The sequence below is a fragment of the Triturus cristatus genome, chromosome 8 (assembly GCF_964204655.1).
Source record: "Triturus cristatus chromosome 8, aTriCri1.1, whole genome shotgun sequence".
NCBI lineage: Eukaryota > Metazoa > Chordata > Amphibia > Caudata > Salamandridae > Triturus > Triturus cristatus.
Window position 1 is genome coordinate 952,356,821 of NC_140591.1, and position 144,179 is coordinate 952,500,999.

The window sequence follows — 144,179 nt, forward strand, 5'->3', positions numbered from 1 at the left end:
CTGGTGTCTAGTGGGCTTTTCTGCCCCCAATGGGAGCATAAACGGCAAAAAAATAAAACCGATCTGCCCCCAGAGGGGGCAGAAAAGTCTTCCAAAAATTTAGGGGCCCAAGGAAGCGACCCTTGCCCAAGGGGTCGCTTCCTACAATAATATTTATATCCCTGGTGTCTAGTGGGCTTTTCTGCCCCCCCCCCCTGGGAGCAGAAACGGACAGAAAGATGACCAATCTGCCCCCAGGGGGGGCAGAAAAGTCTTCTAATTATTTTGCCACCCTAGGAAGCGACCCTTGCCTAAGGGGTCACTTCCTACATAACATAAAAGACATCCCTGGTGTCTAGTGGGCTTTTCTGCCCCCCCTGGGGGCATAAACGGGCAGAAAGAAGACCGATCTGCCCCCAGGGGGGGCAGAAAAGTCTTCGAATTATTTTGCACCCCAAGGAAGCGACCCTTGCCTAAGGGGTCGCTTCCCAAATTCCAAGAAACAAATCCCTGGTGTCTAGTGGGGCATCCCTACTCCACGATCGCGACGCTGTGCGCGATCGTGGAGCAGGAATGCCCTGTATTGAGACATCAGGGGAGAGGAAATACTCTTTCCTCTCCCCCGATGCCTCAATACAAAATATATCACCCCCGCGGCCCTACCGGACAAGGGAACCTACCTGCTGCTGCCTTGGACGCGCTGGAAGAAATGGATTCCAGCGCGTCCAACGCTTCCTGATGACGCCGGCGCGCGCTGTGCGCGCTGACGTCATCGGAAAGCGTGGGGGGCTCGGGGGTGGCAGCGGAAGCTCTTCCGCTGCCACCCCCGTAAGTGGGGGCACGATCGATGCACAAGGGGGGGAGCGCCAGCGCTTCCCCCAGGGGCTGTCCTCATGACGGAACGGTTCCGTCATGAGCACAGCCCAACCGATGCTCATGACGGAACCGTTCCGTCATGAGCATCGAAGGGGTTAAGAAGGAAGCAAAGAGCTTCCTAATGAGCAAGTTCCTTCCATAGACTATTCTGTTCACTTTAGCATCGTGACTAATACCCAAACGTCGATCATGAACCGGTCCTGTTGTAGATCTCACAGAAAGGACATCAGAACCATGTGTATAGAAATACTGTTACACTTTGTAAAAAAAAAAATGTTTTTGCTGAAACCGATAAGAAAGTAATGTACAGGAATATTATATATATTAATGCTGCTATTCACACTGTATCACAAATGTTCCAAATGTAACTATGAAGCGCTCTGATACCCAAGGGTCAAGTCTGCACTATAAAAAACTCTATAAATAAAATAAAGTTGAACACCCTTCCTGACTGTCTACCACCACACGACTCATCACTCACAATCACTCCTATATCACTCATTGGCACAATAGTTACCTGTTCCAATCCAAGCACGGTGATACATAATTGTAGATCCACTTTAATGCACGCAACTCGCATTGGGCAGTTTTGTAAATAAAATGTTCTGTGGCAGTCCTGCTAGGGGATGAAAAAGGGAAAGGCACAGGACAGAGGCAGGCACTCTCTCTACAATATCCTTGAAGGGAATGGGGGAAGGCCTATTTGCTGCACACTGATCCAACTCCAATCCTGCCATGGATGCACCTAAAATGGTAGGACTGTGTAAGTCAGTCAGACACAAACAAACAAAATATATAATGTTCTCCTAGCTTTATCCATTTTTTGGCAAAACAGCCCAGTACATAAAACTTGCCACTTGAAATCAAGCAATTGCAGAGGTTAGGGCTGATGATCCTATTTGCCGGAATTCTTGTTTCTCGTGTTGGCTGCTGTGAGCCAACAGAAATGTCCTCTGGAAGAAGAAGGCTGCACCCCAGAACTTCTGACCGGGAGTGGGCCTCCTCTAATGAAAGTGGACAGTAATTGTTTGTACCATGGATCATGAATTGGGGCACATTTGTACTGTCTGGATGACAGAATGTCTCTTTGCAGCCTTGTATTATCAACCAAGCAAAGGATTAGGCTCACCACCAATTCATGTGCTTCTTTCTTTCTTCCACACCTGCATACATTTTAACACCTTCTTTAGCTGGTCCTGTAGCAACAGGATAGCTTGGCCCATCGTACTGTCCTCCTTGCTGACTTGCCTTGTGAAAACCTCAGAAGGAAGCAGCATCTCTGACAGGCATTTGACTAGGCCCCATTTGTCCCTCTCAATGATTATTTCTTTCCCAGTTGCACCCCCTCTTTGCATGACATAATCATTTATCGGTCCGTAGTTATCAAACAGACATTACAACACATAATAGGTTCCAATGTGTTAGCGCCTCCTGCATGAGGGCTTTAGCAGTCATACTATTCTCACGCTAAATCATTCTCAACTGCTTTTGGGCTTTAAAATAATGGATGGAATGAGTGCAGAATGTTCTGAAGGTGAGGTTTGGATAGATTTGAGATTTAGAGATTTATAAAGTGCACAGATACTCAGCTGAATGTCCCGGGCTGAATTCAAGGCTATCTGCACAGGAAAATAGTGGCTCTATTCATGTTAGAACATAAAGGTTTTTAGTTTTTTCTTGTAGATTGATGTCTCAGCTGTTGTTGGTAACTCCAAAGGAGGTTTATTCCAGGCCACTCAGCCGAGATAGGAGAAAGACATGCCTCCAATTCTCCTTCAATGAATCTTAGGGATCTTAGCCAACCGATCAGTAGGGGCATTCTCTTTAATCCTTTTACCTGAAATAGCGGGGCCTTCAGTGCTTTGTGGACAAGGACTAGTGTTTTAAAAAGAATCCCTTTTTATTGAGAGCCAAGGAAGAGCCTTCAAGTGAGGGGAAATATGAAGCCTTGGGAGAGATTCAAAGAGTTCACCCTGCTGAATTCTGGACCACTTGCTGTCTATAAGACGGTAGTTTGGAAGACCCAAGTATAAGTCATTTGCACAGTCCAATATGGATGTTATCCTAGACTGAATAAACATTTGCTTAGCTGGAAAGGAGAGTAAGAGAATGACCTTTTTCAGAAACGGTAGCATCCCAAAACAAGAGCCCACCACTGATTGAATCTGTGATTAAAAAGAAAGGGCCCTATCAAATGTGATGCTTAGATTCCTAGCTACATCCTGTTGAGGGCCAGTGGGTGGGGTGCCATTTTGTGAAAGGTCTGCCATAAAATTGGCGAGATACAGACGAAAAATAATATCTCTGTCTTTTCGGCATTGCATTTCAGTTGATTAACAGTCATCCAATGAAACACGGATGTGAGACATTCTTTAACAGCGTCACCTGCAATCTTTTCTCTCTTTCCACAGGTAAACAACAGATTGGTGTTGTCAACATAAGAAATAACTTTGGTCCCAAACTCCTCAGCTAGCAAGGTTAAGGGCATGAGGTAAACATTAAATAAGGTAGGGCTAAGGACCAAATCGTGGGGCACTTCAACTGACACCTCACGCACATTTCTGAAGGTAGACAGTACGTTTCTGACTCAGTGTTCTATTTTTAGAAAGTCCTGTATAATTGTGTTGACGCAGTGCGCCAAACACAGGACCCAGAAAAAGCCACAATCTGCCATGATGTTAACTATATTACTGCCATTGTCCATTGCAACAAATTGAATGTTAAGCCTTCTAGGTTGCAGCCATTCAAAGACCTTGCTGTTAAAGTCATCAAGATGTTTGCAGCTGTATGGGATTTCTTCATAGCGAACATAGCTGATGTTTCATGCTTCCGAGTACCATTAAAATTGTCATCAATGTCCAAACCTGAATATATCATTTCTCTGACCGTCACAAAACAGATCTAGTGTGCAGTGATAAACATGTAATCAGTGGCTTGGCAACTGGCCCACATGTCTGTCGTCAGGTGGATAGTGTGAACAACACTCTGATGCAAAACTTGTCTAAACAATTCCAGCACATTGTGCTGGAGAGCTGGATAAGCAACGTTGGCAAAATAGGTCCGGCTGGGAGCCTTCCATTTGTAGCAGATGGCCACCACAAATTCTAGAAACAAAAATCACTCCTCCCACAAAAGAAAAAGGCAGGAAGTCCAACGCTAACAAGTTAGCCAGCTTCCCCTTGTACAAACATGCCATTGTGTGTTTGCGTTCATACTGCCCCTCCTGTCTTATTATAGAAGTAATAGTAGCCTGGAATTTTTTCATTTCGTGGGCCACTAACGCAAGTGACATCTGGAGAAATGAAGGTGTCAGACTCAATGTACGTCTCAGGGCAATCACTGTATGCTTTTGCTGTTGTGTCTCCATCTGACTCTGAGTATTGTGCCATTTTGACGTTACTGATATGGGTGATACAAGTGCACTCCTGGGGATAGGACTGCTTTGCGTAAAAATTTCATCCACTTCTTCCCCATCACCATCACCTTCTGCTGTGATCAGAGCATATTCCCTATTCTCATCACCTTCACGAACACCACCTGCAGCAATTGTTTTAAGGTATGCCTCCCAGCGGATTGCATGGTGTTTTTTCAGATACGTAATTTGGCCTCCAATACCATAGTGTGTATCAGGCTAACCTTGTTGAAAACTTGCCAAGCAAATAGAGCATATGGCACTGTTAGCCTCCTGTTTGCTTACCATAAAGAAGTTCCAAACTGAGGAGGTCAAATTTCTCATTAAGCCACTGGTGCCATTGTCAGTGCCTGAAGAAGTGGAGTTAGGCGTGCATATCGATGATTGCCTTTCTGTAGAATGCACTTCTACTGAGTTAGTTGTGGATGCAGGTTGCAGGAGCCTTATGAATATGGGAGCTGGTGGTGGTGGTATGAGTGCTGCATCCCTCGGAGCAGCTTGAGGAAGTTTAATGTTGGTCTCGTCCTGGGCTGGGGTAACGTCAATGAAGATGACTGGGTCATCCTCCTCCTCCTCTTCATCCATAATTCTAGGGCCTTCAGGAACTTTCCTGTACCGTGCCTATCCTGGCATGTCTCAGACTAAGGCAGGTTCCAATCCCTGTCCTGATCATCAGAAGGGTGGCTTGGAGAAGATGGTGGAGTACCCTTCCTTTTTGTTGCTGGAGATTTGGAAGCCATTAGCTCTTCTGAAAGAGAGGGTTCTACTTGCTCAGTAGGAAGCTCAATCTCATGTTCTGCCCCTAATACCAGAAGACATACTATTGCTGGCTGTGGCTATTTTTGCCTACTTAGCTGAGTTTCCGTAAAGGATTGAGTACTACTGTGAGAAAGAGACAAATCCAATTCAACGTCAATGCTTGTCAGCATTGCAGTGATTGCAGTAGTTGTCTCTATGCCAGACATGGGCTTGGACCTAGGTTGGGGTTGAGCCACTTATGCTCGAGTGCAGCTCCCAGCTAGTTCCACGGAGGCCAGTACAACAGGCACACGACATTGCATGAAAATGTTTTGGGCCGACACACTAGTGGTGGGAAGCGGCTATTTCCCACTGGCCACATTCTTGGCAGCACCTTTCTTTGGGGCCATTTTGAAGCTGTCAGTTGGCTGTGGCACTTAGCTGTTCAAGATGAAGGGATTGGAGGACTCACGTCAAATGTTATTGTGTGGTCACGCGTAATATGCACAGGGTTTCTGTCTGACAGTACTCTGGGTGATGTCTCTTCTTTTGTGCACCTAAAAGCAAGAAACACAATCAGTGAAGCATGGCATTGTTACAGTTTGAATTAGTACAATATAATTTAGTGTGATTGCGTAAGTTATAAATAAATAATAAACAACAATAGAGTGTATCCATTCAAGAGTCAAACCACACCAACATTGCATAATATTTCATTTACAATCAGGAAGGATAATTAACAACATAGTACTGAGCGTAACTGTTTGCTTTATGTGCATCATCCAGGGAAACACATATGGCACTCAGGGAGGTGCAGATGGAAATGGAATAAACATTAGAAAATTGATGCTGTTGTGCGACCGTGCACCCATTGCAAGCAAGGGGTTACAATATGGGGAAAATATAAAAAAAAAAGTTTAGAAATGTAAAAACCAATACAAAATGAAAAATAATTGAAAAAAATAGGAAAGAAAATTGTCAAACTAAAGTACAATTTATTTTTAAACTTGCGGATTTACTAGGGGACTATGAAAAGCCCTTTGGGACTAAGCAGCTAAAGAGGTCCAGTTGAAAACTGCAAAAATAAAATTTCATATAGAGCACTGTTCATAATTATGAAATACAATTCATTTTCTATGAGCGATCAGGCATCAAGCATATTTTTAAACAAATATCAGGAAAAAGTAAAGAAATGAACACAAACAAAAAGGCCGAGGCCTCTCCAATCAGTTGCTATAAAAAGGGCGACTGAACAAAATGGCTGCCTGCCAGATGATCAACCAACAAAGAACAAATAAATTCTACTGGCAATAACACACTGACTGGCTACAAAAAATGGCCACTGGCCACATGGTCAAACAACAAAAATCAGCAAAGAGGCATGGCCACAGCAAAGAACACATGCAGGTCTATGGCAAAAGCACACTGGCTAGCTACACAAAATTGTAACTGGCTACCAGGTATTTAAACAACAACCAGCAAGTAGACATGACCACAACAGAGAACAAATAGAGGACTATGGCAAAAGCACACTGGCTGTCAACATAAGGTGGCCACTGACCATATGGTCAATAAACAACAACCAATAAGGAAGAATGGCCACAACAAAGAACACATGCAGCCTATAGAAAAAGCACACTGGCTGGCTACACAGAAAGGCCACCAGGAACATGGCCAAACAAAAACAACAAGCAAGGAGGCATGGCCACAACAAAGAAAACATGCAGGCCTATGACAAAAGCACTCTGCCTAGGTACACAAAATGACAACCGGCCACATGGTAAAAAACAACAGCTAGTAATGAGGCAGGGCCACAACACAGTACACATGCAGGCCTATGGCTAAAGCACACTGGCTGGCCACACAAAATGGCCACTGGCAAAATGGCCAAACAATTACAATGAGCAAGGAAGCATGGCCACTACTAGGAACACATTTGTAGGCCTAAGCTAAAATCAAACTCGCTTGCTGCACAAAATGGCCACCGGCTACATGGTCAAAAAACAACAACCTGCAGTGAGGCATGACCACAACAAAAAACATATGCAGGCATATGAAAGAAGTGCACTGTTGGCAACAAAAATGCCCACCGGCCACATGGTTAAAAAACAACAACCTGCAAGGAGGCATGGCAACAACAAAGAACACATGAAGACCTGTGGCACAAGCACAATGGCTGGCTAAACACAATGGCCACCGGCCACATGGTGAAACAACAACAACCAGCTAGGAGGCATGGCCACAACATACAACACATGCAGCCCCATGGTAATCGCACACTGGCTGATTAAACAAAAAGGCCTATTGTTCAAATAACACCAAGCAGCAAAGAGGCAAGTCCACAACAAAGAACACATTGAACCCTATGGCAAAAGCACACTGGCAGGCTTAATAAAATGTCCACTAGCCACATGCTCAAACAACATCTAGAAAGAAGGCATGGCCACAACTAAGAACACATGCAGTCCTATGGTGAAAACAAACTGGCTAGATAAACAAAATTGCAACTGGTCACATGGTGATACAACATCTACCAGCAAGGAGGCATGGCTATAACAAAGAACACATGCAGGCTTTGGCAAAAGTACACTGGCTCGCTACACAAAATGGCAACTGGCCACATGGTCATGAAACAGCAACCAACAAGAGGCACATCCACACCATAGACCCCATGCAAGCATGTGGCAAAAGCACACTGGCTGACAGCACAAAACGGTCACCATCCACTTGATCAAACAACAATAATCAGCAATGAGACATTGCCACAACATAGAACACATACATGCCTGAGGCAAAATAACTATGGGTGGCTACAGAAAATGACCACTAGCCACCTGTTCAAACAACAACAACCAGTAAGGAGGCATTCCACTAATAAAAACACATAAAGACCTACGGCAAAAGAAGACTGTCTGGCTCCACACAATAGCCACTGGTGACATGGGTAAACAACAGCAACCAGCAAGAAGGAATGGCCACTAAAAATAACACATGCAGGCCTATGGCAAAAGCACACCGGCTGGCTACACAATAAGGCCACAGCCCAGATGCTCAAATAACACCAACCAGTATGGTGGTATGGCCACTACAAAGAACACATGTAGCCCAATGGTAAAAGAACACTGGCTGGCTGCACCAAATGGCCACATGGTCAAACAATGTCAATCAGCAAGGAGGCATGGCCAAAAAAACGTACACATGCAACCCTATGTCTAAAACTCACTGGCTGGTTACACAAAATTTCCACTGGCCACATGTTCAAAGAACAACAACCAGCAGGGAGTCATGGCCACAACAAAGAAGGCATGCAGGCCTACGACAAAAGCACACTGCCTGGCTGCATAAAATGGCCAACAACCACATGGTTAGACAACAACATCAAGCAAGGAGACATAGCCACAACAAAGAAAGCATGCAGGCCTTTGGCAAAAGCACAATGGCTGTCTACACAAATGGCCACTGGCACATGGTCAAAGAACAACAACCTGCAAGGAGGCATGGCCACAACAAAGAACACAAGCAGGCCAATGACAAAAGCACACTGGCTTCCTACACAAAATGCCCCCTGGACACATGGTCAAACAACAACACCAATCAGAGAAACATGGACAACAAAGAACATATGCAGTCCTATGGCAAAATGAACACTGGCTGGCTACACAAATGTGCCACTGGCCACATAGTTAAACAACATACAAGGAGGCATGGAAGACAAGGAACACATGGAGGTCTATGGACACTGACTATACAAAATGGTCCCCTGGCCACATGGCATGTGTACCAAAGACAAATCATGGCCCATGGCAACCACACTCTCACTCTGGTCAGACAAAGGAGGCATGGTATCATTGATGAATACAGCATGAATTCAGCAATGCCAAAATTGAATATTAACCGAGCTGTCTAATTTTACACCAACACACATCATCTAAAGGCATCAAATATATACCACCACACCTATACACATTTTGTAGATAAAAAGAGCAATTAAAAAAACATTTTTTTTTAATTTAATGTAATGCCAGCCCTGGCCTAATTACTTCATGTTTCAATTCAATGGGAATCACATAAACAGTTGCCCCATGCACCCATGACTTGTTCTGGGATTACTGTCTGGGTGGAGTATTGGCAGACTAGGCCAGATAGTAAAATAAATGAATATTGAAAATGTATTAAACAACATGGAAAAAATTTACTGAACTGTGCAACATTATTCCTTTACTAAAGAACTAAAAAAGAAAAATTATATAAAAAAATAACTAGGCCCCTACTGAAATTGCAATCCACTCACCACACTAAATTTAAAAAATCAAATAAAAGTACAAATAAATCCTGGTGCATGAACTCTATCAAGCAAACAACACGCTTAGACAACCGTTTCTCAACTTACTTGTGATATCACAAAAACAAAGTCCTAAAATGCAATAGTATGTGCAGCAGACAAAGAGAGTTATCCTTTCAACTCTAAATCCAAATAAAAAGTGACTAGAAGATGGATAAATCACTAGGAGGAGCCTGCTGGACAGGAAAAGGAAATTGGAATCTCTGGGCACTATTTCCTTCTGGAAATAAAAGTAAAATAAAAAAAGGCTTTTCACATGAAAAAGAACTTTGGACGTTGGAGAAGGATATTACCTCGAAAATGTCTTTTTGAGTAGATTTAGCTGTTTCTCGAGGAGAGAATCTGCTCCAGCTGCAGCTGCTGTTGCTCTCTTTCCGTCACGCTTGTTAATGGCACGAAAAAGGCACTGGAAGTTGCTAAAGCTGCCATATCTTGCTAGGGGTAGCGAGCTCCTGGCAAATCACATTGCATTCAACAGTGTGTGCAAAAACAAGACTTGAGCGCGCAAACAGAAAAAAAATCCACCCCGAGGCGGAAAGCTGAATTTATCTGGAACTCTGTATTTTCTCTCTAACAGAATTGTACGCCTTAGCCCAATTCATATATGTGCATTTAAATTATTAAAAATGATGCAAATATTTTTAACATATTTTTAAATGTCAACCCTTATTTCATCTAGTTTTCAAAAATAATACTTTTTTTAGCCTAATTATACAGAATATTAATGTTTGGTAATAAAAACAAAAGTTACTTTTTTTTTACATGTGTAAATAAGTTTTTGTTTTAGATGTGTAAATAATACATTTGAAATCTATTTTCTACACATTCTTTTTTTTTCAATGAAAAATCCATCAACGGGAATATGAACAACGCATCTACCCACATTAAAGCACTACATAACACTTTCTGTGGAAACAAACAACATTAGTGTTTTATATAAGTAAACAGAGTAGCCACCATTCTGAGTGGTGGTGACACACTTGACATTCACAAACACACTATTTCATACTCTAAAATGGTGGGTGTTGGACTTGGCCCTTTTTGCAGGGTCATCCCTAAACTTTTTGCCTTCCTCCTGCATTTTTTCTGACCTGTTGTTGGCTGTTTTATGACTCTGGGCACTTTACCACTGCTGTTCAGTGCTAAAGTGCATATGCTCTCCCCATTGTAAATGTATATGTTGGTTGGATTCCGTGATTGGCTTATTTGGTTTACTATCAGACCCCAGTAAAGTGCACCAGGAGTGCCAGGGCGTGTAAATATAAATGCCGCTGGTAGGCTTGCAGCACTGGTTGTGCCACCCACAGAAGCGGCCTTGTAAAATGTGTCTAGGTCTGCCATTGCAGAACCTGCGTGCAGTCTGGTACTGACATGCTGACTGGGCAAGTGCACACACTTGCCAGTCCCTAAACCTTCCCTTAACTTCATGTTAGTCACCCCTATGGTAGGCCCAAGGGCAACGTGCATTGTAAGCATAAGGTAGGACAAGCCCTGATGTGTGTGGCATGTCCTAATAGTGAATTACAGCTATTTTAGTTGTTTACTATTGTAAGGCTACCCTGTTCTCATAGGCCAGAATGGGCTGTTAAGATTGTTACATCCTATGATCGTAAAAGACCCAGGGAACATGGTAGAAAATTGAGTTTAGTATGCCTGAACTCAGAATAATAAGGTACATCTTTTCGTAAGGTTTATTTTAATATTCTGCATTTGCAAATGCGACTTTAAGAAAGTTGGCCTTTGCTTGACTAACCATTTCAGCCCGCCTCTGCGTGATGTGTATCTGCTGTCTGGCTTGTGTGAGTGACAGGGCTGGGGAAACCCAGATGGGCAGGGCTAGGTAGCCTGGTGGTGAATAGAAAGATTGACCTGTAGATTGGTGGGAGGAGTACACCTGGACTCTGAATAGGGCTGTGCTCTGCCACCACAATGCTGGCTTCGCCCCCTGTGGAGCGTCTGATGGCTCTGCCCTGCACCCTGAAAGAAGAAGCCTGCATCGCATCAACAAAGTGCTCCAGAACTGGACTGAACTAGGCAAGGGCCCCTCTGGCCTGAGAGAACAAAGGATTTGTGGTATAAATGTAGGAGCCCTGCTCCTAAGAAATCAGATCCTGTCCTGCCAAGAAGAAACCTCTGTCTGACCTGAAGGAACTGGAAAAGCTGCATGGAGGAGTACTGTCCCTGACCTGGGGGATTGGCCTGCAGTGGTTGCCTTGCTGCTGAAGAAGAGGAAGAAAAGACTCAAGAAACTTTTATTTGACTTGCGCTGAGAGATCTCCAAGGGCTTTTGAGTGAGCTTGCCCCCTGAACGCAGTCCCAGGACCAGTGGACTTCACCGCCGTGAGATCGCCTTGGAAAACAGACCGTTTTCCTTGCATCTGTGACTCGAACTGCTGCGTACGTCTCGCTGATCGCAGCGTACCCCCTGAAAGCTGATATCCTGCTGTCCGGCCCGAACAACGTGACTAAGGTCCCTCTACGAGCCGTAGCTCGCACTGCAAAGGAAGGTATCGTCCGGCCTGAGCAAACGCGACTAACAGGCCCCTACGAGCCGTAGCTCGCACCGTAATGGAAGGAGTGCGAACCTTACTTGCTACTATCCCCTACGAACCGTACTGCCGGCGTACGCTCCTTTCCCCTGCTTTGGAAAGGCTGCGGCGCGTACGGTAGTTGCGTACGTCTCCCCTGTGCGGAGTGTACTGTTCGCTTGTATCCAGCACTTCGAATCAAGATAGCCGATCTCATGGTACGGCACGAACGCCGCGACGAACATTGAAAGCACCGTACCTGCGCACCGTCCCCTGAAGCCCTGCCCGCCCAAGGTCTAACGTACCGTAGCACGCATCGCACCAGGAGGACAACGCACCGTACATCGCGCTTGATGTCAGCGCAGCATCTGTGACGAATTTACCGAGTAAAGGTACTGTGCCTGTTCGCACCGTAGGGGGTACGCTTCATCCCGAAGCGCCTACAGTGTGTGTGAGACCCGTTCCCAAGCAGTTTTTACCACGTACGAAGCGTACGGACAGGAACGAAGCGCACAGAACTTTAAAACTACGCTAAAACCAAGAACTCTTTGTTTAATAAGTATTGTGGGCCGTTTTTACGTTATCTGGTCTTGTGATAAGCCTAAACTACATATATAAAGTATTATTTTTCTATAACCCAGACTGGAGTCCATTTGTGGGTTTGTCACTGAGTTACTGTGTGTGTGTTCACAAATGCTTAACCTGAACGCTCTGAGATAGGCCTTGTCTGCTCGCGCCAAGCTACCTAGAGGGTGAGCAGGGGTTATTGTTGGAGTGTAGCCCCCTACCCTGACTAGAGGAAAGGTTCCCTGCTTGACACAGGTACCTACCTGTGCCAACCAGAGAACCCGGATTCTAACAGTGGGCACCTGACCTTGCTGTTAGGACATGTGCTATCAGATGACTGCAGTGAAATTTCATCTGGTAGTGGGTGTGATAGTCCACGACAGACACAGCCGTAGGCTAACATGATCGCGTATGTCATGTGTATGTAAGCAGCGTTTCAAGTTTTGCTGCAGTTTCTGACCTCTGAGAGCCACAATGCATAGAAAAGCAGGTGATAGGGCCCATCATTCTCCCCAGAGGAGCTGGAGTTGCTGACTATGGTGGTAATGCCCCTGTACAGCTAGTTGTATGGCTCACTAGAGGAACGGGTACATATTGAAAATGAATATGTCATTCTGACTAATTTTATTTATTTTGTTTAATCCCAGCCTTGAATGTGTCTTCTATTTACTGAGGGAAGTGTAGTGATTGTAGTGAAGTTTTAGTTCTTTTAAAATTACCTATAACTATGATGGAGTGTTTTATTTAAACACATTATAATTACAATATACCACAACAGAATGTGTTGTGTGTTTGACACCCTATATTTTATTTGTTGGGTATTGCTATGTATATATGTAGCTTTGAAAATTTCATGTGAATTCTAGAAAATGAATATCTTGTTGATTTAGAAAACACATTATATTTTTCATATAATTTTGAATATATATATATATGCTATATATGCACACACAGACATACACACACACACACACGCACACACACACACACATAAATATATATGTTAATACCAAATAAACTTATACTTGGTATTTGTATTATCCCACCAATTACTCAGCCTACATCAGGTATCTCCAACCAGTTGATTGTGAGCTACCAGTAGCTCCCAAACACCTTCAGATTAGCTCACAGCCTTGAGTTAATTTTTAAAATAGCACAAGGCCATATTTTGCAGGCTGTGTTCATTTTACATTATTGACATCAGGCAGTAGATAGCAGGGCCTGATAATGAGCAGTGTGCAGTCAGATATATGCCCCAGCCTGGGGCTTGGTCAAAGGGTTAAACAAATGGAATACTGTGGATTATAACTCTGAAATAAATGTCCATGTCACCTAAATATTGAAGCTGTGAACACAAATATGTTTCTGAATGCTTTTAAATGTAGAAGATGAAAATGGAAAATGACCTTAAGTTAACTCTTCATTTCAGTTTTGTCCCATTTCAAACTGTCGCATTTACCAGCAGCAGGCCCCTTAGTCCGAGTGGCCGGTAGACACTGTACCATAATTATAACGGAAAAATGCACCCATTTTTTTATATTAAGAGAGAAATGTAAAGTGTAGCAAAATGTTCCATATTATGACATTTGTGTCAGATTATTTTTCTGCACTTAAATTTTCTCCCATTTAAAAAAAGAAAATCGTATGTCTGTGTTATTCATGTAACAGTGCCACATATGACGAAAGGTATATCCTCTGCTGCAAATACATATGACACAGGCTCTCAGCCACCTATGCAAATATTTCCCATTCATACGCACACATATTCATACATCCCCTAAACACCGCACTCTCACTGGCACACATGGCAGCCCTTTCATAGTGCCCTCAGCAAAAGTAGGTTATTCAAACCAAAGTATGTAGCTCTATGGACATAAGGCTTAAAGTAAATGTAGATGGGCATGGGGGTGTCTGGTAACAATTCAAACGTTAATTAGCTTTCAGTAGGTCACAATGTGTTTCAATGATCAGAAGTAGCTCTCACTACAGCAAATGTTATAGCCCCCTGGCATAGATGACATCAATGGCCAACCTTGAGCATCAGGACTGACTCACCAATAATCTGGAGGAAGACAAGAATCAGGAGATGCCAAAGTAATAAATGTATTAGGGGGACTGGAGACTGCCCTACACTCCTTTATGGAAAGTCACAACAGGGAGACACTCATAATTCGGGTGGGTGATTTCTACATCAAGCTCTATGGGGTCAAGAATCACAGGGGTTGTAGAGGCACGGTTGGTGGTTGCTCCCCACACTTTCATCACTCTTCAATTGGGGACTATATAAATAGGCTTATGATAGCAAGGAATCTGGGTTTCGTCACAGAATTTATGGTGGGCGTTTCAACCTTTCCCAATTATACGGGTTCCTCTACAGGAAGTGAGATTGACTTTTTTATCATTTCATTTGATTTGGCCATTATAATACAAAGTAAGTCTCTTCCCTGACGAATTGTAACAGGAACATCTTCTTTAACCGGATTAACAGTTTGTTTATTACTAATCCATTCTACTTGGATATCCCTTCCTGAGAGTTGTAGGTTTGGGACTTCCAAAGAACAAACGGTAGAATGGGTAGCCTGCATATCAATCAAAAATTAAAAGGGATGGTCATTAACTTCACTGTCAACATATGGGCCACTCCGGTATTATTCTAGGACTACTTCAGGTAGGCAATCCTCCTCTCTATATCAGAGGCAGCCATTGTCAATTACTCCCTGCTGATACATCATTCATATTCAATGGATTCCGTTGGTACCCTACACTATATAGCTCTTCACTTCAAATGTTTTGTTGTATCACTGGAGCTGAAGGTATCGACACTGAAAATAATTTCTGATTCTGCACATCGTACTCTTATTTTCAGACACTTAGGACCATCATATTTTTCTGCATTTGGAGAACAACTTCTACCTGAATTCTATATAGATTCTGGTGATATTCACATTTACAGTGCCAGATCTTCCCTGGAAGTGACACAGAATGTTCCTCTTATAATTTAAATATTTATATTCATCCCTATCATTATTCATCAACCCTCTTCCATCACTTGCATCACTCTTTTTCCCATATGCCCACCTGGCATTTGAGTCATCCAAGTCATTCCATTATGAACATAATTCGTATTTCAACCAAATTAGTTCCAGGAATCTCTCTCAAATTGCTTTGTTTGAGCGATTATCAATTTTTCCATTCTCTTTATCTGCTTCGCATCAAAATATTCAGTATACTCCTTGTTTCCCAGCACAACTCACTCTGGTGTGTATGACTGCTAAGTTTTTCCCTGAAAGTCCTAACAAAAGAAGAAATTAACCCACTGGCACCATCTTTCTCGCAATCCTGCACTGACTTTTCGGCCAATCTATATTCTTTTCAGGCACTCTTTTCTTCAAACATTCAATTGTCTGTGTGTGCCTAATAGGTACCTCCTCAGAATGAGTGTTATTTGGAGCAACACTAGCTGATTCCTTAATTTGCCATTCAGCCACTGATTTTCACTCTAGCCAACAGTCACTAGGGACTACATTCTCAAATAAAAAAAGGTATTCAGTCCACAATTCCTGTGATATGTTTGTCAACCTGTGAACTTCCTTGTACCACTTATTGGGGTTATTATTACAATTTTGAAAATGTATAAGTAAAGCCATGACGATCAGCCATTGGTACATGCACAAGATTCCCTCTATGCACTTCAATCAAATATACATTCTAAAACTGTTCTTGTCCCAGGTTCCTAATCATTTGCTGAAACCCTCTCTCCAATTTCTTTCACTTTTTATTTTACATGCCGTCCCTTTCTTCCATCCTTCTCTGTACTTCTTTAAATCACTCCATTCTCTGGCTTTCTCTATTAAATCTTCAATATGAGCTCTCAAAGTGATTAAACCCTTTTCTTTAATTTTGTCATGTGTCAAATCCAACTTATAATTTCTTTTTACAATTTTTATTCTACTAATGTCCACCTCACATTCATTAGCTAGCTCCTCTAATTTAGTGTGTGCCTCATTTGTGCTTCTGGCTGCTTTTTTCATCGAGTATCTCATTCCATCTACATTCTATGTCAACAGCCCATTTAAATGAATGTTTCCCTGCAACGTTTTCCCAATTTATTTTTAATATGCCAATAATTATTTCTTTAGAAAGCTCTTCAAACTTCATTGTCGTTACAGGTAAATCAATTTGCAACTGAGTAACAGAGTATGTATCTCTACTGGTACTAGACAATACTGTTGTTACCGTCTTAGTTGGTGCACTCAGTACTACAGCCGTAGGAACATGCACAGTAGTGCCATCTCCTCCCATTCCCATGTCAGACCCTGAGCCAGAACCAGTTGTTTGTGCTGCTCTAAATGTATATGGAGGAGGTTTGGAGTTCAAAAGATCAGAAATGATCTTCCTCATTAGAATCAATAGTTTACTTGTCTACCTCCTTTGTCTTGTTTTTGTCATTTGGTTATTCAACCATGGCAGGCTAGGCTCTTACACCTCCCATCGTATGCTTCCTCTAACATTTCTCTTGTCTATCCCACTTGGTCTCTTGCCACAGCCTAAATTTACTTTTCATTTGCTTAGACATTTTCTTCCTTTACTTCACTCTTGCCTTTTGGCCTATTTATTTAGTGCCTCAAACTGTGTATGTCTAGTCATCGGCTTCATGTAATGCATGGTTTGCCAATAAAAATCTGGTTTATGATGTTAAAAGTACTCTGTAACGAAAACTGTATATTATTGTCAGATGAGGTATATTTGTTCCTTTCAGATAGCAGGTATCAGTATAGAATCCAAGTTCCAGCATAATTTCATCTGCAGACATTCCATCACAAGTTATTTTCTGGCCCTCTACAGGAAGTACAACAGAAACGTTATGTTTTTTTTCAATACATTCCTCTTTATGTCTGCTTAGAATTATTTGGAAATTTCAACAAACGAACTAGTAAACAATAACCAATAACAGTGCAGATCTGTCAAACGTCAACCAATCCTAGCTCTGTCAAAAATTAACCAACGACAGTCCAGCTTTTTGGTGATGTCTCACCAATCAAAGTGTTGCTCCCTGCATGACTAACCAAACACATTGCATCTTCTCTAAGAACATGGAAGACAATGGCAAAACCTTTCTAGGGAGAAAGTCAACAAGCTAAGTAAAATGAGTCAAATCTTTCCATCAATAGCAAAAAGAACAACAAAAACAGAACTCTTTACAGTACTGTCTAAGTCTTGATTCACACTAGGTAGACCCCATCCAGCAACAAACCACCCTGACTAATGCCCTCACTCCCATGCAATTAGGAGAAAGGTAGAGCAATCAAATTAGACACACAATCCCGAAAAGGAAAACTTGTTAGTTCAGATCCCTGATCTGTGTGTATGATCCACCTCACAATGCACACCTTCTTATGCAGACAAGTAAAACCACAATTTCTTGAGATCTTGGATTTTGGCAAATCCAATTACCAAACCAAATAGTAATGAAAAATAGGAATTCCCAAATATGAATGATAAATCAACAATACAGTGATCAAAACACCAATTGAACCTGCATTCAACATTGCATATACAACATCTCAAATATATCATACATCAATCACTTCACTCTGTTCACACTTACACATCAAATTGTTCACTACGTTGGCTTTTAAAATATTCAGGCACCGAAACCAATGGAAACAAGCCAGAAACCTCAACTCAGAGGTCTTCAAACTTTTGGACGCCAAGACCCCCCTGTCAAAATTTCCAGGCGTAAAGACCCCCTCCTGAATTTTTTTTCTGGAACTTGGTACTCCTCATCACCGACAACCACAAACGTCCCCAGTTCCCATTGCAAATCATTTTTACGGTGGGGAAATATTATTAAACAGTGTTTAGCAAATTAAAGGTTTGTGGGTGACTGTAGTTTGAAGTCACAGGCTTACTACACAGTTCAAACAAAAAGTATCCAAAAAGGCAGGGCTACTGGAATTATGAGACAAGTGAGGACCAAATTATGCAGCAGTTTTAAACTTGTAAAGGCCGAGCTGTAGAGGTATTTTGCAAGGTATGGTAGACTACATGCCCTTGTGCGTCCTGCAGACAATATTTGTGGTAATAGCACAGAATTTAAAAGTAAAAACAGTCCACCAGACTGTAAAACAGGTCAGCCAGCAGAAAAACAAAGCACACACACTGACTTGACTGGCCACCCCTTTGGACACTGCCAGACTGTCCTATAGGAAGGGCTACTAAAATTATAAGGCAAGGGAGGCCCAAATTATGCAGCAGGGTCAAATAAATTGTGTGGTAAGAAAAAGTAAATAAAGCTATGTGATGCGCATATTTTGGGATACTACTGCTTCATTATTTTGACATTTTTTACACACGGTAACACTGGGCAAACGTTTCACCTCATCAGTACCGGTTTATAAACAAAAAACAGCAATGAACAACAGAAAGATGTCTAGTCAACCTTTGAAAGGGCATTCCACTCTGCAGGAATATTTGCATTTTTAGCCCACATCCCTGTGCTCGCACGGATTTGTGAGCTCCATTTACGCTGTTCAAAATAAAGCTACGAGTTCCTGAAAACAGGGGGCGTGTGGTTCCTGGCCTGGCTGAATGTCACACATGACTGAGGGACACATGGACGATGTGCAAAAGGCAAGCCCCTCTGAAATTCTCTCATGCCTCTCTTAGCATTTTACACCATTTCACGTCACACTGTTGTTATTTTTGCATAACGCTTAAGCCACATTATTAGCGCGATCCAGAGACATTTTCTTTTCTTCTTCCTCCGAGTTAATTCTTCCTCGTACTTAAGTTGTTTTCTTTCTTCTATGTTTTAATTTATTTAATGCTTCCCTTCCATCTTTTCGTTCCATTTCCTTTCACACAGGGCAGACCGGTTCAGCTGAAGTGTCCAGTGGGACCGGGGGTGGTACATTATTTCTCTGCTGCACATCATGCTCCCCTCTTACTATATCCATCAGTCTTATGGGCGGCAAAGGACATCAGTGTTAATAGAAAGCTGTGCACTAGGGTGCTGACAAATCTAGCAGTGCGGCGTAAGCTAATCTTTTAGAACCCGGGTACCCACACGAGGTTGTCAAACCACCTGGTATGACGTGAGTTGATAACAACACTCCCTATTTATGGCACTGAAATCCTCAAGCCAGTGTCATTAAGCCTTCTGCAAATATTTTAATTTTAATAAACTTCTGTTTATTAAAGGTCACTCCTACAAGTAATTTGGCATCAAGGCTACTTCCAGAAGGGTACTTCATTTCACGTTGCTGTCGAAAGCAACAGGACGTCAGACACCAAACAACATCATTTTGAAATACACTAAAGACGTATGCACAAACTTTATTATACATATTGCATGAATCCAACAACTGTTAAAGGCATTTACATACATTAACGCAACAACGATAAATGGTGACAGTTAAGGATATACAAACACATCAGACGATTCACCTGTTCCAAGAATCCCAATTATCTTTTAAGTATTGTTTTAGGGAAAAGTGCAAGGCTCAAGCCCACGTTAGGTTGTGTTACCACTTCCAGCAGGCCCCTGTCTCCATGCCACCCCTCCCATCTCTCTCCGGCAGAACTCAGTACTCCACTTTCTCTGTTCATGACTCTTGGACACAAACAGTAACACTTCTCAGCATGTCCACTTGACCCATGACCTCTTGTCCCTAATTACGATCTCAGCCTCCTGTCAGCAACCAGGGAGTTTTGCTCCTCACCTTATGGCGGCGACTCAGCCTAAAAACTGAGTTTTTATTAATGCATGCGTGGGCTTTTACCGTATGAGCATGTCATCAAGGCAGAGTTGTGTATCCTGCGGGGGAAAGTACATCAGTTTATGTGATGACAATCACGCTGCACTCGCTTTGAGTAAATACGATATGTATGTGTGTTAAGTTATTTTAAGTACGTGTGTGTAGCCACAAAACACTCACGGCTCTTTGAGTGGCCCACAGATTCAGCAGGAGTAGTGCTTTCCTAGTGACCTGAGGTGCCCAAATGCTGTTCAGCATGTAAACGAGTCACAGCTCATTCATGGCCAAACATGAAGAGGGGACATGGGCAGCAAAATGCTCTGGAGCTGGTCCCAAACAAGAGGGGACATAAGTACTGCAGTGTGGTCACGACTCAAAGGCATCCAAACAGAATCCAATTATAAAATAAGGCCGATCACCACACTTTAGCTGGCACCTTTGGGAACCACTGCTCCAGAGCCTTCCACACTCCACAGGTGCATATTTATGGCCCCAGTTCCCGGCATTTCCTGGTGTGTATCCTGCAGTTTCTTTGATTGGAGGACAGTCATCAATGGCGTTGTATTCTTTTACAATGTCCTCCAATCAGAGAGCTCCTTGAGATGCACTGTTCGGAATCCGATACTAAGAGTAAACGTTTTGGATTCTAGATTCCGGCAGAAGTGCGACGGGAATGCGCGACCCCCTTTCCACGACTCCACGCCTCCCTTGGGGGTTACGCCCCATAAATTGAAGACCCCTGCCTCAACTATTCTGACCCACTGGGCATTAGGGACCAAGAAGTGCTCTTTAAAAATGCAACCACCCTCTGCTATCAACTTTTGGGAGCAGAAATGTGGTCCAATATTCAGGACACCTAAAAATTTCTGATGACCTACAAATTATCTTAGATGGTTCTACTACAAGTTGATCTTGTACTAAATTCACTCTCCCCACCATCAATTTAGCAGAGTAGCAAAATAAATCACAAAGACCACTCAGTAAAAGTGTTCTAGATCAGGGGAAAAGTTAAAGGGTCTTATTATAGCCTTATAGCCCGCCGTGGCGGGCTATACCGGCTATTAAAGGCCCGCTGCAGCGTTAAAGGCCCGAGCCGAAGGCGAGGGACTTTAACAAAAGCAGCGGGACTTTAATAGCGGTATAGCCCTGCTACGAAGGGCTATAAGGCTATTAGAACATTCTGCCACCAGAGGGCAGAATATTCTAACAAATTAAACAAAGGCTTCTCGAAGCTCGAGGAGATTTAAATCCCCTCGAGCTTCGAGAGGCTTTTGTAAAACATTGGAATGTTGCTCTGCGGGCCTTTACCGGCCCGTAGAAGCACGGAGCATTCCATTGTCTACAATGGAGTGCTCCACATTCCAATGTTCTAATACAGAATATTCTCAAATATCAAGTGGTACAGAATAAACAGAAAGAAAGCTGAAATGCAGAATTATGCAGAGTAGTCAAAATCAGAAACATTCTAAGTCCCAAATGGCAAATCATAAGAAAATCAAGCAGCATCCCTAGTAAGAAATCCTAAACATTCTGTCTCACTCCTAAAATCAAGAGGTACTTATGCACAATTCTTGCATAACAAATTAGGAAAAGTGCACAATCATCGTGGCACTATCACAAGTAACAAATTTCTTGGCAAATCAGAAAATTACACGTTACTTTCTAAGTACCTAAGCACTATCCCATTTTAAGAAAACAACCAACATCTTCCATGGTATTGCCATCTGAAGATGTTCAAACTAATATGAAACATTGACTATTCACAAACTAATAAAGCTGAGCAAAGGAACGACAGCAGAATGGTCTTGAGAGCTTGCAGAAGTTAGGAAGACTGGGAAGTTAATTCGGCCCACAATGGTTAAAATCCATGACATCGGCCTCTCTTTATTCTGCAAATCTTTGCAGGAAGAAAAGATGCACAGGGGACCCCGATTGGAGGAGGTAAAAACAGGAGTTTTGAACTGCATCAGAGCAACATCCATTTTACCCAGGCTGGAGTTTTCATGAAAATGTAATACACCTAGATTACATTAGTATAAATACTTCTATTCAGCATATTAAACGTGTTCCAACTGTAATCATATTTGTTTAGCATTTGCGCAATGAATCTAACATGGAAATCATTATTGGTCATCATTATTTGTCCATTAAAATATAGACCTAGAAAAAAACGCTACTGGAAGGACACTGTATTAGTTTTCTGCTCACAAACTATTTCTGAGGATAGATAATCAACGTTTATCCCATCCAATATTGCCACCAGATCAAGAAGCATTTGAGTTCACAATATTTAATGTTTGTGATCAATAGAGCTTTACTCCTCTTCGACAGAAATTGGCTATACTTTAGCTCTAAAGACATACTTTTTTGCACAAACTTAATTTTCAACTAACACATTTTCAAGACTATAAAATGTAAAACCTAAAGTCCCATTGTACATTTTTGATTAAGCATATTGGAGAATTGTGAAGAGAACTGTTATTCAGAGACAATGTTTTTTTAACTGGGAACCAGATTACTTCAAAACAGTGAAGTAAGAAATACGCGACTGACACAATGATCTCCGGAGGTTGTGCAGTGTTCATGAGCTAAAGAACGGAACAATGATCTGGCAGTAGAATAACTCGCAGTAAGTAGCACCACTGGGGAATTGCCGTGCTGCCCTTACTAACTTAAAGTCGCATCTTCACAGTGTGACGAATTTGAATGAAAACAGCAAGGGAACCGCAGCCTGGCTAAAGTCCTGTGTGAATTAGCTGAGTATAGTAAGTCGTGTAGACTGAAATGAAGTTCCCAGTCAAGAGAGCACGCAACGAATTACTGTCTGATTCAATTACTGCTGGCACAGTTATACTGTTAAAAAAGAGAATGTATTTGGACAATTTGAGGTACTCCAGCACAATACACCAATTCCTTTGTAGCCCAATGATGTATCTGAGTATGTACTGATGGTGCACCTGCTGTGTATAAACACAGAGACATATTTATCAAACTATAACGCAGCACAGCCCAAGTCACCTTGCTGCGCTGCTCTGCGTGATAGGCAAATGGTGGGAATGCACCTTATTTAACTATGTAGAGTGCATTCCTATCATTTCCCAGTGCTGGCTCACAATGTGCTCCCTAGCACCAACGTACACACTCTTGCACCAAGGTGCATGGGTGCCTGCAGTATTAGTGGGATTGCTTTTGTGCAGGAAGGGACACCTTCCTGCACAAAACCCCCAAACAATACTGTTAGGCATTTTCCTCTTTCTATTTCTCACATAGAAAGAGGAAGTAACGAGGAGAAATAAAAATATTTCCCCTCTTTGCGCCTCACCTTGGGAGGTGTAGGTTTTTTACGCATTCCCAAGTCTATCATTATTGGGTCAACTGGGAATGTGCCAAAATCCATGGGTGGATTTGTGGGAACACCAATGCTCCACCCATAGAACGCCTCCCTGGTGAAGAGTTGCAAAGTAAGGGTCCAAATGGAGCTTTTGGTTGGTGGTCATCACAGGTGGTCATTTCTATATGCAAAGAGGCCACTTTACAGTCACAAGGATCCCAAAAGGACTGTATCTTCACCTAAGTTCAGGAGAAGAACACTCTGATGTCAGCCTAGGGTCCAGGATCCAAGAGGTGCCCACCTCTTGGGATCAGGACTTCCTCCAGAAGATGCAAGCAGCAGTGCTCAGGAAGATCCAGGCACTTAGAGATGGTGCTGGTCAGCTAGACACTTACAGGGAGACCTCTGGAACCTAGTTGTATCCTTATGTCTCAAACAGGAGGTCAGCCAACTGATCTTAGAACTCACTTCTGGGGAGCCTTGGTTCAGGGCAAGTAGGTCCAGTCTTCCTTTATCAGACAACAGGGTACTCCTTCTTCTGAATCCTTCATCGGTCCAGGAGTGTTCTGAAAAGAGGCTCTGAAGGGGCTACTTGTATACCTAATGCCAGCCTTTGTGTGGGGAATTCCCTTGCTTACCCCAAAATCGGGTTCAAGTCAGTCTTTCCCTTCCTGTGGTCTTTGCTTCAAACTGCCCAAGGTGACAAAACCAAGGGCAGGCCTAGTGTCAGAGTTTCTTTGTGTGTGTTGAGGCATAGTCCTTTGAAGTGCAATTCGGACAGGGCACAGCTCACCCTCCTGTCCGGAAGACCAGCTTCCCTCACACCTAGGTTTCCTTTGTTTCCTTGGCTGGAGACCCAAAACAGGACATCTATTCACAGTCATGTAACCGTGGACCCTGGCAGAAGGCACATTTGGTTGAGGCAGAAAATGCCAAGTGGCTTTTTCAGGATAGTAATTCAAAATGCAACCTTACTACTAAAGATAATTTCACATTACAATTCATGTGATTGTAACAGCATTTCTCTATCTGGCGCCAAACTTATCACTTATTAAGTGTAAAAAAATAACTCAGCATTAGTCTATGGAAGAGATAGCCTTACAACTGTGAAAAATGACATTATGAGTTTTTTCACTGCCAGGACTCATGTCCTACTTATTGAATAACATGCACCATGCCCTTGAGCCTTTAGGGCCTAACTTGGGGTCAATTATAAGTATTAAAAAGGAAGGTCGTTTGGTAAAAGGTTTAGTTTGCCAGGTTGAAAAGAAAATGTAAAACTACACTACAGGCTGCAGGAGCAGGCCTGAGACATATGCTACAGTGCTACTTTAGTAGGTGACACAATGAGTGCTGCTTTTAAATTACAGGCCATGGGTACATGTAGAAACATGTAGTATCATTTACTAGTGACTTATACACACATTTAGTGTACCAATTAGGTGTAGAACAAATTTACCATTCTTTTAAGGAGAGAGCAATAGCAATATGCAATCGGCTGGCAGAGGTAAAGTGCACAGAGTCTTAAAGTCAACAAAAAAATGTTAAGCATAAATGACTGGTGAAGGAAAAAGGTCTGGGGTATACCACACCAAGGATGTCAGGTCTAACATGAAGAAGCAACCCTTCTTTGCAAATGTTGATGTGAATCCTTCTGCAACTATGCGACTCATGAACATCAATAAAATCATATTTGTTTAAAAAGAAAAACAAAAAAGAGCAGAACATCGAGAATCAAAAGGTAAGTAACAGAGAACATCCACCTCAGACAGAGGGAAGGAATTAATAAAAAAGTGCTTTGGAAAAACTTTTAGCGTAACATCCTACCCCCAAAACAATTTTGAAGGTTGATTAAGCACCCTTGTTAATAGGATGGGTCAAATCATCAGTTAAAGCGAATACATTTGATAATTAGACTAATCATTAGTAGAAGGTTGTAATAGAAAATACACTGGTAAACAAATTAAAAATATTACATTGGAAAATTATTCAATTCCAGGATGATTAGATCTAATGGGCATAATACAACATTTTAGGTTAATTCTATCCATGCTGAGAGACCCTTTTAACCACTGCCAGAGGAAGAAGCTACAGTACGTAATGAATAATAGATAAACCCATCACATGCAGTATTTACAATTGCCCATGTTTCCTGAAACATAACAATGTAAGAAGCCTTCATAATTTGGATTTGGATTTGGATTTGGATGTGGATTTATAGAGCGCATAGCTACCCTTGGGCATCCCAGCGCTAAGAGGACCTAGTTTATTCCAAGTGGGGTCGGTGCAGGAAAATGTTTAGGGAAAGAGCCAGGTTTTTAATTTTTTTCGGAATGATAGTAAATTCTGCTCACTCCTCATGGGTAGTGGTGTGGAAATATGAATTTTTATGGTCAATTGTGTCCCCTATCTTAGACCCCAACGGCTCCATGTACATGCTATAAGTACATGTATGTTCCCTCCAGTTCCAGCTATGAAGACGCAAATACATGTGCGTCCAACGTCAACATGCCCTCTTTCAGATCCGCCATGAATGGGTCGAATATTCCATTCCTAAGTATGAAAGGCCACCGACTTTATGTGGTTCACTTTTCTAGTTTTGTAGTTAAGGCGAGTAGGCCCTGAATTCTGCCATCAAGCCTTTTTCTGTTTCTGCCTCTGGAATGCTCCAGCTTGGACCTGCATCCGTGTCCATGAACTTTGTCTTACTCCCTGCGCGGCTAGCGGTGCCTGACGCGGCCTGTTGCCTGCCAAAAACTGTATTCAGCCTTCAAAGTTATCTGCTCCGCTCCTCATCCAATACATTCCTGTCTAGTAGTTTAGGTAAACATCCTTCTAGCTACCGAGCAAAGGGCCCGGCCTCGCTGTCTTTATGCAAGTAATTCGTAGGCCCATGGAAGATTCTTGCCCCCTCGCATCTCATGTAGACACATAGACGCTTGTACACGCACTAACAGTCAGTATAGAATAGGATCTGTCCGAGAAGACCTTTCCTTCCAGATAATATGGTTCCTTAAACACAAGATATTAGATATGATTTAGGACTAGGTTGTCCTGACACCCCAGACTTCTGTCTCCATATGTAGAGCTAAATGTCAATTCCCCTTCACCCTCTAGTTGCACGTCAATCACACGTCATGCGGCTGCGCGCGCATCTCTGTCAAATATTTCTGCTGACACTGCAGGATTCTCTTATGGATCCACCCACTTGTGACATCATTTTAAATGACGTTTCTAGTATTACGCCTATTTTTCATTACGTATGTGTATTTCTTATCTGTATTATCAGCTGTTACGCCTCCTGCATCTGTCCTAATGCAATGCTTTTCATATAAATATTGTTACTTGTCAATAATGTATTGCTGATCCCTTCCTGAACCTTCGTGGTGATGGAATATGGTTGCCTAGTTCGAACTATAATTCCTTTGTAAGGAATAAAGCCCTTTTCAGAACCTCTAATACCACGGATTCTGCCTCTTATTTTGACTGAGTTATTCTTACTAGAATTTACCGCATAAAAAATAGTACAGGTAATTTAAATATTTACCACATAAATTGGCGCCCGAATAGGGACACTTTCTCATCTCACGCGCCGGAGGTGCGTTGCAGGCCCGGTCTCCTGCCACAGCCGGACGGACAACAACGCGTACCCGCAGGATTTCCTGTATCTCCCTCCGACCAAGCGGGGGTGACTGAGGCTGCGATCAACACCCAGACGAGGCGGTGATAAGTGCGAAGTATCCCGACCAGAGCCTAGCTGAGAGAGCAAGATCCGAGGTATACAGAGGCCCACCAGGTTCCGAAGTTCCGAGTCGAGTCGAGTCCAGTCCGGTCCAGTTCAGTTCAGTTCCGAGGCCTTCCGTTCCGTGCTACCCGGTGAGTACCGTTGCTGGGGAGGCAGTTAGACGTGCACATTAATTTGTGCCGGTCCTGACGGGTTTGGGTACACAGATCCGGTCTGCACTGTTTTAGCAGTGTATCTGTACTGTTTAGCAGTATATCCAGTATATTCATGTATATAATTCAGTATTATCTAGTATTAGTATTATGTCAGTAACTAGTTTTCTTCTAATTATCATTGTTCGTTAAATGTTAAATGTTAAATGTTTTAGTGCGTTCAAAAAATTGTGGTATGAATGAGTGTTCAATATTGTGTTTATCGTATTAATTGTGTTCAAGTCCAGTTCGAGTAAGAACCAAGTAACAAGGTTTAAAGATGCCGTTCTTTTCAAAATTAAGACAGATCAAAACTAGAAAAGGAGTACTCGAAGAAGCTGTTCCCATTCCACCTAGGGACACTCCAGGGTATTTTATGTATCATAAACATGGCCTAGATGCCGTATTATATCTTGACTTATGGGTGGACTACACCAAGGATCTAGCAGAAAGTCAGAGGTGGCCCGCAGCTGGGACATGGGATGCAGATTGCATCATGAGAGTAGAAGAAGAATTATGGAAAAAGAAAGCCAGACAGTCACAGAAAGATGCTATTGAGTTATGGCGTAAAGAATCGCATAGGCGTACAGAGAAAGCGCTCAGACTGGAAGAGAAAAGTAGGGAGAACTCAAATAGAGCCCGGGAAAACGTATTAGTTAAGGAAGGTATCCGAGTAAAAACAGAACAAGTAGACAGACAACGAAACACTCTTATGAATGGTATGTATCCTCTTTTGGCCGAAGGTTTACCTAAGGCCACCCCGGAAATACCGAAAGATTTGCCACCCCCATTAATCCCGACTAAAACACATCCTAAGACCGCAAAAGATATTTTCCTTTCCTCCTATTTAGACGACGTAGCTCCAGAATATGTTAATGGTCCACCACACACGCCACCTGTCGATGGTGCTCAACGCCGAGATCATCCACCCCCACCTCCGCAACAACAAACTCCTCCGCACAATCCAACAGGTCCATCTGTTTCCACCGCTTTTCCTGCATCCACAGTCTCTACCTTACACCCCACAAATCCTTTCATGCCTAGCACCTCAGAAGGTGCGACAGCAATTTTTGCCACACCACCATCAAGAAGCAAATCGTCTCTTAGAGATTTAGCAAACCAACGTACACCCCAAATAGCAACATCCGACATGTTTAAGGAACATCTTGTAGATTGTAGATATGATCCAGTGCCCGGTAAAAATGACAGAATGGTGCTCTCATCACTACGTATACGACGAGCCTCAATATATTTAACGACGCTACCAGGAATGATTAAACATTTAGACAATATATATCGCTTTGTCCAAACAGGGCAAGGCCCTGAAAGTATTGACGAAGCCATGGAATACCAGAAAGCGGATATACAGAGACAACTGTTACGTTTCTTCATAAACTGCTTGATCAGAGACAGAGATAGGTCCGAGGTAGACCAGGATGAAATGCAAGTACTTACCCGATGGGGTCAGAATATATCCGAGGGAAAGCATGATAAACAGACATGCATAGTAGTTATGTGCCGAAAGATCCGCAAAGAAGTAGAACGAATACATAAAGCCAGATTTGAGGCAGACAAAACTGAATCAGAGGGAGAGGAGGAGGAAGAATCAGAAATGCCCACAGGACAATTAGAAACGATAGCTTATGTAGGTAGGGGAAGACCTTGTAACAATACCAGATACTTTAATGACCCGATACGCCCGATACGTCCAGAATGTAACAGACATTTTCAAGCCCCTATGTTAAATATGAAGTCCCCTGAACACTTATTCCAGGCTGCTGATAAATTACTCCGAGACCGAAGGGGGTATCATATGCTCGATTCTATGGATGAACAAGAATTAGCCAGGTCAGCAGTACAATGGGCTGACAGTTCTGAAAAATACAGTGATGATGCGTTGGCACACACGTTTTTGAATCTTACCCCAGACGAACAGCGTTTAGCTGGTATATACATGATACAACATCTCGTTATATTATATAGAAGCCAACACTCCGATCCCGGTCCCCTGCCTGATATACTGATAGAATTACTCACGAATAAATGGAGAGGTTCAGGTACTGATTTAATTAAGGAAATTCTAGAATATCGACACCAGTACATTGTCTTCGTATGCCCAGAGCATGTTTCAGTTCCCCCCAAGTTGGAAAGAAAAACGTATCACATAGACAGACAGAATCCCTTACGCGAAGTGCACCCAGTCAGAGGTGAGGACAATATTTTTAAACGCGTGTTTGTGTACGCGCCCATAACTAAAATTGAATTATTAGAGATGAAGAAAGTAGTACCTAGCCATGACAAAGACCCAGCAGGTTTCCACCGTGAGATAAAAGACATGTTACTCCTGGGAGAGTATACTTACCCGGACCTTATGAAAATATTAAAAGTCCTATTACCCGCCGGTATTTACGAGAAACTCAAAGAAAAGGAATGGGAGGTGGGAGACCAAAAGATAGATTGGACAGTATTAGAAAATGAAGAAAAGGTCCGAGCTGCAGGTTCAGGGCTTGGGGAAAGGACTACAGCATTACCAGGATTATTAGTGCAGGTACTACCACGTTTATTAACTACGAAAAAGGAAGATTGGGGTGCAATCTCAGCATGTAAACAAAAACAAGATGAAGACACTAGTGATTTCTATTCCCGATTTGAAAAATGTTTTGGTATTAATAGTGGCATAAAAGCAAGCAGTGAATCGTATCCACATCTGTTTGTGACAAAATTAGTTGAGAATTCCCTGCCCCAAGTCAAGAGTAGAGTACTAAAATTCGAGAGTACCTGGCAAGGAAACACACCGTCACAGATGTTACAAATGTTACAATATCATCACAATAGAATTAGGGAAGAACAAGAACATGAACAAAAACGTATGAAGGACACGAAAATGAAAATGCTTGTTGCTCAGTCAGTTCCAGCTGACGGTCATAAAAAGGGTATGACACAGTCCAATGATTCAGTAGGTCCTGTTAGAGGGACATGCAACTATTGTAAACAGCCAGGTCATTATATACACGATTGCGCAGTTCTGAAACATAATATCTCTACGGGTATAACGAAAGAGAGACCACGTCCGCCTAGACAGGATCAGATCCAACAACAAGTACCTCAGAATATACAGCCTATTCCAGCTGTACAACAGACCGTACCACAACCACAACAACAACTACAACAACAGCCACAGGCTATTGCTGCAACACAAAACACGACACAACAGATGTACCAGTATTCACAAAATGACTACCCAGAGTATCAGCGCTACACATGAAATAGCCTAGAGAGGGAAGTTGGCTTACCCCTTATTGAGGTTCCAGTAGATCAAGAAGGTCCTTATGTACAAAGTCAGTTATTAGGGAAAGATAGAAAGTTTCTACTCGATACAGGGGCAAGCAGAACCACTATCCGTCACAGCGAAGTCCCAGGGGTACCCCTCTCAGGCTCACAAAATATTTCCCTTGGTTTTTCAGGAAAGCCTACTGTTAACGAAGTATCGCAACCACTTGCATTTACAGTCGGTCCATTGACACGGACTACAGATCTATTACTTACGAAATCATGTCCAGAAAACTTGTTAGGTATAAAAACATTGAAGGCTCTAGGAGCTGTAATATGTTGTTCTCCGGAAGGAGTACGACTATTTTTGCGTGACTTTAAAGGTCACTACGTGTCTAGAGACATGGATCACCGGTTACAGAATCTACCTGCACATTTATGGGCACAAGGCCCCACTGATGTAGGTTGTATGCACATTACACCATATCGAGTCACACTCAAAACAGGAGTGGTACTACCACGAATGCGACAATACAAATTACCGCCAGATGCTGTTGTGGCTTTACTGCAAATCATTGACGAGCTCATCGCACAAGGAGTGGTTGTAGAAACCGACTCCAATATATGTAATTCCCCGATAATTCCGATTCTTAAACGAACCGATCCAAAAGCACCACCAGTATATCGACTAGTTATTGATCTGCGAGAATTAAATAAATGCATTGTACCACAATACCCCGTGGTCCCAGATATCTCTTCATTATTAACGGCCATAGATTCAGAAGCAACGTTCTTTACTGTAATTGATCTCAAGAACGCTTTCTTTAGCGTCCCAATCGATCCGGAAAGCCAATATTTGTTCGGATTCAGTTTAAATGGACAAAGTTTTAAATTCACACGCGCACCTCAAGGATTCACAGAAAGCCCCAGCATCTATAGCCAAGCACTGAAAAGAGAACTTGACAGTATTCACATGCCAGCTAACACTGCCCTGCTTCAATACGTCGATGATCTGCTGATCACCGCGCGAAGCGAACCTGAATGTGAAAAAGCATCACTGACGGTTTTACATTTCTTAGCTGACAAGGGGCACAAAGTGTCCCCTTCGAAACTACAATTCTGTGTACAGCAAGTTGTGTACCTAGGGCACTTGCTGTCCAAATGGGGGAGACAGCTCACACCTGATCGCATCCAGTTAATTGTAAACATGCCACCACCCAAGACACAAAAGGAGGTACGGGCCTTCATAGGCCTCACTTCGTACTGTAGGCAGTGGATTCCCCAATATGCATTCTTAGCTAAACCACTCATTCAGTTAACAACACAGGAGGCAGCGACACCGACTGTCCTCCCTTGGACTCAGGAACATACACAAGCTTTTGAAAGCTTAAAGAAAGCTTTATGCCAAGCACCTGTTTTAGCAACGCCATGTTACAGCAAACGTTTTACACTTTTTGTTACAGAACGTGAAGGTACTGCTTTGTCAGTACTCACGCAGGAACAAGCAGGATCACACAAGCCATGTGCTTATTTTTCTAGTACATTAGACCCCGTAGCTCAGGCTCTTCCTGCGTGCCTGAAATCAGTCGCAGCAACAGCTTTAGCAATCAGACAAAGCGACGCCATAGTGTTAGGACATCAATTGACAGTACAAGTACCACACGCAGTAGAGGTTCTCCTGAACCGGACCCAAACACAACACTTGACTATAGCAAGACTGACGGGTTACGAATTAACATTATTCCAGCCACACATAGAAATCAGACGCTGTAGTACATTAAATCCTGCCACACTTTTGCCATTAAATGGAACAGACCCATTGGCACATGATTGTATTGAAGTCATTACTATTACAACGAAACCCAGACAAGACTTGACAGATATTCCATTATCAGACCCAGACCTGACATTGTATGTAGATGGTTCATGCATGAGAATAAATACAGGAGAATTAGTGGCCGCTTATGCAGTCACAACAGACACTGAAATTATTGAAACAAATTGTATCGATACCTTGTCAGCTCAAGCAGCAGAGCTCATCGCTCTGACACAAGCCTGTATTCAAGCCAAAAATAAGAAAGTCAACATATACACAGATTCACGTTATGCATTCGGAGTCGTCCATGACTTCGGCGTGCTGTGGCGAGAGAGAGGTTATTTAACTTCTCACGGTGCCCACATCCAGCACGGTCCCCTTATTCAAGCTCTGTTAGATGCAATACATCTGCCTACTGCAATATCGATTATGAAGTGTAAAGCCCATACAAAAGTGACTGACATTATTTCTCAGGGTAATGACCTAGCTGACAGAACAGCTAAACAGACTGCTCAGAATCAGACTCGTCTAATTGACACGACAAAGACAATAGTTCCGACACCAACACACTGCATGACAGTTAAGGATCCCGCCCTTGATGTAATTGACATACAGACCCATGCTACACCAGAAGAAATAAAGAAATGGACTGAATTAGGAGGGATACAAACGGATCAAGGATGGATGACGAAGGGAAAATCTATATGGTTTCTCCCCGACTCAATGGTTCAGGTCATCATTAACACAATACATAGTCCAGCGCACCTAGGAGAGAAAGCTATGCTAGACAGTATTCAACACATTTGGTTTAATAAACACTTACGAGCAGCCGCTAAACAGAAAGTACGTACCTGTATGATTTGTTGTCAGTTCAATCCAGGAAAAGGCGTACCTGTAGACCAGGGTGGATTTCAACCCCCCGATCACCCTTTTGAAGTCCTCCAGATGGATTATATCCAGATGGAACGTTGTCGAGGATTCAAATATGTCCTCGTAGTTGTATGCGCTCTTTCCCGGTGGACAGAGGCGTATCCCGTCTCAGATTACACTGCCCCGACCACTGCCAAGCAGTTAGTTCGAGAATTCTTCCCACGGTATGGTTTGCCCCGTATCGTGTACTCAGATAATGGCCAGCCGTTCTCATCCGAACTAATGAAAAATGTTTCACTTCTGTTAGGCTACCAATGGAAATTCCACTGTGTTCGACATCCCGAGGCAGCAGGTCTCGTGGAACGACATAATCAAACTCTGAAAATTAGACTGTCCAAAGTATGTAGAGAAAAAGGTGTCGACTGGATAGTAGCTTTACCAGTTGCGCTCTTTTACATGAGAATGGTAGCACACTCTCGAACAGGGCTATCTCCGTATGAGGTGATCTTCGGTAGACCGCCAAATATGTGGGGGACGCCTATACCTCGTAAAATAACTGATGTTGATTGTAATATGCTGACAGATTACCTGGCTTCCTTGATGTCTGCACTACAATCTTGTCGTTCACAGGTAGCTGCAGCTTTTCCCGACAACACTGAGGTGAAGCCCCACGACGTGGTTCCGGGGGACCTCGTGTTTGTGAGGAATTTTGACAGGAGGAGCCAGCTGGAGCCTCGGTGGCAGTCGCCGAAGCTCGTCTTGTTAACCACAAGGACAGCCGTGAAGATTGAGGGACGTAAAGGGTGGTTGCATTCGAGCCACATCAAAATTTTTTATGGACTACCGTCCGACGTGAACCCTCAGCCCTGCATTCCCTCACAGACTGATTCAAAATTACCCCTGGTTGAACAAACCAAGAGTGAAACCTATAAACTGAAACTAAGGTCTAGCAAGTCAGACAATTTGATTGTTTAAGTCCTCTCCAAGGTGAATCGGTTGAATTTGTCTCTGACATGTATCCTCTAGACCGAAATAGAGAGAAAAATGGACAGAAACAGCTCAGGACACATGCGTACTGTAAATCACTTCGGAGTCACTGCATAGTGACATTGTTAATTATGTTTTTTCTAAGTCTTCTGATTATTATCTCCGGTATATTATTACACATGTATTACCCTATCTCCAAGCATGTTTTTAATGCTACTGCCGAACATTCTTTTAGTGAATTACCCCCACATGAGTTGTCCTATAGATTTGCGCTGCGCAACAACACATTCATTAGTATGTTACATCATTCTCATCAGACCAGCAATGCTACAAATTGTTGGATATGTGGCCGACTCCCTCCCTATCAGAAATACAAGGGAGTTCTGCCCCTCTTTCCGTATCCATTCACTCACAATGGCTCCTGTGGAGCATGGTTTAGTTTGATTAATTCCCTAGATTCAAATACAGTAGTTTACCAAGACAATTGGGTATGGGGAAACCTGAACCTAGTTTTACTTAAAGTCTGCTACCCTAACAAGGAGGGACTTCCCAAAAGAACAGGAACTGATCTAGAAAATGAAGTATATGGATTAGGTAACTTTACACTTAATCTTATGATCCTGAATATTGAATCCGAAGCTACACCGATTTTGCCCGCTATGTCAGTATTTCCAGTTAGAGGCGAATTATGTGTAAGAAAGAATGGTTCAATACACATGGGCCATAGTAAATGTACCACTGTAATAGAATTCAGTGATAAAGGCAAATCTACATTTAAAGCTTCCCGTCACTCCTACTTCATCTGTGGTCACACCGCATACATACGCCTACCCCTAGATTGGGATGGTACCTGTTACATTGCATTCCTTCTGCCACCTGTTTTCCTAGCCCCGCCTGATTATCATAGGAACACCCATTTAGTACACAATAGACAGCAGAGAGACCTCCCGATTGTCGACTACACTGAAACAGCATGGGAGAAATACACAGATTTCAATAAAGGTTTCTTTCCCTACATAGGTACAGTCACCAATAGTAAGCTGATACGTAGATTAACTAGAACCCTTGAAGCAGTAGTGAATGAAACTACTTCCGCTTTGGGCAACTTAACGGAGGAGCAGTCTGCGATGCGGATCGTTGTTCTCCAAAATCGTCTTGTCCTTGACGTCATTCTGGCCGATAGGGGCGGAGCTTGTAGGGTCATCGGATCAAGTTGCTGTGTTTTCATACCAGAAAACGCGCCGTCAGTATATAAAGCCATAACTCGACTTCATAAGATCGTAAGCCAGATACACCAGAATCCAGGCACCTGGACTTGGTCCGGTTGGTTCTGGAGCGTGTTGTCAGCCTGGGGATGGAGGATCCTATCCTTCCTAGGTATTGGCTTTCTCATACTATTCAGTTGCTGCTTGTGTCTACAATGTGGGCCAGCGATTTGTGGTCTGTGTGCCACATCGTGTATCCCACCTTCAAATTTTCATCCAAGATCCCGGAAGAAGAAAGAAGAACAAATGATGCTATATGAACAGATTGATGGATTGATGAAGATGGATATTTCATGAGGGTCCGTAGGGGACAAGGAGGGAATGTGGAAATATGAATTTTTATGGTCAATTGTGTCCCCTATCTTAGACCCCAACGGCTCCATGTACATGCTATAAGTACATGTATGTTCCCTCCAGTTCCAGCTATGAAGACGCAAATACATGTGCGTCCAACGTCAACATGCCCTCTTTCAGATCCGCCATGAATGGGTCGAATATTCCATTCCTAAGTATGAAAGGCCACCGACTTTATGTGGTTCACTTTTCTAGTTTTGTAGTTAAGGCGAGTAGGCCCTGAATTCTGCCATCAAGCCTTTTTCTGTTTCTGCCTCTGAAATGCTCCAGCTTGGACCTGCATCCGTGTCCATGAACTTTGTCTTACTCCCTGCGCGGCTAGCGGTGCCTGACGCGGCCTGTTGCCTGCCAAAAACTGTATTCAGCCTTCAAAGTTATCTGCTCCGCTCCTCATCCAATACATTCCTGTCTAGTAGTTTAGGTAAACATCCTTCTAGCTACCGAGCAAAGGGCCCGGCCTCGCTGTCTTTATGCAAGTAATTCGTAGGCCCATGGAAGATTCTTGCCCCCTCGCATCTCATGTAGACACATAGACGCTTGTACACGCACTAACAGTCAGTATAGAATAGGATCTGTCCGAGAAGACCTTTCCTTCCAGATAATATGGTTCCTTAAACACAAGATATTAGATATGATTTAGGACTAGGTTGTCCTGACACCCCAGACTTCTGTCTCCATATGTAGAGCTAAATGTCAATTCCCCTTCACCCTCTAGTTGCACGTCAATCACACGTCATGCGGCTGCGCGCGCATCTCTGTCAAATATTTCTGCTGACACTGCAGGATTCTCTTATGGATCCACCCACTTGTGACATCATTTTAAATGACGTTTCTAGTATTACGCCTATTTTTCATTACGTATGTGTATTTCTTATCTGTATTATCAGCTGTTACGCCTCCTGCATCTGTCCTAATGCAATGCTTTTCATATAAATATTGTTACTTGTCAATAATGTATTGCTGATCCCTTCCTGAACCTTCGTGGTGATGGAATATGGTTGCCTAGTTCGAACTATAATTCCTTTGTAAGGAATAAAGCCCTTTTCAGAACCTCTAATACCACGGATTCTGCCTCTTATTTTGACTGAGTTATTCTTACTAGACTTTACCGCATAAAAAATAGTACAGGTAATTTAAATATTTACCACAGTGGGAGGGAGTTCCATAGCTTAGGCGCGTTATAGGCGAACCTGCGGCCGCCCGATCTTGCCTTTTTTATTCTCGGGATGGATGCCAGTGCAAGTGAATCAGATCTTAGGTGACGGCTAGCTTTGTGAAGTTTCATCAGGAATCTGAGTATTGGGGGGCCTTTATCTTGCAGGATTTTGTGCGCTATGCAGAGCGTTTTGAACGTAATGCGCTCTTTTACTGGGAGCCAGTGTAGGCTCTTGAGGGCAGGTTTCGCCGAGTTCCGTGCTTTGGTTCCCGTGAGGACTCTAGCTGCGGCGTTTTGGGCCACCTGGAGTTTTTGAATGACTGATGCAGGGGCTCCCAAGTATAGGATGTTACCATAATCAAGTCTTGAGTTGACCAGTCCCTGCATCAGTAACTTCCTGGAATGGAAAGGGAACAGGTGGAAGATCTTACGGGCCATACGGATTAGGCCGAAGCAGGTCCCTGATGTTTTCCTGGCCTGGGTTTTGAAATTAAGGTCCTGGTCAAGCCAGATACCTAGACTTTTGACTTCTGTTTTGGGAGTAGGGTAGGTGCCCATGCAGGCTGGCCAGGAAAGGTTTATGGGTAGTTTGTGTTGATTGCCCAGTAGGAGGATTTCGGATTTGTTGCCGTTGAGCTTGAGTCTAGAGTCCGACATCCATTGTGAGATCCCTTCTAGGCAACTGGCGAGGTTTCCTAAGCTAGAGTCAGAGTGGTTAATGGACACCACCAGCTGGGTGTCGTCAGCGTACATCACTGACTTGACACCGAAGGGAGTGATGATGTCTTCGAGGGGGGCCATATAGACATTAAAAAGTGTGGGGCTAAGGGAAGAGCCTTGAGGGACCCCACACTGCATAGGCAGGGGTTTAGACGTGGAAAAGCCGTCTGATACCTGAAATGATCTTCCCTCGAGGAAGGATTTAATCCATGCGAGGGCTGAGTCGGTGATTCCCAGTTGGCTCAGCCGGTGGACCAAGATGGAGTGGTCCACCGTGTCGAAGGTGGCACTTAGATCGAGGAGGATCACTGCCACTGATCCTCCTGCGTCTATGATGGCTCTCGCCTCTTCGACAACTGCGAGCAAGGCGGTGTCGGTGCCTTGGCCCGGTCTGAAACCGGTCTGGGAGTCGCGTAGTAAGTGATTGGACTCCAAAAAGGAGGATAGCTGTTTGTTAGCTATTCGTTCAGCCACTTTACTAATCCCTGGAAGAAGTGAAATCGGCCTGAAGTTGGAGGGGTCTAGAGGGTCCAGGTGGGGTTTCTTTAGGAGGGCTTTGACCGTAGCCTTTTTCCAGTTGGCTGGCACGGCGCCACTCCTGAAGGAGGCGTTTATTAGATTGGTGAAGGGTTGGGCAATGGTGGGGGCGACCAGTTTCATCTTACTGATGGGAGCAGGCTCCGCTGGTGAGCCACTTTTTACAGCTTTCAGGGTTTCTAAAAAAGTTTCCGTGGAGATCTGATCAAAGGCTCGCAGGCAAGGAGCCTCCGGCTGAAGGGGGGATGCAATAGGATGGAGAGAAGCGGAGGGTGCGGGGAGTGAGGTGAGTATTTTATCAATTTTTGCGGAGAAGAAGTTGGCCATTTGATTGCATCTCACGCCTTCAGGGTCAGGGGGGGGGGAGGGTCCTGGATTTTGGTGAGGAGCCGAACTATGCGGTATGTTTCCTTCGCTGAGTTAGCTGCTACCGCAATCTTTCCTTCAAAGAAGGTGGCCTGGGTAGATTTAATTGCGGTTTTATAGAGCTTGATAGCGCTTCTGTATTCGTTTTTGGAGGCTGTGGACCAGTTTTTCCTCCAGGCGCGTTCTAGTTTTTTGCAGTTTTTTTTTAGGGAACGGAGTTCCTGGGTGTACCAGGGAGAGTTGGTCGATTTGTTCCTGCTAGGCATTGGTTTGAGTGGCAGAATGGTATCTAAGGATTGATGGATCAATCCTGTAGCTGAGTTTCTGCTATGGACGGGTCTTCGTCCAGGAGGGGGGAGGTGGAGGATAGAGCCTGAGCCCAGGCGCTGTTGTCCAGTTTTTTCCACGGGCGATCCGGGTGTTGGGGAGGGGGTTTACCCAGAGGTTCGGTGGATAGCAGTAGCTCGAATGGGACCAAGAAGTGGTCTGACCATGGAATAGGGATAGGGGGCCTAGCTGTGAGACGGGGGAGGTTGGAGAACACGGGATCCAACAAGTGACCTTTGATGTGAGTAGGGAGGTTATTGAGTAATTCGAGGCTGAGTGAACCTAGGTCGGCTTTGAGGTCCATCGCCGGTTTGTTGGAGGGGTCGTCGAGATGGAGATTTAAATCTCCCAGTATCGTAAAATTCGGCGTAGTACAGGCCAGGGAAGAGACAGAGTCAATGAGTGACTCGCAAAAGTGACGAATTGGTCCAGGGGGACGATAAACTAATAGTCCCGAGAGTGTGAGCGATGGTGGGCGAATCACTGAGAAGAGGATGTTTTCGCAGTCCAGTATGGGACTATCTCTGAATTGACATGCGAGGTAGTCTCTGTAAACAACAGCGATTCCTCCGCCAATGCCTACGGGTCTGTTGTGGAATTTAATCAGGTATTCCGGTGGGAGTGACTGAACGATATCTGGCTCTGATCCTGCTGTGAGCCATGTTTCCGTTAGGAATAGGATTTCGATGTCGGAGTCTTTCAGGAGCAGATTAATTTCCGTTTGATGCTTTGGGAGGGAGCTGCAGTTAAGCAGGGCCATATTGAGGGTGATGGGTTTCAACGTTGGCTCTAGGTGGAAACTGTACGAGCATGAACGGCAGCAAGAGTTCCCTTCAGCGAGCGAGATCGAGTTGCTGCAGGGGGGGGGTTAGGGGGATTCGAAGTTCCAGCAAGGTGTCCCTGGAGTAAGTGGTGGCCTGGGAAGGGCAGACCAGGGGTCCGGGCTCTGGGCGCGGTCTGGCGTGGACGGGCGCAGACGGGCTTGCCTTAGGCGTGCCTTCGGCGCGCAGACGGCGCTCCCGCTGCGCTCGTCCTCTGCGCTTCCTGAATAGACACATTTTAGTAGAGTGGGGGGTGTGGTCAGTGAAGTGGGCGTGGCCTGAGTGCTCGACCAGGTGGCAGCAATTAGGCAATTTTCCCTACGTCAGCGCTAGGGTCCGCTGCGTGGGGGTGCTCAGGGAGATAGGCGAGTGAGTTAAAACACACAGTAACAAGTGACTCCAATTTTTAAAAACAAAGCAATCTCCCGGCTTCCGCCTCAGGAGTAAACAGACAGTCTTCTGGGCGCGTTATTAGTCAGCGCGCCTTTTGTACTGGATGCGGGGGCCGTGGTCAGCGAAGTGGGCGTGGCCTGAGTGCTCGACCAGGTGGCAGCAATTAGGCAATTTTCCCTACGTCAGCGCTAGGGTCCGCTGCGTGGGGGTGCTCAGGGAGATAGGCGAGTGAGTTAAAACACACAGTAACAAGTGACTCCAATTTTTAAAAACAAAGCAATCTCCCGGCTTCTGCCTCAGGAGTAAACAGACAGTCTTCAGAAATATATATATTCTGAGTCAACTTGGAGGATATACAAGTCACATTTCAACTACAAAGGAAAAATAAATCAGCTCTAATATCTAACAAAGAAGTAAAAGGGGAAAAACAGAAAGCACATCAAGGATTGCTAAGTGAACATAATGTACTATGGTGTTATACCATAGATAATTCTGATCCTGGCACTCAAAGGGTCCGAAATAGTTAAAGATGGGAATACTACTACTCTAGGTGTACAACTGAAACATCCCCTTTGATGTAATCAAACTGTTTACGAAGGAGGCAGCACCTATAAAAGAAACACAAGTTAAGGACCTTTCTGCAAGTTAATTACCTTATAGAATTTAGAAAGAAAACTGCACAAGAAATTATGTTTTAAAGTAAATCAGACAATAAGGCAAACCATCAGTAAATGTGTCCATACAGTGGCCATGAACACTTGTTTCAACAAAAAAACGTTGTCTTAAGTTTGACTGTCACCTACTTTTAATTAACATTCTATTATGTCAACTGTACTTCTGGATTTGCTCTCAGTCTTCTGTAATAGTGTCATAAAAAACATTCATGATGAATCTGATAATTGAGCCCACACAGCTGTAAATTGTTTAATTTCTTGATGGAAAAGGGACTCTGGGTCGGACTTAGAGTTTGGCTGATGAGTTACTCCATCACGCATTTGATGGATGCCCTGTCTGACTTATTACAAGTGCAAATGCTTAATTCCAAGTGCATATGCGTTTGGAAATAAGGTGGATGGAAAATCTTTCATGTTTGTGGCAGAGTAGCCCATCCATCAAACTCTAAATCAGGCCCTCTGCCTCACATAGAGTTTTTTAACCCCTTCAGCTCCGTCATGAGCCACAGGTGCCGTGTGCTCATGACGGAGTGGTTCCGTCATGCTGCGGCCGTTGGCCGCCGCTCCTCCCACGCTGCGCTGATTCCCCGCCTGTGCAGGCGATTGGCGCAGTGGGCGGAGTCATGACGGAACCACTCCGTCATGAGCACAGCTCAACCGTGGCTCATGACGGAGTGGCTCCGTCATGAGCACAGCGCCACCGTGCTGCCCCCAAACCCCCCCCCAGCGCTGCAGCGGAATTCCTGCCGCAGCCAAGGGGTTAAGGCATACAATAATATTGGTCTTTTTGTATTTGTATTTGTCATTAGTGCTTGTCTGAAAATATTTCTAGCTCATCATCTGGCTTTTTCAACAGCAGCATTCGAATATGTTTTCTGTAAAAAAAAGTTTCCAAATGTTACTTTGGTCTTCAATAAATTTAGAATCCTCAGATGTAAATTTCTTCACTAAATATTTGAGATGCTGGTGAATTGTTCATCAGTGAAGGTGGATGGTTTTTGGAACACAATAACTTTCCTTTATAACTTTTTGTTTTATCTATCAAATTAATGGTGATGTTGATATTACAAAGTTGATACATTTATGCTGAGTCCTCAACATCTCAATGTTTTCCTTTAAACTCATTAGCTCAGTTACTAGCAAGGTGGAGTTATCTCTATGTGTGAGATTCCACTTCATGGCAATTCTCAGTCCTTTGGTCTTATCACAGCCAAAAATACCAGGGGCAATTAAAACTCAGCAGAGTTCCACCTGCCAAAAACAGGTGCAACTCACAGCATGGTAACTAAGGGACACAAGTAATTGGTCCCTTAGGGGCCTATTTATGAGCTTCCTGCGCCGCCGGAGATTTATTTTTTTAACGCTCCGGCAGCGCACATTGCAAAATCATATCCATTACGCCATGAAAAGCCACTAAGCGTGGCTTTGGATGGACTCATAGACATGGAGTAAGGCAAGGCAGTGCAAATCGCTGCCTTGCCTTACTCTGCACTCGGGAGGCATCTCATTGGAGTTGCATTGGGCTTTCCCATGCAACACTGCTGCCCCCGATTTACAAGAACATGTAAATCCGGGGAAGAACCAATTCCCTAGGCCTCCTGAGGGTTTTTGCTCTTTCTATGTGTGCTGAATTGTGCAGCATGCATAGAAAGAGGAAAACACCTCTTAGGATTGTTATTGTGCAGGAAGGTGCCCCTTCCTGCACAAAAACAATCCTGCGGACAACACAGGCATCCTGGCACCATGGTGCAAGGGTGCCTGCGCTGGCGCTAGGCTGCAGAAATGGCACCAGTGCTGGGAGAAAGGGCAGGAATGCATCATATTGCATAAATATGGTGCATTCCTGCCCTTTCACTTTGGCATAGGGCAGCGCAGTAAGGTGACGTGCTGTGTTGCCCTACGCCAAATCCCCATAAATGAGGGCCTTAGTGTCCATCTGTCATATTAAATGTGAATCATCAATGAACCCATAACGTTCTAACAGTCCAGATTTACATTCACCACTCTCTAAAAGCTGATATATATGTACTGTCTATCATATTTTTCCATAAAAGTGTTGGATTCCTTAAACAAATGAAACCTACGTCATGCAAAGGTTGCCCTTGCTTTTTACAGAGGTGGAATACAGTATTAAACGTTTATGTAAAGAGTAGAATCCTGATATATGACAAAATATGTGAAACAGTTCAATGCTATGGATTGTTAATGTATGTCAACAAACTGAAAACTGCTACGCAAATCTCTTATTTATGCTTTTCTTGCTCATCTCCACTGAGACATCTGTTGTTTTCAGGAAACTAATGTCGTTTTTCCTGTTTTCCTGAGATATGGTCATATCTCCCCTTTCCTGATGGAACTTAATTACCTCTCCTTGCCGGCCCGCACCATCTTCAAAACAGCTGCATCCTTTACAAAGCCAACCTGGCTTAATTTGAGCACAAGCGCGCCATGTCCAGTGGGTCTTGGCACACACGCAGCCAGAGTACTGTCAGTTGGCAGACTAAGAAGTGTAAAAAGCACAAGACAGTAGGCCTTTTACTTCTATGTATCCAAGATCTGAAACAAAATCCTCATATACATCAGGACCACCGCAAGTTGCTCCCATTTGAGAAAGAGTTGAAAGCTCACCTCTTTAAAGAACACTGCATCACAATGCATTAATCATTCACAACCCAGCTTAATCTCCTATTATTCGTCAATGTATGCATCAATTTATGCATCATACTGCCTTTTGACTAGGTTTGCATGATATACTATATACACACAGACATATATACGAAGCTTGTTTTTGTTTTGTTTTAATAATGTTGATCCATTAGTTTTTTTTGTACTTTTAGGGATTTTAGTAGGAGAATTGACATCTTTGAGGAATGAAAGGTGAGCAGTTTTTAGTTTAAACAAAAATACACCATCCCTGGCCCCTCAACGTAAATTTCACCATATCCAACTGCAACTCTCAAAGCCTAAAATGCGATGCACAGTAGTGCGGTGATTGTGTGAAATGACAAAATGAATTGTAATATTAAAAAAGATTTGAAGGAAAACATAACTCCTCTTATCATCCGCAATATTGTGAGTTTGGGAGTCACAACCACAATTTTCACTTTAAATTTTGCATTTTGATTGTATTTCCAATTAGTCATCTAGTTAGGAAAGACTAGCTTAGAGATTGTAATTAAACATATCATGAATTATGCAGACAGCAATTGACGTTGGCAAGCTCGTGGCTTGGGAACATTTTTTTTCTATGACATATTATGTTTCTTATGACATCATCCTCTTGTATACAGTTGCTATTAATAACTATACTCATTAAAGGGGCAATGCTTATTGTTAAATCAATTTAAAAAAGACCTCTTCTTACAGGTAAATGGCACTTTTTATTGGTCTTCAAAACAGTGTGCTGCCCATTTGTTTAAAATCAGCCATAACAAACCATGCTTTGATCATTTAAAATGTAACGAGGGAACTTGTGGAGGCAGTTAAAATCACACACATCCAGTCGCGGCTGGCAGGACTCGCAGGTGGGGGGCATAGGGTAACGCAGAAAGCGAGTCTTGCGTGGGGGTTTAATTTTAAATACATTAAAAAAATATGCACTTACCTTCGCGCCCTGCTCCGGTCTGGTCCCGCGTAGTCCTGTGTCCTCTCCTCCACACAGGAAGCAGCCAAGCAGGCAGCCTCCTTCCCCTCCCCTAAGCCAATCACAACGCTACAATGGCAGTGATTGGCTGGGATGCCGACAGCACAGGCCTCTATGGAGAGGCCGTTTTCTCCATGCAGGCTGCATAGGCTGCATCAGCATACTAGAAGAAAATGGAGAGTGTGCATGCCCTAGGGCACACCAAACCGTCAGCGTCCACAACATTGGGATAGCCACTCATCCCTGACCTGCCCACCCACCCGCCCCCAAACAAACCCCTCTTCTGCTTTCTCGCAGTGCGAGAAGCAGAAATATAAAATGGTATTTATACCATTATGTTTCTGCTTCTCCCACTATGAGAAAGCAGTGGAGCGACGCTCCTCCACCCACATAGAAGAGCTGCCCCTGCACACACCAGCAAAGCAATAATAGACTGCCAGCTCTGTCGTCCCACGCCTGTTTGCATTTGGCTAGATTAAGCTGCAGCTTAATTGAACGTGAAAAATACAAATACCAGAATGCAATTCCTGAGGCAATACAACAGGAGAAACTAAACTGCCACATGTACCCAACTGATGAATAGAGATCTTTTAGTAAGTAAAACAAGAACATTGTGCTCACCACAAAGTCACTTTCGATTCTTTCTGATTTCTAGGAAACTCACTTTTTTTCTCATCTCTACCTGAGGGCCATATTAAACAACATTTTACACAATGCAACACAGCAAGCAACCTTGCTGCATTGCGCTGTGCTGGTTGAAATGGAGAGGGCAAGAATGTGCCATTGTTGAAAAGTCATCCTGGGCACCCCCATTTTTTGCTGACTGGTACTGGTGGTAACTGACTCTGACTATCCCTGGGCTCTAACTAACCAGGCCCGGGGCCAGTGCTATGCTGAAAACATGTAGAATACAGTGAAAACACTTACACACACTGGGTGCACTATGGGTTAGGGTACCCTCTATGATTGGTATGACCTCCCCTATAAGGCCCTGGTACATAATAGGGCAGGGGGATTAACACGACCTTTAAGTACCTAATATAGTTTAGAGGCCAGCACCCCTTTCTGTACTTGCATGTGTGCACTGCTGATAGCCTGAGGTCATTTTAAAAGCAGCACTGTCTTGCAGAACTGCTTTTGAATATAAATTATGGCCAAACCGACTTTGGTGTTAGGGGCACTTACACATTGATAAACTACAATATTTTGGCATATTGGATACCTTCACGGTCTCCCCAAGGTGTCCCAGGAGTAGGTGTGGGGGGGGGGGGGGGGGGTTCAGAAACGTATAAGGAGGACCCTTATAATAGAGGATTCTTTTATGCTCTGGAGATAGAGAAATTGCACATTTCACTTCCCCCATTGTAAAGTGCTTCCCAAAATCGACTTTTGTGCTGTGGAGTGAGGATCTGCTTTATTTATGTATATTAAGGACCCCTAAAGTCTCCTCTAGGTGTCCCAGGTGAGGGGGGCCATGTAGCTATAAACAGGGTCCTTATAAAAGCAGTTTTACAGCCCCTGGTGTAGGAGAAATTGGACATTTAATTTTCCATATTGTAGATCCCCAGTCACATAGGTTAACATTGCAATAGTTAACTACCATATGGGACAACCAAAACATATGATTCAAGGACTTAGGAGAAGGGTATTGATAAATCCAACAATATTATATTGTTGAATGTGTCCTAAAATGTACAGAACAGAATATATAGGACTTTCATGTCTGTAAGCCAAAATTCGGCCTTCCAGTGGTCAGCCCCGAATGGTCAGAGATAAGTGGAGTAGCCAGGCTGCTTTGATAAAGTGATAAGTGACACCCAGGGAGAAAAGGTTATCTCTTTTAAGAGGATCCCGTTCCACAGGAATGTAAATGCAGGGGGAGGGAGTCGTAAAACCCAGCTTCAAAAAGTAGAAAGAGACAGCCAGGTCCATCTACCAGATGGCAGGCTTAAAGCAGGAATTTTCAGCTGTAGTAGGGAGTGGAGCTATAGAAATGAGCCATCCGGGAGGTTAGTTTAGCTAGCTCTTGCCTAGCCATATTGAAGTTTGGAAGAATAGTGCTTTCTGGGAGACCGTTGTGCCACACTTTGGAGGAAATGGGCATGTTCTGGGGTGTTGCCCTACACCTCATTGGATAGGAGAGCCCTCCTGCTTAACTCCAAAGAACACTGAATAAGTATCTGAGAGGGGCAGAGCCTCTCAGAACTGCTGCTTGATACAAGAGAAGAAGAAGCATCCATGCTGGAAGTTTGATTTGCACCAACCAGGCACTGCACTCTCACTGACAGCACCTGCTGCACAATCTGTCACTACAGCCCTGTGAACTTAACTGCTTCAAGAGGAATGAAGAGTGGAGTACCTGCAAGTTACAGATTACCAGAGCTCACCTGGAACATCACTACCAAGAATCCCCAGCCTGGAGCTAGTGCATTTGTAACGGTTTTGTCCAAGTGGATTGTGGAAACTGAAGGACCACACTTTCAAGGACCATCTTGGAGATTCCAGACCCTTGAATTGTGTTTTGGACACTTTGGGACCCCAAAGGAACTTCAGGAAGAAGTTCCAGAAGTTTAGTGAAGTTTGGAGAATCTCTAAAAAAAACCTTCATAAGTGGACCAACTTGACCTGGTCAGCCAAGCCGGTGACCCTCAACCATGAGCAAGCCTACCCTTCAGTGTTACCCACTGAAAAGCTCCAGAGGTCCGACTTCCAGGATTTGACCGGTATCTCGTCAAAAGCCAAGCCAGCGAACCCTCATAAAACCTGGCCTGTTAAAGCGCATCGAGGGGGAGAAAAAGCTCCGTAAAAGTTTGAAAGTCTGAAGGTAAAAGACGTAACCGTCTCCAACCGCGAGAGTCAAACCAGCCACCTTCAACCGCAAGCTCGCCTGGATCCCTGGTTCATCCTGCTGCAAAGCTCTGGCAGTCCGACTTTCATAGTTTGAACGAGAGCTCATCGAAAGGCAAGTTGTTAAAACGTCACCAGACCCAGACTGGTAGAGAGCATCAAGGAACCCCAGCAGATAAAGCTGCAGGAAAGTTTGTAAGTCAGAAGGTAAAAACATTGACTAAGCCTACCATGAGCGATAACCACACATAACTCTATCGCAGTCAGCCTGAAACCTTGACTTTGTCCTAGCCTAGCGTGACCTGATAGGCTCTATTGGTTTCTATGTGCTGTACAGTGCTGAATCTTTGAAAATTCACATTTCTGGTTCCCTATATTGGATAATTTTTGTTTTGGTGGCATCTTAAAGATTCAAATATATCCTATTTATATAAATTGGAGTTGGATTTTTATTGTGTCTTAAATATTTACTGAATTGGTGTGTTTAAATGCTATACATACCTGTCTCTGAAGTTAAGGCTGCCGCTCCCAGCCAAGCTAACAAGGGTTCAGCATGGGAATAATTTTCTGACACCTATTCTGAGCCCTAGACTGTGTTAGAGGCCTTATTGCCAGTGGTAGATACATATTTACCACTATTATTAAGCCACTTTCCAACAGCCATATTTAACATAATATGGTGCATTCCTGCTCTCTCCCTGTGCTGGCGCACAAAAGGCTGCCCAGCACCAATGCAGGCACCATTGCACCATGGTGCAAGGGTGTCTGTGTACCAGCCTAAATTGTTTTGTGCAAGAAGGGACACCTTACTGCACAAAAACAGTCCTCTGAGGCTTTTTCCTCTTTCCATGTGTGCAGCAGATGTAGAAAGAGGAAAAAAGGAGAAATAAAGATAGTTCTCCTCATTACACCTACCCTGGAGAGGAATAGCATTCTGACGCATTCCCAGGTCTACCAGTATTGATAAACCTGGGAATGCTTCACCATCCATGGAATGCCTCCCTAGGGCAGAGTAATGCATGGCAGTGACTTGTGCTGCCTTGCGTTACTACAGATTTGCTAAGGCAGGAAGGGTCGTGCAAGGTGACCTTGCGTGACTTGGTAAATTTCATCTAGGTTTGCATCGACTAAGTGCCCCCTTGCATGGCTCAAACATATCAAAAAACTTTGATAAATATGCCACTGAATCCTGTAACCTATAGCATCTCACAAATGTACTTGCATTTTGTTTCCAATGTGCAACCAACATTATTTTTTTCCGCCCAATACAAACTTCAAAAAATGTAATCATTTTTTAAGTGTGGACTATAAAGACATTTGCCACACAAAACAGAACTAATGCTTTGATAACTTTTTGATAATGACATTACTCCTAGTCCTTCTCCTCGCCTTCCTTCCTAATGAATGAGGCTTCCTTTCCTCCAACTGGAAACCCCCCCTTTAACATTAAAAATGATTCCCACCCCTCCACCTCCCATACATAAACAACCCACACCAGATACTCAGTTGTTCCAAACTGTGAGGGCGGTAGGGAACCTGAAGGAAGATGAGGGAGAGGGACTGGGAGTAATGCCATTATCAACAAGTAATGGAAGCATTACCCGTACCTCCCTCGCCTTCCTTCTTAATGAATGAGGCATAGCAAGTAAACAGAAACACTCAACCGAATTGTAAAAACACCCATATTTAATAATGTGCACAGATCATACACAGAAACAACGCTATTCCTTCATAGAGGACAACACTCTGTGACTCAGAACATTATCAAGAAATTCCAACACAGCAATTCTATAGTGATAAACAAAAGTGGATGGAGTATCCCATGTCAACGCCCTACAAAACATCACAACTAAGGTCCCCTGCAACTCAGCCACCATTGCAGCCATAGTGCATGTAGAGTGTCCCTAAATCCCCAGCAGAGGAACCACACCTTCACCTCATATGCCAAGAGAGCTAAAGAACGTATTTATCTACTCAAAGTAGCGGTAAATTACTTCTCCCCATTCTTGGTTGGACTAAAATTCACAAACATTGCGCCCCCTTTCTGAAATGATTTCCCCAAATCGACGTATAATAGTAGAGACCTCCTAGCATCCAAACAATGCAATATGCACTCCTAATCAGAAGAAGTCTCCAGACAAAATTCAGGGAAAATCACCACCCGACTATTGTGAAAAGCTAAATTGACCTTTGGGAAAATGATGGAACCGGAACCAACACTATGCTATTCTGGAATACCTACAAGACAAGGCCCTCAATTCTCCCAGGTGCCTAGCAGAAGTAATTGCTACCACAAAGCAAGTCTTAAATGTCAACAGTTTCAAATTCACCTGAGCAAGAGGCTCAAATGGGGACCAGCCAAAGCCTCCAACACCAACTGCAGGCTCCAAGTTAGAAAGGAACAGACAGATATGGGAAGCAAATTCAACAACCCCTGGAAGAATCTAGGCTTCAGCCCTTCTTCATCCTTCAGATTTCGCCAGAAGCCACAAAAGCCTGAATAGCAGCCCACTGAACCCTTACAGTAGCTACCATCAAACACATGCAATCCCCATCATGCAAGAATTGAACAATCAGAAAAAAGACCAGCCTAAGTGGGATCTAACTGTCTCTTCAAACACCAGGCAAAAAGATATTCTAAAGCCTAGCATAGGAATAGAGAGTAGACTACCTCCTAGACGCCTGCACAGTTATTTCCAATTTCTCAGGAACCCAAAAACCAGCTAAATCTCTCCGTTCAACCCCCATGCTGTCAAGTGCAACTTCCTCAATGACCCCAGAAGAAGAGATGGAAAGGTGAGAGGAGATGAGACAACTGGTAGAGTCCATTCCTGACCATACCTCAACAACTCTAGGAGAGGAAATAAATTTGCTCAGGATCAACAGGGAGCAATCAAGACTACTTGAGCCCCAACACTCACCAGAAATGACCGGATAAACTGAAAAGGGTTGAAAAGCATATATCAGAACGTGAGGGACATGCCAATCTTTCCATTCCGTATGCCTGAGGGCACCTCCCTCTTCAAGAAAAGCTCGGCATTCTCTGGAGAAGCAAACAGGCCCAACTCCGGTTGAACTCACCTCAGAACAATAAGAACAGACACAGGTGAAGTGAGAAATCCTTAGAGGCATTTCCCTGCTTAGAAGATCTGTCCTGATGTTTTCCTCCCCCCAAATACACAGAGCAGTCAGATACAGAACAGATCATTGATTCCACTCGAAGATGTCCTGTGCCATCCAGTTCAGGGTCATGGACCTGGTGCCACACTGCCTGTTGACATAGGACTTTGCCACCAGATTGTCGGTCTGAACTAGCACCGCTTTCCCCTTCAGGCCTGCCTTAAAATAAGCCAAGGCCAGCAGAGCAGTATTCAGCTCCCTCCAGTTCAATGACCTTTGAGAGTCCTTTAGAGACCAGAACCCTCGGATCTGTACTGACTCCACCCAGGCCCCCGAACCGTACAGCTTGGCATCTGTTTTAATCACTAGTGGGGTGAAGGGAGGAATGAAGATTCCTCAACCCTAGATGATCTCACTCTAGCCCCCACAGCAGATCCCTGTGGACCTGGGCTGACATCTGGATACAGGATTGAAGATCATGCAAACCTGGAGACCAAAGTGAGAGAATCCAGAAGACAAGCTTCTGCAGGTGGTACTTGGCCCATAGAATTAGAACTAATCCACTACCCTTGGAGCCTTCTGAGACACAACATCCAGAACCTGAGCCTGCAAGATGACCAATCTCTTTTCTGATAGAGTCACTAGCCCTCTGTGAGTCTGGAAATGATTTAGAGCACGTATAACAATACTTCCTGGCTGAAGATAGGACAAGGCATGCTTACATTTCTTAAAAGCCTTGGAGATCATAGCTGGCAACTGTTCCCCAAAGAGAGCCTTACCCTCTTCATCAGGTAGGTCTTTTCCCCTGGGCTCACCTTCCACTGCCTTAGCCAGAGAGATCTCCTAGCCACAAGCAATTTACCTGTGGACATGACCGAAGAATGTTTGATACCCGAAGAAATATCTGTAAGCAACCTCACCTGCTGCTCAATAGCTGTCGACAGATCAGAACATTCTGAACCCTCCTGAACTGCAACAGCAAGCTTATCAATGTTGATACTGCCACTAGAATCTCCTGCTATCAGAGAGATTAGTTTTTGGCAACCTCAGAACACAATAACCTCAGACTTGTGGAAACAGTACGCTACTTTTAACCCAGTCACTCGTGCATGCTTGTGTTGCTCTCAGAGAGATACAGAGAAGAAACAGTTGAGCATTTTTACAATAAGAATTTATTGTACCGTAGTTCTTCTCATGTAGAATAAGTGCTCTGTTACAACTGTAACACCGTAGCAGAGATATAGAACCAGCAGTACAGTGAGTAAAAAGGAATAGTAATTGTTCTACCATTTTGCAATAGTCATGAACATATACATTAATATGAAATGCATTTCGTACTCCTAAGATGCTTGACTAGATGTACCTGAGTGTACCTAGCATGTAAGTAGGTGTGAAAGAGCTACTGAGCCTAAAAGCCTAATAGTCTAGAATCTAAAAGCCAAGAATCGCGCTAGGATTGAGTCGAACCCCCATACCTGGATAGTGAGAATGTGGGACCTCGTCCTGGACTTGAGCTGGGCACCCTGCAAGGGATTGCTAGACCACTGTCAGCTAAAGCGATGTTATGCCGGAGCTGCAGCGTCTCTGGTCAGTGTGTTGGCCTTGAAGTCTCGGGTCCCTCCTGCCTTCTGATAGCAAGAGGTGCTGTATTTATACAGTCTATGTATGTGTGTTACCCATTGTTCAGTATGAGGATGACGTTGGGGACTAAACTTTGTGCGTCGATGGTAGAGGTGAAGTATACCTCCTGGAGAGTGTACTCAGCAATTATTCATATGTGCTAAGGATGACGTCTTAGCAATATTGATTGGGAAAAACCCACCCTCGGCATGGAACTAGGTGAAATATTTAGTCCATAAAAGACTACATTCCTTATAAGGCGTGATGTCCCTATAAGGCATTCCGTCCTTATTTGGAGTTATGACCTTATAAGGCTCGTTCTTATGAAATAACGGGAGATGATGTAGGGAAAGTGTATGATGTTCCCTGGACCTATATTAGGACACAGATATGAAATATAACACCCACTCCACCTTATACTTAACAATAATAATACACATTCTGAGATACACATTTTCATAACAGTGTCAGTGTATAAAATTATCAAGCAGCCATTTAAAATGTTTCTAAAAAAATGTTTAAAAATCATTTAAAAACAGTTTAAAAAACGAGGAAAAATGTTCTTTGGTAAGATTTGACATTGTCGTAAAGTTCCGCAAATCACAGTTCTAACTGAGTTCGATCACACAAGTTGAATTACTACAAGCGTACTTAGAAGGCCAAGCTTCGCAATAGAAAGTGTCAATTTTGAAAAAGGTTATTGTAGAAAGATAAAGGGAAAGAAACAGTTCCATATTCATTTCCAGCACACGGTGAGCCAGATTCAGATTAAATGTCCTGGCTGGGAGACATAATATTATTGTTGCCTGCTACAGCAGGGGACAAACTTTGCAATACCTCACATAGCACGTCAAGTGTGCATAGATGTAATTCCTCGTTGCCAACAGCTGGTGTGTAGGCTTCCGGTGCTGAATTCGATACCTCGGTGTCAATGCTGGAGCTGAAATTTAATTCAGTCGTGAAAGGCACCTGCGGTTCCTCAAGGAAGGCATGCGTCAAGATGGGAATACGCTGGGGACAGAGTCCTGCATGGGACCACAAGGGTTCCAACCAGGAGTCTAAGTCCGCTGGCGTCTCCATCAGAGGTGTCAGACAGATGTTCAACTCGCATTCGCCTCCGCAGAACAGGCATCGGAAGACAGGTATGATGCAAATCTCAAAGACTGGTCTGAAGGATAAGAACCAAGAAGCACTTAGTTCTCGCAGGCGAGGTGCACCGGTATGCTGTAACATGCGCTCACAATAATGTCTTCCCAGGAGAGCCTTCGCAATCTCGCTGGCGGATGGTCCGTCCATTGCGCAGCATGTAGACGATAATCAGGATTCCAGCTACAGCGAGCAGTATCAGAGGTAGACCCCCGAAAATACTTCCAAACACGGAGTGTATGAAGTTAGGAATAACTCCGAGGATAGTCTGGAAAGTGCTAAGGAATCCGGACCCTATAGTCTTAAATAGGTGTATAATGCAACTCGTATCAGACACGTTAAAGATATGTCCCACCATTTCTATGAAATATACGGGGCAGTTTGCTCGAATTAGCGCCTGTATGTCAGTCGAGGTCCTTGCAACATGAAGTTTAAAGGTTTCTCCAGCGGAGGTCAGGGGCACGGTTTTCTGTAAAAGCATGGCTTTCATTCTGCTCAAAGCATCACACTGTATCAATAAAACATTCAGTGAAGGCCATTCTAGCGCCTCCCTGGCTGTATTTGTCGGGAGAAACAATACTTGCATACTGCAAGTAACCCTGGTGTTCACGGTGAACAGATATGCAATGCCTGGAAGTATGCCACAACAACCTTGATCGTTCAACATCAAGTAACTCCATTTGAAAGTAACTTGAACGCTGGCGATATTACGGCAGCTGGTGTACCTTTCATGTGGCAAGAAAGATTTGAAACTGAACCATTACAGGCTCCGCGGCAAAACGATATCTTGGCATATGAGAGAACCGCTAAAAGCGTTCTTGCAGTTTCTACCACTAAGAAACATTTCTCGATCCCCACTCCGGCATCGAAATCTATATGGTAAATCCCAGGATTTTATAATATATTCTTTACCCAATTTTTCATATCTGCCTGCCTGCCTTTGCTCAAGGCTGCAGTGAAACTGAAATGTAGTGTACGGGAGAGTGATTTGGCCATGGATTAGTCACTCAGTTGATGGTAATTCAGCTACTGTAAATGGTAGTCTTCCCAGTTTTTCAATTTGCAGCATTTTATATTTTGCTCCCCTTTGTGCTATTCCAATCTGTGTATCAGTTAGATTGTTTTCTGAAAACAGAGACGTACTGTTTATAAAACGCCAAGGCACAAGACCTGCATGCAAAGATTGCAGCGTCCAGCTTAATAACATAATAGAACGTAACTGTGATTGGCCGTGTTGTAATATGGCTAAATCCTGTTCCAGTATGTCAATAGCAGAAGATACAATGTTGCCCAATGAATATACTCTGGAGGTCAAAGTTGTTAACCCATTATCCACCACAGCAAAAGCTTTTTCTAAGTTTATACGGTCTATTTCCCGTATTCTCTCTGCGGCTTCTTGTTGGGAAATCTTCCAGATCCCATTATAGGCAGCATAAATGCCTGCATATATGAAACATTTTTGACGTTGTTTCCTAGGTCCTAGTAAAAAGTCCCTAAGATCCATTTCTTGTGAGAGTAAAGATAAGTGTTGTTTCACTTCTGCAAGTGTTGAGGTTTCTAGCCATTGTAGGCACAACTTCCCAACACTATAGGACGTCACTAACCCTGGATGTTCTCTCTGTACATAACGTGGGTCTGGCCTATGCATGCTGAGTCCCTCGGTGATATGCAATTACCATTCATGACATGTGTTTGTGTCTAAGGGCCAAACCACCCACTCCTTCCAATTTGGGTCTGATCTATTGTACTTTAGTATGTCATCAACTGTTGCCCCTTCCTTTATGGAAGAATTCTGCCACCCATGTGTTGGTATAGGTAAGCTTGAAGTTTTCAGGTCCTTTATCTTGGCTATTCCATGACAGGATGTCTGTTGCACAGTTTCATTTAAAAAGATCATCTGCTGTGGAATGATGCATGCTCTAAATAGTGCCTCTGTACGCTGGACTTGCCAGTTTCTTGAACCCCAAATCGATTTTGTGTCAATTTCGTCTTGCCATAGGTCAAAAGAAACCCTGTTCAGACAATTGGGCCAAAAAGGAAGCAGAGTAAATCTGTTTAGTGTTTGTCAATATAATTTTCAGTGCTGATGTTGGTATAACCTTATAATAAAATGAGGGTGGATCAGTTGTATTAAATCCTGAAAAGTATGCAAATTTCCGTGCAAACTCCTGTGAACTAGTTTTAGGTGGTGTTGTGCAATGTTCCCACTGATTGTATTCAAATACATTCCTAGGTGAAATGGATTTGTGCAGGAAATGATGACCAAAATGTTGATAACAGTACAATTTGTCATAATCTGATGAACCTTCTAACATTTCATTATTAGAAAATGCAGCAGTTCGCTCTAAATCAGATAACATGTTATTAACTGTTTCAGTGTCCCAATCATCAGAAAATGTACTCGAGGTAATGATATCACTCAAAGATATTTTAAATACATGATTCCTTTTTAAAAGTCTGGTCGGGCCGAAGATGTTGAAATCCACCTTGTCCCATACTATACCATCCACTATAGGAACAGCTGTGATGTTCACTAATGATATGTCTCTTTGTTCATGATGTGACGATGTGTGTGGCTTAAGGAGGATGTTGACCTTTCCGGCTGTGGAATCTTGTTGAAGATAATGTCTATTAATAAGCATACTAAAAGTCAAAACTAAACCTAGTCATAAAAAAATAACATTATCCCAGAAATTACCCAGAGTTCAATCCAAGGTGATACCAGGTATGTCTTTTGAAGAAATAGAAGAAAGTTCTTTAATTCTTACTTGAATTGTGTTTTGGCTGGCGTCGTTTCCGGCTTGCTTGGATCCAGTGAAAATGTATCAAAGTTAATGAAATAGCCAGAAGCAGTTCCATCAATTGTTGGAATTGCATCGGGATTAGTTGAAATGTTACTTTCCTCTCGCCGAGGCATGTTGATGTAGACTTCTGTATTAGGTCTAATTGCAACTTGTGAATTATTCATACTTTCTTTTTGATTGTGAATGTTTGGTTCAAGTGGAACAAGTTCCATAGCATTGTTGCTTAGTCCTTCATTCCTTACAGGTAGCTCTTCAAACGTGATAAGTCTTTCTGTTTGAACTTCTTGGATTGTTGCTAGAGGAGGACGTCTGCTACATTGGAGCCCACTAGGTCTATTGTTTAGTATCGGCCCCATAGTGTGGTTTGATTAAGTCAATTGAGACAAATCTTTTCTCCTTTTTTCTGGCAAGAGGCGGGAGCAGCACAGTTCTTGTTCCGTGTACTGCAAGGATTGGTACAGGTTTTCTGTAAGAGGGTCCAAATTCCTTTTTATCCACAATTTTCTCTCTGACCATATCCCCAACTTTTGGGATTCAGACAGGTCTTGCTGTGACTATCTTGACTTCTTCAGTGGCAATCTGCTTTAGATGAGCATTGTTTTGTTTTGTCCTGGATTCTTTTGGATCCTGTAATAAAACAGCCAAACGATCATGGATGGCATATGGTTTTTCATCCGACACTGCGCCTTCACAATCAAGATCAGGTACCCACATTTGTGTCCCAAAGAGGACCTCATATGGAGTGACACCCCCTAGAGAGCTTCCTGGCTGGTTATTTAATGCCCGCTGTACCCCGTAAAGGTGTGTGACCCAACTACCGCCCTTGCCTAATAACCTAGCTGTTAAAGATTGCTTTAAGTCTAGTTTTTTTTCTCTCCACAATAGAATTTCCCTCAGGATGATAAGGAGATGAGAACTGCAATGCTACGCCCATTCCTTCAATGGCCTCTGTGTAAGCCCGAGAGCTAAACGCAGGGCCGCGGTCAAAGTGTAACGTGCTAACTGCGTATGTACCGATAAAGACTAGCAAATCTTTTATAACAGTTCGAGCGTCAGCAGAACGCTGAGGCGAAACCCATAGGAATCTCGAGCATGAATCCACTGCAACCATGATATACCTGTAAGCCCCATCCATTTGTAAGGAGCCGCAGTGGTCCAAGTACACACATGCGAGAGGTTTGGTTGGTGTCTGTGCCGGGCGTACAGCGGTGGAGCCTTTCATCTGCTGGCAGATGTCGCATTTCAAGACATAGGTGCCGATCACGATCCGGTAAAAAATTTCCCCGTACGACTCGTATCGGGTCTTTTTACCGTACGAATCGTACAAGTGCCGTACGAACTGGCAATCACGATTCGCATGGTAAAAAGTCCATACAAACCGCACTGGGAATCATTCCCCACACGTCCTCGGGTCGGAAAATGTGTCCGACACGTCCTCGGACGATTTACCTTACAAACGTGAAAAGCCAAGTCCGACCGAGGAATCACGATCCAACCCGTGCGTCCGAGCGTACAACCGTATGGAAAAAACACCGTCCGCACCGAACTCCTATAGCAACCATGGAGACATGTGCCCGCATACGCGCCCAACACTCCCCCCAGCCCCCGTACGTCCGACACGCACCCCCCGTGTATGTATACCCCCACCCGTCTAGGTACACCCCAGTACGTTCAAGTCGTACCCCCACCCCAGTACGTGTCGTACCACCGTCAATGTACACCCCAGTACGTTCGAGCCCCACCCCCACCCCAGTACGTGTCATAGCCCCGTGTACCTACACCCCAGTACGTTGCAGTCGTACCCTCACCCCAGTACGTGTCGTACCCCCAGTGTACCTACACCCCAGTACCTTCCAGTCGTACCCCCACCCCAGTACGTGTCGTACCACCGTCTATGTACACCCCAGTACGTTCGAGCCCCACCCCCACCCCAGTACGTGTCATAGCCCCGTGTACCTACACCCCAGTACGTTGCAGTCGTACCCTCATCCCAGTACGTGTCGTACCACCGTCAATGTACACCCACCCACCCCTGTACGTGTCGTACCACCGTCTATATACACCCCAGTACGTTCGAGCCCCACCCCCACCCCAGTACGTGTCATAGCCCCGTGTACCTACACCCCAGTACGTTCCAGTCATACCCCCACCCCAGTACGTGTCGTACCACCGTCAATGTACACCCCCCCACCCCTGTACGTGTCGTACCACCGTCAATGTACACCCCAGTACGTTCGAGCCCCACCCCCACCCCAGTACGTGTCATACCCCCGTGTACCTACACCCCAGTACGTTCCAGTCGTACCCCCACCCCAGTACGTGTCATAGCCCCGTCTACCTACACCCCAGTACGTTCCAGTCGTACCCCCACCCCAGTACGTGTCATAGCCCCGTGTACCTACACCCCAGTACGTTGCAGTCGTACCCCCACCCCAGTACGTGTCGTACCACCGTCAATGTACACCCACCCACCCCTGTACGTGTCGTACCACCGTCTATGTACACCCCAGTACGTTCGAGCCCCACCCCCACCCCAGTACGTGTCATAGCCCCGTGTACCTACACCCCAGTACGTTGCAGTCGTACCCCCACCCCAGTACGTGTCATAGCCCCGTCTACCTACACCCCAGTACGTTCCAGTCGTACCCCCACCCCAGTACGTGTCATAGCCCCGTCTACCTACACCCCAGTACGTTCCAGTCGTACCCCCACCCCAGTACGTGTCGTACCACCGTCAATGTACACCCCCCCACCCCAGTACGTGTCGTACCACCGTCAATGTACACCCCCCCACCCCTGTACGTGTCGTACCACCGTCTATGTACACCCCAGTACGTTCGAGCCCCACCCCCACCCCAGTACGTGTCATAGCCCCGTGTACCTACACCCGAGTACGTTGCAGTCGTACCCCCACCCCAGTACGTGTCGTACCACCGTCAATGTACACCCACCCACCCCTGTACGTGTCGTACCACCGTCTATGTACACCCCAGTACGTTCGAGCCCCACCCCCACCCCAGTACGTGTCATAGCCCCGTGTACCTACACCCCAGTACGTTCCAGTCGTACCCCCACCCCAGTACGTGTCGTACCACCGTCAATGTACACCCCCCCACCCCAGTACATGTCGTACCACCGTCAATGTACACCCCCCCACCCCTGTACGTGTCGTACCACCGTCTATGTGCACCCCAGTACGTTCGAGCCCCACCCCCACCCCAGTACGTGTCATAGCCCCGTGTACCTACACCCCAGTACGTTGCAGTCGTACCCCCACCCCAGTACGTGTCGTACCACCGTCAATGTACACCCCTCCACCCCTGTACGTGTCGTACCACCGTCAATGTACACCCCAGTACGTTCGAGCCCCACCCCCACCCCAGTACGTGTCATACCCCCCGTGTACCTACACCCCAGTACGTTCCAGTCGTACCCCCACCCCAGTACGTGTCATAGCCCCGTCTACCTACACCCCAGTACGTTCCAGTCGTACCCCCACCCCAGTACGTGTCATAGCCCCGTGTACCTACACCCCAGTACGTTGCAGTCATACCCCCACCCCAGTACGTGTCGTACCACCGTCAATGTACACCCCCCCACCCCTGTACGTGTCGTACCACCGTCTATGTACACCCCAGTACGTTCGAGCCCCACCCCCACCCCAGTACGTGTCATAGCCCCATGTACCTACACCCCAGTACGTTGCAGTCGTACCCCCACCCCAGTACGTGTCATAGCCCCGTCTACCTACACCCCAGTACGTTCCAGTCGTACCCCCACCCCAGTACGTGTCATAGCCCCGTCTACCTACACCCCAGTACGTTCCAGTCGTACCCCCACCCCAGTACGTGTCATAGCCCCGTCTACCTACACCCCAGTACGTTCCAGTCGTACCCCCACCCCAGTACGTGTCATAGCCCCGTCTACCTACACCCCAGTACATTCCAGTCGTACCCCCACCCCAGTACGTGTCGTACCACCGTCAATGTACACCCCCCCACCCCTGTACGTGTCGTACCACCGTCTATGTACACCCCAGTACGTTCGAGCCCCACCCCCACCCCAGTACGTGTCATAGCCCCGTGTACCTACACCCCAGTACGTTCCAGTCGTACCCCCACCCCAGTACGTGTCGTAACACCGTCTATGTACACCCCAGTAGTTCCTGGCGCACCCCCAACACAACCTCCTAAGTACGGAGCGCACCCCATGCCCCAACATCACAACCGCATGTACGAGTCGTACAAAGCCACACACAAGGACATCATCGTACAACCAAATGGCCCATGTACACACCGTACACACGCTCAAAACGCACATACACAACCAGGACAAAACAAAACAACACAAGAATACACCATTCGAAAGGCACAAAGCCACTAAACATGGCCAACAACCACTAAAATAACACAATCACTGACCTGCAACTGCCAAAAACAAACAGAGGCCCAATACACCACCACTCCTTATAACACACCCACCCAAACTTCAAACACTGCCACACCCACCCATGGACCAATAAAAAGGGCCCACACACACAAACCATGAGCCTTTGCAACAGACTCACTGCTGCCAGACACCACAGAACCAGACTACAAGCTACACCACACCTTACACTTGCACACCTTCACACGACCACCCTCACAAACACCCTCTCATCACATTCACACACACACACAACCATCCACACCCCCCCCCAACATCCACACACCCCCCACACCCACACCATCCCCACCCACACCCCTCACCATGCCCACTACCAAGAATCCAAAGTTCAGTCACCGAGAGTTGGAGGTCCTTGTTGATCAAATCCTCAGAGTCGAGCCACAGATCTTTGGAACATTGGTCAGAAGCACCAGCCAGGCAGCCAAAACAGCCATGTGGCAGACCATCGTCGATGCTGTGAATGCCGTTGCGGACACCAGGAGGACCAAGCAGGATTGCCAGAACAGGTGGTACGATCTGCGGAGGAGGGTCAGAGCCAAGAGGCAGGAGGAACACGACCAGGCCAACGCCACCGGAGGAGGGCCCTCCCGCAGAGCCGTACACTACCATCCCTGGGAGAAGAGGGTGATGGCCATACTGCCGGTGGAGGCAGTTGAAGGATTAGAAGGACTCCGAGACCCGGGTGAGTCCACAAACAACGCACCTCACATGGGGGGAACTGCAACCACAACCAAAATTACTAACAGGCACGCAACCACCACAAGCCATCGCATGACTCAACCACACTCCATGAGCAGGCACATGCCACTGCTGCCACCATGCCCCATGCACCCAGCTGGACAATGTCAAGTCACAGGCCACAGAAGACAACAACACATGACACGGTAACCCGGATGGCGGGAGGCTGGGCACCAAAAATCACATAGTGCGACTCCAAAGCAGACAACAATGCCCTCTGCCCATATGGCCTAGGTCACAGCCAGACAAACAGTGTGTCCCAACACAGGAATGACTTGCCAGCAAATGGCGGACGCCTTGCATCAACACATGGGGGTGAAGGCACTGTTTTGCACATGACAGCAGCTAATGAACAGCCAACATTGTGAAAGAGTGGCAGCACACACCACCACAGCAGCAGCGCACAGACACCAAATGGGTGCCTGGAGATCAGAAACAAACTCACATCAACAGGCCAAGGGCCACTCAAAGATCTGCTAACAGTGTGTGCCCAGGAAGCTGGGCCAAGGTGACAGAGGGTGACACACGGAGGGAGGGAGAGGGGGACACAGAGGGAGGGAGAGGGGGACTGAGAGGGAGGGAGACGGACAGAGGGAGGAGGCTGACACACGGAGGGAGGGAGAGGGGGACACAGAGGGAGGGAGAGGGGGACTGAGAGGGAGGGAGACGGACAGAGGGAGGAGGCTGACACACGGAGGGAGGGAGAGGGGGACACAGAGGGAGGGAGAGGGGGACAGAGAGGGAGGGAGAGGGGGACAGAGAGGGAGGGAGACACAGGAAGACGGACAGAGGGAGGAGGCTGACACACAGAGGGAGGGAGAGGGGGACAGAGAGGGAGGGAGAGGGGGACAGAGAGGGAGGGAGACACAGGAAGACGGACAGAGGGAGGAGGCTGACACACAGAGGGAGGGAGAGGGGGACAGAGAGGGAGGGAGAGGGGGACAGAGAGGGAGGGAGACACAGGAAGACGGACAGAGGGAGGAGGCTGACACACAGAGGGAGGGAGAGGGGGACAGAGAGGGAGGGAGAGGGGGACAGAGAGGGAGGGAGAGGGGGACAGAGAAGGAGGGAGACACAGGGAGAGCAAATCAGTCCTTTGGTGTGTGGGAATGTCTGCTCGTCAGCAGGTGGACTGCGTGCATGTAGACAAGGGTGGCCAGTGCCAGAACCCCCCCTCTTCATCATGGCAAAACGCAGGGCCATGTCACAACCTGTACACGAGCACAAGGACAGCTACCTGCATCATATAAGTGTGTGGATCCACTCCATGTGCACATGTACAGTGCTACAAGGAAGGCGCAAATGCATGGCTCGCCACACCTGCACACTCCACTGCTGACTGCAGTCACACTTGACGCAGCAAGTAAGACTGCGCCACACATAGTTAAAGGGGCAAAATTGGTGCCCAAGGGACACACCCATGCACAAGTGCACTGTGAGTGGAATGCAAGACAGATCCTAATTCCAAGAGGAAATGTGCCAACTTTGAAACGGATGAAACATGGATGTTGCATGGACCAAAATTAACATTGTCTCTCTCACACACAGGTCAACGTCGTGCTGCACCCCCCAACACTGGGGGGGAACACTCACAGGACCCGGATCTGCAGGAGACCGATCCCACCGGCAGCGACCACTCTCACCACTCTGCGGACGACCCCGACCGACCTGGCCCCTCTGGTGTCCAACCACCTGCAGCACCTGCGTCAGGTACAACCGTGCCAACCACCACCCCCACTCCTGCCACATCCCAGGAGACACCCAGGATCCCTGCCCCAACACCACAATGCAGCCAGGCTCGCCAGGAGGGACACGGTGTCCCGGGCACCCAGGAGGAGGCAGGCGACAACGCCAATGCCACCCCTCAGGGGTCCCGGAGACCCGATGTGCCCACAAGTGCAGGCCAGGCGCAAGTGGGCAGGGGTGGTGGGAGTGGAGGACGGCGGAGGCGCGAGCCTGACCAGTTGGCTGGGGATCCGGTATTTTCCCATGTCCGTAACATCCTGGACTCATACCGGCAGGACACCACGGGCATGGCCCAGGTTGTGTCCGTCCTCGAGGGGATCAAGGTCCAGCAGGCCCAGCAACATGCGGAGCTAATAGCCTGTCTACTGGTACACCAACGGAGGATGGAGGACAGACAGGCTGAGCAAGTGACGGCGTTCCAGGGGATTCACGCTACACTCCGTCGGATGGCCGACACCATGGCCGACCCTCATTGTGCCAGAAGGCGGAGAACATCACCACCCACAGGGAGGGATCAGGAGGAGGAGGAGGAAACATCCGATGGAGCATCCCAGACGTCGTCACGGCCTGCTGCTGAGGTTCCCCGCAGGAAGCCGGGTCGTCCACGGAAAGGACCGTGAGGGTGGCTGCTACATCACCATCTCCCAGGACACCTGGCCTGGCACCTGGCCCACTGGAGCAACAGCATCACAGCATCAAGAGACATTCTCTGCCACATGGCCCTGCTGGTCACTGGCTGACCAATGTTGACAAAGACTGTGGCATGGACTCTGAGGATTTCCAATGGCAAGGACACCAACTCCCCTACTGAACTTTGGATTCCCTAATCCCGGAAAGCCCCTCACTTTGTCCCCCCCCCCCCAATAATAAATCACACTATTAAGAGTAGATGCCTGCTGGTAGCATTATTACCTAACATGTGTCTTGTACAGTCTAAACATGCCTGAGTCATCTGTTCTCTTCAACCATCCACACCCTGGGGCCTGAGTCTGGCACAGGACACATGGGTCACAGTTTATTAGGCAAGACAGACATGGAGCACCATACACACCCGTGATGGGCACAACCAGCTGAGGGGGTGGCCGAACAACCGTGCTGACAGACACATTGAGTACAGCAACAGTCATGCGCAGAGGTCAGGGATCCTGGCCAGTGTCCTGGGGGGCACCCAGGTATGTGTAGACAGGTGGCAGAACCATGTCCTGCAAGCTTGAGTCCGGTGGATGCAGAGAATGGGGTCATGGACAACGTTGGATGCATGGGGATGGCACATGTCACAATACCCACACAGTCATGGACATCATGCCCAATACACAGTCTCAGCACACACACACAGCTTGCATCTTGCCACTCGACACATTGACACATAGCCACAATCAGGGAATACCATGCCAGACATGCAGGATGCACCGTGCCAACACACCAGCATTGACTGAGAAGAGGCACCTTGGAGGCATAGGGACACCTTTATTAGTCATGTTTTTGGGATTGCAGAGGCAACTTGAAGTACACATGAACACATCATGTGGAGTAACATGTGGGTCCAACACTGGCACCCCCCTTCTGCAGCACAAATGCGTGATAGCCATGGTACTGGCACACAAGCGTCGGCTAACAGCTAAATACCCACAGCTGCACACGGAGAGCCTGCCATACACCATAGATCCGCTGATGTGGAAGTCCCACGCCATGTCAAGCCAATGTTAACCGTATGTGTCCGAGGGCAGTGTCACACACATTGATGCCATCATCACAATCCACTATCCCATCACTGATGACTGACAACCAGGCAGCCCATCTATCCAGGTGTACCCAGCTGCATGTCGTGTCCCATGGGGATGCCACATGTCTGCAGAGGAACCAAACCCCGACCGGGGCAGTGTGCACACATCGTGAACAACTGCCACACCCAATACACCCCAGATGCATCCCTTACCCCATGGAGACTTCCAAACGTGTCCGTGCCTGTAACGCTGAGTCAGCCCACGATGCCATGTCCATGAGGAATAGCAGTGCCACAACAATGCAACCAGAAGATGGCATGCGCAGGTACCTGGGGAAGAGAGACACACAAGAAGTCAGCCACAAAAAGCACAGCCACTTGCATGTGCATTGACTCGACACATGTATGGATGACAACATGCTAGGTCACAATTATGAGTGGGGAAATACTACCATCACTGCCACCATCACTCCAGTGACACACCCACACACACCTCTGACTCACGTGCCATACATGCAGGTGGAGACACACATCACAACACATGCCACACGGGGACCGAGGCGTGCACACTCAGACACTGGTACTCACCACTAAGCAAAGAAGTCGCGTATGAGCCGAGTCCGGATGTCCTCTTGCGGCTCCACATCCTCCACATCACTAGCCCCATTGCCAAGCCCTTCGTCCTCCACGGGTGGATGGTCCTCGTCATGTTGATTCAGGATGAGTGGCACAGCTCTTTCAACTGCCATGTTGTGCAGCATGCAGCAGACCATGAAGATCTTGCAAACCTTCGCCGGGGCATATGGGAGTGCGCCGCCGGTCTTGTGGAGGCACCGGAATCGGCTCTTCAGCATGCCAAACGTCCTCTCTATCACTCGCCTTGTCCGGCCATGGGCGGTGTTGTAGCGGAGCTGGGCCGGCGTGATGGGGTTGCGGAGAGGTGTCAGCAGCCAAGGCATGTTGGGATAGCCAGCGTCCCCTACATGGAAAGCACATGGATATCGTTAGAACTGGCGAAGCGGTCGTGCTGCTCGGCCAAACAGAATACAGGACAGACAGACTGTACCCACCAACAACACATGCCCGTTCGTTGCGCAGCTGCATCATCATATCAGGCATCCCGCTACGCCTCATGATGTAGGCATCGTGTGCTGATCCTGGGAAACGAGCACAGACATGTGAAATCACCATGTTGGACAGACACACCACAAGGGCATTGATGGAGTGGTAGTGCTTCCGATTTCGGTACGCCACCTCCTGTGCGTGTGGTGGTACCAAAGCTACATGTGTCCCATCTATGGACCCAATGACATGGGGCATCCCTCCCAGGGCATAGAATCCACGCTTGACCTCTGTCATCTGTTCAGGGGTTGGGAACTTGATGAAGTCATCCAGGTGAATCAACATGGCCTCTAAGAAATCATGCAGCACACCGCTGAACATGCTCTGGGACATGCCACCAACATGAGCTATGGTATATTGAAAGGTACCCGTGGCAAGGAAATGTAGGGCAGCCATTACCTTCAGCTGGGGTGTCAGTGCCGTGGGATACCTGTGCAGCGGTTGCAGGTGTGGTGTCAGTCTCGCCGTCAACTCCAGAATCAACGGTTGGGTGAAGCGGTAGAGCCTGATGCTGTCATTCTCCTGCATGGCAGCCAAGTCTGGAATTATCCGGGCAAGAGGCGGTGCTCTGCAGTAATGAGGAAGTGACAAGGAAGAGTGAGTGCACTACGACAACAATTCATATGTACTGAGCACATGTTAATCTGTCAATACACATATGCTACATATGGAGTCAGGTATGTGCTACATGCCCAGGACACGTATGGATGCAAGGTGACACTCCTTCCAAGACCCAGCTACACACGGTGATCTAGAACCTCCCCATGCCACGCCATGGGAATAGCTGTGTCCCAGTGCAAGTGAACAGCCCGACGCAAGACAGGAGTGACATACACCCACACATCAGCAGAAGTGGGATGCCGATTTCAGAGACTGGTAGCGGAACACTGGAGCCACAGGTCACATGACATTACACTAGTCCAGCCCACACACCTTGCCATGAAGGTGCACATGTCATGACTCACCACACATTCCTTGTGAGGATGCTGACATGGCCTTGTCACGGTACTCCGTGTCCCATGCATACATGTGCACCTCACATCCGATAACACATGTGGCATGGTGTGCGGAACAGTGTGCAATGACAATCTACACACAGACACATGTTGGTTGCTGCAACGGCTGCAGCTTTTGAGGGTGCTACAACATCAACCTGATGTAAATCCCAGACACATAAATGACATAGTCACATTGTGCACTGTGGGTAGTGACAAGTCATGTGTCATGACCCCTGTACCGGGCATCATGGGACACTTCCGTGTGTTGGTGTCCGTGCCATGCCAGTGACGCTCACCCCAAGTGCGCAGTCCGACATGCACACATGTCAAAGGAGTCAAGGGCATGCCTGGCACACATTGCACCCTCACACAGTACACCTGTACACATCTCATCATACATCTGGTGCCTTCTCCCCTCAGGAGGCATGTTCCACATCACAGCCTGTCACACCTGTGCCCCACACATGTAGTAATGCACAGACGATGCCTTGATGTCCATTCCTGGACAAGTATGTCCATCCATGGACAAGTATGTCCGCCCTATTCCTACCTGTGTGTCGCCTATCACCACAGTGATGTGTAAAAACCGCCGTACTGCTGCTAAGAGGGGCTGTGTATGTTCCCAAATCACTGTGGGAGTGCTGCCGTATGTGTACCCATCGTGATGGCGAGCGTACAGGCATTTGTACGGTCCGTACCACTACGAGTAAGCATACGCGTGCAGACCCATAGTGATAGGGCCGTACACACGCATGTACGCTCACTATCACTATGGGTCTGCACGCGTATGCGTACTCGTAGTGATAGTGAGCGTACATGCGAGTGTACGGTCCGTACCACTACGTGTACGCATGAGCGTGCAGACCCATAGTGATAGTGAGCGTACATGCGTGTGTACGGTCCGTACCACTACGAGTACGCATACGCGTGCAGACCCATAGTGATAGGGCCGTACACACGCATGTACGCTCACTATCACTATGGGTCTGCACGCGTATGCGTACTCGTAGTGATAGTGAGCGTACATGCGAGTGTACGGTCCGTACCACTACGTGTACGCATGAGCGTGCAGACCCATAGTGATAGTGAGCGTACATGCGTGTGTACGGTCCGTACCACTACGGGTACGCATACGCGTGCAGACCCATAGTGATAGTGAACGTAGGCATGCAGGTACGGGCCGTTGCCATGCATTTGGGGTGCCCTAGGGCCCCGAAATGCACCGTACCTGTGTGTGATTCTCCAAATTACATAGGGGACAAGTATTAAGGCCTACATGCATGCTGGTTGTCATGGAGACCAAGTTCAAATTTCGAAATTGTTCTGGAAGGTGCACAGCAGAAGTCAGTTGGAATTCTTCTACTTTGTTGCAATGTGTTTGTGGGGCTGACATCATGCAGGAGAATGAAACCGATAGAGAACCCACAGACTGCTAGGTTTGAAGGGATTGGTGGAAACATAGGATGCAAACGTGAGTGACCAATCACTCTGTACTCCTGTGCATGAGACTGGGCAGAAGGGCACATATAAGGCAGCCAGGTCCCATGAGGGAGTACTTGCCTGCACATCTTTGCATTTGTCGACCAAGCTGCTGCTACTGATTCCCTGGAACCATGTCAAGGGCTGTGGAGAGGACACAGCCATTCACCCTGGAGGAGAACATGGCTCTGCTGGATGTGATCCTCCCACAGTACTCCATGCTGTATGGGCGACCAGGGTATCAGGTGAGTGCATAGGCCACTGCCACAGACTGTCCCTATGTTGTGACTGTGACTTCAGGCATTGTGTCCTGGTGTGACACACATGCCATGTACTGTAGGGGGGGTCCCGGGGGGGGATGCCTGATGTCTCCCAGCAGTGCCCTGATACAGGAGGGGTGTGTGCCTATCACTACCAGCAGTGCCCTGAGACAGGAGGGGTGTGTGCCTATCACTACCAGCAGTGCCCTGAGACAGGAGGGGTGGGTGTGGAGTCCTCCCAGCAGTGCCCTGAGACAGGAGGGGTGGGTGTGGAGTCCTCCCAGCAGTGCCCTGAGACAGGAGGGGTGGGTGTGGAGTCCTCCCAGCAGTGCCCTGAGACAGGAGGGGTGGGTGTGGAGTCCTCACAGCAGTGCCCTGAGACAGGAGGGGTGGGTGTGGAGTCCTCCCAGCAGTGCCCTGAGACAGGAGGGGTGGGTGTGGAGTCCTCCCAGCAGTGCCCTGAGACAGGAGGGGTGGGTGTGGAGTCCTCACAGCAGTGCCCTGAGACAGGAGGGGTGTGTGCCTATCACTACCAGCAGTGCCCTGAGACAGGAGGGGTGTGTGCCTATCACTAACAGCAGTGCCCTGAGACAGGAGGGGTGGGTGTGATGCACAGTGTGAGCCTTGATCATTGATTGTGACATTGCCATCATTCCACCTGTGTACCCACTATTGCACGTACTGCCTTTTCCCTCACCAGAGGATGATGTCCCTATGACAAAGGTGCAATGCGTTGGCTGCATGACATGCCTTGTTGTAACCAGCTAATTTGTTCTCATATGTCTTTCTGTGACATGTGGCTGGTGTATTGATGTGGTGTCACTTGTTCTTCCTCACAGGTAGGCGCCACTGCCAAGGAGCAGATCTGGCTGACCGCCGTCAGTGCCGTGAGGGGTGTGGATGGTCGGAGGCGGAGCCTGTCCCAGGTGAGGAAACGCTGGCAGGATATCCGGTGCTGGACGCGGAGGATTGCACGGCTCCTGCTGGGGGACTCACCTGAGAGCCACAAGAACCGCGGCCGCCGCCGTCTGAGCCACCTCCACAGGCGTGTGCTGCCGGTGGTCTTTCCAGACCTGGAGAGGCGCTTACAGGCGATGCAGCAGCCGGAAGGGGGTAGGTACATGTGCGTTTGTTGTGTGTCACCGGCATTTGTAAGGGCACAGTGGCATGAATTCACTGGCAGGGTTTAAAGGTGCTGTGCAGATCCAGTTTGCCCCAGTATAGCGCTGCGCCCCTGCCACCCTTCCCCTCCTTGCATTGTGTTCCCTGGTCTGTGTGTAGTCACTCCTTCACAAGGTAATGTAGGCTGGCGCTTTGTCCACGAGAACAATGACTGTAGCATCATGTCTGGGGGTGGTGTGTAACAGGTTGTGGGACCTTGGCTGTGCACTGTCAAGTTCACTGCATGTGGGTTCCATGTCAGTTGGCACTGATGCTGACTCCAGACATGGGAGTTGGTCTCTCATGTGTCATGCCTCACAGCGCGCATGTCCTATGTAGTGGCCTGTGACATGATGTGCATGAGTGTGCGATACGCATAGTGCAGGGATGGTGACGTGTGTTGCAGTCATTACCATTCAGTAGCATGTAGTTGCGTGCCCACTACTGTCCCCTGGGGCACCTTATCCTCAGTGTTGTATGTGTCATCATCAACGTGGACACTCTCACTGTCTACAGCGTAGGTTGTGCTCTGTGCCATTGTCCCCTGTCACCATGTATATAGACGTGCTATTATGTACAGGTGTCCACTGTGCAGCCTGACCTGATTGTCCTTCTTCATACTCACAGTTGGCAGTGCCTGTGTGTCTTGTTATACTCATCTGAGGATGGGCACTGGTACCTCATTATTTGTACAGGCGCACCTTGGCTGTTTGGCGTCCAATCTTGCTTTTTGCCTGCCCCTGTGTTTATCACCCAGACTATGAGATGTTGGTGCCACCTGTGTCTCAACAATTTGCCTCGTGTGGGGGTTTGTTGGGGCGGGCAATGCCTATGTGTCAAATCCGGAGTTCTACTTGCTGGGTCTGGCCAGTGTGTGATGTCACTGGACACACACGCAAGGTGCAGTGACCGAGTCATGTTGGGCATGTTTGCAGCATTACCTATGCAGCATGTGTCTCAAGTTCATGGATATGGTCCCTGGTCATCGGTATTTTCGCCAATGCTGTGTGGTGCAGATGCAGTGCTGGATTGTCCCCAGGGCCTGGGTGCTATGTCAGACTCCGTTTCCTGTCTTTAGCTATTGTCTCATGCTCTCCATGGTATTTCAGTGGCATGGTGGCTCAACCAACTGTGTGTTTCATGCCCTACATCGGTACCTTGTTTTGAAGATGTTAGGGATCTTCCTTTTCAGGCTATGCAATGTTACCTATGTCGATTGGACTCATGTGACTGATGTGTACAGCTGTCTGATTAATTTATGTCTCTCCACCCTGCCCACAGCATCGTCGGGGGACACAGAGGGAGACATGGACACAGGCAAGGCGGAGGGACCGAGCACCAGTGCCAGCCGTGACATCGGGGCTGGTACATCGAGTGGGACAGAGGTGGAGGATAGTGCTGCCGAGGACCTGTCGACTGGCACGTCAGAATACGAAGCTGACAGGTCCGAGGAGGAGTTCTCCGAGTGGGCGGTGGCTGCACCAGCAGCTGACAGCGGATCAACACCTTGCACCGCCCCCTCAGTTCCCATCAGCCGCCTCCCACTTGCTCGTGTCCCTTCCCAGCGTGCCCGGTCACCGCATGTCTCCTTCCGGCCAGGCACCGCACCCCCTGCCCCTGTCTCCACTGCTGCCGCCAATGCTTAGTCTGTGGACATCCAGCGGCAACTGCAGGTTGGTCAGGCTGCAATCCTTAATGTCCTCCATGCCCACGGGAAAACCCTCACCAACATCGAGGCATTCTTGGAGGGCATTCATTCTTCGCAGGCTGACCAACGCAACTTGCTGAGGTCCATAGACTCCACACTGACTGCAGCAGTGGGTCTCCTGCAGCGCGACCTCCCCCCACCTACCCCTGCCCCATCCACACTTCCCACTTCCATGCCTGTCCCACGTACACCCAGACGTCGGCATGCACCCACCACAACAGACACAGGCACCACACCAGCAGGGAAGGTCCACCGCACTCCTCCTGACACGCACACACAGGGTGAGATAGGCACACCCACTGGGTCGGGGGGCAAACGTGTGACACGCAGCCAGAGTGGGAGTCCGCATTCCACACAATCCACTCCCTCCAAATCCCCTCCCCTCAGCTCTCCTGGCCACATCTCCCCCAAGGACTCCTTCATGGCCGCTCTGTCCCTGAGCCCCACAGTTCCACCACCACGCAAGCGGTCAAGGAAGTCCTCGGTCAGGGTGGTTGAGTCTCCCCCCCTGTCTCCACCCTCCCCCGGTGGCGCTGCAACCCATCCCTCTGACCCCCCCCTCCTTGGGGCCTGAGGTCACTTCGGGTGCAGGGGACTCCCTGGAGGACCTTGCTAAGGTGTGTAGTGCCATCCTGGCCTCCGCCTTTGGCCATGACACACCCCCTGTGGTTGAGTCCTCCATCCCTGCACCCACAACGCCGCCCCTTTGCCCTGATGTCCCTGCGGTGCCTGTTGCTTCCCCCCCCCCTGATGCCCTCACCAGTATGGAAGAAGATGGCATTTGACTGTGCAGGCAAGGTAGGGGACACACATCCCACTATGTCCCCCATCCAGCTGGGAATCATTGACTGCCCTATGGCCTTTGTTAAAATTGAACTGCCTGCGATCCACGGACATTGTGCTCATGCTGAATAAAGCTTAATTTTGTTTTCATTATCACACTCCTGCTATGGTGGTATTGGTGTTGGTGGGGCTGCTACATTGTTTTGGGTGGTGTTTAAGGCTTTGGGTGTGTGGGATTTGTAGTAGTGTTCTGCCCATTGGGGCGACCCTGGGATCTGTGTGCCATCACAAGGTGTTGGCTAACTTCCTTAGGTCATGTCAGCAGTTACTGCATGGTTCAATTGTCCCAGGGTGTATTCCTTCCTCTGTGTACCCAGATTTCTTCCCTGCAGGGTGTTCACAATGTTTAGCGCAGAGCTGTGTCTACATGAGCTGTGTGTGTGACGGAGCCCTTCTACTTTGGCCATGCATGCATGGCCATGTCTCCACCTGCAACAATCGTGGCATCCTTGGTGATCACTGTACTTGTGTGTGGAGTCTGTTGACATGAGTTCATGGGGACATGTTCCCTTGTAGGCAGTATGGATGTGGGTAATTCTGGCCTCACACACATGTGTTACACCCCTCCTGTCTCTGGGCACTGCTGTTGGTGATGGGCCCCCACCCCTCCTGTCTCTGGGCACTGCTGGGAGGACTCCGCACCCACCACTCCTGTCTCAGGGCACTGCTGGGAGGACTCCGCACCCACCCCTCCTGTCTCAGGGCACTGCTGTTAGTGATGGGCCCCCACCCCTCCTGTCTCAGGGCACTGCTGTGAGTGATAGGGCCCCACCCCTCCTGTCTCAGGGCACTGCTGGGAGGACTCCACACCCACCCCTCCTGTCTCAGGGCACTGCTGTTAGTGATGGGCTCCCACCCCTCCTGTCTCAGGGCACTGCTGTGAGTGATAGGGCCCCACCCCTCCTGTCTCTGGGCACTGCTGTTGGTGATGGGCCCCCACCCCTCCTGTCTCTGGGCACTGCTGGGAGGACTCCGCACCCACCCCTCCTGTCACAGGGCACTGCTGGGAGGACTCCGCACCCACCCCTCCTGTCTCAGGGCACTGCTGTTAGTGATGGGCCCCCACCCCTCCTGTCTCAGGGCACTGCTGTGAGTGATAGGGCCCCACCCCTCCTGTCTCAGGGCACTGCTGGGAGGACTCCACACCCACCCCTCCTGTCTCAGGGCACTGCTGTTAGTGATGGGCCCCCACCCCTCCTGTCTCAGGGCACTGCTGTGAGTGATAGGGCCCCACCCCTCCTGTCTCTGGGCACTGCTGTTGGTGATGGGCCCCCACCCCTCCTGTCTCAGGGCACTGCTGTGAGTGATAGGGCCCCACCCCTCCTGTCTCAGGGCACTGCTGGGAGGACTCCACACCCACCCCTCCTGTCTCAGGGCACTGCTGGGAGGACTCTGCACACACCCCTCCTGTCTCTGGGCACTGCTGGGTGGACTCCACACCCACCCCTCCTGTCTCAGGGCACTGCTGTTAGTGATGGGCCCCCACCCCTCCTGTCTCAGGGCACTGCTGTGAGTGATAGGGCCCCACCCCTCCTGTCTCAGGGCACTGCTGTTGGTGATGGGCCCCCACCCCTCCTGTCTCAGGGCACTGCTGTGAGTGATAGGGCCCACCCCTCCTGTCTCAGGGCACTGCTGGGAGGACTCCACACCTACCCCTCCTGTCTCAGGGCACTGCTGGGAGGACTCTGCACACACCCCTCCTGTCTCTGGGCACTGCTGGGTGGACTCTGCACACACACCTCCTATTTCTGGATATGTACGCTTGGAACATACACGGTGTGGGTGCGCTCCATGCATTCGAGGTGAGGGTACGGGTCTAGTTACACTGGTGTGGTGGGGGTACTTTGCGTGAGTCCGCGGTTGAGGGTACGGGTCGTACTTACACTGTTGGGGTGGGGGGTATGCTCCTTGCATACGCGGGTGGGGGTACGGGTCGTACTTACACTGTTGGGGTGGGGGGTACGCTCCTTGCATACGCGGGTGAGGGTACGGGTCGTACTTACACTGTTGGGGTGGGGGGTACGCTCCTTGCATACGCGGGTGGGGGTACGGGTCGTACTTACACTGTTGGGGTGGGGGGTACGCTCCTTGCATACGTGGGTGAGGGTACGGGTCGTACTTACACTGTTGGGGTGGGGGGTACGCTCCTTGCATACGCGGGTGAGGGTACGGGTCGTACTTACACTGTTGGGGTGGGGGGTACGCTCCTTGCATACGCGGTTGGGGGTACGGGTCGTACTTACACTGTTGGGGTGGGGGGTACGCTCCTTGCATATGCGGGTGGGGGTACGGGTCGTACTTACACTGTTGGGGTGGGGGGTACGCTCCTTGCATACGCGGGTGGGGGTACGGGTCGTACTTACACTGTTGGGGTGGGGGGTACGCTCCTTGCATACGCGGGTGAGGGTTCGAGTCGTACTTACACTGGTGTGGTGGGGGTACGGTCCGTGAGTCCGCGGGTGGGGGTAGGAGTCGTACTTACACTGGTGGGGGTGGGGGTACGGTCCGTACGTCCGCGGGTGAGGGTTCGAGTCGTACTTACACTGTTGACATGGGGGGTACGCTCCATGCATACGCGGGTGGGGGTACGGGTCGTACTTACACTGTTGGGGTGGGGGTACGCTCCATGCATACGCGGGTGGGGGTACGGGTCGTACTTTCACTGTTGGGGTGGGGGGTACGCTCCTTGCATACGGGGTGGGGGTAGGGTCCGTACATATCCGTCCCCACGCTATGTGATGCTTGTGCGGCCCGTACCCAGGCCTTTGCCACGTGGGTACGATCCGTCCCGCCATTGTTGGGGTGACGTGTGTGTGGGCGTGGTACGAATCGTACCCACGCTCTTCAGGTGTGGGTACGGGACGTACCTGTCTGGTTGTGTTGCCGGTTCGCGTGGTGACGGACTTCCGTTGTGGCGGTCGCTGGCTTATCAGGACACGCCCCCACCCCCTCGTGGTGACCAGGGCATGGGAGTCAGGTATGTCCAGGCCATGTGTGATGTGTGACTTATGTGGTTGTTTTGTGGCCTGCCCTGGTCGTGCCACCCCCACCCCACCCCACCCCACTTTCCCCCCTCCCTTAGTTATTCTGACCTTCTGCGGCGTCTGCGTCGTAACCTGTAGAGGAGGTGTACTGCTATGAGGGCAGGGATGACTCGTAGGTTCGGGTCCATGTCTGTCCGTCGCGTACTGGTACTCCTTGATCGCATCGTCCTGTCGCGTACGGGTCCTCCTTGATCGCGTCGTCCTGTCGCGTACGGGTCCTCCTTGGTGGCGTCGTCCTGTGTGTCCGTCACGTACTGGTCCTCCTTGTTCGCGTCGTCGTCTGTCCGTCGCGTACTGGTGGTCCTTGTTCGCGTCGTCCTGATTTCCCGGCAGTTTTTGGCTGCCGCAAAATATTCACCGTGCGGGGTGACGTCGGTGCGAATCGTGATTCCTGGGTCGTGAATGGCTGGCTGCGAGCGTCCCGACGTCAGGTCGGCGCTTTCCCGGATCGCATTGGTAGGTGTTTTTTTGTTCGGTCGGGCTTTTTTACGATTCGTACGGTAATGGTGTACACGTGCGAATCGTAATTCCTTGTTTGTAAAAATTGACGACCGGGTACGCGTCGGGCGGAGATTGTGCTCCGTCCGACGGTTCGTACCCGGTTTTTGCCGGATCGTGATCGGCACCATAGTCTTTAATTTGCTTACTTAACTCTGGCCACCAATAGCGCTGTTTTAGTAAAAAAATAGTCGCTGTAACGCCTGTGTGCGCAGAGCCCAAACCCTCGTGTGCAGCTAGTATTAAACCTTGCCTGCCTTCCATATTTGGTATTACTCTATCCCCCACTCCAGGAATCTGAGCATATGGAATGTTTTGTGCATCTAACTTGTAGGAGCATTTGAGTGGAAATTTTTTAGGTACTGCTGTGCTGCCTTTGCGTGAAGCGATGACAGCTACCATTACATCTCCATCTATTCTCGTTTTCAAATGAGTTAGCACAGATACGGAGGCTGTGCGCACAGCCCCCTTTGGGGCTTCATCAGCCATTGAATTCCCTTCAACGTGAACGCCATCTCGTTGATGACTCAGTGTATGGATCACATGAGTCCTCGGTAGCTCGGTTTTCAATTCTGCTACCCATTCTCATAGCATTTTATGCTTAATTGTGCCACCTTCTCCATCCTTAAACCCGTTTTGTTCGAAATGCTGTAAGTACTCATTGTACGACTGTAAACAGTCAAAAGAATCACACACGATTAGTGTGTGGAATTCGTGATCCGTAGTTACAAGTGCTAGTATCAGTGCTTTTAATTCTGCCAACTGCGCCGTGCAGTCTCCAAGTGATTGCGTCTTTGTGCAGCTAGGATGGAACTTGCCATCATGCATGCGACCTTTAATGATAGCACATGCCAAAAAAATATTGCTGCTTACTTCCTTCGCTGGTTGAGCAGATCCGTCGGTGTAAATAATATATTCATACTGGTCAAGAGGCAAGATTTCATTTGGTAGAGGATATTCTTGTTCATATTGCAGGAATGCTTGACTTTATAAACTTGGATCAAATCTGTATCCAACATCTGTTGCAGTAAGAGAATTAGCGCATTGTATCCATCTTGGATGTAACACTTTCACATTCAGGATGCTGCATTTTGTAACAGCTTCTAAAGCCGGTACCAGAGGTACGACAATAATGCGGTACCCCTGAGCCAGTGCTCTTTCTTTTGCTGCAGCAGGCTGAACTGCTGTCAGGATTTTTTCTATTGAAGTGAAACACATTTCTGCATTTGAGTACAGGTGTGATTTATATGCGATTGGTATAGTTTCTCACTCATTAAAGGTCAAATAAGTGTACCCGCTTTGACCCTCAATTATTCAGATCACAAAGTGGCGTACGTTTGCGCGTGTTTGTAAGTGTTCGGAAACAATCATGTCTTCCTGGAGTAAACGAAGAATATTAGTATGTTCTTGTGTCCAATCTTTGGCTGAAAAGTCAGCTTTGATTAATTCATAGAAAGGTCTTACCCTTTGTGCGTAATCTAAAATGTATGTTCTGACAAAGTTTAGGAATCCTAGTATTGATTGTACATTTTTCAATGATTTTAGAGGCTGCAGCAGTGCACACTTTCAAAAAGTTAGCTGCAAGACTTTTGCCTTCACTTGACAGCTCATATCCCAAAAATAGGACATTGAGCTGGGCTATTTTCGATTTTTTAAAGTTGAATTTGTAGCCTTCTGCGGCAAATCCCATAATAATGGTGCTTACCCTGGTCAAGTGCCTCTCTAAGTCGTCGTCAGTCAGATAAATATCATCCACATAGGACAAAGCTTCTTCATCAAAATTTTGAAGTGACTCTGTTACTGTTACAGAAAAAACCCCAGGGCTATTTTTGTACACTTGGGCAAGTCGACAAAATTGTTGTTGTGACCCTAACACACTGAAGGCTGTTAGTTACCTGCTTTCAGGCGCTATATTTTGGCAGAAAAATCCATTTGAGATATCAAGTGTGGTTTTGTATTTTTTGCCCACACTGTTATTCATTAATGCAGCACTATGTGCATTTTGGACAGCAAATGTCTTTGTGCATGAGTTTAAATGTCTGTAATCTAATGCTAGACTATATGTATTGTCTGGTTTAGAAACTGGAAACAAAGGATTGTTCATTGGAGAGGTACATTTTTCAATAATCCCTTGGTATTCAAGTTGATCTAGGATCTCCCTGACCTGTTTTTTAGCTTCCTCCTTTATTGGGTATTGCCTCTGAGCAATAGGTGAAACTTTTAATGGAATCACGTGGTAGGTTGAGTTCTCATCCCACAATGCGTGATTTTTGTACAATGCAGGGACTTGGGCAGTTGCCCAATCCTGTGCATATGAATGTTTACGGTGAACGGGAACGTGGTTGGAAAATGCAGGAAAAATTATACTTTCTCCCCTAGGGCACTCTATTATGAATGCAGGCGGCCAATCTTGTTCTGCTTACAGGATGTCATAACCAGATGATAAGTTCTTCCAAAGGAGACCTTTTACTTTCCTGGGCTTGTCCCCCTCCATCCGGAGTGTTATTTCAAATAACTTATGTGGGACGCTCACCCTGGTGTCTGGTATTTCTTCTGTGATGTCATCATTCAACTTCGCTGTCACCAGAAATTCCTTCAGGTTCAGGCGAGCTATTGTTACTTGTGCCGCACTGTCTAGCATCATCAGAGCCCATTCCCCATTCAGAAGTTGTGTCCTAAGAATTCTGGGGATGTCTGATTCTCATACCAGCAGCTTTCTTTTTCTTACATTGAGGTTTTGGATTTTGCTTATCTTCTTTTTTAGAAGTAAAGTCTGTAGCGCACTGCTTGTCTCTGGACTGTGTGCGCTCTTCTCTGTGTTCAGACCGTCCTTCTCTTTCAGAGCCTTTCTTCGAGCCCTGAATGAACGAGATGAACGTATATCAGTATCCTGATACCTGTCAGGTTTCCTAATGTTATCCCTATTTCTAAGGATGTACCTCTTTTCAGAGTGCTCCTGCTGAGGAGACCTACCTCAGGACTGAGATCTCTTGTCTTTAGAGTTTTCTTTTTTATTAATCCACTTCTTCTTAGGAGAAGTTGGTGCCTGTTTAAAAGTGTCCTTCTCAGGACTGCCCTGTAGTTGAGGTTTTAAAGCTTTCCCCCCCAAACTATCCCAGCCTAATTCTGCATACACAGTGGCAATTATTTTGGGTAGTTCATTCTCCTGTTCTAATGGAGAGAACTCCCTTAGGCGTTAGCGGATTGCCACAGATGCTGCTTCCCCTTTAATATTAGCTTGTATTATGGCTGATTCCTGGTCATAGTTGTTTAACAACTTCATCCCTAAGTTCAGGGCAGGTTCCGCTCCATAGTCGTTTTGTATTTGTCTTAATACTTTTGGTACTACTGCTAATGAAAGAATACCATGAGTTCTGGTATATATGGCAGCAAAGATGGACCCCAAGAGGTGCAATCCTCTAACTGTGGTGTAATCCCCATGGGCAAACAGATTGTTAACATTCTGTGTTTTTCAAATGGTGTGGTATTTGGGAATACTGCTCCCAACTCGGTTATTTTCTGAGCTACTCAGAAAGGAATTTGTTCACGTTTTGTGGGCACTTTGCCCATTACCGCATGTAATGTTTGTGAAGTAATTTTAGTACCTGAGCTCTGTGTAGGAGCTGCAGTATGTGTAATTACTGTAGTTTGGACCGCTAGTGTCCTCAAGACGAAGTGTGTCATGTTTCTGTAGAGTTTTATCAACTCTTTGTGTTGAACAAGTAGTTAATCCTGTAGCATTGTGTCAATTACTGGATATGGTGCATAGGTCGCTAATATCGGACATGTTGCTCCTGGAATCACCAAATAACCAAACATTGCTCTTGTTTTTATGTGGGGTAGGGCGCCATTAAACCAGAAAAAATATTCCTGGAAAGTAAGCGCAATCTTAGTCTCCTCAAAAGGAGTGTAGACCGCTGGAATGTCATCATGTATGTAATAATGAAAAGTTTTTGTTACAGCATTGGCTGCTGGGAATATAACCCATGAGTAGAATACCTCTGTTTTGAAATCTTCGTGCGCCTCTATCACGAATATTACTACACCTCCTCTGGGTTGTAACCCATGTTTGAGTAGTTTTACTGTTAAAGTTTGTCTTACTTTGGGTGCAATTTGTATTGCATTTGCATCTTCCTCTGATTCTGGAAGTGGTTGCTCTAGTGGGTTTTGTGTCGGAGTAGTCAACACAGACTACCTGTCCAATGAAATTAAGAAAAGGTTTTATGCACAATTTTGGGAATATTGTCCTTTCAAGCATGATTAACCAACAGCCAATACATAGGATATCTCGCCTACTCAGCTGTGGGGGAGTTTTTTGCCCACTTACTACAGACGTCTCTGGGTTTTGTATATAGGGTCTCTGAGAATAAGCACGACTGGGCTATTCAGATTCTATTGTTGAGTAAGTGCGCCATCAATATACCACGTTGGGCGTCATGTAGTGTAATCCTAATAGTACCCTATCATGCAGGACTTACGCCGTTTACGGATAACATATACAGTGGGTCTGGTGGCAGACTGACTCCATGCACCCCCACCGCATATGTTAGCCTATGGTTTATATTAGCTAGCTTGCACTGCCACTAGAATCTCCTGCTATCAGAGAGATTAATTTTTGGCAACCTCAGAACACAATAACCTCAGACTCGTGGAAACAATATACTACTTTTCACCCAGTCACTCGTGCATGCTTGTGTTGCTCTCAGAGAGATACAGAGAAGAAACAGTCGAGCATTTTTACAATAAGAATTTTTTGTACCATACTCCTTCTCATGTAGAATAAGTGCACTGTTACAACTGTAACACAGTAGCAGAGATATAGAACCAGCAGTACAGTGAATAAAAAGGAATAGTATTGTTCTACCATTTTGCTATAGTCAAGAACATATACATTAATATGAAATGCATTTATAAAAATAAAGTGCGTACTCCTAAGCTGCCTGACTAGATGTACCTAAGTGTACCTAGCATGGAAGTAGGTGTGAAAGAGCTACTGAGCCTAAAAGCCTAATAGTCTAGAATCTAAAAGCCAAGAATCCCACTAGGATTGAGTCGAACTCCCATACTTGGATAGTGAGAACGTGGGACTTCGTTCTGGACTTGAGCTGGACACCCCGCAAGGGATAGTTAGACCACTGTCAGCTGAAGCGATGTCATGCTGGAGCTGCAGCGTCTCTGGTCAGTGTGTCGGCTTTGAAGTCTCGGGTCCCTCCTGCCTTCTGATAGCAAGAGGTGCAATATTTATACAGTCTATGTAAGTGTGTTACCTATTGTTCAGTATGAGGATGACGTTGGGGATTAAACCTTGTGCGTCGATGGGAGAGGTGAAGTATACCTCCTGGAGAGTGTACTCATCAATTATTCATATGTGCTAAGGATGACGTCTTAGCAATATCGATTGGGAAAAACCCACCCTCGGCATGGAAGTAGGTGAAAGGTTTAGTCCATAAAAGGCTACAGTCCTTATAAGGCGTGATGTCCTTCTAAGGCATTCTGTCCTTATTTGGAGTTATGTCCTTATAAGGCTCGTTCATATGAAATAATGGGAGCTGATGTAGGGAAAGTGTACGATGTTCCCTGGACCTATATTATGGCACCGATATGAAATATAACATAATATGGCATCAGAGTTTTGTAATAATTGAAGCTTCCTGAGATATTGTGCCTTAAGATTCATGTGAAGTATATTACTCTAATCAAATTTAGAGAGAATTAGAGGAAATGCCTGTTTTCCTAGAATTAGTAGGAAGAGAATTTATGATGGTTCCTATGATTCTAAGAGTGTTGTAACCGAAAGAAAGAATTGTGTTGACTTATTTTCTAAAATCAAGCTTATCATCATGCATCGCCTCAAGGCTTTTAGCCTTAGTGGTGGGATGGGGTAGTCCACCCAGTTCCGATGGCCAGCTAGCCGTAGACCAGAAATGGGGATTATGTCCCCAAACAATCACTTAAGTTTTATCTGAATTAAGTTTGATATAGTGCTTACTCATCCATGTGCTAATTTCTCTCATGCAATTATGAAGCTGATGACCAGTGTAACTTGCATCATTAGCAGCAGATAAAACAACCTGCGGATCATCCACGTATGACTTGAGAGACAAACCAAATTATTGAATCAGGTGGGCAAGTTTTCTTAAGTAAAATTAAACAGAGTGGGGATAAGCAATAATCCCTGTGGCACCCCACAAGGTAGAAAGAAGGTACTGGAGCTGAAATTGTCCAGTTTCACAATGTTTTCCCTGTTCTTTAGAAAGGATTTAAGTATATCTGAGGCTGTGCTTTTTATGTCTAGGTCCTCCAGGTCGGAGGTCAGCGTAGTGTGGTCTATGGTGTCTATGGTGTCAAAGGCCACACACAGATTCAATAGGATCAGAGTGGCCGTTCCTCCTATGTCTACAATGAATTTTAGTTCATCAGTTGCTTTAATCCAAACTGTGTGGGATCTAATAGATCATTCTCTTTGATAAATTGTGTCAGTTGACTGTTCATGACTTTTTCAATTATTTTTGTTGGAAAGGGGAGTCTGGAGATAGGTTGCAATTTAGATGGGTCTTGTGGGTTGAGAGAGGGAAAGATACCTGTGCTAAACATAGAGTTGAAGATATTTGTTAGCGCATTGGCTAGGATATTTAGAATACATTTTAACACAGATGGAGGGCAGGGATCTTCCGGAGATCCTAATTTGGTGGTCTGAATGAGGTTTTCAGTCTGTGTCACTGTCATTGGAGTGAAGTTAGTCAAGGTGGGCCAAGGGGTATTGTTAGTGATGTCGCTTTCACGAATACAATTGCCCATGTTTGATGTGAGGTTCTTAGGATGGTGGAATAAGTTGTATATTTGATCAAATTGATTTCTATAATGTTAGGCAATGGTGTCACAGAAGGTTTGACTATTACAAGTCCCTTTGATCTCTGTTGCTTGGTGAGACTGTTTATAACCTGGAATAGTTCCCAGGCCGAATTATTTGCTGATTTGATCTGTGAGGCAAAAAATGTTTTTTTCTGTTCGATTAAAAGGGTTTTATATTTGGCTAGGGAAAGTCTGTATGCTTCTTTTTGATGGAGCTCATCATAAATAAGACTCTTTTTCCTCTCTTGAAACCTACAGTATTGTTTTTCTAGTCTAAGGGGCCTCTGAAAACCAAAGAGCTGAGGGCTTTTCCTGCCCTGATTGATCTTTTTTATGGGAGCTGCTTGGCAGAGGGTTGTGTCTAACCAATTTATGTAGTACTGAGTTGCTAGCTCATGGGCTTCCATGGGTGAGGGCAGGGTTTATGTGAATAGTAGCTGTAATTGATTACTATCTATTTTAGTCCATGCTCTATAAGGGGTCGTGTCTGGCTAATTGTTTTGACCTACAACTGGACTTGTACGTTTTAGCTAAAAAAAGAAGGTGTGTGATCTCACCAGGAAAGCGGTAGAAGATTGGGATCAGTGATGGAGCTGTTTTTGGAAACAAAGGCATCTAGAGTATGGCCGGCAGTTTAAGTGGCATTTTGCACAAGCTGAGAGAGACCAAAGTCATTCATAAGTTCTATCAAAGCTATTGTATCCTTATCTTTAAGAATCTAAGTTGAAATTTTGATCTCCAAGCACTGTAAAGTCCGTGTGGCAGATTTCATCCTCAAGGAGGGTAGTGATGGTGTTAAGAAATTTGCTTCTGGGGCCAGGTGAGTGATAGATGAAGGTTCCTCTGAAGGATTTCTTTTTGATTAAATCAAACCAGAAGTTTATGGCTTAACAGTCTTCATTAGACATGGCCACAAATATAGCCCTGATCTTCTCCCTGTATATCATTCCAAGCCCTCTTCTCTTTTAAGCAGGCTGTCCAGTCTATGCATCGTATATCCCGGCGCGATAGCTTCACAGAGATCTGGGATTAAGACAAAATTTGCCATGGTTTCCGTAATAGATGATATCTGGTTGTTTTAAGTCAAACATCTCAGACATTTCGATTGTGTGCTTAAATAATGATTGTGCATTAATTAAGGCACAACGATATTGGGAAGGCTGCTTCTGTGAGTAAAGGTTACAGCACCAAGCAAGAGAGCTTGGTGGTGGGAAGGGTGCCGGGACATTGGATCCACAAACTTAAAGCAATAGCTATTGCCAGACCAACGTGAAGTTATATTAAAATGTATATAATTGGATTTGCATCCCTTGAGAGCTAGGAGTTCTAAACCTGGGAAGCAGATTTTGCTTTCATGATCTGAGTGTAAACCGGCACGGGTTCCGGCGCTCAGTGCGATTCGGGCCCGGACAGGTGCAGACAGGCTTGCTTTTGGTGTGCCTTAGGCACGCCAGCAAAGTGCAAGCTGCGAATGTCCGATGTGCGGACGTGATAATCCCCATGTTAAATAATTATCCATAAGAAGGTGGGTGTGTCTACACACCGCCACCGGAGTGTGATCTTGTGTGAGCAAAGTAAAAGGGAGCAAACCGAGGGCCCAGCAGCCCTGCTTGCCCAGCACAGGCTTCCCCTGTGAGGGAATGTACTGAGAAAGAATTTAAAAAAACGTATTGGTGGGAAAAAGTAAACAATAAAATGTGTAAAATATGGCACTGACCCTTCCAAGATGGCGCTTAGTAGCGAGAGGTGGAGACTGGCAACTCCATAAAAACCGGCACCAAGGTGACTACAAGGAACTAAAAATGCTGGAGACCAATACAGAGTGCATGGTAGGTTCCACCTATGCTCAAGCTAAGCTGTGCGGACGCGCTGATCCCCATTTTAAATAACCCTCCAGAAGAGGGTGGGTGTGTCTATATGCTGGCCCCGGAGGATGAGTCTAATATTAGTGGAGAAATGTAAAAGGGAGCAAACCAAAGACCAAGCAGACCCGCTTGCCCTGCATAGGCTCCCCCTAGGCTCCCCTGTGAGGAAAAAGTACTGGGAAAGAATTAAAAAGAACTTAATGGTGGGAAAAAGTAAACCATAAAATGAGTAAAATAGGGCACTGACCTGTCCAAGATGGCGCTTAGTAGTGAGAGGTGGAGCCAGGTAACTCTGTAAAAACCAGCAACAGGGTGACTAATTCATGATGCCTACAAGGAACTAAAAATGCTTGAGACCAATACAGAATTTAAGGTAGATTTCACCTATGCTTAAACTGAGCTTAATGGTAGTGTTACCAATAAGAGCTGCCAGAATAGAGTCTAGGTGAACTGAATAAGGGAGAGCGTCCTACCCTTTCAATTGATACAACTTCTGCAGAAAACGAGGAACCTGAATCTTATCCACATCCATCATCTCTCTTATTGCCATATCCCTAACTGGACCCTGAAAGGGCATGACAAATCTAGAGTGTTTAACATATTGAGGAAAAGTGACATCCCCTTCATCTGCTGCATGAAAGTACGGAAATCCTAAATTCTCTATCACATGTGCCAGACCATCCCCATTTCTTCTCAGGTGATGTATTTTCCCCCTGAAGAAGTCGATGGTGCTTCTAAATCTGAGGCTCAAGAGTCAATGTCAGGCAAGACATTCTTGGGCTTAGCCACATTTGCAGGCTTTCCAGGATGAGCCGGAAGAGAGCTAGCCACCGCTGCCTGACTCATGTCCTGAACCTCCTCTCTAAAAAATAGAGGTGCCCTCCCCACCTCAGCACTCTGAGTGACTCGAGCCCTTTTGGGAGAGAGAGGATCTTCTCCATCCGAGGAAAAGGTTGTAGACAAAACATGCCTCTGTTTAGCCATTCTCTTTTTTTCCATTCTAAAGCAGAATGAAGTAGCACCCAGAAGAGGCCCCCTTTAAGAAGCGGAGGCGGAACAAAACCCCAAATGAATCAATGAGGAGAGGCCAGTACAGCAAAATTATAAACCAATCACTGCCTCCCATGATTGCCCACAAGAAGCAAAGAAAAACAGCTTAATCCCATTCTTACCGGTTCCTCAAATTATTTTAGAAACACCCCTGAGCCACGCTTGGCTCCATAACGTCGCCAACCTGGAAGTGCTGCCCCAGCCACAGCAGGACAGCGGGACTCTTTCATAGCATCTGCCAACTGTGCTCTTCCCTGTACCGTGCCGAGCATAGCAGGAGGTCGTAAAACTGGGTGACTCCAGACCACAAGCCTCGCTCGCTGCTGAGGACCAGAAACAATATACCCCCAGGCTCTGCTTTAGAGGAAAAGTTGTAAGGTAAGTCTCCATGAAAACAAAAAGAGTAGCGGGGTGGGAGGTGTTTTTATTTTTAATGAGGAGCCTCATTGTTAAGAAGAAAGTCGAGGTACGGACAGGACTTAATTCATGTGAAACACACTATTGGCAGCGCATTTAAAAAAAAACTTATACTGTTTAAACAATATTTAAGGTACTGTCTTTGTGAGGGGATTTGGATTTTCAAAATACTCCTTTAATCCTTTCACACAGAACATGACCTCCCGCAAGAAGGGCCTGTAGCAACACCTACCAGGAATTTAAAATAATAACTTCATTCTTCTCAAATGTTATTTTTTATTCAATGCATGCAAGTTTTCAAATCCAATGCTGCTTCTTTTGGCTTCCACTTCCTGTTTGCCTTTGCGTTTATGTTGGCAAAATATCAAGATATAAATAGATGTATTAATAGGCGTTTGTTTTGATAATTTATTTCCTAGCTTTATTTGCATTTGAAACCCAATTAGCTACATTGTTTACTTTTGAATATTGTCCTCTATATAGGTCCTACAGGAAGCTTCTACAGCCGGCATTGTAAACAATACTATTCAGTCAGCATCTTGTCATTCATTGCTTCTAATTCGATGAATTGCCTGCCAATCTAACTTTTCTGATCTTCATTGGGTGGTCTTTCTCCCTGTTCTAGGTTCTCCCCTATAGTTTGTTTACACTTGCTTATGACTGTATTCTTCCACAGCTGATGTCTTGCAACTACTTTTTTGTCATTGTTTGTTCAGCACTCCATCCGAGACAATGTCATGCTCTTCAGAAGTTGCTCACTCTTTCCCTTGCTCTCTCTGACTCATCCTGCCTCTCCTCTTCCACCCACACCATCCTCTGTAGTGCACCAGTCACCTGCTGGTGGCCTCAGTGATACTCTGAGTGTTGTCCTCCCCTCACTAATCCTATGTCTCAAATATCACCCTACCTCCCAATGCTGAATGGTGGTCTTGCTGATGCCCACTGTTTAAGCATGGGATTCTGCCGCCACTTACTCCTCACCAATAATCATGTTTACACCAGGTTGATGGATCTTTGCTGTCATCTGAGACATCAAAGTTCAATCTCAACATAAATCATTGTCAATTATCATTCCTTTAGTACAGTCAATAAAGAGAGTTTAGTTGAGTTAATGGGGTTTATTTGAAATATTTTTCGTATTTATTGATGTTATTAAAGGGTTATTCTCCAAAGCCCATCAATCAATCAATATTTAGGAATAATATAAATCATTCCAGTAAATCGAACAAGCATTAATGTAGTAAATGTAGCAAGCGCGCTCCATTAAGAAACCCCTCTATTCTAAGGAATTGTTGACATAAAAGTGAAAAGGGTTATAGGCATCAGTTCAGAAACTCATGAAGAGTTCTGATGAGTGAATAGAGCATAAGCATAAAGCTTTAGCAGAATACGTTTGAAATTATTCTCATCTCCAATAACCGCAGATCAAGTAATAATTTAAGACTTCCATTGAAGAGATGTCCTGGAAACTCAGTAGGGGGTTTCCTGTGAGAGGTTCAGGGAAAAGACATCGATCAACTGCTGCAAATCAGGAGTCCTACAGAAAGATTCTGCCTAACCAGTATAGGAACATACAATACTATAAACACACATTTTCCATGTTGCAACATTAATATTCTTTCTTCTTCATGTCGACCAATAAGATTTTAGCAGACTCATGGGAACAGGTCTACTCCCAATCTTCTCAACAGAGTACAATCGTGTTTCAATCTGGTGTCCTTAAAGTCACATCCTTTGTTTTTAATATAATCTTCTCATGATGAATCATCCTCCCTGTAGTCTACATGTTTTTGTGGTTTAAACCTCACTGTCAGTCATCTAATACAACAAATGTCTATTCTTTACCTAACAGTAGCTTTCAAGATTGAGAAGTTTGAGCAAAAAGAAGAAAACCTAATGGACACAACTGTTGCTTAAAGTGAAAAAAAGCATTTCAATATTAATGGGCCTTCACGTTACAAACATGGCATCTCTACATACGGCAACATAAAAAATTCATGTTTCATAATTAGCTAATAGGCCTATATGTTTTAAGTGTGGATGCCTATTACAAATTTTACATAAAACATTCTTCATTTTTAAATGTAAATTCTGCACATTTGCATTTTAATAAAGCATTTGGTAAACAATTACATTTACATTAGCAGTTTCCCCCTCTGATGGTTGAAAAACCATCACAATATCTCCACAATCGAATCATTCAAGTACTCTCTCACACTCTGTTGAACCTTCTTTCTCACTTTTATGTTTTCCATGTTCTCTCAGTTTTTTTGTATTCCCTATTCTTTTCCTCTTCCAATTCTAATTCTCTCCTGACATCTCCATTTATTTCTCTATTCTTTCTCCTGTTTAAAAACCATCTAACTATTTTATATACAGCATTCAATGTTATCAAACAAGCACTCATAATAAATATAGGTTCAAAATGTACTCTTAAAACTCCTCCTCCTACCATTGCAAACCAATTACCGATGGCAGAAGCTCCTCTGCCAACGTGTTCTAAAATACCAGTGGCTTCTAATGGTTCGAGTTCAGGTTTCAAATCAGAACTGTTCTTTGCCAATTCTTCTATCTTTTTACTCTAATCAGGTATGAGTAAGCAGCAATACTGAGCTTTCTCTGCCAGTAAAATGTCTAAAGATAATCAATCTTGCAAAACCATTGAACTAAAAGCCACTAATTATGTGGTAACAGCCAGCAAAGCACCAGAAGTACTAGTTGCTAATTTATCCAGTACTGTTGACAACTTTCTAATCTTTTTGTCATTTAATGCTACTCCTAGAGTTGGAATGATTGCTCCGAAAATGTCTCCTACTAAGTTCCATCATAAACACTTCATGTATGTCTATGAGATGGTGTCATGGTCAAAGCGTCTAAACTATTTCCACAATACATTTTAGGCAATAATAAAGCTAAAGAGAAAATACCCTTCCAATCAGCTGATAACTGGAAATAAAGTGAACACAAGAAGATGATGGACGGAGTGCTGAGAATTTTCTGACACTCACCCCCAGTCACAGATATGGGTTGAATCCATCATCGTTCTTTAGCTCACTTTGCCACCCCAGTTCATACCCAGCCATATACAAATCAGTCCTGACCCTGTCCATTATGGGAAAAGTCCAGCCCGAATTGCCAAGCCAGGTCTTCCCTAGACCAAAAACAAGCATCCTGGACCAGTTTCGGGATAACACCCCTCATCATCAAGGCTAGCTTGAATCCAGTGTCAAGGTGAGCAAGGGACCCAGTCATCTGTGACTGGGGGGTGAGTCTCTGAAATGTTTATGCGCTCCCTCCATCATCTCCTTGTGTTTGCTTTGTTCGCCCTAAGTTGGCAGGGTATGCCCAGACGTGGATCCCTTGCTCACTTTGCCACTAGATTTAAGCTAGCCTTGCTGATGAGAGGTGTTACCCCGAAACCGGTCCCAGGATGCTTGTTTCCGGTCCAGGAAAGACCTGGCTTGGCAGTTCGGCTGGACAGTTCCCATAAGGAGCAGGGTCAAGACTGATTTGCATATGGCTGGGTCTGAACTGGTGTGGTGAAGTGAGCTAAAGAAGGATGATGGATTAAAGCACGGAATCCACATCTGGGCATACCTTTCCTACTTAGGGAGACAAATGCAAAAAGAACAGATGATGGACAGAATGCTGAGCCATCAAACATTTGCCCTCAGTCACAGATCTTGGTTAAATCCATTTTTTTGCACACCATGCCATTCCAGTTTAGACCCAGCCATATGCAAATCATTCTTGATCCTTCTCCCCATTGGAACAGTCCAGCCTGAACTGCGGCCGGTTTCGAGGTTTCGACCCTCATCAGCAATACTAGCCTCAATCTGGTGCCGTGGTGTGCACGGAACCTATGTCTGGGCATACCCTTCCCACTTAGGGAGACAAATGTAAAAAGAACAGATGATGGATGGAATTCTGACCCAATCAAACATTCACTCCCAATCACAGATCTGAGTTAAATCCATCGTTTTTTGCATGCCATGCCATTCCAGTTTAGACCTAGCCATATGCAAATCAGGCTTGACCCTGCTCCTCATGGGAACAGTCCAGCCTGAACTGCCAGGCCAGGTCCTCCCTGGACCAGAAACGAGCAGCCTGGAACCGGTTTCAGTGTTTCACTCCTCATCAGCCAGGGTAGCTTAAATCTGGTGTCATGGCGAGCACTGACTCATATATGGGCATACAATTTCAACTTAGGGTGACAAATGCAAAAAGAATAGATGATGAACGGAATGATGAGCCAATGAAATAGTCATCCTCAGTCACAGATCTGGGTTAAATCCATCGATATTTTGCATGCCATGCCAATCCAATTTAGACCGAGCCATGTGCAAATCAGTCTTGATCCTGCTCCCCATGGGAACAGTCCAGCCCGAACTGCCAGGCCAGGTCCTCCTGGACCAGAAACAAGCATCCAGGGACCAGTTTCAGTATTTTAGCATTCCCTCCATCGTTTTTTGCTGTAGCAATTTTAAGTTAAGGCACACACAAATAGTTTGTATCAAGTAGGAATGAAAATTTTCCAAGGAAAGTCAAAAATGGAGGGATGCAATATTAAGTGAAAGGGAATGTTACTGCTACATTAAAGTCATTACATCTTACTACAGTTTCCTTGTTGTTTTTACTTCAAGGTAACCCATTGAAAGGGACTCATTATGTCAAGCTACTTTACATTTGGAGCCTTTACATCATGATGGTATGTATAGGTAAGTAGAGCAAGGATCTTTTAGGGTTTAGGGCTGGGTGGTGCTTAGGTGTAAAAATGAGTTTTCAGGGTTCAGGAGTGGTGTGTGCTTAGGAGATTTAGGGAAGGTGGTGTTTAGGGAGAGTTAGAGGATTTTAGGGTTCAAGGATGAGGGGCACTACCGGATGATAAGAGATTTTCTGGGCTTAGGGATGGGTGGTGCTTAGGGGTTGTAAGGGTTTTTTAGGGTTAATCAATGGTTGGTGCTTGGGTAGGGAGGTTTAGGGTTCAGGGATGGGTATTGTATAAAAGTAGTAGGAGTTTTTACTCTTCAGGAATGGGTACTGAATAGATTAGTAAGGATTTTTCAGGGTTTGGGGATGGATGGTGTAAGAAACTGGGTGGTTGGTTGAATGAGGTGTGAGCTCTAGTCAAGCAGCAAACACAATACTAGTCAAGGTACTGGCCAGGCAAACGCTAAATGACCCTGGTCTCATCCTCTGGTAGCTTGGCTCAGAGCAGTCAGGCTAAAGTTAGAGGTAATGTGAAAAGTATTTGTGCAACACTTCAAACAGTAGAAACAGTGCAAACACCACCCAAAAATATCCTACACCAGTTTATTAAATATTTTTAAGACTCAAATGACAAAAATCCAATCAAGAAACCGGAGAAATTGAATTTTAAAGTTTTAGGGTGAAATAGCAACATAAAGCACAAACTGCCAACAGGGAATATCTGGTCGCGCCGAGCCGAGACAAAGTCACAACTTCAGGCCGACCGCAATGGCATGCGTTCTGGCTACAGTGACCAGGTTAGGCCTGCTGAACAAAGTACCTTGAATCCTGGTTGCGGATCATTGCATGGATCCAAGGCAAAAAAGTGTAGTGATGGTGAAGCGCTGATTTCGTTTTGACATGCAGCAAAGCTGTGGTGTGAGGTCATTTGGTTCAACATTGAGGATTCTGACAATGGGGCTTGCAATATGAAGTCAGGGCTTTGAGGATGTGGCATGTACCTGATGCGATCAATCAGATCCAAGGAGCTGCAAGGCTGTGATGCCGAATCCGGTGTTGTCGCCAAGCTGCCATCGATGAGGGATTCAGAGATCTTTGTCAGTGATGCATCGCACCATCGGCCATGCGTCAGTTCCAAAGCTGCGAGTTTGACGAGACCTTCTGTGTTGGGCCTTATCCATGCAGCAGAGGCAATGCATCATGTGCCGCTCAGCCAAAGAGATGCATCAGCTCGGCTCATGAAGCACCGCTCAGCAGAAAATATGTGTTGGTTCTGCTGGTAAGCACCTTAGGCCCACTTCCAAGGGTCCAGGTCTGGGGTGACACCACTTGGAAGGATAATATCATAGGTGGAAGAGTCGGGTGCAGATGAAAGTTTGTTGGATACCTGTTATGTTCCTCAGGCTTCAGACCAGGATGTCAGCCAGCTAGCCCTTGGAGTCATTCTAGGTTATGGGTTCAAGAGATGCAGGTCGAATCCTTATCACCCAGGCAAGGAGGGCAGCAGGCAGCAGGTCAGCACAGCAGGGAATCAGCTCTTCCAGAGCAGTACCCCAGCAGAATGGCAGTCCTTCAGCAGCACAGCAGTCCTTTTTCCTGGCAGTGTAGATACAGGTCGAGAAGTCTACTAAAGTGGTGGTGTCTGAGGTCCAGTACTTATACCCAGCACACCTTTTAATGGGGGAGACTTCAAAGACAAGCCTTTGAAGTGCACAGAGACCCTGCCCTTCCTTCCCTGGTTCGAGACTCAGGGGGTATGGAGCCCTTTGTGTGGGGACAGGGCACAGTATATTCAGTTCTAAGTAATGCTGGATTCAGCCTTTCCCTCCTATCCTGCCAGGGTAGCCCGTCGAGTCACAGGTAATCTCCAATTTTGTGTGGCTGTCTAAGGGGAATACACTAAGCCCAGCTCTCACCCACCCCAGGCATGTGATCAGAGACAGGCAGCAGGCACCAAATGGCCTAAAGTAAGAAAATGCTAACTTTCTAAAAGTGGAATTTCCGGAATTGCAATTTAAAATCCGACTTCACTATAAGTTTGAATTTTAAATCGTGATTGCAGAGACACAAACCTTGAATTGGTTATATATTCCCATTTGCAAATTATTCTTATAAAATGTAATAAGGTAATCCAAAAGTTATCCTATGGGAGATATAGGCCTTGAAGTAGTAAAAAACGAATTTAAGAGGACATTTAAAATGTAAAAGTACATGTCTTACTTTTTCAATACATTGCACCCGGCCCTCTGTTGTCCAGGGCCTACCCTAGTGGTGACTTATATGGAATAAAAAAGAAGATTTGGGCCTGGTAAGCGGCTTAACTTGTCAGGTCAACATGGCAGTTTAAAACTGCACGCACAGGCTATGCAGACCTGAGAAATGTTTAAAGGGCTACTTACGTGGGTGGCACAATTAGTGCAGCAGGCCTACTTACATATGTAGTGCACATAACTAGGGACTTATAAGTAAAGTAACATGCCAATTGTTGATATGCCAATCAAACTATGTTTGGAGGAGTGAGCACAAGCACTTAAGCACTGGTTAGAAGTGCAAAATTGCACCGAGTCCTAAGACCAACAGAAGCAAACGTAATCAAGTCAAGCTGATTAAAAGGTGGTACATAGGAGTAGCAATGGGATTTAGCGTTCAGGGCTGGATATTTTGCTTTTTTGGGGTGCAGAGTGATCCGACAATGAATGTGTGTATGTTTTTGCATAAGATATAGAGATGATAGTGGCACTGGGTGGGGTAGGTGTCTTCATTTTATGCTCTTTTTTAAGTTCAATGTGTTAATATTTAAGTTTTTAGTCCTTTATTTTTAGAATTTTTTGTGGATTTTATTTTATTATTTTATTTATTATTAGAATGATTTATTTTAGGGATGGGTTGCAGGGGTGAAAGGGGCAGTTGGAAGCTAGTGTATTTTGTGTGTGTACTTATTAAAGTGGAAATAGTTCTTATTAGTGTTTTAGAGTTTTGAATGGGCAATTATTCTTTTGGTATGCTGATATATACTGTTCAATACATATATTGTTCATTTTATGGATGGCTTGTAAGGGTAATTGGATCATTGAGTTAGTGTACTACTAATACTTAAGTGGAAAAGGTTAATATTTATGTGTGGGGTATTTTAGTGTACAGTGTGGGTATTTAAAGTTTTTGGGTAGGCTTGTATTTATTTTTTATTAAATATGATGTTTATGTTTAGGTTTTTGAGACCGGTTGCCATGGTGATGGGGCAATGGGTGGGAATTATTATGTTTGTGGGTTTAGATATTTATGTGTTGGTGCTGTTACGAGTATATAAACAGTATTTCTTTTTTTGGGTAGTCAATACTTTTTTGTTTCAAATTTATCTTTAATGTGTTAGGTTCTGGGGAGGGGCAACTTGTGGGTTGTGTATTCAATAGGTGTACTAAGTTCAGTGGAAAAGGGTTACAGTTCAGGGTTGGGGTCCATTACTTTTAGGGTTTAGTGCTGGTATTTATTTTCTAGGATTTAGGTATTTATTTTTTAAATATATTGTTAGTGGTTTGGGTTTAAGGAATGGGTTCCTAAGGTTAAAGGGGCAATGGATGGGTAGTGTATTATTCCTATGTTCTTATTTAAGTAGAGAGATTTTTGTATTCATGTATGGGGTTATTTATTTTTAGGTACAATGTGAGCATTTATTTTTAAGGGTGTAGATGTTTGTTTTATATGAAATATATTGTTAGTATGTTGCAATTTATGGATTAGTTTTCAGTGATGATATGGCCACTTGGTGGGTATTTTAGTCATATATATTTGGAGGTTGTTATTATTTAAGTGTTGGTGTCCTTTATATTTATGCTTGTTTTTTTAGATTACTTATTGATTTGTTGGCTGGAGATTTTTATTGTGCACCGCTGTGTGATCAAGGGCTTCCGAGCTCGAAACGCGTCACTGCTGTACCTGGGCTGAATAAATTTCATCTCGCCGATTCCCTGTGGTCCGTCTCCTTCTTCGCCGGCTTTGCTGGAGGTTGCCTTGGAGTTAAACTTTGCTCAATATATATATATATATATATATTTATATATTATCTACTGGCGGTCGCCAGTGGATAGTTATAGTTAGGACCTATTTTTCATAGGAAATCTGCAACATTCTATTCCCATTAAGTCTGGCGCCGGTTGACGAATCCTCGCGAAATTTTCCAAACTTTTGACCAGCTCTGCTCCGCTCCTACCCTGAAAGTTTCGTGGTGATTCGTCAAGCGGGGGCAGTGAAAAAAGGGAGGTCCCAAAACGCATTTTCCCCATGCAATTTCCCATAGGATCTGTTGTCGAAGCTACAGCACGAACCACTGAACGGAATGACACCAAATTTGGCAAAGAGGTAGTCCTCAGTTCAGACTCGTGCCTTTTGCATTAATGGTGTGAATCCGTTCAGTAGTTCCTGAGAAAATTAGAGTTAAAACTACATAAATATCTATGGCCGGGGAGGAGCCGCGGACCCTCCCCGAACCGAGCACGCACCCTCCCGATCGCGCGCTGAATGCTAATTGGCTGTCGAGTGTCTCTCTATATTCGAAACCAGGAACTGTTGGTGGCCATTTTCTGCCTCGGTAGAAGCGAGGCTAAAGAAGTAAGGGGAATAAGTGTGTAAAACATATAAAGGGGCAGAGTGGAAATACTCTGACCCTCTAGAGGTGCTTAGGGGGTCCCCCTTTTTTTTTAAAAAAAAACGGCGCATCGCGTTGGGTGCGCGGATCCACAGAATTTTTTTTTTTTAAAAGACAAGAAATCATTGGTTGTATGACTACTTTTTACACTGAAAGGTAGGGTGTATATTTCTGTTTTTTAAAGGTATGATTCTTATTGATTAACAAAAACAGATTGTAAGGAGCATTATATATGATTAGCTGATATGTTGAAAAGTGAAGCACACTTCCTCTCTTGTGTAGCAACATTGTGTGCTGAACGTCTGACCTGTGTGCTCAGTGCAGTGTTCCATGACCTGTTTCTATGGTAACAGGCAGAAGGCAGATTGGGGGAAGGGTTGAAATGTATTTCAGTTGGAAAGGGTTGAAATGTTAAACCAATAGAAATGTGTGTTTGCTTTTGAGTTTATGTGTGAAGGATTGTGATTTGATGTTTACATGTATATGTGTGGAAAATGAAAGGGAATCTTTTCCATTCTTTGTTTTTGCTGAGAGGTGCACAGTGCAGAGATTCTGTAAAAGAAAATATGGTGAGTGACTGATATACTTCTTAATCTACAAAAGAACTTGAAAGATGAGTTATTTAATTGTGAGGGGATGTATGTAGACTATTTTGATTTTAATCAGACTAATGTATTCCTCGTGCTAAAGTGAAGGGAGTACTTTTTTTCTCTACAATCTTATTGACAGCGTGTGTGCATGTAGAAATCATTCTGTGATAAGCATTTGTGTTTTTCATGTGTTTGCAGACAGATAACTGTACTGTTTTTATATTTTGGTAGAATTAGAAACCAGTCATTGTTTATGAATTTGTGAAATGAGTTATGTTATGTTTCTATACTAAAATGTAGTACTTCTTTTTTTTTTCTTTTTATTAAATACCTGATGCACTCAAAAATCAATACATTATGTATAGAACAGAAAAACATATCATTATACACAGCACAGAATAGAGACTGGCCTTCTAAACACATATTAAGGGGAGCATCAAACATATACATAGTATTTCTACATACATATAATAGCGGGGCTAAAGCACAAATTCCTCGTAGCTTTCGAACAACTAAAAAACTTAATACCTCTTAAATTCATTACAACCCATCATATTCAGCATTAACTTCATTCATAAGCGGGAATCCCTCCAGCACTTAATAGGAGCCCAAATATCCAAGCCCAGCTCCCTCATCTTCCTGCCTCTCCGAATATATAGAGATGATTCAATATTATGTATCCCCAAGAGTCTAGCCAGCCACATTTGAAAGGAGGGTGCTACCGTATCATTCCAGCCTGCCGCTAACAATAATCGAAGGACCGCAACGCTTATAAAAACAAAAGCCTCAGTCTCCTTATTAAGGCCTTGGTTACTGTCAGTTCCTAAAATCATTAAGGTAGGTGATAGATTAACCTTGACTCCTAACAGGCCCTCCCAGAACTTCTCTATCTCCCTGCAGATTCCATTCAATTTTTCACATTGGTGGAACATATGAGTTTTATAGTGTTGGGCTCTCAGATTTGTGGAACGGAACAATTTTCCAGCCAGCTGTAATGCTTTATCTAGGTCTACATCAGGGTTTTCAAGTTTCGTCATCCAGGAGGCCTCAACTTTTTCCAAGTCATCTTGTATGCTTAATAATAACGATCTATATATAAATTTCATTTTAGTTCCACCTCCTAGTAGGTATTCAATCATATTAATTCTACCCCCTGGGGATACACAAGGTCTAATCCCCTTCAAAGTTTGATGAATTTGTACAAATTTGAAGCCTTGATTACCCGGACCTCCAAATTTCCGTTGGATATTATCAAAACTCCTCAAATTGTCCCCTTCAAATAAATCTCCTATTCTTCTCACGCCCTGCTGCTCCCACACCCTCCCCATCCTATCATTACTAAATTGCGGGAAAATACTGGAGTTCCAGAGAGATGTATAGTAGTTGATTTTCGGAATTGCCATTATTTTTTGGACTAATTTCCAGACTTCCCAGACACCATCTAAAACCTTATAACGCTTTTTATTATAATAACGTCTATCAGTTTTCCGCAGCAAGAGCCCAAAGGCTTCCCTACCCAAAAGCAATTCAAAGAGGGAAGGGGGATTCTGATTGCCTAAAGGGGTATAAGACGAGTTTGATGCTGGGTCAAATAATATTGCCATCTGACTTAATAAGCAGGCCCATTGATAAAATCTAATATTAGGGATTGACAGCCCTCCCTTTTCCTGTGGGAGAGATAGATATTTCATAGACCGATGTATTTTCCCATACTGCCAAATAAAATTCATAAATGCCGCCTCTATAGATTTTATCATGCCTTCCCCAATCATGTACGGAATAGAACGAAAAGATACAATATTTTGGGAAGCATGGTCATTTTGAGCACATTGACTCTCCCTATTATAGAGAGATGTAATACGTCTATTCTTTTTAAATCTACCGCGATTGATGTTACCAATGGGGTAAAATTATCTTGAATAATTGTATCAGTTGCAGAGCTTACCCTGACCCCTAAATAGATCGCTGAATCTGAATATCTTCCTTCGTGCCTTCTAATATTACTAGTACATATTATCTGAGTCTTACTTTCATTCAAGAGATACCCCGAGAATCGTCCAAATTCCTTGGCTATCCCTATAATAGCTATCATGTCCGTTTCTGGTTCTATAGTAATTATGGCCAAGTCATCGGCATAGGCCAGCAGCTTTGTCTCAAACCCATTACGCACTGTTGGCTTAATGTCCTCACATCCAAGTATTTTACGTACAAGCGGGTCAATATATAAGGCGAACAGGATTGGTGAGCAAGGGCAGCCCTGTCGTGTCCCCCGCGAAACAAAGATTTTTTCTGAGCTACCTCCCATCAACTGAATTCTAGCCTTAGGATCGACATACATAGCCTTGACAGCTCTCATTATTTTAGGGCCAAAGCCCCTTCGTTCCAATATCCCCCACAAATACTTCCAAAGGCCTTTTCTGCGTCCAGAAGGATCATGGCCATCCGTCCGCCCGTGACAGCCTGCACATCAAACAGCGTAATGGCCCGCCTTATATGGTCTGTTGTCCCTCGACCTGGAATAAAGCCATGCTGCCACGGGGAGACCAGACGGCCAATGACCCCTCCAAGTCTTTTGGCCAAAACCTTAGCATAAATCTTAGTGTCCGTATTTATGAGGGATATTGGACGATAAGAACCAGGATTATCTTTCGGCTTACCTTTTTTATGAAAAACAATAATATTTGTCTCTTTCCAGGATTCTGGGACTACTCCGGAACAAATTATACCTTTAAATAAATCCAAGAGCAAGGGGGCTATTAAATCCTGTATACATTTATAAAATTCAAGCGGGATACTATCAGGCCCCGCGGCCTTTCCTGCTGCTAAATCCTGAATTGCTTCAACCACTTCCCCTAATTCCAAATCTTTATCCAGCGCTGCTCTATCCTGTTTATCCAATTGGGAGCCTATATCTTCCAACTCTGAACTAGAAATATTTGCCATAATCTCCTCCTTATACAATTTTTGATAAAAGTTCTTAAAAACCTTGAGGATATCCTCTGGGTCTGTATAGTCCTGGTCCCCTTCACGTATATTCATTATTATATTCTTACTACATCCCTGCCTAATCCTAAGTGCTAAAAGTTTGCCCGCCTGCTCTCCTGTCTCATACATCTCACCTCTATGAGTCTGATATTCATCTGCAGTTTTTTGAGCAACCCACTTATTAAGTTCTGCTTTAATAATAAGAATCTTCTGTTGGCTTCCAGAGGCCTCACACCCGTGAGCAATATCCCTCATATGCAGCTCTTCTGCCTCTGCCAGCTGGCCCAATAACCTTTCATTCTCATCCCGAGCTTCTTTCTTTATCCTGGCAGAGAAGCTGATCGTCTCCCCTCTCAGAGCTGCTTTGAATGAATCCCACACCGTATTTCTGGATGCACTGTAGCGATTCATGTCATAATAGCTCTGGGTCCAGCTCCTTAGATACTCTACAAATTTGGAGTCTGCTAATAATCTCCTCTTAAAAGTCCATCTTGAATGGCTCTTATTTAAAGTATGTATATCATATTCTAGAGTAAGTGGACTATGGTCAGATATAACTTTTGGTAATTTTTTAATGCACACTCTCTTCAATTCGGTCGAGGAAATGAAAAAATAATCTAATTTAGTATATTTCTTAAAAGGACACGAGAAATATGTAAACCCTGGATTATTGGGTTCTTTATCACCCCAGACATCCACCATCCCATATGTTTTAATTAATGAGCTTAATGCTCGAAATACCTTAGGCTTGCGGCCAATGTAAGTAGCATTATTAACATTATTAACATTATCTGTAAAATTCGCAGAGATATTACAATCTCCGCATACTACAAAGGGACTAGGCCAGTTTGTTAATTCTACCTCCAGCTGCTGAAATAACTCAGGTTCATCCTGGTTGGAACCATAAATTGTACAAAGTGTGAATCCCAGCTCGAGTTCCACAAGTGCCCACCTGCCTAAATTATCCACCAACTGGCGCCTAGCCCCGCCCACAATGGATTTAGCCAATATTGCCACCCCTCTAACGGTGGATGTCTGTGAGGAACATGCTAATAAATCAAAGCCTCTCATGCTTAGCAGATGTTTTTTTGCCCACGGTAGATGAGTCTCTATATGATTTGATCTAACAAATTGCCCCAGCCTTTGTCTCTTACTCCAGTCATTCAAACCACCAACATTAACTGAACAAATCTTCAGCTTCCCCATTTTTTTTTAATCTGCTGCGTAATCCGATCTCATTTGGCCCAACCTGTTTAAATATTTTATGCAAAGAATCTTTAAACAAACAAAAAACCTCATAACACCAGGTATTTCCCCTTTTTTTCCCCCTTTCCACCCCCCCGCCCCCCTATTCCTCCCATCCCTCCCCCAAACATCCCCTCACCACCCCCTTCCCCCCCACCAGTCCCTGTGGGGCCCTCCCCCCTCCCTCCGCCAACTTCTGTTGTCCCGCCACCCCATTGAGGCACTCAGACCATAGTCTGTGCATGTGATGAATGTAGCACTATTGGACAGGGTCATAAAAAAAAAGCCCAAACATATATATATTCCACCCTTACACCTATCATCATCAATCATAAATCCCGAACCACTTATCTATATGATATCACCCTCTTTCACCATACCCCCATCAACCCCCTCACCACTCTTCATCCTTCGATCTTCCCCATTACCCTCTACTCCAGGATAAATACTTTCCCTCCCAAAATATATATATATTTTTTTTTTAATGGACCACAACAAGTTTATTTGTCCAGAGTGTCCAGAGTGTCCAGATATTCTTTCGCTTTTATCTCCGATGAGAAATATCTAGTGTGCCCCTGATGAATCACCTTAAGTTGTGCTGGGTTAATAAGATAGGCCTGAATACTTTTATCCTGAAAAGGTTTTAGAAGTCGTCTCAACCTCCAGCACCTTTCTACTGTTGTGTGGCAAAAATTGGGCCTCACGAAAAACGAGACCCCTTCACTCGATCTTTTGGCATCGGGCCTAGCTTTATCTGCAATTGCTTGCCGCAAAAGAAAATTACCAAAAAATACTAATATGGCCCGTGGTCTATCACCCTCCTTAACTGGCGCTCGAAATTTAAATGGGATGCGATGAGCTCTTTGAATTTCAGCTACCCAGTTCCACTCGGACAGTTCAGGAAAGGAAGTTTTGAAGAGATGAATTATAAATGCCCTGGCATCAGACCCCTCCAAACCTTCCTTCACACCCAGCACCCTGAGATTGTTCCTCCTTTGTCTATTTTCAAACTCCTCCAGTTTCCACTGGATATCTTTAATTTGCGATCCTTGAGTCTCCACCAGGGCTGAGGCGCTTGCTGCTTCCGACTCAGTTGACACAATTCTCTCTTCGAGTTTCGTCACTCTCTCTCCTATATTGGAGCAGGCCTTAGAAAGCTTCCTAACAACCCCCTGGATCTTTCTCATGGCCGCTTGATTTTTCCGGCTGTCTTGACATGTCTCTTTCCTATGTGCTAGAATAGCTTGATGTATTGTATCCAATGTTGGGGGTGTTGAGTTAGCTTCCATTGGTGACTTACTCAGCAGTGGGGCTGATACTTGGGTAGCCGACGAATAATCCCATTTCAGATCTTTCTTCCCCTTATTTTGAGTAGAACTTCTCACTAAATTTTTTTTAGCTGTCATAGGGAGGTCTCCACCGCTCTCATCGGGGTCCGTTTTCAAACTGCTACCCCCCGGTGATGTACTCGAGACATCATCTGACCACTCAGCACCTTCTGAAACCGAGAAAAAGTAGTCACTGGGATCTTTATCTAATTCAGCTCTATTTTTATCCATTGACGGATCGATTGACATAGTAATTTTCCTCACTTTCAGAGCAGAAATCACCTGCTGTATATTTAGCCTCTCCTCTTGAGCTGCTCCTACTTTGCATGTTCTGCTGTCATTACACACTCTGCCATTATCACCCTTCTTGCATGTATCACTTATATCTACTGCGTCCCCTGCCGCCAACCATTCATGGGGGGCTGATAGTACATTGCCTGTTTCCTCTTCGGCATTAGTGCTTCCCTCCAATAATACTGAGCCCTTTCCCTTCCCTCCCACATCTTCAATCCGAGGGGGGGAAATCGTGGCCGTCCTTCCAAGTAATGAAGTGCGAAGTGTATTGCCCTCTAAGTCTGGATCACACTGGTACTCCTCCCAGGTATCAACCAGACTCACCTCCTTGCTTTGACTCCGCACGCTGCCTCCCTCCGCTTTCCCGATACTATGGTTATCACTCGTAACCGCAGCCGCGGCACCAGCCTCTATTCCGTCATTCGGTTCCTTTGATCGGAGGAAAAGCTCCACTACCGAAGGACCTTTCGGGCGGTTCTTACCGATTACTCCGCCTCTTCCTCTCCTTGACGCCGGGGGTTGAAGCGAAAGAGCCTGCTTCGGGCGGCCGGGCGATTGCTCCGCTACACCTGAATCCATCAGGGTTTCTCCACGAGTCTTACGAGCGGCAGCCACCGCTTTGGAAACTGCGGTGCCCGCCGCCGCCTTCGGACCCATCCCAGCTCTGAGTTTCCGATGTAACAGCAGGCGCACCAGGTACTCTTCAATGAATCGTCTTATTACTCGTAACTCCGTTCTGTACCACACTGTCCAGATTTTTTTTCTATTGCAGAGGGGAAGCATGGGGGGAGGGGGTGCAGACTTTTCGTGGAGAACCCGTTTAAGTGGTCCTTTTCCAACTTTACATGGGTTTCGCTATCACAAGAGACCCTCCATAGCCTGCTAGTGCTGCTCACGGCCTCCTAGCCGGCCGCCATTTTGCCTCCATGTCCAAAATGTAGTACTTCTTCTAGATGAAGAAATGTGTTTTGGTATAGTGCAAGGGATAGTGGTGCTTGTCTAGAATCACACAGTGAGTTAGTGTGTATTTGGGATCACTGTGAGAGAAGCATTTGGTAACATCATGTATTTGCTGACAGATAACTGTTTTAAAACCTGTCATGTTGTGAAGTTTTAGCAGCATTAGAATCCAGTCTTTGCTTATGCGTTGATTAAATGCGTCAGGCTTTGACACTGATGTGCTGTACTTAAATATGTAGATTGTGTTCAGTTCCATTAACTCTTCTAGACTAGTGAATGAGTTTTGGTAAACTCCTAGGATAGTGTTGATTGTCTAAAATCACACTGTGAGTCTGTGTGCACTTGGGTAAGGATTGTGAGAGAAGCATTTGGTAACATCATGTATTTGCTGACAGATAACTGTTTTAAAACCGGTCATGTTGTCAAATTTTAGTAGCATTAGAAGCCAGTCTTTGCTTATGCTTTGATTAAATGAGTCAGGCTTTGACACAAAAGTGCAGTCCTTAAATATGAAGATTGTGTGCGGTTCCCTTACCACTTCCACAGTAGTGAATGATTTTTGGTAAACTCCTAGGTATAGTGGTTGTTATCTAGAATCACACTGTGAGTCTGTGTGCATTTGGGAACCACTGTGAGAGAAGCATTTGGTAACATCGTGTATTTTTTAGCAGATAACTCTTTTAAAACCTGTCATGTTGTCAAGTTTTAGTAGCATTAGAAGCTAGTCTTTGCTTATGCATTGATAAAATGATTCAGGGTTTGACACTAAGGTGCAGTACCATGTACTATTCTCTTCACTGTGGCAGAACTGAAAATTTAAAAGTTTTACACAAGCACTGTCCTAGAAGTAGTCTGATGATTTAGTCAGTTTCTAAGTACCAAATAGACTGCTTCAAATGTTTATGCAGTATGCATGTAGTGTTCTAACATACTATACACTTGTCTTTTACACCTTCAATTCCCTAGTCAATATCCATACACTTCCAGGAAACACCCTGTCACTCCCTTTGCAGTCCTCTAGTGACCCATTCAACACCATGTACTAATCCATTCACTGTGCCAAAGCCCAACGCTTATAAATTCACCAAGACACTCTCTTTCCAGTACTCTAATGATTCAGTCACTGCCTAAGTATTCATGCACTGAGCCAGGCCTTAGCACATCGACTTCTTCTAACCCCTATCCACTATGCATGCAGTCCTCTAACCACCTACACACTTGTCTTTCACACCTTCAATTCCCCAGTCAGTATCCAAACACTTCCAGCAAACACCCTGTCACTCCCCTTGCACTCCTCTAGTGACCTATTAAGCATCATGTACTAATCCATTCACTGCGCCAAAACCCAAACCCTAATAAATTCACCCGGGCACTTTCCTTGCAGTACTCTAGTCATTCAGTCAGTACCCAAGTACTCATCCAGTGACCCAGGCCTTAGCATCTGGACTGCTTCAAACCCCTATCCACTATGCATGCAGTCCTCTAACCACCTACACACGTGTCTTTCACACCTTCAATTCCCCAGTCAGTATCCATACACTCCAGCAAATCAATCAATCAATCAATCAATCAATCATGGAACTTATATCGCGCACTACTCACCCGTAGGGGTCTCAAGGCGCTTGGGGAAGGGGGTCTGCTACTGCTCGAACAGCCAGGTCTTGAGCTGTTTCCTGAAGGCCAGGTGGTCCTGTGTCATCCGCAGGTGGACGGGTAGGGAGTTCCAAGTCTTAGCTGCCAGGTAGGAGAATGACCTTCCTCCAGCGGTGGCTCTCTGGATGCGAGGGACGATGGCGAGGGTGAGGTTAGCGGAACGTAGCTGGCGGGTGGGCATGTAGAAGGTGAGGCGGCTGTTGAGGTACCCTGGGCCTAGGTCGTGGAGGGACTTGTGTGCGTGGGTGAGGAGTCTGAACGTGATCCTCTTGTTGACAGGGAGCCAGTGCAGGTCTCTCAGGTGGCACGAGATGTGGCTGCGTCGAGGGACGTCCAGGATGAGTCGGGCGGAGTCGTTCTGGATACGCTGAAGTTTTTTCTGAAGCTTGGCTGTAGTACCGGCGTAGAGGGTGTTTCCGTAGTCTAGTCTGCTGGTGACGAGAGCCTGGGTGACAGTCTTCCTGGTCTCGGTCGGGATCCATCGGAAGATCTTTCGGAGCATGCGGAGGTTGTGGAAGCAAGCTGAGGAGACGGCGTTGACTTGTCTGGTCATCGATAGGGAGGAGTCCAGTATGACGCCCAAGTTGCGTGCGTGGTCCGTCGGTTCAGGTGCGGTGCCTAGTGCCGGGGGCCACCAGGAGTCGTCCCATGCGGAGGGTGATGGTCCCAGGATGAGGACTTCTGTCTTGTCCGTGTTCAGTTTCAGGCGGCTGATGTTCATCCATTCAGCGACGTCTGTCATTCCTTCGTGCAGGCTGGCTTTGGCGGTGTCGGGGTCTCTGGAGAGGGAGAGAATCAGCTGGGTGTCATCGGCGTAGGAGATGATGTTGAGGTTGTGTTGGCGTGCGATGGCAGCGAGGGGTTTCATGTAGATGTTGAAGAGAGTGGGGCTGAGCGACGATCCTTGCAGTACGCCGCAGATGACTTCGGTGGCCTCGGAGCGGAACGGAGGGAGGCGTACTCTCTGTGTTCTGCCGGAGAGGTATGAGATGATCCTTTCCAGAGCCTTCCCTTGGATGCCGGTGTCGTTGAGGCGTTGGACTAGTGTGCGGTGGCAGACAGTGTCAAATGCTGTGGAGAGGTCTAGGAGGATGAGTGCCGCTGTTTCGCCGTTGTCGAGCAGGGCTCGGATGTCGTCGGTGGCTGCGATGAGGGCGGTCTCGGTGCTGTGGTTGGCTCTGAATCCGGACTGTGATGGGTCGAGGGATCCGTTCGCCTCGAGGAAGGCTGCCAGTTGCTTGTTGACGACCTTCTCGATGACTTTGGCGGGGAAAGGAAGGAGCGAGATGGGGCGGAAGTTCTTGAGGTCGGTCGGGTCCGCTGTTGGTTTCTTCAGCAGAGCGCTGAGTTCGGCGTGCTTCCAGCTCTCCGGGAAGGTTGCTGTGTTGAAGGAGGTGTTGATGATGTCTCGGAGGTGGGGTGCGATGGTAGAGGCTGCCTTGTTGAAGACATGATGGGGGCACGGGTCGGTCGGAGATCCGGAGTGGATGGTGTTCATCAAGCGTGACGTGTCTTCGGGGGTCACCTCGGTCCATGTCTGGAGGGTGGCGGCGGGGTGCGAAGGTTCGACCGATGGGTGCGGGGGTGAAATGTCAAAGCTGTTGTGGATGTCGGCGATCTTGCGGTGGAAGTACGAGGCGAGGGAGTCGCAGAGGTCCTGTGAGGGAGTGATGTCGTTGTTGCCGGTGCTGGGGTTGGAGAACTCCTTGACGATGTTGAAGAGCTCCTTGCTGTCATGGGCGTTCTTGTCCAGTCGTTCCCGCAGAGATTTCTTCTTGGTGGTGCGGATGAGCTGGTGATGTCTGCGAGTGGCGAGTTTGAGTGCTGTTCTGTTGTCGGCGGTCTTGTTGAGGAGCCAGGCCTTCTCGAGGGTGCGGCAGGCCTTCTTGGAGTCCTTAAGTTCGTCGGTGAACCAGGGGGCCTTCTTGCTTCTGGGCCTGGTGAGGGGGTTCTTCAGTGGGGCGAGGTCGTCGGCACAGGAGGTCAGCCACTGCGTGAGGTCGAGGGCAGCTGTGTTAGGGTCCGTAGTCCTGACAGGTGGGCTCTGGCTGAGGGAGGTGGCGAGCTGGTCGGCGGTGATCTTGCTCCAGTTTCTGTGGGGAGCCTGCTTCGGGTGATGGTGGACCGTGTTCTTTCTGAAGCTGAAGTGGACGCAGCTGTGGTCGGTCCAGTGAAGTCCGGTGGAGTGGCTGAAGGTGACGTGCTTGCTGGACGAGAAGAGTGGGTCGAGCGTGTGGCCGGCGTAGTGGGTGGGGGTGTTGACCAGTTGCTGAAGTCCGAGGTTGGCGAGGTTATCCAGCAGGGCGGTGGTGTTGCGGTCATTGTTGTTCTCCAGGTGGAAGTTGAGGTCCCCGAGGAGGATGTAGTCGGCGGAGGGGAGGGCGTGAGGGCTGATGAAGTCTGCGATGTCCTCGCAGAATTGTGCACGTGGTCCCGGGGGTCTGTAGACGAGGGTGCCTCTGAGGGTAGTCTTGGGGTCGGTGTGGATCTGGAAGTGCAGGTATTCGGCGGCTTTGAATACGTCGATGGAGTCAGTCGAGATGCGAATGGTGCTCTTGTGTACGATGGCGATGCCTCCTCCGGTCTGGTTGACGCGATCCTTCCTGATGATCTTGTAGCCGTCCGGGATGGCTATGGCGATGTCGGGGGCTGAAGAGTCGTTCATCCAGGTTTCCGTGAGGAAGGCGACGTCTGGAGATGCTGTGTCGAGGAGGTTCCAGAGTTCCACGGCGTGTCTGTGGACGGAGCGGGTGTTGAGCAGGATGCACTTGAGGTGGTTGCTGTTGTCCGTCTTGGTGGGCGTGGTGCTTGTTTGGAGGCAGGAGAAGTTGCAGGATCGGCAGGCGAAGGGTCCATGGGTGCGTCGCGGGGACGCTCGGTAGCATCCGGGGGCTCGGGCGGTTTTGAGTGCGATGAGCGTAGCGAAGTCGTAGGTCCTGCGAGGGGGCTGGCGGGCGCGGGGGCCAGGGGGTCTGGCGCTGGGCGCGGTCCAGGCGCGGATGGGCGCAGACGGGCTTACCTTTGGCGCACCTTCGGCGCTCAATCGGCGCTCCCGCTGCGCGCGTCCGCTGCGCGGTCGCTCAGGGGGCATCATAAGTAGGTAGCCGTGTGGGAGGGTCGGCTGGGAGGCGGGAGGCTGGGTGACCAATGGGAGGCGAGGGGAGGCGGGACTGGGGTCAGCGGCGGGAGAGGCGACTCACCAGGGGCAGCGGTGGCGGGAAAAGGCGCCAAAAGAAGCTACGCGTCCGGCGGGAAGCAGGAGTTGACCCCCACCTGAGGGAGAGAGGCAGCGGCAGCAGGCAGCGGGCGGCGGCAGGCAGCAGGCAGTGGCAGGCAGCAGGCGGCGTCGTCAGCGGAGCAGAGCAGAGGTAAGGAGTGACCGGCCGTGAGGGCACAGTGGGTCACACTGACCGGTCCCCCGTGGTCCCCTTAAGTAGGTAGCCGTGTGGGAGGGTCGGCTGGGAGGCGGGAGGCTGGGCGACCAATGGGAGGCGAGGGGAGGCGGGTCTGGGGTCAGCGGCGGGAGAGGCGACTCACCAGGGGCAGCGGTGGCAGGAAAAGGCGCCAAAAGAAGCTACGCGTCCGGCGGGGAGCAGGAGTTGACCCCCACCTGAAGGAGAGAGGCAGCGGCAGCAGGCAGCGGGCGGCGGCAGGCAGCAGGCAGTGGCAGGCAGCAGGCAGCGTCGTCAGCGGAGCAGAGCAGAGGTAAGGAGTGACCGGCCGTGAGGGCACAGTGGGTCACACTGACCGGTCCCCCGTGGTCCCCTTAAGTAGGTAGCCGTGTGGGAGGGTCGGCTGGGAGGCGGGAGGCTGGGCGACCAATGGGAGGCGAGGGGAGGCGGGTCTGGGGTCAGCGGCGGGAGAGGCGACTCACCAGGGGCAGCGGTGGCAGGAAAAGGCGCCAAAAGAAGCTACGCGTCCGGCGGGGAGCAGGAGTTGACCCCCACCTGAGGGAGAGAGGCAGCGGCAGCAGGCAGCGGGCGGCGGCAGGCAGCAGGCAGTGGCAGGCAGCAGGCGGCGTCGTCAGCGGAGCAGAGCAGAGGTAAGGAGTGACCGGCCGTGAGGGCACAGTGGGTCACACTGACCGGTCCCCCGTGGTCCCCTTAAGTAGGTAGCCGTGTGGGAGGGTCGGCTGGGAGGCGGGAGGCTGGGCGACCAATGGGAGGCGAGGGGAGGCGGGTCTGGGGTCAGCGGCGGGAGAGGCGACTCACCAGGGGCAGCGGTGGCGGGAAAAGGCGCCAAAAGAAGCTACGCGTCCGGCGGGGAGCAGGAGTTGACCCCCACCTGAGGGAGAGAGGCAGCGGCAGCAGGCAGCGGGCGGCGGCAGGCAGCAGGCAGTGGCAGGCAGCAGGCGGCGTCGTCAGCGGAGCAGAGCAGAGGTAAGGAGTGACCGGCCGTGAGGGCACAGTGGGTCACACTGACTGGTCCCCCGTGGTCCCCTTAAGTAGGTAGCCGTGTGGGAGGGTCGGCTGGGAGGCGGGAGGCTGGGCGACCAATGGGAGGCGAGGGGAGGCGGGTCTGGGGTCAGCGGCGGGAGAGGCGACTCACCAGGGGCAGCGGTGGCGGGAAAAGGCGCCAAAAGAAGCTACGCGACCGGCGGGGAGCAGGAGTTGACCCCCACCTGAGGGAGAGAGGCAGCGGCAGCAGGCAGCGGGCGGCGGCAGGCAGCAGGCAGTGGCAGGCAGCAGGCGTCGTCGTCAGCGGAGCAGAACAGAGGTAAGGAGTGACCGGCCATGAGGGCACACCCTGTCATTCCCCTTGCACTCCTCTAGTGACCCATTCAGAATCATGTACTAATCCATTCACTGTGCAAAAACTCAAACACTTATAAATTCACCAAGATACTATCTTTGCAGTACTCTAATCATTCAGTCAGTGCCTAAGTTTTCATGCACTGAGCCAGGCCTTAGCACATGGACTGCTTCAAACCCCTATCCACTGTGTATGCAGTCTTCTAATCACTTAGACACTTGTCTTTCACGCTTTCAATTTCCTAGTCAGTATCCATACAGTCCAGCAAACATCTTGTCACTGCCTTTGCACTCCTCTAGTGACCCATTCAGTACCAAGTACTAATCCATTCCCTGTGCGAAAAGCCTAGCACTTATAAATTCACCTAGGCACTCTCCTTGCTGTACTCTAATCATTCAGTCAGTACCCAAGTAGTCATGCAGTGAGCCAGGCCTTAGCACATGGGCTGCTTTGAATGCCTATGCAGTATGGATGCAGTCCTCTAATCACCTACACAGTTGTGTTTCACACCTTCAGTTCCATAGTTAGTATTCATACACTTCTAGCAAACACCCTGTCACTCACCCAGTGTGTCTCCTTATAGTACTGTAATCATTTAGTCAGTTAGCATGTAGTGTTTTTGTGAGGTAGGCTTTAGGGCATGAACTGCTTCAAAGTAGTATGCACTATGCATGTAGTGTTTTAACCATCGTCACACTTGTGGTTCAGGGCTATAGTTTCTTAGTCAGTATTTATATAAAATGTTTCTGTACAGTAATGGAATAGTATAATTTTGAAAGTTATTAATATACATTTATTTGTGATTCTTTTTTACAGATACAGAACAGGAGTGTTTCTCATCTGTTTGCACTCTTCTCGTGCAAGATTGTTTGGATGAAGGGTCCTTAGGTATTTCATCATACTTGCTGTGCCGCATGAGTATTTTTTGTTAGGATCCCCTCGTAACAGAACTCTTTTGAAACTCTTGTGCATGAGAAAGGTGGCATTGGTCTTTGTTTGCCCCTCGAGAAAAGTAGAACATTTCCACATCACTGAAGGAAAACGTTGTGGGCGTGGTGCATCCTCCAAAAATTCATCTTTAGATTTGGTGAATATTTTAAAGCGACATCATTTACAGTTTTTGTAAGTTAAAGTTAAAAAAAATTGTTAGCTGTGTGCATTTTATATATCTGTGATTTGTATCTTGTTTTTTTTTTGGGAGAATGGCATGTTGGTTTTTTTTTAACAGTCTTTGAGATTGTGTTTTTTTTGCCCGCTGTTAAGTGATGAGTACGATTGAAATCACTATTTTTAGTTACATTTAATATATTCTGAGAACAGCAAAAAAGGCAAAAAAATTACTTTGTGGAAATTATGCTGTGTTGTAAAAAATGTATTATTACATGTTATATTTTTTTTTCCTTTTCTTTCACAGATCCAAATTTTAAAATAAGCAATTTATATGAATTTATATTTGAATGAAAAACAGAAAAAAAATGTATACCATTTTTTATTCCTATTACTGTGAAGGTAAGTTTAACTAAGTCTCAATATGCAGAATGAAGAGGTCTGCAAGAAGCTACAAAGTTGAAACACGTTTCTAAAAACACTCTGTTTATGTAGATTTGAAATCTGACCATAATCAGATCTCATGTGACCTGCAAAAAAAGAGATTTGAGGGGTTCATAATATTTCCCATTTTAGCTATTGAAGGACCACAATCATTTCAATCATTCTTCTTTGAACATCTTTGCAGACAAAACTCTGTGCTTACCTTCTATCATTCGCAAGGAAATTCAAAAACGGAAATATGTCACTTTTTGTAACATAGTTATTGTGCAAGATACTCTTTCATATTTACAAAGAGAGGAAAAGGCACTCTGTGCACTTTTTATACTCCATGTAAATATAACCTCATCATGCACACCACTTTGTGTTGAAAGGGTGTTCTATAAGTGTTGTTGTGCATGATTGCACTTAATACTCATAGAACAAGACACATGTCTAGATTTATCAGAAATTATGAATCTCGATATGTGTGTGAATGCTGCACCATTCTAAAATTGGTGTAGGAAAGCACAACAAGGAGAATTGTTTTAATTTCTCCACATTTTTATATCTTCAATGCATGCTGAAATGTTCAGCATACATTGAAGGAGAAAAATGCATTTTCTCATTGTTTTTGTGCAGGAAGGTGTGTCTTCCTGTAGAAAAAAAACAGCACATGACACAGATATCCTTGCACTATGGTGCAAGGGTGCCAGTGTCACCACATGGCTGCAGTTTAAGCAGCCGTGCAGAGAGAAGCATAGATTTGCAACATATTTATGTACATATGTTGCATCCCTGTGCTTCGGAAGTACTACAGCACACTGCAGTTAAAGAGGTTACTGTGTGATGCTGCAGCACTTCCTCATACTTCTGCACTTATACATTCACCATACGCTACTAATGCATTCATTCAGTCAATTACGTACTACACATACATTCATCTAAACTAACACTAACAAAGAAATTTAGCTCTTTTTTTAAACCAGGAAAGTTAGTTCTTACAAGAACTTTTTTTTTTCTTCATTCTTCTTTTATAATTTTTTGGGGGTTTTCTGAACAATTTTTAAATTTTTTGGGTTTTTCTGCAAAAAACAAAAACAACAAATAAAACAGGAGAAACCAAACAATGAACTTCAGGGAACAATAAAAGAAAAAAAAAACTAGCAAATGTGACTTTCTTGCCGGTGGCAGATCAGATCGATCGACTGCTCACCATAGCACAAAGTCTTATTGCACTTAGTGCAGAGCACTTTTAAAAATTTAAATTGAGGACAGATGTCCAAGGTTTGGGCTGATGGATGCACTCTTGATGTGCTCGGCTGCGATGAGGTGGATGGCGCAGGAGCAGGAGTGTTTCTCATCCGTCGGCACTCTTCTTGTGCAAGATTGTTCAGATGAAGGGTCCTCATTTGATTCATCATACTTGCCATGCCGCAGGAGTATTTCTTGTTAGGATCCCCTCGCGATAGGACTCTTTTGCAAATCTTGCACGTGACCAAGGTGGCATTGGTCTTATTCTGCCCCTCGGGAAAAGTAAAACATTTCCACACCATTGAAGAAAAATGTTTTTTGGGTGGTGCCTCCGGCAAAAATTCATCCTCAGAAGTATGAGGTGATGCAGGTGATGCCTGCTGCCCTGAAGCCATTTTTGGTTGAAAAAAGTAAGAGCTAAGTGTAAACTTAGTCTAAAAAATCTTCTTCTCTCCAAAGAGATGGTGCTCTAAAGAAGGTCAAAGAAGAATGATTGAAATGGGTGGGGTCTTTCAATAGTTAGAAGAGGAAATGTAATGAACCAATCAAATCTCTTTTTTTGCAGGTCACATGGGATCCGTGCACCCTGCGCTTACGCAGCACGCACCCAGCGCGCATCCGCGAAATTGAATAAAAAAAAATTGTAGGATTAGATGTAAAAATATTTTAGTTTTAAGACTAGTTTAGAGTTTGTCTTCAATTAATATTCACATGAAATACATACATATGTTTTTTTAAATGTTAAATACTTCGCGGGATCCGCGCACCTACCACGTCATAGATGCAGATGACGCATCGCGGAAGCGCATAAACGTCGCTTTATGTACATCAAACGTGTCGTGTATAGGCTGGGAGTCTTGTACCGGTCGCATTGTGATCGCGCACTAAACACGTACCCAACGCATACCATGCAGGGATGCTATCGCGTAGGGATCGAGAACGGTGCGCATAGGGTGCGCGGATCCAAAAACGTTGAAAAAAATATATAAAATACAGTTTTGAACATATAGTTAAAAAAATATTTTGAAAAATATAGAAATCCAATCAAAATCATTAAACATGATATCTTCAGAGATAAGTTATAGATAGGAATTAGCATTTAAAAAACCTTTGAAATTCACTGAAAAAAAACATAGGTTTCATGCACGTTATAGTTAGGAATTGGCATTTAAAAAACCTTTGAAATTCACTGCAAAACCAAAGGTTTCAGGGGCGTTATAGTTAGGAATTGGCATTTAAAAAACCTTAGAAATTCACTAAAAAAAACATAGGTTTCAGGGGCGTTATAGTTAGCTGGACATTTCCCTCGTACAAAACCCTAGAAATTCCCCTGTTATAGTTAGTTCAGCTAACTATATCTCGCGCCCCGCAATGCACTGCTGATGACGTCACATATTACATCACTCATGATATGGTCAGTGACATCACTGGTGACATCACTGATGACATCTCAAATGACATCACTGATGACATCACTGATGACGTCATCCATGTGATAAATTAGTGCATCTTATCACACCCTAATATAACCTTTGATACACCGACTCAAAATTTCAGGTGGCCATTTTGAAAACCATAGATACTCCAATACCAATAACTACATACCCACTCATTGACTCTTAGGTCTACATACACCTCCACTCACTCACCTGTACAGTCACTCATACTTACAGTCACTCCGTACAAGACTATCATATGCATTTATACACCTATATAGACACTCACACAATGCCAATCATCCATTGAGGTACTGACACACCTAGTCAGTTGTGCAAATAATTAAACACAGTCCAATTTACTCACCTATACAGTTAAACACACTCAAGTTCACTTACTCATAAAAATACTCATTCATTCATTAATTCTTTATTTCGGCAATATTTCAGCCATAAAAGGAACATAAAAATTCGTGATTACATAAAAACATACAGCAAGGGAACAGTAATTGCAGTTACACAAACTATCGCAAACCAGTTATTCTAAGCTCTATTTGAAATTATAAAACACCTTTTGATCCAAAAAGCATACAGATACTTAGAAAGGGCAAACACAATATGACCTGTAGTGTCAGATTTGAAGATTCTGAGTGCATCTGAGCATTTCCGGAAGCCCAAATTCCTACAGATCGGTACTATCCAGTATTTCCGGGCTCTACTGTACAGTGTGCAAAAACATAAAATATGACAATCATTTTCTTTGTCAGCGCCACAGCCTGGACATTGAGAGACCCCGGACCTAGACCATTTACTGGTAAGGCTCGCTAGTGGGAGGGAGCCGAACCTCCATTGGATATAAAGCTTCCTGGCCAGTACAGGATAAATCACATTCATATAGTCTTCAAATGAGTATGCAGTTTTAATCTCTAGGAAAGATCTTACCAGAGTGCCATTCTGCGAGTCATGCAGCCATACACTGCTACATCGTGATCTATAGCACTCAGTGAGTAATTTCCCAGAAATCTCATTACAAGCAGTTGCCGGTTTGTGCCACATATTTACAAGGCCCATTGTCGACAGTTCTTGTTTAACATATAAGAGCCAGGGGATATGCACAGCCTTGCTTGAACTCAATATTTCCTGTAATTCATTTCTGTACTGCAGCAGTTCAGGAGTTGACCATATCCTCCTCCAGAACCTAAGGGGTTTAATAGATAGTTCCTCCTGTATAGGGAATAAACCCAAGTCTAGCCTTAATGGTAGAAGAGGTGTACTTTGGGGAAGCAGTAACAACTGCCTCAAAAATCTGTTCTCTGCTTTAATCATTTCGGGTCTAGCGACGTGCCCCCATAATTCCCCACCATACAAAGCCGCAGCTCTTGCCCTGGATTTATAAATTTCAAGCCCTGGGCTTATGGGCCTGAATGTTGAGGCATTAGTCATTTTTAGTATCCCCCCGCTATTTGGGTCAATTTAAGTTGGGACTTGGCAAGGTGAGGACCCCAGGAAAGATTTTCACTTAGTGTAACACCTAGATATTGGAATGTCTGGACTCTCTCTAGTTGAACTGAATCCAGAATAGGTGGAGGTCTGGTGTGCGATGAGGGATTAAATATCATATATTTGGTTTTGTCTACGTTGATCTGTAAACCATGTTCGCAGCAATAGTTGTTAAAGCCGTTCAGAATGCGCTGTATCCCCATGGGTGACTTGGATAGTAGAAGAGTATCGACGGCAAACATTATAGCCGCGACTTTCTTGCCTGCCAACCTAGGTGCGTCATTGTTTGGCACTGCGTCCAAGTAGGATATCATCCCATTTACATACAAGCAGAACAGAGTAGGGGCAAGGACGCACCCTTGCCTAACACCCTTGTTTACCAGGAACCTCGCAGACAATACTCCTCCTCTCGCACACCTAACCTGTGCGAAGTTCTGTGTGTGCAACCTCACTAGTATCCCCAATAATGCACTGGGGACTCCCATTTCCCGGAGGACAGCCCATAGTTTCCCCCTGGGCACAGTATCAAAAGCTGATCGAAGATCTACAAACACCATGTAGAGGCTGCCACCCTCTATTATCACAGTCTTCCAATACAGCATAACTAAATGGAAGATCTGATCCATGGTGGATGTTTTGCTCCTGAAACCGGCCTGGTAAGGGGAGAGGATTTCATTCTCATTAATCCACTCCTGCAAACGATCTAAAATTAGTCGTGCAAATATTTTTTGGGGGACATCAATAAGGCTAATGGGCCTGTAATTTGCTGGGAGCAAGGGAGAACCCTTTTTAAAGATTGGTATAATCTCTGCTCCCAACCACGTGCCCGGAACCTGTGCACCACACAGTATGGTATTAAATAGTGCACACAAATACGGCGCCCATATCTTTGGTTGTTCTTTAAACATATCTCCGGGGAGTTTGTCAATACCTGGTGCTTTACCACTCTTCAGTTTTCCCAGGACAGTGTTAACATCCTCAATAGAGAACTCCAGAACCTCAGCATCCCCAGGTATAGGTGTATGCAGGGGCAAAAGATCTAATTCAGAGGTTACTGCGTAGAGGGATTTAAAATGGGATTTCCACACCCCCGCATCTAAATTTACTTCAATCGCGTTACGCGGTATGGCACACCCTGTGTTCACGATGGCCCAGAATCTCCGCGAATCCTTATTAGCAAGTGCAGAGGCTAGGTTCTGCCATCTCTCCCAATCCCAGGCTATTCTTGCCTGTTTCATTACTTCTTTGTAGGAGTACCTGAGAGCACGAATAGTCGTCCTGTCAGTGCCATTTTTAATGGCATTTATCAGATCAGTTTTTGACCTCCTACAGGTGGCATTATACCAAGAAGAGGGGCGGGACACGCTGGTCATATTAGAAGGGGCAATTGGGTTGAAAATGCCTGCTAGGGTGTCCACCAGATCCTGGTGAACAGTAAGCAGGTTCCCAGATACACCTTTAAGCATCCCATGAGCCCAAATATCATTTGCCAAAATGAGGAGGGGAAGAATACGTGTGTATAAACTAGAAAGAGCATCCCTCCTCTCACGCAAGTTCCCCCATTTGACCCGCCTCCTGTTGTTGGCAATAACAAGGCCAGGGTCGTCACAGACTTCCGTATAGCTTTTTGGAGTATGGGGGGATTCCATCTTCATCATCAGGGCATTATGATCACTATCCGTTCTAAATAGTACCTCCAGGTCCACTATCTTAGGCCAAAGCCTAGTCTCAACCATGACATAGTCTAAGTGAGATTCATGATCTTTTTTGTTATAGGTACACTTAGAGGGGATATCTGATGGCTTCCTACCGTTAACCGCCCTGACCGAATTATGAAGAGTTAGGGTCATTATCTGCATGGCCAATGGTGTCCATGCCTTTGCTGGAGCAGAGTTGCAGGGAGGAATTCCCCAAAACTCATCCTCTCCCATCAGTGCCCCCTCATTCAGCCCTTGAAGGGGCTCATAATGGCAATTGAAATCACCTGCGATCACAAACTGGATGTCCCGGTTTAGGGAATCGAGAAATACTGATAATTCCCCGATAGTGCTGGATTCCTTTGCCAATACGGTTGGACGGGAGTAAACATTAATTACTGCTAATTTATATGAGGAGGGCCATGTCATAAGGACGCACAGAATATCGTCCGAGTTAGTCTGGATCGATTCCACCTTGCAGCCCAAGTGTATACCCACCCACGTTGTCAGGCCACCAGAAGGGCGTCCTTTGCCTCCCCAACGAGCCATGATGTTAAAGGCCACAAATCCCACTCTATGGGCTTCCTCCCTGGCCCAAGTCTCTTGGAATAAAATCACATCAGAGGTGTCAACAAAGGTGCCCCATTCTGGACACTCTAACTTACTATTCAAACCCGCCACATTCCATGATGTAATGATCATGTGCACAGCATGGCTCGGAGTGGCTGGCAGAGAGTCTAATGAGTGGGATGGGCAACCCTGTTGATGTGTTTCAATAGAGTGCAAGGAGAAGATACTAGTACTATCTAGATTTACTGGAGGGAACTGCTCACTGGAGGTGCAGCTATTACTCTCTAAGAGGGGAGCAGTACTGATCCCTGCAGAATTAGGGGAAGACTCCTCTTTACGGAAATACATATTACTTTCTCTGGTTGCCTCGCTTAGCTGTTGGGCCATAATCTCACTCTCAAAATTCTCCTGAGTTTCTTTGTTAGACCTGGCCAGTCAATCAACCTGGTCAAGATAGCTAAATCTATTTGAACAGGGGATATAGGGCTGTGTCAGAGTGTAGGCATATCGCCTTGACTTCTCGCCACCTCCCCAGCGTGAATATGGTACATGGGTCCAGCCATTTTCCTGTAACATCGGAGATTCACTAGGGTAGAAAGAATTAAGTGAACATACTCCTATTTTTGTATCTGAGCTGGAAATCCCCACTTACAAATATAATCTACTGTCCTAGGATCCCTGAAGTTGACTATGACGCAATCACCATTGAAAGTTTTAGGAGTGCGTCCTACCCAGCCCACCCTTCTAACCATAATAATCTCGCTTCTAACGTGGGGGGGCAAGGGCCTATGGATACTAAGCCATTGTATAGTCTTATTCTTCAGGGAAGTAAAATCCTCACTACTAGCATCGCTGATTTCTGGTACCCCTGTGAGAACAGCCACGTATGGGCTTGCTTCCGGGGGCAGGTCGAGTCTCGGGATGAAGCTAAATGCCTCTCCCTTTCCTCCCCTCCGTTCCAACCTTCCGTTACCACTATCTATTGCCGGTAGGGCCATTCCTGAAGTGTTGGAAGCTGCATGCTGATTGTCAATAGGTCTAACTTCATGTTGTAGTAAAGAGGGACTAAGTGTATTAGCGGGGGCTACCTGCGATTCAACATGTGAATTGATAGGTGGCTGGATATTTGAGCAGGATATAAGAGCATCTGTCGCTAGCCCCTCCGTCCTATTTTTAGATGTACAATTGCAGGAACATTGTGATTGTGCTTTGTTTATAACATTACCAGAGATGCCCTTAATTTGTGATTCAAGCTTTGAGAGGTGGGTCACTATGGTGTCTAACCTTTTTTCAAGGGGGCCTAGAAGGGTGCGTAACAAAGTATCTAATTGCAGAGTTGATGTAACCTCATCTGCTTGTGGCAAAGGGGAGTGAGGAACATATACCTGGTCTGGAGGTACCCCGGGAGGCTTTAAATGAGTGGTCTCAGGGTACAGAGTATAAATGCCAGAACCTTCAGCGGCAATAGTAGGGGCTTCAGAAGTTATGTTATTTCGACTTTTTGCATGTTTAGCTCCCCCGGGTTTTGTTCTGGTTGTACTGGGAGCTTTGGGCTTTGTTTTAGGGACCGTCCCTGTTGCACTACCCTTTTTGTTTCGCAAGGACGGTCCGTTTCTCAGGGCTGGAGGCGATAACACTCTCGGGGTAACTGGCAAATCATCACAGCTCAGAAGATCGCTGTGGGATGTATCGTCTATAAATTGGGTGAGGGGCAACGTGGATGTTTTAGTACCAGCGCAAATAGGAGTTCCCTTTATAGCTTTGGGGGTGCGGGCAGTTGCGAAAAGACCTAGTGATGAACGCCTAGCCAGGGCGAGGTCCTGTGAGACTCTACGTTCCATGAGGACAATGCCCTGGTCGATCACAGAATTTGCTCTTACTATAAAATGATCTAAAGTACCCGTAAGATTAGCAGTAGGAGCATGATTCCTGCCCTCTTTGGTTGCCATTACACTCGTCCACGAGAATACAAAATATATTATTTGCGCAGCTACAGTTACTCCAATCGACCTATATATACTATATCCAGCCTGCAATATAGGCAATATAATGGCAATTTAAGGTGCACATACAGTTAGGACCGCAGATATAAGAGGGGGGGCCCGGTCCGGTCTCTCTCGGTCTCCAACGGGCCCGCCCTTGGCCCGGGCTTCGCCCCGGTCGCGTCCCGTTGTCGCGGCAACAAGCTGGACTATATAGAAGAAAAAGAGGAGGGGCCGGGAAGAGGCACCAGGTGCGCTGCACTAGAGGTTGCAGGGCAGCCTGGGCCTCGCAGTCCCGGCTTCAGGGATGGATTGCGCTGTCTTCCAGTCTTCGTCCTGGTATTAAAAGAAATTAAAAGTTCTCCTCCAACACTCCTCCGGATAATCAAGCAGCGATTTTCCCCAAGTCCACAACCTCGTCAGCGAGCGGCCTTAAATCATTTTAAGGCTATATCCCTGTTTGACTGTTTCTGAACTCTTCTGCGTAGATGGCTTTCAGTTCGCCTTTTTGCTCAATTTGCCTCTCCAGTCGTAATTAGCTCTTTAAAGGTCACAGAAAGCATGACTCCTCTTTTGCGCGGTTCCCTTCTCTCTGGATTTCCTGCACGTCTCGCCCTCAGTCTGCTTTACCAGTTTTGATCGACGCGCTCCCCGGAGCTTGACACACACAGCCTACGGAAGGGAGCCGGTGGCATTTAACTTACTCGCAGCCTGTATGTAAAAATACTAACAAATTCTGACACTCTTATACAATTACTATTGCCAGCACACACTCATCCATACAGGCACTCCCTCAATCACACACTCTCACATATAGATAGTTATATACTCTTACAAACATATACACTGTGTTTCACATATGTAGTTACTGACACATGTACAACTGAGATATACATTCAATCACTAACACACTCATACATACACTCCCCCAACCATACAGTCCATCACAGTTGCACTCTTAAAACCATGCACCATAGAATCACCCACTCACACATCTATGCACAGACCCTACCCACACAAACACTCAGGCACCCATACAGATACTCAGACAACCAATCAATAACCCATATAGACACTCATATAGCTATTCACAAAACCATGCAGCCACTTATACACAAACACACAGACACATACAGACATTCACACAGTTTAGTCACTAGTCTGCAGTAAGATACATTTAATGACTCACTTATAGAGTCAGTTACGCACCTAGAAAATCACCCATTCACACACTTATACACCCACTCATTCTTCCATAGGCCTTTCACTATAAATATATAAAACATATTTAAACTTTTAAGAAAAACACACATTCTCTGGATGATGTCATCAGTGATGTCATCAGTGATGTCATTTGAGATGTCATCAGTGATGTCATGAGTGATGTCACTGACCATGTCATGAGTGATGTAATATGTGACGTCATCAGCAGTGCATTGCGGGCGAGCGAGTTATAGTTAGCTGAACGAACTATAACGGGGGAATTTCAATGGTTTTGTACGAGTGAAAAGTCCAGTTAACTATAACGCCCCTGAAACCTATGGTTTTTTCAGTGAATTTCTAAGGTTTTTTACATGCTAATTCCTAACTATAACGTGCCTGAAACCTGTGGTTTTTTCATTGAATTTCAAAGGTTTTTTAAATGCTAATTTCTAACTATGCCTACAGAGATAGGACATGTGAAGACAGAAGAAACAACGCAGAGAAAGAAAAAAAAGAAATGCAGAAAGAAGCAACAGAAGTCCTCAAAGACGAAGAAAAGTGCAGGAAGAAGGATAACGTGCAGAAAGAACAAACAGAAGAGCAGAAAGAAGCCTTGTTGCAAAATCATCCTGTACCCTCAACTTTTTCAGACGGATACTGGTGGTAACTGAGTCTGACTAACGAGTCCTAGAGCCAGTGCTATGTTAAAAGACACTCAGAATACAGTGAAAACACCTACATACACTAGGGAACACTATGCGTTGGGGTCCCCCTGTGATTAGCATGACCTCCTCTGTAAGCCCCTAGTATATAGTAGGGCAGGGGATTAAAACTACCTCTTAAAACGCGCCACAGGGCGTGTTTGCACACGTCACCTCAGGCCCCGTCCCCTCCCTTCACCACTGTGTAAACGTGCCCTGTGGCCGTTCTAAATTGAGAGATTAAGTCCCCTTGAATCCTAAGGGTTCCTATGGTCAAACTAGCCCACTAAGTACCTCCAGTAAGTGCCACAGAGCTGCGTTGCATAGAGGTGTAAAAAGGGGCATGGCCTCAGAACACCTGTTTGCAATACAGCTCCCTGGAGCATACTGGAGATACCTGTTGGGCTAGTTGGCCTCAGGGACCCTCAGTATTGAAGGGGAATTAATTCCCCAACTTACAACTGGCCAGGGGGCGCGTTTGCAGAGTGCTGCAAGGAGGGGGCGTGGCCTCCGGCGCGATGCCGGTCTTTTATTTATTTTATTTTTTTAAGAAAGAGGGCTGTGTGGCCCCCCTTCTTTTTCTAATTTATTGGCCCTGGGGACCCCATCCCCTGGGGCCTGCACCCTAATTTTTTTTGTTGAAAAAAATACATTTGGCCCTCTCAAGGCCTTAATCGGCCCCAGGGACCCCAACCCCCGGGTCATGGCCTTTTTAAAAAAAAAATCTTTAGGAGGGGGGCTGCGTTGCCCCCCTCCTCAGGCCACTTATGGCCCCGGGGACCCCATCCCCCGGGGCCGGCCTTTGTTTTTTATTAGTTTAAAAAAATACATATTTATAGAAACACCTAGGACATGCTGGACAAACCGTATGTACCTATCACCATGACGATTTGCGTGATATTCATTAAAAGGCGACTATGCATACAATGAATCCACGTAGAATGTATTTACACCGCTAGTGAAGCTCTGACGTGTCTGACGCCCTACTGTGCCTAATCCCGGCACCCCCGCCGGTGGGTACTCTCCAAGTAGACACCCTTGTCGTTTATTTAAACAAACATGGGTAGCTATTGACCTCCCCTTCGAGCTCAGCATCAGAGAGGGGTACCGACGGAGAGAGCGGTGCCTCACTAACCTGAGCAGTTGCCAGGTGAGGCGAGGCGCATACCCACAACGAATCGGGTAAACCAATCAAAACTATTCTCTACAGATCTCCCTGGACCAACAGCAGGGTTCAGGTTGTATCGTTACTGTTTTCTTTGTTAGATTTGCACAACAACACTAATTTTGCAGTAGCTTCTTTTTGGTCCTGACGAGAGCTTGGATAGAAATGTCCGTTAGCTGAAACATGTAGACCATTTTTTCATGACAGTTATTTGTTTAGACTGTTACAGCACTGTTTTGATCTTTTGGCATCAAGGCAGCGCTCTAATAAACTACTTTTGTGCCCTGGTAGTCAATTTTAAACAGCACTTATCACTAGCACTTATCACTTGCACTGCAAACATCACCCTGAATTATGACTTAAGTTTGTCTCCTTCACTTCATTATAAGAACAATACATTTTTATATGCATCTGGGACGTACATTGAACCAATATCTACATAATTGAAGTAGAGGACGGTTCTCTGTCAGGTTCTGGGTTCCCAGATGATGAAGCGAGCCACCTTGTGTGGGTGATGGGAATCCTCTTTCTGTATATGCATATATACATACATACATATACTGATATATATACACTAGCAGCCTGACTCGACTGAGCATCTTTTTGATAATAGTGTTTAGGTCATACGTAGTAATAGACTCACAGTTTCTGTTTTGTATTATAATATCTATTGACGGGCACATTTAATACACAAGCACACCAAGCCATTCAAAGGGGATTTGACAAAAATTCGACCAAACTATGCAAGAAACCCCCCTCACGGTTAATAAAACACACATCCACCGCCGGATGTGTAATACTTTTTATTTTACTCTCTGGAAAGGAGACAAACCTCACTTGAGAGTCACAGCGTGCTCCTGGCTGAGCCCAATGCTGTGTTACACCCACCAGTGCCCGCCGAGTGCCACACACCTCTGTGTTGTATTCCACCAGCTAGTGCGTATGCTATGACACTCTCTAGCCCATGTGCCCTGTAACACCACCCCGTAAATATGTCATGCCACACATGCCTTCGCACGGGTTATATTGCCCCATCTAACGTGCCTTCCTCGATGCCTATGTTATAACGCACAGCACTATGTCATACATATTACAATCTGGGATCCATATCTTTGTCACAGTGCATATACAACGTTACACTTCCCAGCACATATTTTATATTACAACTTTAGAGACTAGTTAGGTTACACAACACTGCCCTGTGCATATTACACTCCAAGGCGCATATCGCATAGCACGCGGTAGTGCCTGTGCTATCTCTCGCTCTCCAATGAATCTGTCATTGCGCACAATGTATTGCATATTATATTTCACGCCCCGGTTCATCTTTTATCACACTTTTTGGTGCATAGTTTATACCATATACTATATCTAGTTTTCATTTTCAATCGTGCTCTCAGGACTATGTTCTATATAACACTGCATCCACCTACAATTTTCACAGGCATTACATTTTGCGATGGGGGTGGAGGGTCAGGGGGTGTTTCTTCCAAGTGAGCCCGGAGTCACAGTCACAAACGTCCTCTTCTTCCTGAATAAAAGTGAGATTATGCTGCATACTTGTTCATATTTTAAGTAGTTCGCACAGACACACATTTTAAAAACAATAAAGTTCCTAATACCCACCTTCACTGAACAGTTATCTTGCTGCCCCATCCACCTCCTCCCTATCCTCTGTTGTCTGAATCCATGGACTAGCCTCCTCCCTCCTGCCATGCATGGTCTGATGTGCTGCCACTGCCCTCCATTTAGCATGATGTACCAGTCCACTCCTTCCGCCCTCCATTGCCCAATTCTATGGCCCATCATTGACCTCCTGCTTAGCCTCTATGCTTAGCTTGCTGCCCCTATTCTTCTTTCCCCTGCCCTCCGATGTCTTTGTGCATGCCCACCATGTTCCATGGACCTGCCAATCCTATCTACTCTGAGTGTTCTGTTGAGCTGCCACTCCCCTCCCACCTGCCTAGCATTGTCAGATGATTGTAACCTGTCCCTGCCACCTCCACCCTGCCTGTCCACATGCCATGCCCCTATCCCCGTCCTCCTGTCCTCCATGGTCCATTTTACTGCCACACCCTTCTGCCCTCCCTGGTCTTTTGTGCTGCAACTGCACCTCCTGCCTGCCCAACGCAGGCTGTTGTGAGACCCCTTCCCCTGAACTCTCTTGTCTGTGCCCAGGTCCTGACCCTCCCTTCTATCCTCCATGGTCCTTTGTGCATGCACCTGCATCATTGTCATTGTGCTGCCACTAACCCTCCCGCTTGCCATGCATGGTCTTCTGTGCTGCCATGGCCCCTCCCACCTTCCCTGTGTGGTCAGCTAGCTGCCCTGACCCACTCCCACCTTCCCTCCATGGCCTGTGTGTATGCCATCATAGTCTCATTGTTGTGTGTCTTGTTTCTAGTGCCCATCCTGCCTGACCTCCATGGTCATCTTGCTGTTCCTGCCCTGCGCCCTTGCCCCCAGCCCTCTGTTTTCATGTGCAGACCCCTATTCCCTCCCTCCTGGCTTGTCTGTTCCATTGTAATGCCCCTGATCCGTCCCTCCTGCCCTTTATGGTCTGTTATGCTGAAGCTTTCTCTCCTGTCTGTCCATTATGGTCAGCTAGCTACCATTGCCTCTTTCCCCTCTGTTCTCTGTTGTCCATGTGCATGGTCCTGTCCCCTCCCTATTGCTTTCTATGGATTGTTGTGCTGCACTCCCGTCCTGCATGCCCTGTGTGGTGTATTGTGCTGCTGCAAGCCCTGATGCCTGCCCTGTAGGGTCAGTTTGGTGCACCTCTCCATGTCCCTCCTGTCCTCTGTTATCCGAGTCCATGTCCCTACCCCAATTCCTCCTGCCTACCATGATCCAATGTACCATAATTGCGAACATTTTGAACTTGGTAAGAGGGAGATTTTGAAAAAAAACTGGGGTATTGATTTTCCCCTTTGAGTTGAAAAAGAGGAGATTGTAGACAGGAGACAGATAAAATAAAGCCCATTTGAGCTTAAAAACATTGGACGTTTCCTGACTGAAACGGGTCTGTTGGCATGTATGGTTGTACTACCACTGCCTCTTCCTTCTGCCCACAATGGTCTATTACATTGCCACAGCCTCTCTTGTCAGTCCTGTATTGTTGGTTTGTTGCCCCTGCCCCCCTTTCCACTGCCCTCCATAGTCTGTTGTGCTGACACTGCCCTTCCTGCCTGCCCAGTGTGGTCAAATTGTTGCCTCTGCACTCTCCTACTGTCAAGATTCGGGCACAACGCGCCTGCCGAAACTACGACTCCCAGAACACCCGGCGCGAAGGTGGGAGGAGCCAAGGGTACAAAACGCCCAGGAAGCACGCACGACATTGTGCGTAATTGAAGGATTGTAATGGATGAGCAGAGTTCTCGGTAAAACTTTCCCGCATGATTTGAGAGCCGCGGGGGAAGCGGTTTCAACGGCCGGGAAGACGGCAACCAGAGTCTCGGCGAAAGAGACCGGGAATCCTTGTTTGGACTTAAGCGGCAATTATTAACCGCAAAGGGACCCTGCCGGAAGCGGTACAAATACGCTACAGCTAGCGTGGAAACCAAAGGCGGAGTCCGTGTTAAGAACAAACCGCAAGTATAGGGGTTGAAAAGCGCTTCTCTCTGGGGGTGTGTGTGCTCTCGGAATCAGAGAAGGAAGCGGTATAACGCAACCTGAAAGGTTATCACCGGGGGGCTTTTGAAGTAAGCTCCTTTTAGAATAAGCCGTCCCTCCATCCCAACTGGGTCGGACTTGAACCGTACGTGATGCATGTATGAACCCAAGGCGGTGAGGAAACTGCAACGGACATTGCTCATACGATAGGTCAGGATTTCCTATCAGGCTGGGTGGCATTTAGAAATAGTACGGGACTAACGCTGGATAGTTAATCCGGCAGACTTCCTTATAACCCGTAGTTGGGACTTTTGAATACATCAATTCCTATGGCAGCTATTGTGCACCACACCGGTGCGTTTGGTATTCTCTAGGGGTGCCCCGCCACAGCACCCTGCAAACCAGAAAGATAGGGACACTGTCTCTCATTCAAATAACAGGTAGAGGAGGAGAAAGCAGATCCTCTGTCGTTTCTTGACCAACCAAGACTTTGAAACCCAAACTACTGGGAAACCTTATTGCTTTGTCAGTGTGCGCAAGTTGTGTATGGCTACTGAACAGAGTTTGTGGTGTGCTTGTTTATGAGGTAATAAAGAAGCTCTTGAATTAGAATTGGTGACATCTTAGTGAGAATAACTGAGCGTAGCTAAATTGTCATGCCTTGTATTATGTTATTTGTAGTATGTTAACTTTTCTTTACAGGTTCTACTCCCCGCTGTTCCCATCCTTCCCTTCCCTCGCTTGATTGCTCCAGTCGTCCATGCCTTTAGTGCAGGAAGTTGGGGACGTCGAGAGGTGGACCCCATATAGCGTCGCCCGAATCCGGAGGAGTATTGGACCTGGGCTGGAATCACAACACCTACCTGCCTTCAATTTTCAGAGTCCGTGCCCCTGGCCTCTGCCTCTCAACTGTATCCCAATGAACAACTAGATTGCTAACATTCTATATTTATTACAAAAGTGTGAAACGCCTGACGTCATCTTGATGTAATCAAAACTGTAATACCTAGAGCATTTCCTTTAGAAATTACATATATGATAGGGTCTTATTTGCATCAAAATTATGGTTAGTGTTCTAAAAAACTAAAAGGAGGACATATTTTCTGAGTTTTCAAATAGCGACAAAGAACTTTTAAATTATTTGTAATCTTTATGCTTTTTTATCCAGTTGACCACTTGATTAAATGTTGCACCTAGGGGAGAGGATGTGGTGTTACTTCCAGAGCTGCAGACTTTGCAACTGCTGAACCAGGTTGGAGTTTCTGCTTCAGCTCATCATTCTGTGATTCTGGTCAAATCACTTAATCTCCCCATGTCTACAACCAAAATGAATTTGATCGTGTGTTATGTAACCAATGCTCATGTAAAGCACTCCAATACCTGACAAGTCTGCACTATATAAAACTGCAAATACACAACAATTAAGTGTTTTGCACACTTCTGTCATTGGGCTACATGTGGACTACATCTGGGTGATATTTGTGCTGCATTTGGGATCTTTTGTCTCTGGTGGCCATCTTGGGAGATTTATTTGTTATGAAGTTTCCTAATTTCCTCATTTACTGCAGTCTCCTCAGTAGGAAATGCTTTCAGTTTTTTACTTTGATTCCATCAAGAAGGTATTCAGATATGTCACACATTTTCCATAAATTCTGAATGTTACCACTCTAGTTGCTCATTAGATCACTGTAGTAAAGCTACTGCTCACCACGGAAGTCTGCTGCTGCTATTAAAAGTGCATGTTTCAGTCTGCATATCAGAATTTTTTAATGAAATAGAAGAGGATTTGAGAAGTCACTCAAAATGTGCCCTAATTTTTCTTTCTGCAGCACTAATCATAATTTCTATGGCAAAATGAACCCCCTCATTTTGTTCCTTTGTAAATTAAATGTTTTAAGTGTTACCACTTTATTCCAATCAAGATGGCTTCAGGTGTGCCATACTTTTGTCATAAATTAGACTGGTAGCGCTCTAGTTGTTCGTCAGAACACTCTGGGACATTCTGTCATTGGGATATACTTGGGCTACATCTGGGAGATATTTGGGCTACATTTGGGATCTTTTGTCTCTGGTGGCCATTTTGGGAGACTTATTTGTTTTGAAGTTTCCTAATTTCCTCATTTACTACAGTCTCCTCAGTAGGAAATACTTTCAGTTTTTTACTTTGATTCCATCAAGAAGGCATTCAGATGTGTCACACATTTGCCATTAATTCAGATTGTTAGCACTCTAGTTGCGTACTAGATCACTGTAGTAAAGCTACTGCTCACCAGGGAAGTCTGCTGCTGGTATTGAAAGTGCATGTTTCAGTCTGCATGTCAGAATTTTTTAATGAAATAGAAGAGGATTTGAGAAGTCACTCAAAATGTGCCCTAATTTTTCTTTCTGCAGCACTAATCATACTTTCTATGGCAAAATGAACCCCCTCATTGTGTTCCTTTTTAAATTAAATGTTTTAAGAGTTACCACTTTATTCCAATCAAGATGGCTTCAGGTGTGCAATACGTTTGTCATAAGTAGGACTTTTAGCGCTCTAGTTGTTCTTTAGAACACTCTGGGAAGCTGCAGTAGAACACAAAGGAATCAACTGACAGTCTCTGCCCTTGTTGGATGTACATGTTTAACTGAGAATGTAACTGAGAATGTCAGACTTCATTCTCACATGACTGAGAAAGATAATGTGAATTTACAGAAAATATGCTCTCAGTTTAGCTTATAGTTCACCTTCCAAACCTCTGTGGGAAAAGCATGAGAAAATAGTTTTCCCTCAAACATGATTCATGATATTACAGCAGAAGGCTTTTTCACATGGTAAAATCACCTTAGAACACACCACAATTCCTAAAATGAGTATGGTACCATCAACAAATGATTTATAATGTAACTAAAGTCTTAAAACCTTCTATTAACTGCAATGCTTTTTAATGAGTTGCTATCATGTATATTGGTCCCAAGATGGCTGCCAACACTTCTTGGATGAAGTACAGACAGCCAATCAGATCTCACGATGACATGTGTGGTTAGGGTCCGCCCAGATATATCTATCTTTTTAACTCTAATTTTCTCAGGAACTACTGAACGGATTTACACCATTTAAGAAAAAGGCATGAGTCTGAACTGAGGACTACCTCTTTGCCAAATATGGTGTAATTCCGTTCAGCAGTTCGGTATTGTAGCTGCATCAACACGTCCTATGGGAAAATGCATGGGGAAAACATGTTTTGGGACCCCGCTTTTTTCTCGGCCCCCGCATGACGAATCACCGTGAAATTTTCAGGATAGAAGCGGACCGGAGCTGGCCAAAAGTTTGGAAAATTTTGCGAAGATTCATCAATCAGCGCCAACGTTATTCCAAATAGAATGTTGCAGATTTCCTATGGAAAATAGGTCCTAACTATAACTACCTACTGGCGACTGCCAGTAGGTAATATATATATATATATATGGCAAATTAAACCTAGGTAGTTATTACATTAGTGATCTGGGAAGGTGGCTATCTAATCAAAACATATTTAGTTATACCTATTATATAGAATGGGGATGTTGAAAGGAGCCTTGGACTTAGAGACAACATATGCTTATTTGTTGTTGTGTTGTATATTTGCAAATTAAGAGTTTCAATCTTTGATAGGATAGGAGTTCTCCCTATAAAATACCATCTTTGGTTTGCCACATCTTCTTTCAGGTGACAGGTGGGACCAGATGTAAATGGCCCCCCACTAAACCAAATTAGAGAGCTTATCAGCCTCTACATAGGGCCTCAGTGTTGGTTTGGAAACTATCCCTTAAAGGAATGGGAGGTATGTGCAACATTGGAGCCTTCAGTGGGTTTTGTTGATGCTGTAAATAGTAAATAGTGACATTAGTTTGATATATATTTTCCCTCAGGTGGTGACTAATATGTGCCAATGCTATTCTACACATATTATTGAATGCACTCTACCTAGAAGTTTGTGTAGAGTTGGCTAGTATGAGATTCTAATATTAATATAATATTTAAATCCATCTAATTGGACAAGTACCTTACTAGCTCTATTTATATCCCTTATGCAGGGGTTTGAATTGAATTTCACGTCCTAGGAGACACTTACTGATGATCTAGGTGTAACTAGTCATCACGTGGGCATATATGTGGCCTATCTCGAGGGTTGAGTCTTAACACATAACGACCCCGATTATTGGGTTATCGTAAGAAACTTGATATTTACAATGTATGAGTGGTTAGAATGATATGTGAGTGTAATGGTACACCTCAGTGTTCCATTGGATGTTATATAAATGTAACTATACACCCCATATTATGATTTAAGCAAGAAGCATAAGATTTATTAAGTATACTATTTAGAAAATGGTTGGGTCCAGCGAATCAGTTTTTGATTTTTTTACTTGGTAATTTTAATATTCATTTGTGTAACAAAAAATGCCAGGTGTACGATGATCTAGGGCTAGGAGAAAACTTTGAGATTCATTTTAAACATTCCCCTCAAGGCGGATTTTTAGAGGATGTTCTAGCTGATTTTGGATTGGCTCTCCCAACTACCACAGAAGCCTGTTTGGGTATCTCCTCGTTTAAGGGCAGGGGACTGTTTTCCACTATTGACTATATATTTGTTAATACAATTTTAATTACCCGTGTCCTGGTTTATTAGGCGATATGGTCACATTATAGTGATCATAACCCTATTTTCATTAGCATAAGGGGGTGTTTAAAGTCCCCAGATGTGGTAGAGTCTGAGGTTACAGAACCTTTATTAAAAACCAGGGATCAAGGGTGCAGATTAAAATGGGCCAATGTGGTTCCAGATCTTTTCTCGAAAAACTTGTTAAAAACCGTAGGGACCGAGATTGCCTTCTATCAAGATGGCACATATGGGGCAGTGGGGATTGTTGAAGCGTTTGATAGGATTTGTAAGCACGTAGCAAGTGCCTTCTCCCTACCTTATAAAGAAGGTGCTTTTAAGGAAGAGAGATCGTTTGACCATAACTGCACAGTTGCCTACCAGAAGTTATTACATGCCTTGAAACAAAAAACACAGGACAGAAATCTAATAGTGGCGGTAAGGTGAGACTATAATCGCGTCTGGCACACACGCAAATCTGAAACTAAACAAAAAGCCTGGGAAGATTTGCTGTCTGTCGACGTGATAAAGAATAGTGCCACATTTTGGAACATTGTTAAGAGACCTTTCTTTTTGGGCAATGAGGGCAACATAGTGGAGTGCAATATCCCCGAAGAGCTCTGGTTTAAACATTTTAAACATATTTATGGTGACCTGTCAGATCAAGTAAACACAGGGACCACATGTTTAACCGCTGCATATAGTCTGAATTTTTCTGTACAAGAACTGGCCACGGCCATAGCCCAAATGACTAGCAACAAAGCCCCGGCCCCAGAGGCGGTTCCAGTTGACCGTTTTAAAGCTGACATTCCTGTATGGGCAAAGCTACTGGCCAACGTCTTAAATGCAGCATGTGTACAGGGAATGCCGAAGTCCTGGTCTACATCAATTATTGTCCCAGTCTTTAAAAGGGGAGAAAAGGGGTCCCAGGGTGTTATACACCAATATCGTTGAACGATTCAACGGTCAAGGTGCTGGGGAGAGTAGTTCTCAGCAAACTGACCAAGTGGATCAACGAGCGTGGCGTGTTGTCAAACCTTCATTATGGTTTTAGGAAGGGTAGAGGCACCCTGGATCAGTGCCTAAACCTCTACCTTTTAATTGGGAAATATACAGTAGCCAAGAAAGGGACACTTCACCTTGCATTTATGGATCTATCCACGGCCTTTGACCAAGTAAATAGATCCAAACTCTGGGACCTGTTGCTAGCGATGGGCATGGATAAAAATATTGCATATTTCCTATCTGACCTGCATAGGGATCTCTCTGCAGCAGTGAGGTTCGACCAAAAGGGGTACCTAACTCAGAAGATAGCTATTGTAAGAGGAGTCAGATAGGGCTGTATTCTGGCCCCATTGTTATTTACCCTTTCAATTAATAACTTAGATTTGGTTTTGTGTGGATCCGCTAAGAATATCCCCCGGGTGGGGAAGCGATTGATTCCTGCATTCCTGTACACAGATGATGCGGCTCTATTGGCATGCACGGCGGTGGGGCTTCAACACTTGCTATCCTCGTTTTCCAATTTTATGGGGTCACTGGACCTAAACGTAATTTTTTTTAAATCAAACACCATGAGTATGGGTGTAAGGCCTAGTAAAATCAAAATGTTTAGTTGTGACGGCAATGAAATAACTAATGTCACCTCATTTCCATACTTAGGTGTTATATTTGATGGCAGATGCTCATGGGCACCGCACAGGAGGGTGAAGAGAAACGCCATGGCACATTCCACAGGCAAGGTACTCGATCTCGCTCGAAGGTTGGATGCCAAACCTGTGCACACAATGGTAAAAATATACAAATCTAAGTGTATTGCTATTGCGAATTATGGCTCCGATGTTTGGGGTTACAACAATTGCATAGAGCTTCAAACTGTGGAAAATACATGTTTAAGATGCCTGCTTTCAGTCCCCCTGTCTACATCTTTGTGCATAATTCATGAGGAATTGGGTATTGGCTATGTGGCTGATCTAATTAAAATGTACCCTCTTCTCAAATGGATTTCGATCTGGTGTAATCCGGAGTTAGTGTTAAATCAAGATATAATCCGAGATTGTATGGCACTAGATAGGGCTAGAAACATCCCATGGTTGAGACATGTGAAAGTTATAACAAGGGTGCTTTGTCACCGAGAGGTATTTGATAACCCTGATAGTATATGTCAAAAAGATCTGGTGTAGGCCAAGACCTCGTTCTTACGTTTAGTTTGCGCAGAAAGAAAGGCCACTGAATTATCGAAACCTACCGCCCGTGCTCGCCAGATTTTAAAAACCTCTTAATTAATGGAACCTTATCTGGCCATAGTTAACAATCCCCATCATCGTTTTCTGAGGTTTAACCTTTTACATTTTTTATTAGCCGAACGTTTGGGCTGGAGCTAGATAGAGGATCTGGGACCATGTCCTTGTGATAACTTCTCAAGGCAAGATACCTTGAACTTTGTCATGTTTTGCGACTATTATCTGCAGATTCGCAAGCGTTTTATTTTTCCAGCTTCCTGCAGGTTTGGCCGGCTCTTACCTATCTGCAGATGTTGAATAGCATTTGGGAAATTTTGAATACTGCCAGCTTTTTAGCAGCAGCAGTTAGAGCAAGGAAAAGAAGGAAATATTAAAAGAATGTGGGCCTTTGGGTTTCGACTTTTCTCTATGTATATTTATTTAATAATTTTGTAATATTCTACCTTATTCTATTCGTATTTTATTACATTGGACATTTGTGGAATCATATTTTTCAGAGTGTAAATTGACTCTCCCTTTTATAATATGTACTTAAAATGTTATTGTTGAAATTTTACACATGTATTTTATTTATGATGGATTATTGTAATTCTTGGTTCTATGTGATGGGTATTTTAACATGCTTTTATGGTTTTGAATAAGCGAATAAAGTGATTTTGACTGACTGGTTGGGTCCATGGAAATTATTTTAATGATGTGTTGTATATTTGATGTTTTTATATAATTATCAAAGGGCCTTTCAATTTGTAAATTAGATATGATAATACCATCTTAAGGAGTGAATTTTTGTTGCATTTTGATGTCTTTTACACATATATGTATTTTTTAATATAATTTTTATACAGGATTTGATATGAACCAGTGTATGTGTATGCATATTATGTTTGAGAGAAAGTTATTTGTGTCCTAAAGAAGGTGTCATTAAACCATATTTCCACCTAAACGCGTAGATGCATTTAGTGGGCCAGATTTGTGGAAAAAAGGAACACAATAGAAAACTATTTGACTGTGGGCATGTGGCTTTATTGATTCTGTCGATTTGGCTTAAATCAATGACATATGCAATTGTCTTCTTTGTTCTTTTCTCTCTTTGATTCATTTTTACATTTTTTATGTATTTATTTATTTGTTTATTTATTTATTTTTATTATTATTCCCCAGAGTTGCCTTCTAATTTCCAATCACTTACGGAGGGCTAAATTTTAAACATATTTTTCCGAGCATTCTTGCCATTCCGAACATAGATTGCTTTTCACAAATGATAAACCAACAGTAAATGTGCAAGCCATTGATGGAATATCGGAGGGGAAGGATCAAGCTAGACTGTTATTAAACATAACCTAAGTTAAGCCATAGCAACAAACAAATGTGAGGCGTAAACAACATAACCAAATAGATGCAGGATACTACAAAATGGTTAGGCATTGACTGGGACTATGTCATCATGGACCCCAGAAGCGTTAGCTGTGGAGATAGGGCCGTATAAACACCTAATTGATTTGTTTAAAAATCGGTGATTCAAGCTTTAAGGCCATCTAACTCTGGGCACTATGTCAACTCCATATTCCCTGCATCTTGGGCACCTTGTACCTGAATTCCCTCCCCATTTGCCTATTTTCCCTGGGGTTACGTACAAATTAAAACAAGTTTTCAAATTTCGAGCAAGTAGATTTGCCGAGATCAAATGCATTTGGGCACCTTCTAATGACATAGCAAGGTCGTTAATTTGTGCATTTATCTTATCTTCCCATCTTCAGTCAAATTATCTTGCATCGTATTATTCAAAACTCTCTATATGGTTCGAATTGGGGTACTACTAACGATAATCAGCTTGACAATTTCTACCTTACCAAACCCCTGCCAATCCACCTCTTTTCTTCCTCAAAAAGTCCCTAATCTGTAGATATTTTAAAGAGCCCGTATGAACCAGCTTGAAATTCTGTTGAATAGCATCAAATGTTTTTACCGGGTTTGTAGTAAATAAAAATCCCCTGAGTTAAATGGCCCATGAGCAGACCATTTACTCAAGCATGTATCCCAAACATTTCAGGTAAAAGAGGGTTGCAATGTATTGGTGTATAAAAATGTAATCTGCCAATGCCTATTCTTATATCAACTTTCCTCCGTATATATAAGGCGGCCTCCAGAACTTTAAACCAAACTTTCTTATAATACCCAAATTCGAACTGTCAAAGTAGACACACCCAGCTTTTTTCACCCAATAAAAGCTCATATATCGAGGGATAAAAATACCCCTTCCTGGTCTTGTCTCCTTCTCTTGGAAAAGGACTGTCAACTGCTGCAGTACTGCGGCACAGTAGTTGTTGTTGTATAAGCTTTATTTCGACAGATAATGTCATAAAAGCTATAGCAAAACATTACACTAGAAGTACACTAGAATAGGCTATCAGACCCACATCATATACTACAATTACCATGTTCAATTTGTTAAAAATTGGGACACCAAATATCGATAAAAATATAACTTATATACAATAAAAATAGGATAAAAAGCTGTGCAATATTTCATCTTAGTCATATTCTTTATTGTGGGCTCTGACGGGAGCCCCCATTACTTTTGCTTTAGGGGTCTGAGCTTCCCTAGGATAGCAGCAGAAATTAACAGATAAAAGTGCTTGTGCATGGGGTCTAGCTTTGTAACTTGGCCAAACAACCTTAGAATCATACAATGATTTCATCACAGCCTAGTTCAGTTGGTGCTGTGCCGCTCTTTGGAGGACTTTCCATCTAATAAGCCACGCCTAGCCGAGGAACTTTGCCACGCAACAATCAAAAAGCAGTCTGAGATCGGACCTAAGGATATTCAGGGCTGCCTGATAGTCCTGTGTGCCCAGTTGCTGACAGATCGGTTTTAGCCACTTAGCCACCGAGATGTTATATACCGGGCAGGCAAACATAACGTGGGCAACACTTTCTGGCGGGGCTCTGCAACATGGGCAGTCTTTTGATGTTTTATTACATGTGTGCCATTTTGTGGTCATCTTACGGACAGGGAGAGTTCCAAACCTAAAATATATATACAGCATCCTGTCCCTAGGGACCTGGATTATATCTAGATAATGCTGTAGATGTCTGGTTTATGTAAATAAAATTCTGCTGTTAATCTACCCAGATTGAGTTTGCAGCTTTCCCTTTGTTCCATCCATTCCCAGCACAAAAGTTTGAGCTTGTCTTTCTTTGGGTGTTCTTGCCTTTTCCCAGTAAGCTTGAAGCCCCATAGCTGTCAGCATTTTTCTGACATTTGAGATCCACCCAACTTTGCGGCCAGTATCTAACCGGATGATCTCAGTAAGAGCTTCAGCATAGGGGAGAAGCTCTGGGGTTTGCCTAATGCGAGCCCAGAAGAGCAGTGGGCGTAACCTGGCAATATCTCAAATTGACCGCCTGCCCATATCCAGCAATAAAGGAGTGAGCGGGACGCTTTGGGGTAGCATCACCAGGCCTCTGAGAAACTTGTTCTCAGGTCTGCAGAGACCATCAGCCTTATCAAATCCCCAGACCTCTGCTCCATAAAGAGCTGAGCTGACTGCTTTGGCAACATAGACTTGAAGGGCAGGGGCTACCGGCCTAGAATGTGAGGAGCGATGTTCTTTCCCCAGCGCTCCAACCGCTCGTTTGTGCCCCAACAGCATCTTTGCTAGGTGGGGCCTCCATGACATTTTGTCGGAGAGTCTGACACCTAGGTAGTCGAAGGTGTCTACCCTTCCAAGGATGTCCCACCCAGCAAAGGGCTGCTCCTATATGACTTATGACAGTTAAAGGCCATGTATTTGGTCTTAGAGGTATATATCACCAGACCCTGGTTGTCACAAAAAGGTTGGAACCTGTTTAATACGCGTTGCAGCCCGGCTGGGGTCTTAGATATCAGTAGAGTGTCATCAGCGAATAGCGAATAGCAATGTTGGTACCTTTTCACCCCCCAGAGTTGGTGTGTCTGTTGGTTCTTCTTGCAGAAAGCTGCCACCCCATTAATGTAAAGAGAGAATAGGGTGGGGGCCAGAACACAAACCTGTTGAACTCCTTTGTTGACAGGAATGCGTTCTGTTAGTTGTCCTTGCGCAACCATCTAACCTGGGTGAAGTTGCCCTCGTGTAGCTGGATCAGCAGTTTGAAGATGAAGGGGGTAGTACGCATCTCATTAAGCGTTGACCACAACTTATTTCTAGGGACCAGGTCAAAGGCAGTCTTAAGATCAATAAATGTAAGATAAAGACTGTCCTTGCCTATACTACTACCTTACAATAGATAAGGAGGATTCTGAACACCTGGTCCATCGTTCCAGTCTTTGGCCTGAAGCCGGCCTGGTAATGGGAAAGGATGGCTTTTTCCTCGGTCCATGACTGAATCCTCTGCGTAAGGACTCGAACAAAGACCTTCTGCAGAGCATCAATCAAACACATGCGTATGTAATTGGAGGGATCGTCACTGGCTCCCTTTTTGTAGATTGGGACCACCTCGGCAGCCCTCCAAGACCTAGGGACCGGGGCTCCGCTGGCTATAGCATTTGCTAGAAGTAGAATATAACGTGCCTAATTGGTGGGATCGGCAAGGAAGAGATCGCCTGGTAGGCCATCTGGTACTGCTGCTTTGGAGGGCACTATTTTGCTTATTGTGGCCTAGTAATATAATTTGAGATCTGGCACTGCAAGACCACCATGTTTTTTCAGCAAAGTCATAAATCTTAGTACCCTCCTAGGGCTAGCATATACCCAAAGAAAATGTGTTAGCTTCCCATCAAGTATTTTAAGCCACGTGTTTCCCGATTATCAATAGCTACCGCCTGGCTGCAACCTCAGGGTCCGAGCTTTGATTTGTGGCGTGCCAAATGATTTTATAATTTGGAAACTAGTATGTATTCGCTTAAAAAACCACGTAAAATGAAATTTGCCCTTGCTATCTGGCATCCGCTAAAGGATTATTTCACTGATTCATTTTCTCTTGTTCTGCTATTTGTGATGAGCCTTAAATAGATTTCTTTCCTATACTGGTTTTTATTATTATCATTTATTAATCCTTATATAGGAGTTGTTCCAGTCACATTAAAGAGGGAAATAACCCTTTGGATATGGTCAGAGGTCACCCTCCCCGGATAAAACCATACTCGACAGAGGAGACAAGCCAGCTAATAATAGCCGATAAACGTACCGCTAAAAGTTTAGAATAACTCTTAGAATCACTGTTTATAAGAGTAATCAGAAAATATGAGCCTAGTTCATTGGGTGGCTTATCTCCCTTTAGAAAAACGATTAGGTAGGCCATTATCCAACTATCTTGATGGGCAGTCCTCTTCTGAACCTGCTGGAATAAATCCACTAAATAGCTTTTAAGTACGGCAGAATATGTTTTATAAAACTCTTTGGGAATAAAGTCCATACCCATAGCTTTCCCTGGCTTTCTATTTGTAATAACCAATTCTACTTCTTCTGCTAAGATGGGCTGATCTAGCATCTGCCTGTACTCTGCCTCTAAGGCATCTTCAAAAACTGAGGCCAGGTACTCCCCCAATGTGGTAGTAATTTTGCCTGCATCCTTAGAGCACCATTGTTGATACAAACATTGAAAGGCAGACCTTATACCAGCAGGGTCTGGTTTAACACCAAGTACTGGATCTCGTATTTTCTTAATATGCCCCCCAACAATCTTTTGTCTAGTTCTAAATACCGGGAGCTGCCTTACCTTCTCATTGCAGTCATATAACTTTTCTCTCCACACTATTGGGCTGATTACGATGGTAGGCCGATCGCCACCGCCGGCCCGGTGATGGCGGTCCGCCCGCTATCGTAACATGAATTACCCACCGCCATATTAAGATGGCGGTGGGTATTGCGGCGGATGGAAAGTCCGTCCACCGTGTTTCCGCCGGTCGGCAACCATTACGATTGCCAGCCGGGTGGAGCTGGGGCACATATATGGTGGCCGTGACTTGCAGGCACCGCCATCCATATTATGATGTGTGGCATTTAAGGCCTTTCCATGGCAGCGATGCCACCATGGAAAGGCTGGCGGGGATTTGCTTTGGGGGCCCATTGCAGGCCCCCGGGGGGTGGGGGCGGTGGGTGCACTTGGCTGCATGTCCATGCACAAGGTGGCAGGCACCGAGCGATGCCTGCCAAGTTGTGCATGGAAATGCAAAACATGGCATTCTACCATTGCGGTGAGTACTGCTGCCAGAAGCACTCGCCGCAATGTTACAATGCCAGATGCAACCACCGCGGTGGCGGTCGCAACATTATCAGGGCTGCGGGACTGCCGCATGGCAAGTGGGTAGTCCCATTCCCGCTAGGATGGCGGGTGGACTCAGGTCCGCCCGCCATCCTAGTAGGCCCCTAAGTATTTATCTGCAGATTTTTTTGCAGAAATATCAGTAATTGCTTCTTTGGCTACTGCTATTTCCTGTAGGAATCATATCTACAAATTTTGATTCTGCTTTAGCTAAATTTGCATATAGATCTATCATCTGCAATTTTTCTATTTTTTGCCGCTCTACACTGTAATCTCAAAGTTTCACCACGGAGACCGGCTTTTAATGTATCCCACATGACACCGACTGGTGCACTACCATGATTAACCATCATAAACTGAGGGATCCACCCCCGCATATGTCTCACATACATTGTATCTACTCGGAGTGCCCTCTCAAATGATCAGGTCCGGTTGACCTTAGGTAACTGAGTCATTTTAACCTCAAATACAAGTGGATTATGGTCCGACATAACCATGGTAAACTTACAAATTTGTGAGTTTGGCACAAGTTCTTCTGATGTAAAGAAATAATCCAGTCTGGCATGTACCTTGCGGGGGCATAACAAAAAGTGAATCCAGGGTCCCCTCTCTTGTTTTCCCTCCAAACATCGGCCAACCCATGGCTAACAATCAAATTAGCAAGGGCCTCAAAAATGTTTTTTTATTCTACCTTGATAGGCTTTAACATCTTGTTTAGAGAAGCTGTTGGTTAGACTAATATTAAAATCCCCTCAGCCTATCAAAGGCAGAGGCCAAAGTGCCAGATCATTATTCAACCAGTTAAAAATTATCGGTTTATCCAATACTGGGCCATATATAGAACAGAGCATAAAAGAGCCTGAATGGGAACAGCACTCAGTAATGGTCCAGCACCCAAATTTGTCTGACCAAGGAAAATTACAGACCCCCTTTCTTGATAAAATTGCGTCCCCCCTAGTGCGTGCTCCCTGGGTATTGCAGCACACAATTTGGAAAACCAGACTAAGCATATTCTGGAGCTAATTCTCTATATGCGTTTCTTGCAAACATGATAAATCCACTTTTAGAATCTTTAAGTCGAAGGCCCCCTTTGCCTTTGCAGCTGATCCTTGAACCCACATGTTAACTGAAGCTATGCAAAGTTCACTCATTTAGGAAAGAAGAGAAAAGACCTAAAAAATTAAACACCACCTATATACCAAATTGCAACATTTAAGTAAATCGCCCCCTTCAATCTTAAGTTGCTTTCTCAAATTTATATCATTATCTGCTTGTGCACTCACCCTCTACCCCTTCCACCACCCCACCTAGCCACTCACCCCGCAAACCCACCCAACACAACCCCACCCCCTCTCTCCAACCCCCACCCTACATCAAGCATTGGGTCACTTCCGACCCTGGTAATGAGTCCTACTAAGGTGCCGCTCCCACCCCGCTCCGGTGAAGTCAAGAAAATACAAATCAAAAAAAGAAAAAGAAAACCCCCAGCCTCAAATGAAACCTATGCCTAGGCCTGAAGAGGGTCCCAAAGTACTGAGAGAACTTTGCACACCAACATCCAGAGGGAAGGGCCACCAGGCACCCCTCTCAGCTTTGCCCTTCACTTCCCCACTTGGGACCATCATGACCAGCTAAGATTTCATCCAGACATTCTCGTGCTTTTATTTCTGAATTGAAAGATCGAGTTCTGTCATTGAAGACAACCTTTATTCTGGCTGGATTAATCAGAAACACCTGTCAGCCAACTCCCTGTAGTGGAGGAAACATCTGCCGCAACCGCCACCTCCTCTTCACTGTAGCATGGCAAAAGTCGGGCCGGACAAAAAAGGAATGGCCATCAAATGAGCATTTAGCATCTGGCTGGGATCTTTCAAATATAGCTTGTCGCAATAAAAGACTAAAATTGCCCTGAGTTTATCCACCTGACCTGCCTGTCTAGCTTTCCGCAGCATTAAAGGAAACCTATGCACCCGCTGCACCTCCACATCCGTTTTCCAATTGGGGAGGTCTGGAAAGACACCTTTAAGCAGATTAACAATGAAGGTCCTAGTATCATTTCCTTCAAAATTCTCAATTATACCCAGAAAGCGCAAATTGTTCCGTCTCTGGCAGTTTTAACTCTTCAACTTCCAATGCACATCCACAAGCTGAGCGTCAAATTCGTCAATGTGCGCTTGTAGCGTGCCAGTTGTCTCCTCCACCAATGCTATGCGTGCTTCTACTGCTGATACTCTCTCTACCCTGTCTATGCATATCTTACTCACCTTGCGTATTGCACCTTGAAGTTTTTGGGTAGCTGGATGAGCCCTGTTGGTGTCTGCTCTGGATTCTCCCTGCACTTGCTTTAATTTGCTATAGATGAGTTCCATGGTGGGGGATTCTACAGTGGCCTGTTCCAGGGATTGACCCCTGGTCTCGTCATACATCTGCTGGGTTGTAGAATATTCCCAAATCAGTTGCTGAGGAACGGCTGAGGCTACATTATTACAACTGGCTGCGACGGACCCTTTGCTAGAAAGACTATTAGTTATTTTTTCTTCTTCAAAGTCACTGGGCTCTTTTGCATTCGGAGGGATTTTGAGACCCCATCTGTGCTTCTTTCAGAACCCCCAGAGCACAATCCCTCTTTAGAAAGATCTTTGCTCAGCCAAAAACCCTCAAACACGTTGGGCAGGGAAAAAAATATATCCCCCTGGTCACTAGAGGCCGTGAATCTTATATCAGGGTTTTCCAGGTTAGCTCAAGCCATTGACGTGACATATTTAGGGGGTAGCTGCCATCCCCACCAGCAGGGTCTGATCTACTAAGCCCAAGCTAGTCAGGGATTGAAAGAGCGCAGTAGTAACTGTTTCCCCATATAAAGAGCTATTTTTACCTGTGCCCCCCTCCAGGTTGGATATCAATTCTCCTGGGGTAGTATCTGGTTTAATTGAAGACATCACCAAAGTACTGACAGTCTCGTCAAAGCTGGCATCTGCCATCCGTTTCCCTTGTGTGCCTTCTGACTCTGTAATCCTCCCAGAGCATTGTGTAGTTGAGGAGGAGAAAATCGCCGATACTGCAGGCTGCTTCAATTTAGCCTGTAGGTCCTTCTGTGAACTATGATCTCAGCCAGAGCTCCTACTTTTGCTTTCAGTTTGACCCCCATGTCAGCTTCCTCTGTCTTTTTTCCACCTCCTGTAATTCACTGCGTCGGAGGGGGTGCCGAGGTCAACGCCGGTGGCATGTTTTTTCAGCTCTTTTTCCTTTTCTTTTTCCGCTTTGTTTGGCCGTGGCGGCATCTTGTGATCCTGGCGTCTGCACCACCTTGACACAGCTGTGCCGGTCAGCCTTGCCAGCCCTAGGGCGATGGTCCCCCGAAATCTCACTGATCGAATGACGGAACCCAGCAACAAATAAAAGCAGCTGAATGGAGTCACCCGCATAACGCAATGCCCTCAGTTATTTTCGGCTTGTTTAACTTCAGGGAGCCATCTCTTGTCACAGCATTCACCAGAGCTACCGGGAGTGATTAACACAGCTTTATTGGTAGCCGCCATCTCGACTGCCCCCGAGATTAATTTTTTAACTGTGATGTATTTTTAAGATGGTTTTAGTGATGCTATGTTATTTTTGATAAGTCTGTATGTTTATGTATAATGTGATTTTTTGATTAAATGTGTAATACTATCCCTTGCATTAAGTTGTGTTACATCTTGCTTGAAAAAGAATATGGTGTTTGCATGAGAATTGTGTGAGTGTATATACATGTAATATGTCAATTAGTAAGTGATCCCAAAGGGAATTGATTTTGACTTGACAGTTTTACCACCAAACATGCACACTGCACTTTGGGGACTCCATACCCCAGCAATCCTCGTGCCTGGTGGCTCAAACGAGACTGGGTCCGCACCGGAGGTGCATATAAGCAGCTTCGGGCTCCCGTGGCGGGGGATGCATGCGGGCATAACTGGCTTAAACACGGCCCAAGGGCGGGCCTGTCTGCGCCCCTCAGAGCCCAAAGGAGGCTGGGCTGGGCTCACCCTCATGGTTTTTCATATTCAGACTCAGCTATCAAGCCATCAAGTTAAAAACTCACCAAAGCAGCATTAAGGTACTGATTTTTCGTCTTCTTTTGTCCCCTTAAGTTGGTTACATTTTACATATTTGTAAGTTCATTTTCTACAAACATGAGGAAACAGAAAACTGCCATTGCTCATAAAACAACCGATTCCACATTAGATGGTTTTCTGCAAAAGGTGGTGGCGGCACTTAACAAGGAGATAGAGCTGGCAGAGTGGAGACTATCATTAGCACCCCCTCCCGACCTACCTGACCAACCAGCCACCTCCACTGCTTCTGAGAACCTTCATATGACGGTTACTGGAACAGATTTTGGTTTGTGCCCACAAATCTAACTTTCGCCCTCTATTACCATTTTGACCCAGGGAACCAAAGTGCCATGCATGGGAGGGATGATATTACCTCTCAGCTAATCACAAAAAATCTGGGTCCTTGAGCATGACAAGTGGTAAGAGATAGCGAACTGAATTGGCTGGGGTGAACCTTAAAACGAACGGTAACTCGCCTAAGGTCAAGCGCACGAAACAATCCACCCTCCAGGTACTGCATGTAGAATGAATAAAGGCGGAGGAGAAACTGTACAAGTTAACCTGGACTCATTGTCTGATATAATTAGTAAAGTTTTCAAAGTCGCTTTGGAGCCTATTTTAACTCGCTTGTGGAGTATTGAAGAGCATTTAGCACAACTTTATCATCAAAAGGATTATTCTGCACCTAAAGAGCATAATGCGACAGATCCTTCATCCCTACACAAAATTACATATGTGACCAAAGAACTTGAAAACACACCCCTGGAGATTTTGGAACAATCAAATGGACTATCTACTGTACATACTGTGACTATTTTGCCGGTTACTAGAGATAAGTCTCTTGACACGAGAGCAAGGGAAGGTGGGATGGCTGTGTCAGTTAATGGGGATAGCCGTGGGCAGGGCCAGAATGAAAGAGAGCGAGAAGGACTGGGTATGCTTGGGGGGGAGAATCAAGAGAATTGCTAAACAACCCGGATCCAGGGAATAGAGGTTTAGAGGGGCAGGGGGCAGCAAATATG